The 144,179-nt window shown below is 41.1% G+C and overlaps 1 protein-coding gene across 1 annotated transcript; it reads right to left on the reverse strand.

Moving 5' to 3' along the window:
* Positions 1-31,039: 31,039 nt before the first annotated feature.
* On the reverse strand, positions 31,040-102,126 carry LOC137503343 (zinc finger protein 180-like). Its single transcript, XM_068230901.1, has 5 exons — positions 102,061-102,126; positions 100,580-100,709; positions 57,584-57,666; positions 31,887-32,182; positions 31,040-31,155 (listed from the first exon to the last, which is right to left on the reverse strand). The coding sequence occupies exons 2-5, from the start codon at positions 100,643-100,645 to the stop codon at positions 31,040-31,042; spliced, it is 561 nt and encodes a 186-aa protein (XP_068087002.1). The 5' UTR covers positions 100,646-100,709; positions 102,061-102,126.
* Between the last annotated feature and the right edge of the window lie 42,053 nt (positions 102,127-144,179).

The raw sequence follows: 144,179 nt of genomic DNA on the forward strand, positions 1-144,179 counted from the left end.
GATTTTAACAGCTACGCGACATACTCTATGCAGGCAGCATGTAACTACGTGACAGGCGAACGAATTCTAGGGCCGCAGGGGAGATGAAGCACAAAGAAAAGAAGATCAATCACTCTATTGATGAGTCCACAACCAACATGCTTCCTCATCTTTCTCCCAGCACGTTTCTTCACCTTTTCCTTGTTTACTCTCTCCACAGCCATGATAAGTGTTTATAAGCGAAGACAACTCGTTAGTTTTAGGTCCGTGATACAGTTTAATTAGTTGACATGTACGGCACTGTCTCACAGAAGGTCGTCTACCTAAACTCACGTGTTCATGATGTAAACTACACGTTGGAAGCTCTGACAAAACAGGATCTAGAGTCCACTCACGAGGCATCTTATCCCAAATCTTCATTACAGCATTCGCAGCTACATTAACCAAAAATGCCTTTGGTAATGCATTTAACTCTTCTTCAGTAAAAGTGTTTAGTTTCTTTTTGCACCCATAAAATTTTACGATCGCCTTTTCAACTGCGTTACACTTAGTATCTGTTAGAAATGACATGATGTCTATACTCTACAAATGTTTCTTTTACACTAAGGTTATTTCGACACTGCAGTTTACATATGTTGTTCACTTCCCGGCATGCACTGCGACACAACGAATCAAAGAGCATGCATACATGTTGTAAAGACTGTTTACTTGTTTTTCTACTATGCTCTTTCGGAAGAGTTTTAAATGATGGGCACCCTAATTCATGCATGTCGATAATTTCACATGATGATGGTAGAAAATCACGCAACCATTCTTTCTTTTCACAACCCTTTAAAAGAACAAGATCTGCTCTTGACAAATGTGCATTCATCATTAAAGGTAGAAAACGATAAGGTATTCCTTTTTCTTCCCACTTCAAACCTAAATTGTTTTCAATCCACTGAGTTTGCTTTTTATCTTCATCTGTTTGCAAACAGTAAGGGAACGGTGGACTAAATACTAAACTAACAAGTTTTGGAGCCCACAACACACTGCAATCTAACACAGCCACTTCTTTAAACACAAATTTGTTTCCGTTTACTTTAAAGCCTTGCACATCAACTATTAATGTTTTCGTCATGTTTGCACTCCACACTCTATCACTGTTTATCGAAGACTAAAGCTTTTAGTCAACGAATGGGTTTAAACATGCATAATAACGTCATCACTGCAGCACGTGCTTACTCTAGCTTTCCCGATGCATGATTAAACTTGTTCGAATTTACCACCACCACATTTCAACTAAAGAGTGCAGCACCGAGGTAAGCGACGTAAGATAGCGGTAAATAAAGATAGCAGCACTGTTCTCTCTGGGCTAAATATGGCTGCTTGTCATAAAGATTTTTTCAAATTATCAGCCACCACATTTCAACTAAAGAGTGTAGCACTGAGGTTTGCGATGCAAGATGGCGGATGACAGCTGTTAGAAAAAAGCATCTAGATATTAAATTGCTCGCTACTACGATAAAGATAGAAGCACGGTGCTCAAAGTTGGCTGCTTGTCAAAAAAGAATTTTTTCAAATTATCCGCTACCACATTTCAACTAAAGAGTGCAGCACTGAGATTTGCGATGCAAGATGGTGGGTGACGGCTTGTCAAATAGATCTTTTTCTTTCAAATAGTCCGCCTCAAAGGTAAGTACCTAAGGAGGGCAACACTAAGGTTAGCAATGCAAGATGGTGGATGACAGCTGTGACGTAATATTACCCGCAAGATAGCAGCACGATGCTCTTTTCATTAAAGATGACAGCTTGTCAAATAGAATTTTTCAAATTAACCGCCTCAAAGGTAAGTAGCTAAAGAGGGCAGCACTGTTCTCTCTGGATTAAAGATGGCTGCTTGTCAAAAATAATTTTTCAAATTATCCGCCACCACAAAGAGGGCAGCACGGTGGTCTCTTGATTAAAGATGGTGGATGACAGCTGAAGAGCACGTAGAATTTGTTTCCAAACAAGACTACGTGAAATTTGGCGCCACTACATTTCAACTAAAGAGTGCAGCACGGTGCTCTGTAGATTAAAGATGGCGTATGACAGCTGACGAAATTACCCGCATGATAGCAGCACGGTGCTCTGTTGATTAAAGATGGCAGATGACACCTGTCAAAGAAAGCACATGGCTTTCTTCCAAACAAGAGCACGTGGAATTCGCCGCCACCACATTTCAAAGGTATCTAACTAAAGAGGGCAGCACTATGCTCTGTTGATTAAAGATGGCGGATGGTAGCTGTCAAAAAAGCACGTGAGTTTGTTTCCAAACAAGAGCTCGTGAATTTTTCAATTTGCCGCCACCACATTTCAAAGGTATCTAGCTAAAGATGGCAGCACGGTGCTCTCTTGATTAAAGATGGCGGATGATAGCTAACAGAACTTCAAATTGCCCGCTACTACGTGCTTAAGGTAGTAGCCATAAAGAGGGCAGCACGGTGTTCTGTGGATTAAAGATGGCGGATGACAGCTGACGAAATTGCCCGCATGATAGCAGCACGGTGCTCTGTTGATTAAAGATGGCGGATGACAGCTGTCAAAAAAGAACATGGCTTTGTTTCCGAACAAGAGAACGTGGAATTTGCCGCCACCAAATTTCAAAGGTATCTAGATAAAGAAGGTAGCACTGTGCTCGGTTGATTAAAGATGGCGGATAACGGCTGTCAAAAAAGCGCGTGAGTTTGTTTCCAAACAAGAGCATGTAGAATTTTTCAAATTGCCGCCACCACATAGAGGTCAGCACGGTGCTCTCTTGACTAAAGATGGCTGCTGTCATGTGGAATTGCATGCCACCACATTTCAAAGGTATCTAGCTAAAGAGGGCAGCACGGTGCTCTCTAGATTAAAGATGGCTGCTGTCAAAAAGCATTTTTCAAATTATCCGCCACCACATTTCAAAGGTAAGTAGCTAAACAGGGCAGCACTGTGCTCTATAGATTAAAGATGGCGGATGACAGCTGTCAAAAAAGCACGTGGATTTGTTTACCGATTCAAATCTCGCGCTAGTGAGGTGAAGTTGGTAGCACTAAGGTTTAGGCCCGTTAAGATGGCAACACTGCGGATGAGAGGTGACGAATTTGCAGCTACTGCGATAAAGAGGGCAGCAGAGTGCTCTGTGGTTTAAAGATGGCGAATGACAGCTGTCAAAAAAGCACGTGGATTTGTTTACCTATTCAAATCTCGCGCCAGTTAGGTTAAGTTGGTACTACTGAGGTTTAGGCCCGTCAAGATGGCAGTACTGAGGTTAGCGATGCGTTGTTGTCGATGAAAGCTGTCAAAAAGCACGTGGCTTTGTTTACAAATTCTAATTTCCCGCGGGTGGTGGAGGAAACCTCTGGGAGGCCTCTGGCTGTGGTGGTGGTGGAGGAGGCCTCTGGGAGCCTGTGGTGGTGGTGGCCGCAGAACCCGCCTAATATACTACTCAGAAGTGGTGCAGTTGTCAATGTAGTGGAAACCCAAGTGGAGGATATGGGCAGAATGTTAATAGATATAATCCACAATATAGAATTAATCCATGGTACAGAGGAAATAGAAACCAACAATAATATAGAAATAAGACATGGTTCAGCGACAGATGAGGACGAAATAATTATAGGAGAAATGAAAAGAACCGAAGATAAACCCAAGAGTAACGCGAAGAGGCACGAAATAAAACCGTTGGGAAGAAGCCATCAGAGACAAAGATATAAATTGAGATATCGAGGGAGCTAGAAAGCCTGGAACTGCGAAGTTAAAAACGTAGAAAGGAAGAAGAGGGAAGGTTAAACCCAGACACTCCAGAATTTACAAACAGTTCAGAGTTATCTGAGAGAAAAAAATGCCGATTTCAAATTGAGGAATCGCGAAATTGTAGATAACGGAAGAAATGAGAACTCGAAAAAATTTATCAGTTGGATAATCGCACAGGTAGATCATTGGGATATTGAACCGGATGATCTAGTTGAAGATAACATTCATGGCGAAGAAAGATCAAAATTCAGGTTACCAGTAATAATAGTAACAGTGGCTGACGCTAAGTTACATTGCTTGGTAGATTCTGGAGCTAGCATCAGTGTAGTGGCGTATGAAATTTTTCAAGAGCTGAGTAAGAAAATTTATGTACCGACAATATCCGTATCTGGAGTGAAAATTAGGGGAATAATCCCAGATAAATCGGTAGAATGCATAATGCAAGCATATCTGACTATCATGATCGGGAAGCATAAATTCGGGCATCCTTTCATGATTATGAAAATAATAAAATACAATATCTTCGGAATAGATTTCATGCTACCAACACGGATGACTATAGACATGGGGAAACGAGAACTTCGACTTCCAGTAATAGAGAGTAATGGAATACAATGAATAGAAAAATCCAACTCAACACCACCACAGATGAGAATGAACACATAAAGATAGGGGAGAAGAAGTTGATATTATGAACAAAGGAAGTCAGGAGCCGGTTACAGTTGATTATAGTCAAGAGATGGATTTAGAATTAAACGAAAAGATTGAGAAAATAATTACTATCGAAGAGGAAGAAGAAGAAAATTCAGAAATTCGGAAGGGTATTGCTGAGGCTGAAATAACATCTGTTGAAAAACGAAAACTATATGGGATTTTAGAGTAATATATGGAGGTATTTAAGAATAAACCAGGACAAATACCCAATTGTAAGTATAAACTGTTAGTCAACGATAGAACACTTCATAATGGGAAGATATACGACTTCCCAGAAAAATATTCTTCGGAAGTGAAGAATATTATCGATGAAATGTTAGCCGATGGGATAATTACAAAGACAACCGTTCCATATTTAAACCCAATCGTCATAGTAAAGAAAAGTAATGGGATCCTTTGGTTGTGCCTTGATGCGAGACGACTCAACGAAAAGCTCATCCCAGAATACAACAAAGTACCAAGAACTAAAGACATAGTAAAGAGATTTACTGTAGAAGCCTGCGATACTTCTCAAGCATGAATTGTACCTCATCATTTCATCACATCGTATTGGAGGAAAAGTCAAGGCTATTAACAGGATTTATGTTTATTAACCAGACATATGCGTACTCTAGATTACAAGTAGTATAATTGAACAGTTCTGGCGCCGCCACGCCACCGGGCTCCCAGAGGCCACCTCCACCACCAACACAGCCAGAGGCCTCCTAGATGCCTCCTCCACCACCACCACCACAGCCAGAGGTCTACCATCGGCCTCCTCCACCACCTGCGGGAAATTTGAATTTGTAAACAAAGCCACGTGCTTTTTGAAAGCTGTCATCGACAACAACGCATCGCTAACCTCAGTACTGCCATCTTGACGGGCCTAAACCTCAGTAGTGCCAACTTAACCTCACTAGCGTGAGATAAACAAATCCACGTGCAGCTGACATCCGCCATCTTTAATCTATAGAGCACAGTGCTGCCCTCTTTAGCTACTTACCTTCCACGTGCAGCTGTCATCCGCCATCTTTAATCTATAGAGCACAGTGCTGCCCTCTTTAGCTACTTACCTTTGAAATGTGGTGGCGGATAATTTGAAAAATGCTTTTTGACAGCAGCCATCTTGGAGCACCGTGCTGCCCTCTTTAGCTAGATACCTGTGGTGGTAGACAATTCCACGTGACAGCAGTCATCTTTGAGCACCGTGCTGCCCTCTATGTGGTGGCGGCAAATACTACATGCTCTTGTTTGGATACAAACTCACGCGCTTTTTTGACAGCTGTCAACCGCCATCTTTAATCACCGTGCTGCCCCTCTTTAGCTACTCACCTTTGAAATGTGGTGGCGGTAAATTCCACGTGCTCTTGTTTGGAAACAAAGCCATGTGCTTTTTTGACAGCTGTCATCCACCATCTTTAATCAACAGAGCACCGTGCTGCTACCATGCGGGCAATTTCATCAGCTGTCATCCGTCATCTTTAATCTACAGAACACCGTGCTGCCCTCTGTAGTAGCGGGCAATTTGAAAAGTTCGGTTAGCTATCATCCGCCATCTTTAATCAAGAGAGCACAGTGCTGCCCTCTTTAGCTAGATACCTTTGAAATGTGGTGGCGGTAAATTCCACGTGCTCTTGTTTGGAAACAAAGCCATGTGCTTTTTTGACAGCTGTCATCCGCCATCTTTAGTCAACAGAGCACCGTGCTGCTATCATGCGGGCAATTTCATCAGCTGTCATCCGCCATCTTTAATCTACAGAGCACCGTGCTGCACTCTTTAGTTGAAATGTGGTGGCGGCAAATTCCACGTGCTCTTGTATGGAAACAAAGCCATGTGTTTTTTGACAGCTGTCATCCGCCATCTTTAATCCACAGAACACCGTGCTGCCCTCTTTAGCTAGATACCTTTGAAATGTGGTGGTGGCAAATTGAAAAATTTCACGCGCTCTTGTTTGGAAACAAACTCACGTGGTTTTTGACAGCCATCATCCGCCATCTTTAAGCAACAAAGTACAGTGCTGCCCTCTTTGTTGTGGCGGTAAATTCAACGTGCTCTTGTTTGGAAACAAAGCCATGTGCTTTTTTGACAGGTGTCATCTGCCATCTTTAACCAACAGAGCACTATGCTGCTATCATGCGGGTAATTTCGTTAGCTGTCATCCGCCATCTTTTAATGAACAGAGCACCGTGCTGCCCTATGCGGGGCAATTTCGTCAGCTGTCATCCGCCATATTTAATCAAGAGAGCGCAGTGCCGCACTCTTTAGTTGAAATGTGGTAGTAGACAATTTGAAAAGCTGCCAAGGGAGCATCATGTTAGCATCTTTATTCTTCGACATGTGGTGGTGGCAAATTCCACATCCGCCATCTGAGAGCACCGTGCTGCGCTCTTGATAGTAGTAACGGACAATTTAAAAAGAATCGATTAAGAATATAATCGAACACTGTACTCAATACAACATATGATCAGAACATCGATTTTTCTAAGAGAAAACAAGACTACAGTTTTGAATAGCTTGCGTAAGATAGCTATTGTTTGCTTAGCTTCAACATGTAATTAGAACATTAAAACATAGCAATACTAGAATCGAACACTGCACTCGATATTGTTAACCATAAGATGTGATCAGAACATTAATTGATGTGTTCAAAACACTAGATAAGTGATCAAGTCTAGAATAGAACACGATACGACGTGTTTGAGAATACCTTTATACATATCGCGTAAATGGAGTGATGCATTTTTATACATGAACACATACTGCTGTTTAAAACCTATTACAACTAGAATCGCGTACTATAGTTCAATGTTGCAGAACACAGCATTGCGAGACTAGAATCAAGCACTGTTTAGAAAAACAAAAAATTCTCTTCTCAACATACTTACTGAGCTGCCCTTCCTGCTCAGTGAAGGTATATCTCTATCGAAAGTGCATTGCAAAAGCAAGATTGTAAAACATAACAAGACTAGAATCTAACACTGCACTTGATGTTAACTTCAACATGTGATTAGAACATTAAATCAGGTTCAAACATAGCAAGACTAGAATCGAACTCTTCCTACTCTTTCAAGGTACACCTCTATCGAACATGCATTGCAAAAAACAAAATTGTAAAACATAACAAGACTAGAATCAAACACTGCACTCGATGTTGTTAACTTCAACATGTGATTAGAACATGAAATGAGATTAAAACATAGCAATACTAGACTCGAACACTGCACTCGATGTCGTTAACTTGAACATGTGATCAGAACATTAATTGATGTGTATAACTTCCTTTACCTTTACTTACTCTTCCAAGGTACATCTTTATCGAACATGCATCGCAAAGCGAGAGTAGGCAAGTTTAGACTTGAATACATACTACCGTTCAAAAACATATATACACATACTATAGTGCGATGTGGTAGTACACTATATTATAAGACTAGAATCAAGCACTGTTTAGGAAAAAAAATTCTTCTAAACATACTTACTGCGCTAGACCATAACATACTTACGAATTTAATCAACATCTTCTTTCTTACTCTTATTCTTCTTCGAGAGGAAGGAGTAGGAGGAGATGATAATACCTAATCTAAAATAAGAGAATATGCCAATTCTACAGTATTTATTTACATCTTGTATGTACTAGTTTTATCATGAATGATTTTACTTGTAGTGATGTTTGCATACTTTTGCTTTCTCGATGTAATTCTTGTATGTACATTCTTTTACGCATCAGTAAAACTAATAACACAAGATTTGTTCTCTATGCCGCGATATATAATGAAAATAGAACGTTGATTTAGTTCTTCTATTTCTAAATCAGTTAGCACGCTAAATCTATTAGGTAAAAAACTTGAAAGTCTTTGCAGACACATAAAATCCTTTCTCCAAATTTCGTTTTTAATCTTCGTAGCGAAATTACTTTAAATTGCTCATTTAGCGGTAGACTTGTTAACGGCTTGGTAGTTGGAGTTGAAATATGACCTAGCTGGTTAATCTTCTCCATGGTTTTTCTAAAAAGAACAAATATATAAATGTAGCGTTAGCACTTGCATCACACATAGTAATAATAGGATATAAAAGGGTAAGTGTGCTAGCCTAGAGTTACGATGTTCGGAAGAAACCAAGTTTCAACCTATAGAGGTCAGACATGGCTGTGAGTTTGAAATTATAAGATTAACCTCTTCTACAGCATGAAAGATTGAAGAGAATAACTATTTATCAATAGACTAAAGTTGCTATGTTCGGAAGAAACCAAGTGTGAACTTGTACTGGTCAGACATTGCTGTGAGTTTGAAATTATAAGATTAACCTCTTCTACAGCATGAACGATTGAAGAGAACAACTATTTATCAATAGACCAAAGTTGCTATGTTCGGAAGAAACCAAGTTTGAACCTGAACAGGTTAGACATTGCTGTGAGTTTGAAATTATAAGATTAACCTCTTCTACAGCATGAAAGATTGAAGAGAACAACTATTTATCATTAGACTAATGTTACGACGTTCGGAAGAAACCAAGTTTCAACCTATAGAGATTAGACATTGCTGTAAGTTTGAAATTATAAGATTAACCTCTTCTATGGCATGCAGATTAAAGAAAATAACTATTTATCAATAGTCTAAAGTTGCTATGTTCGGAAGAAAGCAATTTTCAACCCATAGAGGTCAGACATTGCTGAAAGTTTGAAATTATAAGATTAACATCTTCTATAGCATGAGGATTGAAGAGAACAACTATTTATCATTAGACTAATGTTATAACGTTCGGGTGAAACCAAGTTTCAACCTACAGAGGTTAGACATAGCTGTAAGTTTGATATTATAATATTAACCTCTTCTATGGCATGCAGATTAAAGAAAATAACTATTTATCAATAGTCTAATGTTGCTACGTTCGGAAGAAACCAAGTTTCAACCCATAGAGGTCAGACATTGCTGAAAGTTTGAAATTATAAGATTAACCTCCTCTACAGCATGAAAGATTGAAGAAAACAACTATTTATCAATAGACCAAAGTTGCTATGTTCGGAGGAAGCCAAGTTTGAACCTGTACAGGTCAGACATTGCTGTGAGTTTGAAATTATAAGATTACCCTCTTCTACAGCATAAAACATTGAAGAGAACAACTAATTATCAATAGACTAAAGTTACTATGTTCGGAAGAAACCAAATTTGAACCTGTCCAGGTCAGACATTGCTGTGAGTTTGAAATTATAAGATTAACATCTTCTATGACATGCAGATTAAAAGAGAACAACTATTTATCATTAGACTAATGTTATGACGTTCGGAAGAAACCAGGTTTCAACCTATAGAGATTAGACATTGCTGTAAGTTTGAAATTATAATATAACCTCTTCTTTGGCATTCAGATTAAAGAAAATAATTATTTATCAATAGACTAAAGTTACGGTGTCCGGAATAAACCAAGTTTCAACCTATAGAGGTTAGACATTGCTGCAAGTTTGAAATTATAAGATTATCCTCTTCTATAGCACGCAGATTTAAGAAAATAACTATTTATCAATAGACTAAAGTTACGATGTTCGGAATAAACCAAGTTTGAACCTGTACAGGTCAGACATTGCTGTAAGTTTGAAATTATAAGATTAACATCTTCTATAGCATTAGGATTGAAGAGAACAACTATTTATCATTAGACTAATGTTATAACGTTCGGGTGAAACCAAGTTTCAACCTATAGAGGTTAGACATTGCTGTATGTTTGATATTATAAGATTAACCTCTTCTATGGCATGCAGATTAAAGAAAATAACTATTTATCAATAGTCCAAAGTTGCTATGTTCGGAAGACACCAAGTTTCAACCTATAGAGGTCAGACATTGCTGAAAGTTTGAAATTATAAGATTAACCTCTTCTACAGCATGAAAGATTGAAGAGAACAACTATTTATCAATAGACCAAAGTTGCTATGTTCGGAAGAAACCAAGTTTGAACCTGTACAGGTCAGACATTGCTATGAGTTTGAAATTATAAGATTAACCTCTCCTACAGCATAAAAGATTGAAGAGAACAACTATTTATCAATAGACTAAAGTTGCTATGTTCGGATGAAACCAAGTTTGAACCTGTCTAGGTCAGACATTGCTGTGAGTTTGAAATTATAAGACTAACCTCTTCTATGACATGCAGATTAAAGAAAATAATTATTTATCAATAGACTAAAGTTACGATGTTCGGAAGAAACCAAGTTTCAACGTATAGAGTTCGGACATGGCTGTGAGTTTGAAAGTATAAGATTAACCTCGTCTATAGCATGAGGATTGAAGAGAACAACTATTTATGATTAGCTTAAAGTTACGATGTTCGGAAGAAACCAAGTTTCAACTTATAGAGGTCGGACATAGCTGTGAGTTCGAAATTATAAGATTAACCTCGTCTATAGCATGAGGATTGAAGAGAACAAATATTTATGATTAGCTTAAAGTTACGATGTTAGGAGGAAACCATGTTTCAACGTATAGTGGTCGGATATTGTTGTGAGTTTGAAATTATAAGATTAACCTCTTCTATGACATGCAGATTAAAGAAAATAACTATTTATCAATAGACTAAAGTTACGATGTTTTAGAAGAAACCTAGTTTCAGCCTGTTGAGGTCTGACATAGCTATGTGTGTGTTTGAAAATAGAAAATTAACCTCGTCTATAGCATGAGGATTGAAGAGAGCGACTATTTATCAATAGACTAAAGTTACGATGTTCAGAAGAAACCAAGTTTCAACGTATAGAGGTCGGACATTGCTGTGAGTTTGAAATTATAAGATTAACCTCGTCTATAGCATGAGGATTGAAGAGAACAACTATTTATGATTAGCTTAAAGTTACGATGTTCGGAAGAAACCAAGTTTCAACGTATAGAGGTCAGACATACCTTAAAATCTTCGCGCTGCAGACTGTTTCTCGGATAAATAAAATGCGTACTTTCAAGCCTGTAACTCGAATGATAATATTCTGGTCGTACCTAAAAAGAAAAGAACAAGCATATATGAATGTAGTGTAGGTACATCAGCTAGCCTAGCTATCTTTACAATTCAAAGTTAGAAAACAAACCTTTAAAAAAACTGCACGTGCTGCAGACTGTTACTCGGATGAATAAAATGTGTACTTTCAAGCCTGTAACTCGAACGGTACCTAAAAAAGAAAAGAACAAACATATATGAATGTAGATGTCTATTACCTAGCGTAGAAGTTGCTTTGCAAACAGTAACTAACAGTTCTAGCTTACCTTAAGATAAAGGCTGAAGAATAATATTCACAGCAGACAGTACTTAGACGGGAGATGTGTACGTAATAAACGCATACAGAGAACTGTGAGCGCTTACTACAGACTGTAGCGAGTCAATATGCTGCTTGTTACCAAGCGGATGTGAAAGTCGCTGACAACTGCAGTACAGTCGGAATTAAATGTTTATGCAACAAGAGCTCTCCTGAAGGTCTTACACTGAGTCCCGCAGGCTGACATATTTAAGCCGGGATCGAACCTTCTGTTGATGCCGAGGTGTAAGAATTTAAGAGTTCTGCAGCGGATCGAGCCTTAGAAAGTTAGCACGCGATCCTCGACTTCTGGACTTAAACGGGAGGGTACTAAGCTACATCCGCGGTGTTACTTACCTGTAGGCACTCAAAGGTATTGAGCTAAAACTGCATTTAGCTAGATCATGTAATTACACGTTATGACGATAGCACAGGCCCCTCGCCTAGCATTTGCCAATTTTTACGGCTTCCAACAGTAGGAGTTCGAACCCGCTATCTTCCGAAGTAGCGAGAATGATTGCGAGTACTGGAGTGTTTGACGGTGATTCATTTGTTGGATGGAGGCGTTAAGCTGTGTGCAGGCTTCTTCGGTAGGAGTAGGCTATGTGCCGGTACCGGGACATCTAGTTATAAAACCCGCTACAACAAACTTATCGCGTACACTGCGATTTAAAATCCTAGTCAGGAAGGGTAACCGGTCGTAAAACTATGGTGTATGATCTAAGAGGCGGGGTGTGCAAAAAGCTAGCATTAAGTAAGGGCGGTTGATGGGGACGTTAAACCTTATGCAGACTCCTTCGAAAATGATTGTGAGTACAAGAGTGTTGAGGGTGATTGATTTGTCGGATGGAGGCGTTAAGCTGAGTGCAGGCTTCTTCGGTAGGAGTAGGCTATGTGCCGGTACCGGGTATTACCCTCTCCCTACTATTGTATATTACATTCTTAGGTAGTTTCGAGGGCATGCAAAAAGCCAGCGTTAAGTAAGGGGTGTTGATGGGAGCGTTAAACCTTGTGCAGACTCCTTCGAAAATGATTATGAGTATAAGATGTTGAGGGTGATTTATCTACCGGATGGAGGCGTTAAGCCTTGTGCAGGCTTCTTCGGTAGGAGTAGTCTATGTGCCGGCACCGGGTTTTACCCTCTCCCTACAGTAGTATTTTACATTCTTAGGTAGTTTCGAGGGCGTGCAAAAAGCCAGCGTTAAGTAAGGGCTGTTGATGGAGGGGTGTTAAACCTTGTACAGGCTCCTTCAACAGGAGTAGCCTACATGCCGGCGTCGTGCAGGCTCTTTCGATATTAGTGGGCTATATGCTGGCACTGTGTTTTAACCTCTCCGTACAATCATGATATTTTATGTTAGGAACTTACACGTGCTACGTGAGTTACAAGTGGCTTATCAGCACACAGTGTCTTCGTTCAAGGTTACTACAGCCGGAAGATGAGTGTACAATTTCAGCCAACCCATACATTCCGCACTTCGCTCTGAATGACCGTGCCGATACAACTTCAAAGATAGTGTTCTATGCAGTAGAACAAAAAATGTAACCCATAACCCGTTCCTAAAGCTTAAAACTGTAAATGTTTGAAGCTCCTGCTTTTTACAGCTAGATGTGGTTCCTAACGTAGCAGGGCCGGGATTAAAAATATGTTTTAAAGCCGAGTGCCTCCTCCTGACGCAGGAGTTTAAATCGCAAGAATTTGTTTTACGACCGGTTGCCCTTCCTGACGCGATATTTTAAATCACAAGAATCCGTTTTACAACAGGATGCCCTTCTAGGATTTTAAAAAGCAGTATCTAGCCTCTTACATCATACACTATTGTTTTACGGTACGACCGGTTGCCCTTCCTGACGCGAGATTTAAAATCACAAGAATCTGTCTTACAACTGGATGCTCTCCTAGGATTTTAAATAGCAGTATCTAGCCTCTTACATCATACTATTTTTTTCGACCGGTTGCCCTTCCTGACGTCAAAGAACTGGGATTAAGAATCTGTTTTACAACTAGATGCTCTTTTTAACACGAGAATTGGGGTTTTACAGCTAGATGCCTTTCCTAGTGCAGGAACTATGATTTTAAATCGCTGTATCACGAACTATATTTTACTGCCGGATGCCCTTCCTGACGCAAAAACTAAGATTTTAAATCGCAAGAATTTGTTTTAAGACTAGTTGCCCTTCCTGACGCAAAACTGGCAGTATCTAGCCTCTTACATCACACACTGTTGTTTTCGACTAGTTGCCCTTCCTGACGTTAAAGAACTGGGATTAAGAATCTGTTTTACAACTAGATGCTCTTTTTAATACGAGAATCGGGATTTTACAGCTAGATGCACTTCTTAGATTTTAAATCGCTGAATCATGAAATATTGTTTTACAGCCGGATGCCCTTCCTGACGCAAAATTAAGATTTTAAATCGCAAGATTTTGTTTTAAGACTAGTTGCCCTTCCTGACGCAAAACAGGCAGTATCTAGCCTCTTACATCATACACTATTGTTTTCGACTGGTTGTTCTTCCTGACGTCAAAGAACTCGGATTAAGAATCTGTTTTACAACTAGATGCTCTTTTTAACACGAGAATCGGGGTTTTACAGCTAGATGCTCTTCTTAGATTTTAAAAAGCAGTATCTAGCCTCTTACATCATACACTATTGTTTCACGGTATGGCCGGTTGCCCTTCCTGACGCTGAAAGACCGGGATTTAGCCAGTTACCGTTCCTGATACAACACGACTAGGATTTATTTTTTAGACTGCACTTGGCTAGAAATAGCCACACGAAATTATTATATAGAAAGAGAATTGCTGTTCGGATGACAGCTGACGCAAGAGTGCGGCACGGTGCTCTATAGTTTAAAGATGGCGGATGACAGCTGACGCAAGAGGGCAGCACGGTGTTCTGTAGTTTAAAGATGGTGGACGACAGCGCATAGGTTTGTTTCCAAACAAGAGAATGTAGAATTTGCCGCCGCCATATTTCAAAGATATCTAGCTAAAGAGGGCAGCACTGTGCTCTCTGGATTAAAGATGGCAGATGATAGCTAACAGAACTTTTCAAATTGCCCGCTACTACGTGCTTAAGGTAGTAGCCATAAAGAGGGCAGCACGGTGTTCTGTAGATTAAAGATGGCGGATGACAGCTGATGAAATTGCCCGCATGATAGCAGCACGGTGCTCTGTTGATTAATGATGGCGGATGACAGCTGTCAAAAAAGCACATGGCTTTGTTTCCAAACAAGAGCACGTGGACTTTAACCGCCACCATATTTCAAAGGTATCTAGCTAAGGAGGGCAGCACTGTGCTCTCTGGATTAAAGATGGCGGATGATAGCTAACAGAACTTTTCAAATTTCCCGCTACTACAGAGGGCAGCACGGTGTTTTGTAGATTAAAGATGGCGGATGACAGCTGATGGAATTGCCCGCATGATAGCAGCACGGTGCTCTGTTGATTAAAGATGGGGGGTGACAGCTGTCAAAAAAAGCACATGGCTTTGTTTCCAAACAAGAGCACGTGGAATTTACCGCCACCACATTTCAAAGGTGAATAGCTAAGGAGGGCCAGCACGGTGATTAAAGATGGCGGTTGACATCTGTCAAAAAAGCGCGTGAGTTTGTTTCCAAACAAGAGCATGTAGAATATGCCGCCACCACATAGATGGCAGCACGTTGCTCAAAGATGACTGCTGTCACGTGGAATTGTCTACCACCACAGGTATCTAGCTAAAGAGGGCAGCACGGTGCTCAATGATGGCTGCTGTCAAAAAGCATTTTCCAAATTATCCGCCACCACATTTCAAAGGTAAGTAGCTAAAGAGGGCAGCATTGTGCTCTATAGATTAAAGATGGCGGATGACAGCTGCACGTGGAAGGTAAGTAGCTAAAGAGGGCAGCACTGTGCTCTATAGATTAAAGATGGCGGATGTCAGCTGCTCGTGGATTTGTTTATCTCACAAGAGTGAGGTTAAGTTGGTAGCACTAAGGTTTAGGCCCGCCAAGATGGCAGCACTGCCGATGACAGGTGACGAATTTTACATCTACTACAACAAAGAGGGCAGCACAGTGCTCTTTGGTTTAAAGATGGCGGATGACAGCTGTCAAAAAAGCACGTGGTTGTCAAAAAGCACGTGGCTTTGTTTACCACGCGCTAGTAAGGTTAAGTTGGTACTACTGAGGTTTAGGCCCGTCAAGATGGCAGTACTGAGGTTAGCGATGCGTTGTTGTCGATGACAGCTTTCGAAATGCACGTGGCTTTGTTTACAAATTCAAATTTCCCGCGGGTGGTGGAGGAGGCCGCTGGGAGGCCTCTGGCTTTGGTGGTGGTGGAGGTGGCCTCTGGGAGCCCGGTGGCGGTGGCGGCGCCAGAACTGTCCAATTATACCACTATTACCATTCGGTTTTAAAATAGTTGCGCTGTGTTAGTAAGAGCCTTAGACAGAAATTTAACTACTGAAGTGAAGAAATTCGTGAACTGTCATGTCGATGACTTGGTATTTGGCAGTACGGCATTCGAAAATCACTGTGAGAAATTGGAAAAACTGTTATGGAACATACAGAGAAGCGGGTTTAAGATTAATTTGGCAAAGTCTAAATTCTGTCAAAATCCAGTACTTTTCGTTGGACATGTGATAGACGGCGAGGGAATAAAGCCTAACCCTGTAAAGGTAAATGCCATTTGTGAATTCCCACGTCCTTCAAAGGTAAATCCTGTTAGTCAATTCCTTGGAATGACCGGATTCTTTTCTGACCATTGTGAGGGTTATACGCTGTATGAATGCGCTGCCTTATTATCTTCCTGTACGCAAATTTCTATTGAATTTTCTCTTATCAAAAGAAGTGTAGGTGATTCCTTGCATATTATTGACACTGCTTTAAATGAAATCAGAACTATTATTGGTGAATTTAGTGAGGCAACTCCTACCAGAGCGCAGATCAACCGGCTCAGATTTAAGGATCTCTTGCCTATTAAACCAGATGTTGAATTTATTAGTGAGATTACTGATTTGTTGTTGGTTACTTCTAGCATATCTGCTGATTTAGACTTGTTAATTGGCAGTAGAGAAATGGAGAGCTTATAAGGTACCGATAGGGGATCTACCTCTAATCCTAGTGCAAATAATTATGCGAACCAAGTGTTGTCTCCTCCCACCCGTCACTGTTCGTGTGACATAGCTACCCCGGTGCTCGAAAATCTATTATTCCGTCTGAATGTTAACTCTTCCCATAATTCATTAAAATAATTATTTCATTGTGTTAGGAATTTTTCTGTCAATTTCATTGATGAATGTATTAGATTCTGAAGATTTCCAGTCGAAATGAAAGAATCAGGGAATGTATACTATATCGATAATCTAGGTATTTTTCGTGATCTCTTTCCTCATTGTGAGGGTATCCTAAAGCGAGAAATTTCGGAAGCCCTTTCTAAGAATTTGAAAATAAAGGAGTTCCATGCACTTGTACTCTCAAAATTGATCCCTTCTTCAGCCCTCCAAAGCCTCGTCCCTCAACATTGCTTTAGGGTGCAGGTTTTACACGAGAACTTGTTAAATTATATTCTGGATCTTAAGTTTTACTGCAAGGTGTTTAGGATTTCTGTGCCAGAAGAAGAGATGGTGGCCAGAATCCTAAAAGGTACATCACCTGCGTACAGATCATACTTGACATTGACCCGATGTCCTACCAACTTCGCCGAACTAGAAACTGCTTGTTCATTCGCGGAAGACATTAAGCACGGTGATAAATCCAGACCTGTACACCTGACCCCTCCCGTTAATCCTGGTTCTTCTGTTCCTTCCAGACCTTGCAATGGTGCGAACATTAAAGCGTGTGTATCGACTCTCACCTCCGCGTATGCTTGAACTGAAAATGATTATCGCCGAAATGCTCGATGATTGTGTCATCCGACCTTCTACATTGCCATACGCCTCTCCAGTTTTCCTAGTATCTAATCCCTCTGGTGACTTCCGTGCTGTTGTGGTTTAACGTGCCTTGAATCGTAAGGTGGCTCTTCTGTCTTTCCCATTACCGGACTTACACACTTGTTTTGGGTGGTTTTCTGCGGCAATTTTTTTATTGTACTGGACCTTAACCAAGCTTATTACCAGGTACCTTGGACTAAGCTGTCTATACCACTTACACCTTTCATTACTGATTGGAATCTGTATGAATTCGTCCGAGTACCTTTTGGACTCAGCTCTGGCGCAGCTATTCTAACTCGTTTAGTAGATTCTATCCTCTCAGATGTTATCAAATTTGTTTTTAACTACCTTGATGACGTGGTGAACTTTTCGGAAACGTTTGAGGAACATGTGATCCATGTCCGGGAAGTTCATGAACGCCTGAGAAAAGCTGGTCTTACCGTTAAGCTATCTAAGGTAGCCCTCGCCCGAGCAAGTATGTCCTTTTTGGGGCACGTTGTGTCTTCAAAAGGATTTTCCATTGATCAGACTAGGACACAGTCTATTCGCGAGTTTCAGCCCCCTAAAGATGTCAAAGGCTTTGCCCGTTTTGTGGGAATGGTCAACTTTTCCGTAAATTTATTCCAAATTTCGCTGAGGTAGCTGCTCTTCTCAATTATTTGAGGCGGAGAGATGTGAAGTTCTTCTGGGGTCCTTCCCAACAAGAAGCTTTTGAGAAATTGAAACTCGCTCTGTCGAATGCTCCTGTTTTGGCCTTACCTGATTTTAGTAGACGTTTTATATTTCAGACAGATGCTTCTGGGAAAGCTATTGCTGGTGTACTATTGCAAGAGTATGAGGATGGACGCAAAACTGTAGCCTATGTATCCAGGATCCTAACTGACCTTGAGAGCAAATAATCTATCTATGAGTTGGAATGCCTAGCTGTACTGTTCGCCCTTGAAAAATGTTGGCCCTTCATCGAACATGTGAATTTTGACCTTGAAATCAGGTTCTCTCATGGGTATTGAACCGACCCAAAAGAACTGGAAGGATTACTAGATGGGCACTTCGGATTTCTTATTTTAATTTTCAGGTTAAACATATCAGAGGAACGGAGAATGTTATCGCCGATATTTTAAGTAGAATGTTTGATGGCGACCTTAGTCCTAATGTGAACTCTAATATTGAAAATCTTGACGAAGATAATGTTGTTGGAGTTAGTGCCATCCTTTCTGATCTGCCTTTGTTCTACCATGAATTCGAGGATCATCAGAAATCTGACCCTGAATTAAATGAGATCATCAACAAAATTAAAGAAGGGGTTCTAGTAAAACCTTACTCCCTCGTCAAGGGTGTTCTATGTTGTAAAATTCATGGCGACCATTGTTTCAAAATTGTTGTTCCTAAGGTACTAGTACCAATTATCTTCAAATATTATCACTACTGTCCAATTGGGGGTCTTTAGGGGCGTTCAAAGCTAGGGAGAAAATTAGGCAATTTTTTATTTGGAAAAAGATGGACAGTGATATCCGAAACATGGTTAAATCTTCAAAATTTGTGTCATCAGTAAACCTGGTCTGAACAACCGTGTTGGTTTGTTATCATCTTCGCAAGCCTCTCGCCCGATGGAGAGATTATTCGTCGACTACGTGGGACTAATGGTTCGATCTTCTCTGGTGAACACCCACATTTTTGTGTGTGTTGATGCATTCTCGCGGTTTTCCTGGATTATTGCCACTAGGTCTACCACTTCTCGAACTACTGTTAACTGTATAAATTCAATCTTTGCATCTTTTGGCCCTCCCAGGTTTCTAGTTTCTGATAATGCCAGTGCTTTCACTAGCCATTTGTATAAGAAATATCTATTTGAGTTGGGCATCTCGCATGTTACAACCACTCCATATTACCCAAATCCATCTTATGCCGAGAGAGTGAATAGAGATCTGAAGTCTGCGCTGATAGCCTATCATCACAATAATCAGTCTAAGCGGGACTCATGTCTACACTGGTTAGCTCATGCACTCAAATCTGCTATCCATGAATCTCATGGTAAAACACCCATGCCTCTCATGTTTTCTTATACTCCATATTCCCCAAAGTCAAATATGCTTGATATTGATGATCTTTTGCCCGATCTGTTTAAACCCTATGATGTTCAAAAGGTCTGGGATGAAGCAAAGAAGAATCTGTCCGCCTCGTATGAGAAAGCCAAGAAAAGGTATAATGTTGGTAGGAAAACTACTAGGTGGAAAGTTGGAGATAAATTCTTCGTTAAATGTTACCCCATCAGTAACGCCATCAAAAAATTTTCAGCGAAGCTAGCGCCTAGGTATCAAGGCCCTTGCACCGTGTTGTAATTTATGTCCCCGGTATCTTTGTTAGTGAGTGGTCCGGTCGCTAAAAGAATTAGGCGAGTCCATCTGTCCCAGATTAAGCCTAGTTAATGTGCAGTATACCTTCCTTTCTTCCCTTAATGATGCTCCTTGGCGAAGCACTAGTGCTTTGGTTTTGAAATGTGGCTGAGAACTAACTTTCAGTGAGCTAATTGAATTTTATCCCCTTCTGTTTTATGTAATTATGCCTGTTTTTTTTGTAAATGTTTCTGTGATTATTGATCCTGAGTTTAGGAACATCATATAGTATTTTCTGTTTCACGTGTGTCTATCGGTTCCTTGAACTATTATGGTTTTCGGTGCGAGCATTGTGATTCTGTGGTGTGGGAAATTTACCATGCGGTGGTTACTTAGCTGTTTGTTACTGCTGTATTATATCTGATCTGTACACTTTATGTTTATTTAACTGGGTTTTGACATTTATTTCTCATGATAAATCTGGTATGATAATGAATTGGACTAATGTATTGAGTATTGCGAGTCTGCCATCTGTCATATACCTGCTGATGCTATGGTATTTTAAATATGTTATGATTCTATGTAGTAGATATGCATCTTTCCTCTTGTACGGGGTGTGCCTATTTTCTTCTAGTCACCAGCCTATTGCTTGTTTGGTTTTCTTTCTAGACCAGGGTGACTGCCTCTAAAATTTATTAACAACTGATAACTGAGTATTACCCCATGGCTTTGCTCAATTCAAAATATTCCGGAGTTTCAAGTTCCCCAGTCGGATCTCCGGGGGGAACTACGTTGAGAGAAGCCTCAAGAAATGTGCGATGCTGCAAGGAACAGTACTGTTTAGGAACTTGGAATGTAATATCCATGTATCAAGGAAAGCTGGATATAGTCAAACGAGAAATGAAGAGACTGGGCATCGATATACTGGGAATAAGCGAAGTGAGATGGATTGGTATTGGTGAATTTACTACAGATGAGTACATGGTCTACTATTCTGGACATGAAAACGAAAGGAAAAATGGAGTTGCCCTCATAGTTAGCAACAGGGTGCGTAACACTATAATGGGGTGCAATTTTAAAACTGATAGAATGATGTCTGTACGTTTTCAAGGCCAACCTTTTAACATCACATTCATACAAATTTACGCACCAACCACAGAAGCTGAAGAGGAAGATATTGACCAGTTCTATGAAGACTTACGAGAATTGCTACAGTTAACACCAAAGAAGGATGTTGTCTTCATTATTGGCGACTGGAATGCCAAAGTAGGAAATCAAACTGTAGATGGAGTAACGGAAAAATTTGGCCTTGGCACAACAAATGAAGCTGGACAGAGACTCGTAGAATTCTGTCAAGACAACTCACTGGTAATTACAACACACAGTTTCAATTGCCAAAACGACGCCTATACACCTGGACCTCGTCAGATGGTAAATGTCGAAATCAGATTGACTACATACTTTGTAGTCAGAGGTGGAGGACCGCTGTACAGTCATCCAAAACAAGGCGTGGGGCTGATTGTGGATCAGATCACGAGCTCTTAATTTCCAAATTCCGGCTCAAATTAAAAAGGATTGACAGAGCCAAACCATCAAGCAGATATGACCTAAATAGCATACCTCTTGAATATACAGTAGAGGTTAGAAACAAATTTAATGGATTAGATTTAAGAGGTAGGGTCCCAGAAGAGCTATGGTCAGAAGTTTGCTGTGTTGTTAAGGAGACAGCAGAAAAGCATATTCCCAAGAAAAAGAACAAGAAGGAGGCCAAATGATTATCGCATGAAGCACTACAAATAGCAGAAGAAAGAAGGAATGCAAAAATCAAAGGGGAAAGGTCAAAGATGTCTAAATTAAATGCAGAGTTTCAGAAACTAGCTAGAAGAGGTAAGAATGTCTTTTTGAATGAACCGTGCAAGGAAGTTGAGGAAAATAACAGACTGGGTAAGACAAGAGATCTTTACATAAGAATTGGAGACATCAGAGGGAAATTCCAGGCGAAGATTGGAATGATAAAAGATGAAAAAGGAAAAGATCTTACTGAAGCAGAGGGGATTATAGAAGGTGGAGGGAATATGTAGGCAATTTGTATAGGAAAGAACGGAATACTCCTGATGATGAAGTTACTATGTTGTCAGAGCCAGAACCAGATATCCTAGAAAGTGAGGTCAACTGGGCCCTAGAAAGTATTGCAAACAATAAGGCAAGTGGTTATGATGGAATCCCAGCAGAACTGTTCAAAATCCTAGGAGAGGATGCTGTGAAAGTGCTACATTCAATATGTCAGCAAATATGGAAAACCCAGCAGTGGCCAAAAGATTGGAAAAACTCAGTGTTCATCCCAATTCCAAAGAAGGGCAACGCTAAAGAATGTTCAAACTACCGAACAATCGCACTCATATCGCATGCTAGTAAGGTTATGCTCAAGATGCTGCAAAATAGGCTTCGGCAGTATGTAGATCGAGAACTACCTGACGAACAAGGCGGTTTCCGCAAAGGCAGAGGAATCAGAGATCAAATTGCTAATTTTTGTTGGATTATGGAGAAAGCAAGAGAATTCGAGAAAGACCTATACTTATGCTTTATTGACTATGCTCAAGCCTTTGACTGTGTTGACCACAATAAATTGTGGCAAGTACTCAAGACTATGGGAGTACCAGATCATCTTATTTGCCTTATGAGAAATCTCTACTCTGATCAGGAAGCTACAGTGAGAACCCTATATGGAACAACTGAATGGGTTAAGATTGAGAAAGGTGTACGTCAAGGTTGCATATTGTCACCTTATTTATTCAACTTATATGCAGAGTACGTGATGAGGAATCCCAAATTAGATGAAACAGAAACTGGAGCTACAGTTGGTGGGATACATGTAAATAACCTTAGATATGTTGATGACACCACCCTGTTGGCAGAAAGTGAAGAACAACTTAAGTATCTACTAATGAAGGTGAAAGAAGCAAGTGCAAAAGCTGGACTAAGATTGAATGTCAAAAAAACAAAGATCATGGCGACTAAACCTATCACCTCCTGGCATATAAATGGGGGAAACAATGGAGGTTGTTCCTAGTTTCATCTACTTGGCTCCAAAATAACTACTGACGGCGATTGCAGCCATGAAATTAAGAGACGATTGCTCCTTGGGAGGAAGGCAATGGCCAACCCTGATAACATTTTCAAGAGTAGAGACGTAACTTTAAGAACGAAGATTCGTATAGTGAAGGCTGTGGTCTTCCCAGTAGCAATGTACGGAAGCGAAACCTGGACAGTAAGAAAGGCTGAGCGTCGAAGAATAGACGCATTTGAACTATGGTGTTGGAGAAAACTCCTTAGAGTTCCGTGGACTGCGAACAGATCTAATAAGTCCATATTATAGGAAATCAACCCAGGCTGTTCACTGGAAGGTCAAATACTCAGACAAAAACTAAAGTACTTTGGTCATATTATGAGAAAACATGATTCACTGGAAAAGACCTTAATGCTGGGGAAGACTGATGGTAACAGGAGAAGAGGGCGACAACGGATGAGGTGGATTGATGGCATCAAGGAAGCCACGGCTCTCAATTTAGAAAGACTTCGGAAAATAGTATAAGACAGGAAGAAATGGCGCACTTTGGTCTATGGGGTCACGGAGAGTCGAAAGCGACTAAACGACTAACAACAACCACCTTTAACCTCCAGGTAATTTTGTAAGCTTAATCCTTATTTTCTTATGAAAATTATTCTAGCTCTGTTTCTTAATGCACCCCTTGTAGTGAAAATTTGTTAAGATGTTGTGCATTATATAATCATTATATAATTATATATTATTATATAATTATATATAATATTATATAATTATAAACATTTTGGGTGGTATATTTTCGGTCTTTGATAATTTACTCTATTTCCATGGACCTTTCACGTTTGGCTTAGTACCTTGAAATTTATTACTACTACTTGTTGCTGTGCACTAGTTAGTTAAATTTCTATTCTCTAGGTCATCCTTGTTGGGCGGTTGTTAGTTATTGAAGTGCTCTGTTGATCGGTGTTGGAGTGGTAGCCACTTTGCCTCGTGCATGGACCCTGTGTCTTTACGGGCTTCCTCCTCTAATTATTGCTTGATCGTGCTCCTTAATTTCTAATAATTATGTTGTCTTCTTCGTAATTATTCCTGCCACCGGTTGTGGTGTGTCTATCTAGAACCTTACATCACTTGTAGAATTTCTGGGGTCGAGACTAGTAATCTATCTTATTTTTGAAATTTTGAATTGCTAAAAATACCTTTCTACTATTCACTGTAATGACGTTATATATTTTGGTGTTCATCAGTGTTGTGGTACTTGGTTTTACGCACTACTGTAATCACTATGTGGCTAAAATATTTATTTAGAATAGGTAATCTATTAATGTAGCATATTGATCTGTACGAGTTGTAGATTGCATGTAGTTGAGTAGTAGGCCAACCTCTTCCACCTGTCGGTATTATGTTGTGTTGTGTAAGAAAGGATTGTTAGCCTGAGATGATTATCTTCCCTTACCGCAATTTTTGGTTTAGTAATCCTGGGTTTGGTCATAGTGAAATTTAGTATCATGATTTTAATTAGGTTAATTAATGGCATGTCGTTGAGGATTGTATAGATCCTTTGGTCCTTCTGTGAATTAACGCATGTCCTTTGGGGGTACGGAGTTTTGTGGTTGGTTGTTTCGTGGCATCTTGGTGGGGAGTTAGGCACCTTGTTATCGAGTCACTGTGTCCTGGTGGAGATGGAAATTCTTAATTTAGTGTATATCTACAACTCGTGTAGGATTATATGGTCTTGGTGAAGGTAATTGGTGTTAACCCGCATAACCTTTTGCTCTGTCGCCATCTCTATTTTAATTGCGATGCTGTAAAGCTCAATTAAGCTTAACCTACCGTCTGTGGTGTTCTTGTTTTTTCTTCCTTAGTGGAATTTTCTAATAGCTGTGGATATTGTTGATTTAGCATCTTACCGTTCTGTGGTTTGGTTGGATGACCATGTGATTATCTGCCAATTTTCTGTCGGAACCGGAGTCATCTCACTATTTGATTATGGGATCTCTTAGTGGAGTTAACTTCCTTTCCTGCATGTTATCGAGCGATTTCTAGCGACCAACCTCATTATCTGCTATGTATACTTTATTTACCTGCTCTCCTGTATGATAGGAAGCGGTACCTGCTTAGCTAGTGTGCGACAGTGTGTATCTGCGGATGTCACTTATGTTAACCGCGTTGTGGCGAGGTCCCCATGGACAACTGGTAGTGTATGGCGTTTGGTCATTGCTCAACCATCTTCCGGTTGGTCATCTAATTGGAGATATTTCATTACCTTTCTTTGATTTAATTGGGTGCACTATTGTAGAAGGCATATTTTAGGAATTGTTGCGAAATTGGTTGGTAATATGACTTCTGAGTTAAGTACCCTTCTGAGGTTTTATCAAAACCATCCCTTTTCTGTACTTCCCTAGGTGTTTATAGTAGAGTTGTGAGTTAACTATCTTCCATCATTGCGTTTTTCTTTGTTTTTTGTTCCTCAGTTGTCGATGACAAACTGTAGCGCTCCCTACAGGTAATAGCACTAGAGGTCTCCAACTGATTCTGCCTGGGTTACCTTAGCTAGGAAGAACTGTTATTCTTAACCCATGGGATTTCTTATTTTCTTAATTTTTGCTATGTGGTCTGTAGTTGATTTCTTGCTGTGGTTATTTTTATGTCTTCTCTCTCTTGCTCGCTGGGTTATGTCAGGTCATGTATATGAGTTGTCGAAGCAAAATGGAATAAGTAAATAATTTTGGTTGAACTTTTGTGAAACTTTGAAAATCAGTAAGCTCACTGAATTGTAGTTCTCTGCCCACTTCTTTCTAGTGTTTCATTTCTCCTGCTCTACTGGTGTAACATGGTTTGTTGTGAAATTGTTCTCCTTTGGTAATGTTGGGTTGAATTACTTTTAATATGTTAGTATCTTGTACCCGAGGGGAGGTTTTGGCCTCCATACATTTTTTATATTTTGGGAATTTGATATGTATGTGGGAGATCATTTTGTAAAATTTAACTTCAATTTTGAGCTGTCCTGCTGTTATAATTATGGTGTATTTGAATTATCTATTGGATGATTAGACTATTAGTATTTAATATAAGTACATACTGGTGGATTCCGTGTATTTCTTGAGTTATGACGTTGTTTGTGCCTTTTGCTTGATGAAGTAAGTTGTACCTAGGAAAATTTTTGGTGGTGATGTATCTTGATATTTGGGTTATCTGAAGGTACCTTAGATTATTTCCCTACTACCTTGGTGAAATTTTTGGAAAAGGATGTTATGAACTGTCAACCCTTCTCTACCTTCTTCACCTTATTTCAGTTGGTTAGGGTTGTTGGTAGTTTTGAAATGCCTCATTCCTTTAACTTTACCTGCCACTTTAATATTTTCTTCCTTTCTGATTATAATATCTCCCTCCAGCTGTTATCTGTGGTGATCAAAGGTAGTGAAATCCTAAGCTCCATCATAATCTTGTTTTGAGCATAATCTTTGTGGTGAGGATCGTTTGCGAGCAACTGTTGCATGCCCCACTATCCTTATGATTTTACGTGTCTCCTTCGTCCTCTCCACTCATTCTTTGCCTCGACAAGGACCATTTTTGCTGAAAACTCCCATGGATAACTTATCACCTGAAGAGAGATCTTGAAAACTTTTATTGTACTCTACGTTTAGCGTATTCTTCCCTCCTTACGCTCCCCTTGGTGGTATGGGTGTACTACTGAGAAACTGATGTTTGATTTGGTATTATGTAATTAATGATGGTAGTTCCATGATTTACGTTGTTGTTAAACTCTCAGTTTGTTCTATTGAATACTTCATTTATTTTAAATGTGTTTTCCCTATATGTTAATGTATTTTCCCGGTATTTCTCTGCGTAATTGTGTTATGTGCTGGCTATTAATGAATAGCTGATGTTAATTTCATATCCCTTTAATTTTGTTCTCCTGCGCTCATTTGAAATGTATGAATCTGATTTTTGGTAGTATGAACATACATTTGATTTTCCCCCTGCATTTTAGGGTAAGTAACTATATGTTGGATATCTGCTGTATCTTATTTATCATGGTTTTTTGTCTTATTCGGCCTATCTGGTAAATTAGTTTCTCCTTCTGGTATTTCATTAGGACAGAGGTATGATAGCATTCTGAGTCGATTGACTGTGTTTTAAGGTTTTGTTAAGTTTAACACGTGGATCTTGGTATCCTTGAAAAGACGACTCACCAATTTTGTTTTCCTTTGTTATAACACCATAGTTAAGCCTGATGCATTACAAACATCAGAAACTTTCATCAATGGAGAAAGATAACTCTCTAAAATTATTCGAAAAGAAGAAAGAGGAATTCTTAGGGAAATCTTTGGCCCAGTATGCCTAGAAGGAGCGTGGATGCATAGGAGGTCTCCGGAATTATACCAACATACTGAGAAAATATCAGATACAATTGGAAAGAGGTGATTGAAATTTGATGGCTATATTCATAGAATGGACGATGAAAGACTCACTAGAAAGATATTTAATAATGCCTCCTCACTGAAAGTCTAGAATAACTGGATAATCAAAAAAAGAACTTTCAAGAAATCAGCTTACCAGATGAAATTATACGGGGCACGCCTAGCTTTAGAATGTTGGTGAACAAATAAAATTTTGCTAAAAACCCAAGATGAGAACACCACTGCATGGACTGAAGAACAGATGAAAAACACAGCGAGGGAAGAAGAGAATCTGAGATGAGAAGAAACCACACTCCTTTGCAAAATAAGTAGAGTCACGATCCTTGGTTGGGCACAACATTTTGAAATATTAATAGTAGCAATAATAATAATAATAATAATAATAATAATAATAATAATAATAATAATAATAATAATAAGCATGCTTTGTTTCGCGAAAGGTCAGTCCGCGATAAATTTGACAGGAGGTGATAGCACGTGGTTCGGTCTAATGAGGTTTGAGGTCGATGTTGATGTCAGTGTCATGCGTCTGGTGTACTGTATTTCCAAGTGGTGAGAAACTTCGTAACTGTCCATAACTGTCGGTGGTAGATACGTTCCATTTCTCCATGTAGTTATGAAACCATGTGACTCAGTGAGACATGTTTCTAGTAGATATTCCAGAGTTAACAGTGCGGAATGCTCGAGGGAAAATCGTCTGGATAGAATGTTTCGAAATATGGTAAGGTCACTGGTTTGAACATTGAATTGGATCCTATATCCAGAGGGATCATTTATTCACCTAATAACTCTATTAATTCCCGTGACACTCATACCAAATTCTACAGATCCCATTAGACTCGAGTTCATTCGTGAAGGCAATGATTTTGACCGATATATTGTCTGATAACACAAGTATTAGGATGTAGATTTGTGCTGTAGTAAAAGGCTGTCAGTGGCAAGATTTTTGCTCACTTGTAAGCCAGTTGAACACGGCAGGTATAAACCTGTTTGATGAGATAACAGGTGTTCGCATTTATATGAGGCGGACCCTGCTTGGAAAAAAGGCGTGTTACAACATGATTGGTGTTAAAATAAACAGGGAGTTATTTGAATTTCAATTCTATTGCATAGGAAAATGATAAACTGGATTGTCAGTAACAGTTCTGAAGATTTGCCTTTTTATTCCAGTTTTGATGTTTCCATAACACAGTCATAGTTCATATTCCCACTGAGCATTTAAATAATTATTTTGGTGTCAGAAGGATGTCCTGAAATATTGAGGATTTCCACTTCTTGATATGTTCGTATTGCAGCTAGGTGTTGAGAATTGTCGTTGGTTTGTCCTCCAGTGGAAATATAGGATGGTGGTTGAGGTGCATGGAATGGATTCCCGGGATTGCTCGGCCATGCTAGGACTGTGAAATGACGTAGCTAGCCAACTGCCCTTAGATGAGAGGTGAGTATTCTAGTTTGACACAAAGAGTACAGTATTCCATCAGATGTAGTAGCGCTGTGCCATTAGTCTATGGGACACCCATGATTTATGGCCATGTTTTTCATAGAGAATTTGAAATATTTTGCATGTTTATATTTTAGTAGGACTGTATGAGAGGAAGTCGTTTAACTCCGTGACCAATAATGTTTACGGGTTACTCATGAGTCGAGTTTATTATTGGGATTTGATTGAACTTTTTAACAAAATGACAGCATGGGTAAAATTGTATAGTATAATGTTTAAGGGTGACCCATGACTTGAGTTTATTTTGGAGATTGATTGAACTTTATAACAAAATGATAGCATGGGTAAACTTGTAGTAGTATTTCTTTTCATAGGTCTTCATAGATTTATTCCAATCACAGACTTCAACCTGTTGTTTTAGGTTTTGATATAACTTCGTACATTTAATATGTTGTGTAATATTACACCATTAATTCACTGGCACTATAAGTCCCCCAATTTTTTAGGTTTACTTTGGTCATCAGGCACATTCAATTAACTTCAGTGAAGGGTCACTCTGGTCATAAGCCACGTTCAATTAACTTCAATGTGGGGTCACTTTGGTCATCAGCTACATTTCCTTAACCTTAAACATTTACTTTATTGGATGACCACGATAGCTCACTGATGTGAATTGGAGGTTACTCAGATTTAATTGAGGGTCCAGGTAACTCGTCATATATTGATGGTCAGTTAGTGGACAGCCTAAATTAGAAATGGTCTGGAGATCACTTCCCGACATTTAGGCGATTGAGAAATCGGAAGAATATTTCACAGTTGTTTACGGAGCTAAGCAAGTTAAATCTCATGCTGTTGTTTTCTATTTATCCACAAAGTGGTTTTCTGTAAATAGCCCTTCAGGCTTTGTTTGTGGTGGATTAATTTCATCCTGAAATCACCAAGCTGCACTGTTATACTAATGTCATTTTCCACAGGCAACTGTTTATGGCCATATTTATATACACACCCGCCATCCCATTTCACTATTTTGAATGAATAAACCTAGTCAGATTATGTAAGCTTTGAATTTAAGTAAGTAGGCCAACCTTGATACCGGAAAATGATGTCTGGAAGTGACCAAGTTTCGTTAACACCTCCTCAGACACAAGAGTTAACGATTCATTCAGAAGACATGGAACAGGCAAATAACAGTTTGATATGACTCGCTATGTCTCTTCAACACTTGCAATGTTTAGTTGTAAGAGATTTTTAGTGACATATCTGAGGTTTGAATAGAGAAAAATGAGTGGCCATTTCTCTGCCACCCAGTAAATGAAAATGGAGAAACTTTTGTAAGAGTATACTGCAGGTGTCAAAATATGAGTCCTTGCCTACAGACGCCTCCTAGAAAACTACGTGATCTTCATGAATGGCTACGGGCACTGAAGTTGAAATTTCAATTTGCATTCAGAACAGGTAGCCAGACACAATATTATTGTACAAGAGCCGAGGGAGCAAGTACAGTTGAGCTAATGGTTAACTCAATATTAATGTAACACACAGTGACATGTGGGAAGGGGAGCAAAGGTTTGCTCAGCCGTCAGCAAAAATTCCTTCAACTGCATAAAATATTTGACATGATCCGATACTTATTTACTCCCTTGAAATGTTTATTCAAACGTTTTAATTTTTTATATTGCGCTTCTGGTCTTCTACCACTTGACTTTGTCATATGATTCCTCTCTGTTCACCCGAATTACTCCTTATCCGCGCATTTGGAAGGCTCCTCAATGTGTGTTACTGAACACACTTCCAGTGACGTCTGAAAACACAAAAAGTGTCGTCCATGGCTTAGAACAAGCGGGTGTCATATATCTGTGACTGATGGGGAGATAACTGATGAAATATCCTCTGATCCTTCCGCACAAGGACCTGGCACTGTGTTCCCTGAGAATTGCATCGCAGAGAAATTGGCAAAATGGGAAGGACCACTCTCCGGTGTACATCAAGTGTTGTGCCGAAAAGGTGCCGCTCTGGCTGAAGAACTTCTTACTCCTTTGCTGTGTGCGATCACATGTGCCTGGCTACATCTCCAGAAATGGACCATGTGGAACTCCGAAGACTCGTACAGTACTTAATGGGACATAAAGCAAAATAACATTATAATTAATCCCGTGCGGCTTCATTCTGGCGTGACGTGACGTTCATGCGCCGTCTCGTCCGTGTGCACCGACAGCTTGGTACTGCGTGCGAACGATTTGCCGCAAAACTCGAGCAGGGTGCCATCTCTCCAGTGAGCTTCACATGCGCAAGTTCAGTTACATGATTCTTTGAACATTTCATCGCATTAATGAGCAGCTGTGTGCCTTAAAAATCGTGTGCATTCGGAAGTGAAATGATGGATAGACTCTCTGGCTGAAGATATGCCACAGTCATTTTAACAGTATGGCTACTCGTCTGTGTGCGTCTGCTTGTGTTTCCAGAATGCAATTATCCCGGAGAAGAGCTTAATACAAATATTGGGGCCGATGACCTTCGATGTTAGGCCCCTTTAAACAACAAGCATCATCATCATCATCATCATCATCATCAATACAAATATTGTAGCGGTGTAGCTACTTGCCCATGTGCCCTGCAAGGTTACATTTCTTGACGAAGGTTATCGAACAGACATTGAAACAGTGCGGCTTATCGCCCATGTGAGTCACCATGTAACATGCTAGGGTGCCTTCCTCGATGAAGGATTTGCCTTAGATGTCGCACCACTACGTCCTGTCGCACGTGTGACTGCAAATGACTTGGTAGGTGATCTTTTCTTCTGAACGACTTTCCACAGACATTGCACCCGTACGGCCTCTCACCTGTGTGGGAGCGCGCGTGATATGTTAGGTGTGCTTTACTTGTGAATGACTTTTCACATATATTGCAACAAAACGGCTTCTCACCTGTGTGTGAGCGCAAGTGACATGTTAGGTTTACTTTGCTTGTGAATGCCTTTTCACATATATTACAACAATACGGCTTCTCACCAGTGTGAGTGCGCATGTGACAAACAACATTATATTTTCGGTTGAAGGATTTGCCACAGAGATTGCAATAATGTGGCTTCTTCTTCGTGTGAGTCAAGGTTTGTTTCTGGAGTGCGCATTTATCGTTGAATAGCTTTCCACTGATATTGCCCCGGATTGATGTCTCCCCTGTGTGAGACCGTGTGTGAACTGCTAAGGTATATTTCCGGCTGAAGGATTTACCACAGACATTGCATCTAAAACGTGTTCTGCCATCTCGAGGATGATGATCTGCGTTGCTCACATCGGATCCCGATCTACAATGACAAAATAAAAACTACATGGCCAATAATTCAACAGCCAAATACACTAAAATTCTCACACAAGGACATTGGTACTGAACATTCCTCTCACTGATATCCCATGCAGGGATGAACATCACATTCCTGAGAGTATACTACATCAGAGGTCAAATTCAGAGTGTAGTCGTAAATTTCAAAAGCTCTCACTCGTTACGAGGACATGGTGCGTTTTTTCTCTCGAATCACGATATCACGCGCAAGAAACTTCTAACGATTTACGAACGTGCGAGCTCATGGACAACCTCAATTAAACAATGCATGAGAAGTGGTCCAGCCTAAAAACTAGAAATGAAAGCTCTTTAATCTGGCACACGTTTATCTCTTGAAATCAGATTACATAACGTCCCTACTCTGGCAAACTAGCGAATCTGCAAATTGTCACAAGGTTAGAGGAGCTGAAAGAAGTTGTGATTACTCATGTCAAATCAATTTTTATATTTAATGTGCGGTTTCATGTGTTAGCATAAAGATCGAGTTGCAGATGTGAGACTTTATCAGGGGGTAGACAATGTTTAACCAATAAAATGTACACCGAAACTTCAGAAGTACAGATTCCCTAATTTGTCACTTTCGCTAGTTTGCCAGAGTGGGGACGATAAGTTCCCCGACATAAAGTACGGCATGGCTTGGAGTTTTGATCTTCTTAAACCACTCTGCGCTTTGTGGCAAGCAAATAATAATTTTTGTAATTATACTTGTTGCTGAGGTAGTTTTAGAGAAATAGTATTGTAGATATTAATAAAATTGAGAACATTGCTGGCCGAATCAGCCAGATCTGCTGAACCATGACTAATCTTTTATGAAGATTATTTACAGTCACGCACACATACATATTTTATTTGTACATTGTTGTTATATCGGTGTAGCATTCAATTACATCACAGTGTGGTTATTTCTAATTACATAGCTTTGATGTGCAATCAACAGAGCAGACTACAAATAGGATGGCTTTGGTAGTAGTGTTTTATTACAATGTTCTGATATCCTGAATTTGAACCCAAATGAGAGCTATCATGTAATTGAATATTTTAATAGTGTTCCTTTAACACTACAGTTAGAAGGAGCATGAAAAATCAAGGCTTGAATGAAAATTCAAGAATACAGGACATTGAATTTCGCCGTAGTGGATATTGGTGCTATGTGAAAGAAGGAGAGAGATTTATTTTATTTGAAAAGTTCACAAAGTGATTATTTTTAGTGGAATGATAACATCGTTGGATAGCATCCAAGCCTCTGTCTGTCTCCTCAGCACAGATTGGCTCTGTGTATTTTAGGAAAGACGAGCAAGAAATACAAATTTCTTGGTTAAAGGCGAGATAAGGAACATGGGAAAAGTCGATCGCGCAGGCGAACATACATTGTAACATAAAGTGGCACTTCCCAATTCATGCTGTATGCACTGAATTTACATGGCCCAGTCGAATGCAAGGCTTCTTCACAAGCAAAGTAGTGGGAGCCTCGACAAATATGTTGTTATTGCACTCTTAGGAGAAAATAAGTGGAGAAATAAAAGTGGGACATTGATTCCAGATACGACAGGCTAGACCTCTTTATCATCTAACAAGATATTGATGTTGACACCACTAGACAACAGGCGGAAGAAAACATGACACTGGATTGTATTGGCATATCACGCCAAGCAAGAGGTGCATATGTCTGCTGCCTTTGTTATTTATGTGAGTCCGAATTGATTTATCAGGTTCACAATTAGTTTGTCAATAAAATGGTATTTCACTTTGCCCTGATAATTATTCTGCACGAACCAGCTACATTGCTGAAACACGTGGTGCATCCCAGGTGACGGATACGAGTTCCCCACCGGCCTGCCGGCAGATTTGAGCGAAATATGATAGCTCTCCCGGACTAAACACGCACAAGGTCCTTAATGGCAACTTTGGCGGACATCGAGACGTTTGGTACGAAGGAGTTGGCACAAACAGTACTCTCGCTTTTTGGAAGTTAATGCAGAGTGGAGCGTACTGTTTCTTCTCTAGAAGAGCGGCTACAAATGGCGTCTCTTCCCCATGTCCGGAGCGGCATAACTACCTGCTGTCATGAGCTCTAAAATGCTTCAAGACAAGCCGGCCGTAAAATAATACTGACAAATGTTTACAGAAATATGTCTCATGGAATCAGTACCATGGTTAGGGCATACTCCTGAAGGGATGCACATTGGCAGGGCCCAGTCAGAATGAAAAGTATGCAAGGGTTACTGTCACACGGGCTGGGACGGCTAAGCAAACAAGTACCGCCTTTCTGTATCGCATCACTGAACTATTTCTGGATGAAGTAGCAAATTAGCCACAGCATATGAGAGAAGGCATATAGGCATCTGTGATGTGCAGGAAGACGATGGAGTAGCAAAAGTCATGCGAAATGCGGTGCGGTTACTAACTGATCTAAAACGGAAGTCGAAGAACAAATAATGGTGTTGGCATTGTTATATCAACAAAATTTGACGGTTCAGTCTCCGAGGTGCAAAAGTATGACAATCGCTTTGATGTAACTTGTCTACATTGGGGAGAGAAGGATATTCTAATTTTTCAGTGGAACGCTCCAAAACTGGCCAGGGCACGGGAACCAAAGATGCCTTCTGGACACTGCCTTACAAGATCCCTGACCATCTTTTCGTTGCTGGTGATATGACGACGTGTCGGACGGAGGAAAGAAGAACACACAGTCCATGGCGCATATAGATATGGAAAGAGGAACGACGATGGCCAACAAATTCTCGATTATACAGAAAATGATCAACGCGTACACACGGTTCAAAAAGCGTGATATTCATCGTGATATTCATCTTGTCACGTACTACAGAGGCTCCCATCAAACTCACATTGACTACTGAGCCATGCTAATATGGCATGTTCATAGAAATGATGTTTTCCGTATAGCAAAGAGCTTGTATCGGCCTCACCTCATTTGACGTAAGTGTTTCCATGTTTGTACCAGATAGGACAGCTCCCTCGGTTATGAGCGCGGGAGATCATTCTTTCGACGAGAGAGTCGTATTGCCTCTTTGGAGCGTTTCTTTCCATTGTTATGTGTGTGGAATGTAAACATGGAACGCACGCAAATTGGAGTGGCATTTTTATGCCATAAATGGGTCTTTAACAGATTTAAATTTAACCCGTACAACCATCCTTCTTTTTACTGTGATTATTGATATTACAGGTATGGTAATTCGTGTATTCATATTACTTCTACGGTTAAATTGTACCGTTTGTTTCTTTCAATGATGGCCGATTGATATGCATCCTTCTGCTCTGCTGCATGAATGGGCCGTGTATCTGTTGTTGACTTGATTGGGATGTGTTTATAGCTGGGTCGCTGATTGATATTACTTTCGTGCACTACGTTGTAAAGTATCTAGCCATCAATGAATGTACGCCCGTCGCGTCGGCACGGAGATCAATTCGTGCCGTACGGTGCGCATGAGCGTGTGACCACTGGGTCTCCATTATCGTGCTCCTAGTTATCTGCGCCGTGCACGCTGCTCTGAAATATGTGAGACCTTTGTTTGTGACCATGAGAGTCATACTATTTGAGATTAAGTTCAACTTATTAACGGGAGCAACTGCTCAGATTGTTTGCCGGTTCCGGCAATGTCTGTATGTTTGGGTGTGTGCAAGAGTGTGAAAGCGGGGAAAAAGGATGACGTATCGGTCAGCTTATTTTATATCTTATTCTTGTATCTCTGCCTCATGTAAGTTGCCGGCACGGTGATATTTATTTTGCCTTGGTTTCTATCACGGGCGTTTGTTTACCCAGGAGGCCGCCATTTTCTTTTCTTATACAGGCTACCCACATGCCTGTGATGCTCTTTGATTTTAAATTTTGCTTCCTTGGCCCATAGATGTTTCTCTATGCTATGTTGCGATCTCTCGCATCCCATTCTTATCTTCTCTGAACATTTTTCTTCTCCATGCCGCATGGCAGCATTTGATCTGTGAGTAATTTTTGTGACGATGTGGAAGTTAAATAGACGCGTACATAATGAATTCTAGTAATGTCGCGGAAAGAATGACCGAGATGATCCGTGTGGATTGTATTCGCATTACCATATTATGTAGCAAGATTAAAATTGTGACGGTGAGCCTGCCTTATGAATAATTTAAGCTTGGTATTTGAAAAGTTTGTGTTCACACATTTGTGTTATGTCTTCAATTGGATGAGCTCTGCATATGTACGTATTATTTATTTATTTATTTATTTTAATTGCTGGCTTCATTTCCTTTTTCTTTTTTGGTTTTATTATTTCAATAAACCCTCATTTAAATATAGTTGGGATTATATTGCTAGTGGCTTTAGTCATATTCCTGTTATGCTTTTGTAATGAGGACCGTTTCCAGTTCAGGGCGGTGTTTGACCTTTCCTAGTCGCGGTCCACGCCTCGAGTCTTCCGACGTGTGTGTTATATTCTAAGATATATTGTCGGTAAGGAAGGGGGTTCGGCTCAAATGGTAGCATAGCGTGGTTTAGCTGGTATCACTCAGCACGTTTGTCCCCGGTGCAACTCTCGCCAGGGAAAATAAATGCGCGCCGGCGTGATGGCCCGTCGTTGGCGACTGATGTTAGTGTTAATAAAAGGATCTGGGGCATTCCTTCGTCTACACCCTGGGCCAAAATTTTAGTTGGATAGCGCGTACTCTATGCCTTATCAGACACCGGTTCCTGCGTCTCCTTCGTGAAACAATCCCTTGTGTCTTCTAAGGATTTACAATTCTCCAAGCCTGTGAGAGCTTGGGAAAGTTCATGTGTGCTGATGGCCACCAGAAATGTCCCGTTTGTCGAGTTAAATGTCATATTAGAATCCACAAACTTTCGTGGGATTGGATGTTTAATGTTATCCCCGATGTATCTGTCCCAATTATTTTAGGAATCGATTTTATGCTGGCTACCGGTCTATCTATTGATTTTATCGCCCGCACCTTCGCATTTAGGTTCAAATCAGGCTAAGTTACCCTTTTGAAGTCCCTTTCCAACGTGCTACCGTATGCGCTCTTTCGAAATATCAACTTCCCAATGCTTCATGTGATTTGACTGACAAACAAAACTTGATGTTAAACGGCCTGTTGGAAGAATTTTCTGATTTTTTAACTGCTGATTTAGGTTGTGCAAAAAATTTCTCCTATTCCATCGAACTGAAAGATGATACCCCTTTTAGGTCGCCTCCATTCGGTTGCTAGCACCCAAAGTTGTCTGCTATGAGAAAATGTGTTAACGAGCTCTTGGAAAAGAAGGTAATCAGTCCTTCCAAGTCTCCCTTCAGTCCTCCCGCATTCCTTATCCCCAAAAAGGATGGTAGATTTAGGTTATAGTTCATTATCGTAAGGTGAATAAGAATATTGTCTTCGACAGCTTCCCCTTACCCACCATTGAAAGTACCTTCCAACATTTTCATGGCGATAAATTTTTCACCATTTTTGACATTAATTCAGCGTATTACCAAATTCCCTTGGATCCCAAAAGTCGCCCCTGCACTGCCGTCGACTCTCATTTCGGCCTACTCGAATTTAACAAAGTACCGATGGGCATCTCTATTGGTGGACAAGCGCTCAGCCACGTGATGGATTCGATCTTTGGAGATCTGAAATTTTCCCACGTCTTCAATTTTCTGGACGATCTTCTCATTTTTTCTCCAAGCTTTGAGGAGCACCTTGCTCATCTTCGAGAGGTTCTCAATCGTTTGCGCAAGCACGGTTTCACAATAAATCCTAAAAAGATGTCTCTTTGCTCTAAGAGCTTAAATTTTTTGGTCATGTCATATCAGATTCCGGAATTGCTGTGAACCCCGACAGGGTTAAATGTATCAAAGAGTTTCCTCGGCCAAAGAATGTCCGCGGTGTGAGATGATTCCTGGGTATGGTCGGTTTCTACAGCCGTTTCATCAAAGACTTTTCCAAAATTTCGGCCCCCTTAAAACTTCTGACAAGTAAAAACTCCCGTTGTGTGTGGGGCGAAGCTCAAACCCATGCTTTCGATCAACTGAAAAATGCCCTTTGTGAAGCCCCTGTCCTCCACAGTCCAAATTTTTCCCGAGATTTTGTCTTGCAGTGTGACTCCAGCGAACTTGCCGTTTCTGCTGTACTTAACCAATCCGATGAGGACGGGAAGCTAGTCCTTATTGCGTATTTCAGCAAGCTGTTGCATGGAGCTGAATTACGGTATTCGATTTATGAAAAGGAATGCCTGGCCGTGGTTTTAGGTGAATTGTTTCCACACACCTGAATCACTTTATGGACCTTTGTACACTTCGGCAAATTTTTGACAGAAGCGTGCTGATATATCTGAGCTTTGGGGACGTTTATTTAGTACGAGCTCATCGACCCCGCAAGTGTCGATGGAAGCGCTTGTTTCAGCTACGCCGCAGCCTCTTATCTGCCTGTGCTTTCAATCTCTCTGCACTCACGTATGCATATTTCTGCAGACGGCCGTGGATCACTTGGGCATTGAATTTTGTCATGCCAGGGACGCTGTGGATACTCGTTAAGATGAATAATGCTAGGAATTTGCCCGGTACTTTCGTGTTGTGTGGAGTTAATACTTTCCATGATAATAGGTACAACATCGGCCATTTCCAATGTTCACATGGTATGACGATGCGACAGTTCTTTGCTATTTCTCTCATGAAACGTTCGCTCGGGTTAGACTCCGGATGTCTAACAGAACTCAACACATGTCTTATCTCTAATTTTTCTAACTCCCTCTTGAAATCTGGTGAAGTAAACTGTGGCCCATGCTCACTCAGTATTTTTTGGTTTACCCATTCTTGGTATAATCGTGTTCTTAATTTGATGTACTGCGGATTTTTATTAGCCTTTTGTACTGGGCAGAGTATTACGCATTCAGAAAATACATCCATGTAAACTAATATATACTTCACGCCACGGCATCCTACGGGTAAGGTTCCGAAATAATCAATGGCAAACAGTTTCCTGGGCATTCTGGGTAGTACTGGTCTTGGCTGTTGTTTTAACAAAAAGGTATTGGGTTTGATACTTTGACATGTGTCGCAGGTTCGCAAAACTTGCTGAATCATGCGCCTCGTGTGTGGCCAAACAAATGTATCTTGCAAAGTAGCCGTTACTTTTTCTACGCCTGCGTGCCCAGTGGTACGATGCCCTAACCATATCAGATCCATCTGGAACATTGGTGGTACAACAATGCGAAACTTGGTATGCTCCTCATCAATGAACTTGTGTAACAAATTGTTAAAATAATGATATAACGCTGCTTTCTTTTGTGTTTCCAGGAATCTTGGTGTACAGGGTTCGAGTTCCTTGTTGAAATAGTCAATTAATAATTTAGTTGGTCCGTAATTTTTCTGTTAATGGCCTAAACTTGGGAGCTTATCCAGAATGTTTTGATCTTCTTCGTCTAAAATAGCAATATTTACAGTAGCTTCAATGTTATCCGGGTTACGGCGAAGTGCGTCCCTCATGGTGTTCAGTTTACCTGGGCAATGCTGTAATGTCAGGTCGAATTGTTGTACAAATAACGACCATCTGTATACCCTGTCGCTACCCACGTTTGACTTTAGGATCAATGCTAGTGCCTTGTGATCAGTGCGGATTATGATAGGAAATCCATTGACCTAGGGCGACTACAATTGACAGCATTTCTAGTTCTGTCGTTGTCCATTTTAGTTCATGATTCCGCAGTTTCCTGCTTGTCAATGCCAAATATGTAATTTTTGGTTCAATTTCTGGGGTTTCCTGGTGTAGAACGGCTCCTATGCCTATATTTGAGGCATGAATGATGAATGGGCGGTCGTAGGAAGGATAGCCTAGTTTAACTGCTTTTGCCAGCATCTCCCTGGTTTTCTGAAAGCCTCGTCTTGGTCTTCTCTCAATTTCCATCGGTTTTTCACCTTTAATAGTCCCTGTAGCGGTGCCACGGTGTCCGTATACGACATGCAGTGGTCAGAGAAGAATTGACAAAGTCCTAAAAATTGTCTGATATGTTTGACCATGGTCGGTTTCGGAAAATTCTGAATGGCTGATATCTTCGCCGGATTGGGTTACATTCCATCTCCATGATGACATGGCCCAAAAATAACGTGTTTCTACTGCAAAAATGGGATTTTTCTAAATTAGCTTTGAAATTACAACGGTTGAAATCTGCCAAACGACGACTGATTTTATCCAAATGTTCTTCAATTGTTTTTGAAGAGAAGATGATACCATCAATATAAAAGATTGTAAATGCTTTTACTTCTGGACTTAAGTTGTCTTCCAGTGCGCGGATTAATGCTGAACTTGAGATTTTAAGGCCGAATGGTCTTAGGAAGTGATATGTCTGATTGTTAAATATGAATCCTGTTAACATACTAGATTCTGTGTGTAATTCAATGTGATGGAACGATGAAGTCAAATCTACCGTGCCGAATATTCCATGCCTCCGAACATTTTCAGAATATCCTTGATTGCTGGAGCAATCACACAGATATCCATGTTGGTCAACCTGGGATTTTAATTCTGCGCGGTCGAAAATTAATATTATAGCCACACCCTCGCTTCCTGATTGGCTGAATGCTCCTCATGGCCAACGAATTCTACACGTGCCGAGATGTGCTAACTCCTGGTAACGCTGAACATTTACCACAGTCGCAAGCAGGCTTCGCGCAACATACAGAGACTTTATGTCTCCATGGACTTCCGGTCTCAACTGTTCTGCAATCTGCTACTTTTCCAATGCCTGGCTGAAATCCACTTCAATATAATTATATAATATGGCAAATATATATATGATGTCTTGTATGCGCGGTCAGGGTACGGCACAATACTTCCGAGCATAGCAATGACAGATTTCGAACAAATATTTGACAAAAGGATTAGCGATTTAGCCAAACATACAACAAGCCAAGCTGGATTTGTGTAAAATTGTGGTGCAACAGGAGCAACCCACGGTGCAGGCCTGTTACTTGAGAGACACTGTGAAAAGAATAAGATGCTTCGTCACGAAATTCTGGACCCTGAAAAGGCCTTCCATCGGATACTTCATAACCTAATCAGCCAGCGCTACAAGAACATGGCACTCCAAAACACCTTGTTGAGAGGGTATAAATGCTCTACGAAGAGACAAGGAGTTATGTTCAAGCTGCCGCAGGAACGTCTAATGAATTCCGCATAACTCTAGGAGTCAAGCAAGGCCCTGCCTTATAACCACTGCTGCTCACTCTTGTGATTGACTCCATAACATCAGACCTGCACAGTCCAATACCGTGGACACTTCTCTATGCAAATGATGTCATTTTGGCTGCAAGGAATAAGCTTGATTTCCAGCATCAAACAGAAGATTGGAACAATCGACCAGTGCAATATGTCCTGCGCCTGAACAAAAAGAAGAGAGAATACATAGCTTTACATCGTCAAGGAGTTGGAACCAAGCGTGTTGACGGTGAAAGTATAGCACGAGCAGAGAAATCTAAGTATCATGGCTCCACAATCTCTGATGATGGCCGACTTACTGATGAAGTCATGTATATACAAAGCCTGACTGAAGTGGAGAATGACAACGGGCGCCCTTGCGTCCGTCGAATAAAGGACCATATAAAATCTAAGATCTACCGAACTGCTATCCGTCCTGTCGTCTTCTACGGCAACAAACTCGTGGCCAGCTAAAGAGGTAGAACGCCAACTAAGCATCATGGATACAAAGATGCTTACGAGGAAGACTGGCATAACAAGAGTGGATCATACCTCAAACGATGTTACAGTAAAACCTCGTTAGTTCGAAGCCGTTAGGACGCAAAAATCGGACTTCGAATTATGCGATTTCGAAATTAACCACCAAGTTGTAGTTCAGATATGCCAACCCTTGCCGTCATAAAATATTCTTAAGACCTGTTACTGCTTGCAATTAACTTTGATACACAGTTTAAACCTTTCAAATGCCATAGAAAAAGTTATTTCTTAAATGCATCCAACAAGGTGCATTTACAGTATTCAAATAACGCTCTTGGACAACTCACTGACAAACATAGCCTCACGCAATGAAAGGAAAAACAGCAGGATTCAAAGACGAGAAGAAATCTATGCTAGCTCCCCTATCCAAGTCCTTTATTCATTGAATTACTGTACTGTATGCATTTTAGATTTCATGTACTTGCACGCAAGGTACGTACCCGATGTCTTCAAAACTTCATGGCGAATCGAACTTTTTCTATGAAGAGGGAAGAAAGTCTCTCGCTTCAGTCTGCATTACAATTTTACAATTTTACAACACAGTACAGTGAACGCTATCCTTGTACGATTTCCCGCTATGGTACCTCTCTCGAAATTCTACCGGTAATTGCCGCGTCACAAAGTGTTCTCAGACCCATTAATGCATGCAATCACTTTGATTGTCCGACTCGTTGGCTGAAAGGTCAGCGTACTGGCCTTCTGTTCACAGGGTCCCGGGTTCGATTCCCGGCCAGGTCGGGGATTTTAACCTTAATTGGTTAATTCCAATGGCAAGGGGGCTGGGTGTATGTGTTTTCTTCATCATCATTTCATCCTCATCACGACGCGGAGGTCACCTACGGGTGTCAAATAGGAAGACCTGCACTTGGCGAGCCGAACCCGTCCTGGGATATCCCGGCACTAAAAGCCATACGACATTTCATTTCATCACTTTGATTCACAGTTTAAAACTGTCTTATGCCATGGAAGACGCTATTTCCAAAAGCATCCAAAAAGGCGCATTTACGCACATGGATAAATCACTGGCAAACACATTACACAACGAAGGAAAAACACATACGATTCAAAGAAGAGGGCATATTATGTTGGCTCCGTTGCGCAAATGCTTCATTTTTAGGTTTACTGTACTGTTTGAATTTTTAGATGCCTCGTACTAGCACGGGAATTGTCCGACGCCCTCAACACATCGTAGCTTATCAAACTTTGCTATGACCAGTAAAGAAACTCTCTCGCTACAAGCACGTTGCAGCACAGTACAATGACCCCACCCTTGTACGATTTCCCGCCTGGGACCATCTCCTTTAAAACCAAGTCCGTTTGAGCTCGGCACTTAAAAAAATTCAGTTTCATTAGCATTTACAATATTGTTCGGTGATTATAGGCAGGTTTTTTCGCCAACTGCCAGCATCGCCAGTGTTCGCGGATTCAACTTCAGTAGTATAATAAGCGGGTTCTGCCGCCGCCTCCGCCTCTGGGCTCCCAGGGGCCCCTCCGCCTCCGCCTCACGGGAGGCCCTCCCAGAGGCCTCCTCCGCCTCCCGCGGAAAATTTGAATTGGTAAACAAAGCCACGTGCTTTTAGACAGCTGTCATCGACAATAACGCATCGCTAACCTCAGTACTGCCATCTTGACGGGCCTAAACCTCAGTGCTACCAACTTAACCTCACAAGCGCGAGATTTGAATTGTAAACAAATCCACGTGCTTTTTGACAGACAACAACGTATCGCTAACCTCAGTACTGCCATGTTGACGGGCCTAAACCTCAGTAGTACCAACTTAACCTCACTAGCGCGAGATTTGATTCGGTAAACAAATCCACGTGCTTTTTGACAGCTGTCATCCGCCATCTTTAAACTACAGAGCATCGTGCTGCCCTCTTTATCGCAGTAGCTGCAAATTCGTCACCTGTCATCCGCAGTGCTGCCATCTTAACGGGCCTAAACATTAGTGCTACCAACTTAACCTTACTAGCGCGAGATTTGAATCGGTACACAAATCCACGTGCTTTTTTGACAGCTATCATCCACCATCTTTAATCCATAGAGCACAGTGGTGCCCTCTTTAGCTACTTACCTTTGAAATGTGGTGGCGGATAATTTGAAAAATGCTTTTTGACAGCAGCCATCTTTGAGCACCGTGCTGCCCTCTTTAGCTAGACACCTTTGAAATGTGGTGGCAGGCAATTCCACGTGACAGCAGCCATCTTTGAGCGCCGCGCTGCCCTCTTTGTGGCGGTGGCAAATAACACGTACTCCTGTTTGGAAACAAACTCACGTGCTTTTTTCTGACAGTTGTCATCCGCCATCTTGCATCACAAACCTCAGTGCCGCACTCTTTAGCTAGATACATTTTGAAATGTGGTGGCGGCAATTTGAAAAATTCTATGTGCTCTTGTTTGGAAACAAACCCACGTGCTTTTTTGACAGCTGTCATCCGCCATCTTTAATCAATAGAGCACTGTGCTGCTATCATGCGCGCAATTTCGTCAGCTGTCATCCGCCATCTTTAATTCACAGAGCACCGTGCTGCCCTCTGTAGTAGCGGGCAATTTTAAAAGTTCTGTTAGCTGTCATCCGCCATCTTTAATCAAGAGAGCACCGTGCTGCCATTTATGCTAGATGCCTTTGAAATGTGGTGGCGGCAAATTGAAAAATTCCACGTGCTTAAGTTTAGTAAACAAACTCACGCGCTTTTTGTCAGGTGTCATCCGCCATCTTACATCGCAAACCTCAGTGCTACACTCTTTAGTTGAAATATGGTGGCGGATAATTTAAAAAGAAAAATTCTACAGCAGCCATCTCTCGACGCTAATTGCACAAGATGGTGGCTATACATGACTCTTTAGAGGTGCTTATGCAAGATGGCCGCTATACATAAGTTCTTATGGGGCCCCCTTGGGATGCTTGTGCAAGATGGCGGTTATACAAGGCTCCTTATGAGACGCCCTAGGGATGCTTGCGCAAGATGGCGGTTGCTCTTATGAGGTGGCTTAAGGGTCCTTGCACAAGATGACTAGAGACTCCCTAAGGATGCTTGCGCAAGATGGCGGACGCAAGATGGCGGCTATACACGACTCCTTATGAGACGCCTTAAGGGTGCTTGCGCAAGATGGCCGCTGCTCTTATGAAGAAAGCTAGCTTAGAGGCTAATGTGTCATGCTAGTTCGATTCATTAAATTTGGGGCTTAAACGCAAAATGTTAAATATCTCGAAAACGGTGCATCGTAGAGCAAAACGGACAAAACATTTCTGCCCAATTCCTCGGTTGGCAGTACAAGGAACATGATAGCATACGAAAAACATAGTCTAATGATGAGATCAACAGTTCGGTTCCTACTTAGGCCCTTTGGCATTCGCTCTGTTTTAGCTTGTATTGAAGCAAGTCTTCGTAACATGATCAGGTCTAGCTATGGTAGAGAGTATAACGTGCCGTACAGGTTCGTTTCATTAAATTAGGGGCTTAAATGCAAAATGTTAAATATCTCGATAACGGTACATCGTAGAGCAAAACGGATAAAATATTTCCTCCTGTTACCTAGGTTTGCAGTATCAGGAACATGATAGCATAAGAAAAACATAGTCTAATGATGAGATCAACGGTTCGGTTCCTACTTAGGCCCTTTGGCATTCGCTCTGTTTCAGCTTGTACTGAAGTAAGTCTTCGTAACATGATCAGGTCTAGCTATGGTAGAGAGTATAACGTGCCGTGCAGGTTCGATTCATTAAATTTGAGGCTTAAATGCAAAATGTTAAATATCTCGAAAACGGTACATCGTAGAGCAAAACGGATAAAATTTTTCCACCTGTTACCTAGGTTGGAACAAGAAAAACATAGTCTAATGATGAGATCGACGGTTCGAACCCTAGTTAGGCCCTTTGGCATTGGCAGCTATCTAATTCTACAAGATTGCGGCTATACATAGCTTCTTATGAGGCAGCTTAAGAGCGCTTGAACAAGATGGCTGCTGCTCTTATGAGACGCCCTAGGGGTGCTTGCGCAACGTAGCAGCGACAAGACGGTGAATATACACAGCTCCTTATGATACGGCCTCGAGGTGCTCACACAAGATGGTGGCTGCTCTGATGAAGAAAGCTAGCTTTGCATCGTGCAGGTATCTTCACAGCACTAAACCTCATACCATTGAAATGTGGTGGTGGGTAATTTGAAAAATTCTACGTGCTTTTCCTTCACAGCAGCTATCTTTAAACAATAGCGGCTATACATAAGCTGTTAAGGCCTCCTCTTATGTCAAGGCATAGCTCTATCGAACAAGTTTAAACCTGCATCGGGATAGCTAGAGTAAGCACGTGCTGCAGTGATGACGTCATTAAGCATGTTTAGACTTGCAAATCACTAAAAAACATAACAAGACTAGAATCGAACACTGCACTCTATTCCGTGAACATGTGATCGGAACATTGATTGAAGTGTTTAGAACACTAAGTAATCAAGACTAAAATAGAACACTGTACTCGATACAACATGTGTTTAGAACATGTCAGGGGTTACCTTTGTTCTAAGATTAGATTACCGCACATTCCTTGTAGGGCTAATAGGCAAAAGGGCCAATGGGCAAAAGGTCAAAAGGGCTAATGGGCAAAAGGGCTAAAGGGCTAAAGGGCTAGGGTGGCTCTCCTCTCTTTATCCGGGCTTGAGACCAGCTCTACAACTAGAGGCGGAGTTAACACCCTAAGGAAGGGAGAATGTTGGGAAATAATCTATACGAATATAGCTTGCTAATGGCTTTACGTCGCACCGACACAGATAGGTCTTACGGCGACGATGGGATGGGAAATGTCTGGGAGTTGGAAGGAAGCGGCCGTGGCCTTAATTAAGGTACAGCCCCAGCATTTGCCTGGTGTGAAAATGGGAAACCACGGAAAACCATCTTCAGGGCTGCCGACAGTGGGATTCGAACCCACTATCTCCCGGATGCAAGCTCACAGCCACGCGCCTCTAACCGCACGGCCAACTCGCCCGGTACGAATATAGCTACTCGATCAACTATATACTACAGATGGCTGACTTAGGTGAGGGTAAGCGCTTACTTAATAATACCTACACGACGTAATTCATGCTCTATTTCAAAAATATCTTCTTTGTGCTGTGTGTAACCAGCATCATGATAGGCTCTTAGCAGTTGTAAACGTTTTACGAGTACGTTGGGGTCTTTACAGCATCTTATATCTACATAGGATAACAGAGGCTTCTTGTGAACTTTGAGTCTATATGCAGACAGTTGATGTGTAGGGACTTGTTTTCATGTAATACGTGCTTCAGCAGTAGCGTTTCTAGGTACAAACTTAACTTGTTTCGATAGCGATGAAGCGTTGAAATTTCCTTCTTCTTTACCTTGCATCTCTTCTTGAGATGTTTGCACTGCGACAGAACGTGTAGTAGGCTTAGGAAATGAAGTAAAATCATCAAGCTGTAATGGCAATGAATTTTCTTCTTCTTCTACTTTCCCTTTACTACTGTTTTGATCAACATCATTATCCTTATTATCATAATCATGATCTTGCCTCTCTTTATCTTGAAGTTTGTCCTTGGTAACAGAAGTTGCAGCTGGCCTAGACAACAAGGGAGAATTAAAAATCTCTCGCAGAGGTGTATTTTTAAACATAAATCAGTGTTCGCTGGAATATGGTTGAGCTCTTTGTATTTTGTTCCCGATGAAGCTACATTACACGCGGCTTCATGATGTTGAGAGTTGTATGCGTTCTTGAACTCTCTTCTACAATGTTTGCATCGAAAAATTGTCCTACATGATATCTCCTGACGTCTCCTGTGATAGCTTCGGGAAAATGCTTTTCTACATCCTTCGCAAATATACCTAGAAATAGGTTTTTCCATGACGACCTTTTATCTTCTGCTAACAGATTCTTCTTTAAATCTACTTAACATTTGTTACTCTCTACTTCGATGATGCGAACAGCTTAGCGATTAACAGTAAACTAACACAAAAGCGTATAACCAAGGTAGCAACAGTAAGGTTTAAGCCCATCAAGATGGCAGGAGAGAGGTTAGCGACGTTCTGTTGTTGGATTTTAAATTCCGCGCTATAACATGCATAATGTGGCAGCCTTGAATTTTACCGCCGTAAAGGTGGCAGCAGTGAGGTTAGAGACGCTCTATTATCCTTCAATGTGAGGTTAGGGTCCGTCAAAAAGGCAGCTGTCAAAAAAGCACGTGGCTTGGTTTACAAAACAAGAGCACGTGGTTGTGACGTCACGGTCACGTTGTATGCTGCTTCAGCATGCAAAGTTCAATGTCTACACCTACGTAGTTAACACTCTGCTATGTTCACAAGATTTTTACACATAACTATTCTTTATGCTTTAAGTTACTGCACATAGGTTATGTTAAGATAGAAGCACATGTACAAGCGATGGTCGCACGCTCGCGTAGAGGTTGTTTAGTACGATAGTTGATGTATGCATTATCAAAAGGTGATATGTACACACTTTTAAACCTTGCTATTCTTACTGCTACTATGTTCGCAAGATTTTCAAACATCGCTATTCTTTGCGCTTTAAGTTCGTTCGCTTAGGTCATGCTAAAGTAGCAGCGCAAATACATGTGAACGTTGTACATTCTAGCGGGATGTGTTTAGTAGGATTGTTGATGCATGCAAAATCGATAGGTGTTGTGAACACGCTTTGAACTTGGGTATTCTTTGTGCTATAACTTCGTGCACATAGGTTATGTTAAGATTGCAGCACACACAAGCGATGATCGCACGCTCTAGTAGAAGAAGTTTAGTACAATAGCTAACGCATGCAAAATTGACAGGTTTGAAACATAACTATTCTTTGTGCTTTATGTTCGTGCACATGGGTTAGGGATACACAAAAGCGATTGCTACATGCTCTAGCGGAAGAAGCCTAGTACGATAGTCGACGCATGCATCATCAATACGTTATGTGTACACGCTATTCCTTATTCTTTAAATTCATGCACATAGGTAGCAGCACTCAATTGCGATCGTTGTACACTCTAGCGGGAGAAGTTTAGTACGATAGTCGAAGTATGCAAAATTGATACGTGATGAGTACGCGCTTTGTAATATAGCTATTCTTTGTGCTTTAGCTTTATACACATACGATAGCAATACACATATGCGATCGTTGTACACACTGGCGGTAAAAAATAGTCGATGCATGCAAAATCAATAGGTGATGTGTACACGCTGTTAAACTTCGTTATTTGTTGTGCTTTAAGTTCGCGCGTATAGGTTATGCTAAGATAGCAGTGCAATCTAGCGGAAGAAGTTCAGAGTGATGTGTACACGCTTTGAAACATAGCTATTCTTTGCATTTTAAGTTCATGCACATAGGTTATGCTAAGATAGCAGCATAATCTAGCGGAAGAAGTTTTAGTACGAGAGTCGATGCATGCGAAATCGATAGGTGATGTGTACACGCTATAGCTATTCTTTGCACTTTAAATTTATGGGCATAGGTTATGCTAAGATAGCAGCACAATCTAGCGGAAGAAGTTTAGTACGAAATTCGATGAATGCAAAATCAATAAGTAATGTGTACAAGCTTTGAGACATGGCTATTCATTGTACATTAATTTTATGGGTATAGGTTATGCTAAGATAGCAGCACGATCTAGCGGATGAAGTTTAGTTCGAGGGTCGATGCATGTAAAATCGATAGGTAATGTGTACACGCTTTGAAACATGGCTATTCTTTGTACTTTAAGGTCATGCGTATAGGTTATGGTAAGATAGCAGCACGATCTAGCGGAAGAAGTTTAGTACGAGGGTCGATGCATGTAAAATCGATAGGTGATGTGTACACGCTTTGAAACATGGCTAATCTTTGTACTATAAGTTCATACGTATATGTTACGCTAAGACAGCAGCACGATCTAGCGGAAGAAGTTTAGTACGAGGGTCGATGCATCTAAAATAGATAGGTGATGTGTACACGCTTTGAAACATGGCTATTCACACTGCTGCTCTGTTCCCAAGATTTTTAAACACAGCTAATCCTAATGCTGCTCTTAACGACGTAGAGCTAAGGATTGATTACGTGACCGTGACGTCACAACCACGTGCTCTTGTTTAGTAAACCAAGCCACGTGCTTTTTTGACAGCTGTCTTCCTGACGGACCCTAACCTCACATTGAAGGATAATAGAGCGTCGCTAACCTCACTGCTGCCATCTTTACGGCGGTAAACCTCAAGGCTGCCACCTTATGCATGTTATAGCGCGGAATTTAAAATCCAAGAACAGAACGTCGCTAACCTCACTCTTGCCATCTTGATGGGCTTAAACCTTACTGTTGCTACCTTGGTTATACGCTTTTGTGTTAGTTTACTGTTAATCGCTAAGCTGTTCGCATCATCGAAGTAGAGAGTAACAAATGTTAAGTAGATTTAAAGAAGAATCTGTTAGCAGAAGATAAAAGTCCGTCATGGAAAAACCTATTTCTAGGTATATTTGCGAAGAGTGTGGAAAAGCATTTTCCCGAAGCTATCACAGGAGACGTCATGAGATATCATGTAGGACAATTTTTCGATGCAAACATTGTAGAAGAGAGTTCAAGGACGCATACAACGCTCAACGTCATGAAGCCGCGTGTAATGTAGCTTCATCGGGAACAAAATACAAAGAGCTCAACCATATTCCAGCGAACACTGATTTATGTTTAAAAAGTACACCTCTGCGAGAGATTTTTAATTCTCCCTTGTTGTCTAGGCCTGCTGCAACTTCTGTTACTAAGCACAAACTTCAAGATAAAGAGAGGCAAGGTCATGATTATGATAATAAGGATAATAATGTTGATCAAAACAGTAGTAAAGGGAAAGTAGAAGAAGAAGAAAATTCATTGCCATCACAGCTTGACGATTTTACTTCATTTCCTAAGCCTACTACACGTTCTGTCGCAGTGCAAACATCTCAAGAAGAGATGCAAGGTAAAGAAGAAGGAAATTTCAACGCTTCATCGCTATCGAAACAAGTTAAGTTTGTCCCTAGAAACGCTACTGCTGAAGCACGTATTACATGAAAACAAGTCCCTACACATCAACTGTTTTCATATAGACTCCAAGTTCACAACAAGCCTCTGCTACCCTACGTAGATATAAGATACTGTAAAGAGCCCAACGTACTCGTAAAACGTTTACAACTGCTAAGAGCCTATCATGATGCTGGTTACACACAGTACAAAGAAGATATTTTTGAAATAGAGCATGAATTACGTCGTATAGGTATTATTAAGTAAGCGCTTACCCTCACCTAAGTCAGCCATCTGTAGTATATAGTCGATCGAGTAGCTATATTCGTATAGATTATTTCCCAACATTCTCCCTTCCTTAGGGTGTTAACTCCGCCTCTAGTTGTAGAGCCGGTCTCAAGCCCGGATAAAGAGAAAAAAGCCACCCTAGCCCTTTAGCCCATTAGCCCTTTAGCCCTTTTGCCCATTAGCCCTTTTGCCCTTTTGCCCATTGGCCCCTTAGCCTATTAGCCCCACAAGGAATGTGCGGTAATCTAATCTTCTTAGAACAAAGGTAGCCCCTGACATGTTCTAAACACATGTTGTATCGAGTACAGTGTTCTATTTTAGTCTTGATTACTTATTTAGTGTTCTAAACACTTCAATCAATGTTCCGATCACATGTTCACGGAATAGAGTGCAGGGTTCGATTCTAGTCTTGTTATGTTTTTTAGTGATTTGCAAGTCTAAACATGCTTAATGACGTCACCACTGCAGCACGTGCTTACTCTAGCTATCCCGAAGCAGGTTTAAACTTGTTCGATAGAGCTATGCCTTGACATAAGAGGAGGCCTTAACTGCTTATGTGTAGCCGCTATTGTTTAAAGATAGCTGCTGTTAAGAAAAAGCACGTAGAATTTTTCAAATTACCCGCCACCACATTTCAAAGGTATGAGGTTTAGTGCTGTAAAATACCTGCACGATGCAAACCTAGCTTTCTTCATCAGAGCAGCCACCATCTTGCGTGAGCACCTCTAGATCGTATCATAAGGAGCTGTGTATAGTCACCGTCTTGTCGCTACTACCTTGCGCAAGCACCCCTAGGGAGTCTCATAAGAGCAGCAGCCATCTTGTGCAAGCGCTCTTAAGCTGCTTCATAAGAAGCTATGTATAGCCCCCATCTTGTAGAATTAGATAGCTGCCAATGCCAAAGGGCCTAAGTAGGGATCGAACCGTCCATCTCATCATTAGACTATGTTTTTTTCTTGTTCCTGATATTGCAAACCTAGGTATCAGGTTTTGCTCTACGATGCACCGTTTTCGAGATATTTAACATTTTGCATTTAAGCCCCAAATTTAATGAATCGAACCTGCACTGCACGTTATACTCTCTACCATAGCTAGACCTGATCATGTTACGAAGACTTGCCTCAATACAAGCTAAAACAGAGCGAATGCCAAAGGGCCTAAGTAGGAACCGAACCGTTGATCTCATCATTAGACTATGTTTTTCTTATGCTATCATGTTTCTCGGACTACGAACCGAGGAATTGGGCAAAATTTTTTGGTCCGTTTTGCTCTACGATGCACCGTTTACGAGATATTTAACATTTTGCATTTAAGCCCCAAATTTAATGAATCGAACTAGCATGACACGTTAGCCTCTAAGCTAGCTATCTTCATAAGAGCAGCGGCCATCTTGCGCAAGCACCCTTAAGGCGTCTCATAAGGAGTCGTGTATAGCCGCCATCTTGCGTCCGCCATCTTGCGCAAGCATCCTTAGGGAGTCTCTAGTCATCTTGTGCAAGGACCCTTAAGCCACCTCATAAGAGCAACCGCCATCTTGCGCAAGCATCCTTAGGGAGTCTCATAAGGAGCCTTGTATAACCGCCATCTTGCACAAGCATCCCAAGGGCGCCTCATAAGAACCTATGTATAGCGGCCAGCTTGCATAAGCACCTTTAAAGAGTCATGTATAGCCACCATCTTGTGCAATTAGCGTCGAGAGATGGCTGCTGTAGAATTTTTCTTTTTAAATTATCCGCCACCATATTTCAACTAAAGAGTGTAGCACTGAGGTTTGCGATGTAAGATGGTGGATGACACCTGACAAAAAGCACGTGAGTTTGTTTACTAAACAAGAGCACGTGGAATTTTTCAATTTGCCGCCACCACATTTCAAAGGTATCTAGGTAAAGATGGCAGCACGGTGCTCTCTTGATTAAAGATGGCGGATGATAGCTAACAGAACTTTTCAAATTGCCCGCTACTACAGAGGGCAGCACGGTGCTCTGTGAATTAAAGATGGCGGATGACAGCTGACGAAATTGCCCGCATTATAGCAGCACAGAGCTCTATTGATTAAAGATGGCGGATGACAGCTGTCAAAAAAGCACGTGGCTTTGTTTCCAAACAAGAGCACATAGAATTTTTCAAATTGCCGCCACCATATTTCACAAGGTATCTAGCTAAAGAGTGCGGCACTGAGGTTTGTGATGCAAGATGGCGGATGACAACTGTCAGAAAAAAACACGTGAGTTTGTTTCCAAACAAGAGTACGCGGAATTTGCCACCGCCACAAAGAGTGCAGCACGATGCTCAAAGATGGCTGCTGTCACACGAAATTGCCTGCCACCACATTTCAAAGGTATCTAGCTACAGAGGGCAGCACGGTGCTCAAAGATGGCTGCTGTCAAAAAGCATTTTTCAAATTATCCGCCACCACATTTCAAAGGTATGTAGCTAAAGAGGGCACCACTGTGCTCTATGGATTAAAGATGGTGGATGACAGCTGTCAAAAAAGCACGTGGATTTGTTTACCGATTCAAATCTCGCGGTTGTGAGGTTAAGTTGGTAGCACTGAGGTTTAGGCCCGTCAAGATGGCAGCAGTGGGGTTAGCGATGCGTTGTTGTCGATGACAGTTGTCAAAAAGCACGTGGCTTTGTTTACCAATTCAAATTTCCCACAGGAGGCAGAGGAGGCCTCTGGGAGGCCCCTCGGGAGGCGGAGGCGGAGGAGGCCTCTGGGAGGGCCTCCCGTGAGGCGGAGGGGCCCCTGGGAGCCCAGAGGCGGAGGCGGCGGCAGAACCCGCTTATTAAACTACTAACTTCTCCGCACACTGCCTGCCATGTGATATTGTGGCGTTCCTTAAAACGCTGGATACAACAGAATTACGTTTTTACTCTAACTTAGCAAATATGAAGCACACTGTAGACGCACCGAAGTGAGTGGAAAAACAGAAAACTACCCCAGCTGGTTCAGGAAGATGCACTCTATCATGAACAGAATAAGTTTTGAATTTAAATTAACACAAAAGATATTTACTTGCTTAAATGTTGAGGCAGTTTTGAAGTATAAATCTGAATTTCCGTAATGGGGACCGACACTGTTCTTCGAATTACGAATTTTCCGTATTTCGAATTAAAGAGTTTAAATAACATGCAAAAACATACCTCAAGATTCCTGGAAAGGGAGAAGCTTCGAATTAGGCGGGATTTTGAATTAACCGATTTCGAATTATCGAGGTTCTGCAGTACTAGAAAACCTTTGGGATTGCACGAATCCAGAAAAAAGTTGAGGAAAGGCATGTGCACTGGTTTGGTCATGTGTTGCGTGCAGAGTACGATATATTGGGAAAGTCAGCATATACAGAGAAAGTCGGTGAAAAGAGGCGCAAGTGACGAACAAGACAGCATAGGAGAGATAAAGTGCACAACGACCTGGAAGCTGTGAAACTATATACAGAGATGGCCCGAGACCGAAGTGGAGAGAATGAATCACACCACCGGACCCTACCACCAGGCAGGACTCTTCGAAAGAAGCAGAATAACAAGATGCAGATTGATCAATATGCTGTTATAAAAACGGGATACAACGGATATTTTACACATCCTATCATTCAGCTGAGTACGTTCAAATTCTCTCCACTAAAGCCTATGTACAATATCTAAAAGGACTAATTTTCACAAAATACAGTAGTGTTCGAATGACAGAACACTTCTAGATTTTGTGCTTAAGTGACTCCTATCAATGCATTATAAAGGAAAATATATAACTCAACAAAATAAAAATTTCAGAATTAGCTGTGTTCATCAGGAGTGACAGTTTGAATATACGGTAAATGTTCTAGGAATACCAATAAGGGGAGAGTCTGTCAGTTCATTCTAGCCTGAATGGAATTTTGCAATTCAAATTTCTGCATACATTCATCATATATCGCAGACGATCAGAGTAATCAATTTGTTATTTTCACTCCAATCTAGTCTACAAATATGAAGACCATGGAGGAGTGGCACAACGTGGTCAGCTCAGGGCCATGTGACACTTGACACTGTACAAATGGAACAAAACGGCATCACTAAGTGGTTAGCTCAAGACCATGTGTCTCTACGCAAACAGAAGTTAGGCTCATCACTAATTATTTAGCTCAGGGCAATGTGTCTCTCCACTAATGGACAGTACTCTCATCACTAATTGGTAAGCTCAGAAATATGTGTCTTTCCACAAGTCAACGATTAGGAAGTTTTATGTATCTTAAAACCTGTTCTTATATAATTTAGTACCAAATGGACATGGCAAATCTTTTTAGACATTTTCAAAGAAGTCATTTAAGTTGCTGAACGATATTTGTAGACAGCTGAGATGAGAACCAGGATATCATAGCACCTGAGGTGAGATATAAAACAAAGTGAGAAGCAGTATATAAGATCCGGTCAACTGAATCCTTCAGAAGCATCTAAAACCTATAATATACAATGGACTTTGCTATAAAGACAATGGCAAGGAAAAAGAAAACACAGAGAAGTTTAGTTACTTTGCTGGTTCTAGAGTGCCTCTGCGCAGGATATGTTTTGGAACAAGAAAGCTTATTTAAACTCCATCCAAAAATATAAATATGCATTTTGTGTGTGAAAAGTATTCATAAGCAACACTTTTTAATGGTTGTCATAACATTTGTTCTTTAACATAGCCTATTTTGTACTGTTACACAACAATTACAAAGCAACAGCAGAATTTGAACCTCTAAGAGTTGACGTATTTGGGCGATCTTCAGTTGTGTGCATGGTTCTACTCTGACTAATGACAGAGTGTAAGCTGGTACTGGGCAGTTCTGAAAACTGAAATGAACATTTCTTGCCACTAGTTGTGAATGTAGAATAGGAACACGTCAATGCGTCAGATAACAGTCGAGAAGACTCTAACCACCCACAAAATCAGATAAATCTTTCAGAATTTATAGTTTCCATCACTAATCTGGTTTGAAGTCAAACCTTACGCTGTGACTAGCCATTGCAGGACCTGCCGATACAAGGGCTCAGTTCAGAGCACCAATCCGTGATTATACAATCATTTCCTAGGGATTATCAAAGATCGTTTCACAGAGTAACCAACAAAGGTGTGACAGCAAAAAATTAATTAGCAAGTAGTCCAATGGCACACGTACAGTTCAAAAAACATTACTATATTACATGTTTGAAAACAGGATGTACACTTGTGCTACTTTGCAATGTCAGTGATAAAAATTACAATTTTGAAATAATATTATATTATTATATTATTATTATTTACCTACTCTTACAAGATAATAAATTCACTTACTTGAAGAAATCTGAAATTCTTTTAGGCAACCTGCACAAATTTAAAACTTCCCTTGTAGCTGTAAATTTTATTAGTTTATACTAATTGTGTAAATGTGTTTGCAATCAACACACTACAACCTCCTGACTGACAATTAGCACTAAAATGAATAGTGGGAATTGGTGACAATGAGCAGGTGTGACAACAACACTGGACCAAAAATAAATTCAATACCATGTTATTATTTTTATGCTTACAAAAATGTGGAAGTTTTATTTGAAACCTATGATATCTAAGATGCAGCACTACTAATCTGAAAGTTCTTTTTCTACAACACATTATCTACATCGGCATTCACAAATGGAGGAATCAGACTTAACACACAAGAAAACAGAAAAGGTAATTTAAAAAAAAGAATCTAACTAAATATATAAAATTTTAAAATGACATTTTTTGAGTTATTATCACACTATTGAACTCAGCCATCATTATGTTGATTAATGAACCTAATTATGTTAATTTGAAATAATTATATTGCTACAATGTACATAAAACCTAACAATTTTGAATTTGTAGATTCAGCTTATAATCTACACACATGGCTTTTTCTGTGTGTCACAGTTGGTACAAACATAAAAAAATTACTGAGAATATGTGGAAGCAATAGTTACAGATATAATTTCAGATGATAAGAATGTGATGAACAAACAATGCAGTGACAGAGACATACCCACAATGACTAGCTATTTTCTTTATCCTCTTATGTTCACATTCCCCTGCTCCCATCATTCTATACATGACTTAGCTTGTCACTTTCTTGTTAATGTTTCATGGTTGCTTAAAGCTTTTGTAAACAAATACACTTAAAAAATATCTAGCTTTACCAGAGTTTTTTTGTAGATATTTATTCAATAAAACTACATGATGGAACAATAAATATGATGTTAAAGTTTGTGAATATTTTAGAAAAATAAACCAATAGCATTATTTAGATATTCATGTTTAAATGTAACCTTGTAAAGAAAGGATTAAACTGATGAAAATGGCCACATTTTGGAGATAAAGCAAACACTACTGAACACAACTCTTACAGTAGGTACAACCTATTCCATACTGTGTGGGATTTGTAGTGTACGTACTTTGTTTCTTCTTTGATGTACGGCAACAGCTGATCATCCGCATGTTCTTCTATGAATATATCCTCCTTAGTATCTTCGGACGGCTATAAGTAAGAAACAAAAAGAATAGAATAAAGAAGGGAAAAGAAGGAAATAAAAATATATAGGACTAAACAAGAAACAGCTGAGAATATAAATTTCATAGTGGCACAAGAAGAGTATAAATAATTTATATGCCATTTTAAAAATATAAGAATGGAAAGGAACAATGAAATCAAAATCACTTTAAATGCAAAAGAGGTGTCTACCTTGGTGGCAAATGGTACACGAAAATACATTATTATCAAACACTAAATATTAGATGAGCACAGAAGAAAATTTCATAAAAAACAGTATTATAAAATTTACACTATGTTTTATATTAAACACACAGCTCATCCTTAATAAATGTACATTATTTACATAATTCTACTCATAATATCTTCCGTATTTACAAACAATGAAATCATATACGTGTGTCATTACTTCAAATAATACTATACAACTGCTATTAGATTAAAACAAATTGCATTTACTTAATTTTTACCCTTTTTTGTAATGTAACATGCACAATGACCTGCTGCATCTTAACCCGAGGCTCTTTTGCCAATGCTCTTCAGACAAATGATAAGAGAGATAAGAACGTGACAAGGAACACAGTGTAGGATAGCAGTAGACAAGGCAGCAATAGAAAAGGAGTAACATCTGAAAATATGTAAATTTAAAATTGCCTACATATTTGTGACTATTCAGCACATGCATGTGGGGATGGAGGCACATCCATGTATGTGTACATGTACAATTTAAGGCAAATAATTAATAATAATAATCATAATAATTACTTTCTCCAAATCACTACCCAATACGATTCCTTGTTTCTCTTTCTCTTTCTGTTGATCCCTATTTCCACAATGACTAGCTATTTTCATTATCCTCTTATATTCACATTCCCCTGTTCCCATCCTTCTACACATGACCTGACTTGTCACCTCTTTGTTCATTTCCATGTTCCTATATACTTTCTTTCCCAAAACACTTCAGACTAATATCAAATAATCCCACAACATACCTACCACTTTCCCAACAGGTGCACAATGCTTAAATCATAACCATTGAAATATCAATCGTCCCTCTCTGTACATCACATTAAGAACAAGAAATGAAAATCAATCAATCAATCAATCAATCAATCAATCAATCAATCAATCAATCAATCAATCAATCAATCAATCAATCATCACCATTTAGGGCTCTTGGTTGTTTATGTAGTAAAAGATTGTGGACATGTATGAAACAACTCCCTTGGTAAATTGTTTCATTCATTAAAGTATCTTCCTATAAGTGAACATTTGTCCCCTTGAAATCCTACCTATCTTCATGTTGTGACATTTCCTACATTTAAAGAACATGACTCAAATTTATTCATCAACTAGTCATTCCAAGCCATCTCTCCAATGACATCTCAGAATATACTGCTTAATCGAACAGCTTGTATCTTTTCTCCAAGTCTTCCCAGCCGAACCTTTGCAACATCTCTGTAACACAACTCGTCAGAAATCACCCACAAGAAATAGAGCTGTTTCTGTGGATTATTTCATGTTCTCTAATCAAGTAATACTGGTGACGGTCTCATACTCTCACTGTGGCCATACTGGAGTTTTTATATGCCCTCTACCTTACAACACCTAAATAACCTCATAATCACATTAAGAGTTCTGTACATTTTATTTTCAATCCTGTATATGTGATTAGGACAATGAAGATCTATTCTTATTATTAATAACTAGGTACTTACACAGGAAGTTTCACCTCAGCAACACCTTTATTAAAACAGAGACATCCCATTCTATTTATGAAACACCCAACATGACTTTTTCATCCCATTTACCAACATAACATTGCCTGATGTCCATCTTACAATATTGTCAAGGTCTTTTGCAATCACTCACAATCGTGAAACTTATTTATCACAAAAAGCCTTACCTCTGATTAAAGTTCATTATTCATATTGTATATATATATATATATATATATATATATATATTAGGAAATAAAAGTCTCATAATATTGCCCTGTGGGACCCAATCCCATAATTGTTACAGGATCAAGTATAGCTTCACGAACTCTAAAGCTCTCAGTTCTATTTTCTAGAAATAAACCTGATGTGGCATAATTATTAGGGCGAAGGCCGATGACCTTCGATGTTAGGCCCCTTTAAACAACAAGCGTCATCATCATCATCAATTATTAGGGTAAAGGATATATTTCTATCATTACGTAAATTATCGACCTTTACAGCCTAATCCTAGAACATGCTTGGTGATAACGTTACCCCTTGGGATATCCTTGTCGTCAGTAATGTATTTACTGAGCTCGATAGCTGCAGTCGCTTAAGTGGGCCAGTATCCAGTATTCGGGAGATAGCGGGTTCGAACCCCACTGTCGGCAGCCCTGAAGATAGTTTTCCGTGGTTTCCTATTTTCATACCAGGCGAATGCTGGGGCTGTACCTTAATTAAGACCATGGCCACTTCCTTCCCATTCCTAGCCCTTTCCTGTCCTATCGTCGCCATAAGACCTATCTGTGTCGGTGCGACGTAAAGCCAATAGCAGAAAAAGTAATGTATTTTTTATATAGTGGCTACAGTGAGAACCACAATGTAATTTCATTATTCATGTGTTTTAGTGTCATTTTTTTTTTAGTGCTCATGTTCTGTTATCATCTATATCTGCATACTGTTGCTGTATGGCAGTAAATAATGTGACCTATTGTTAAGACTGTGCATTCTGTAAATTATATAGATTATTGACAATATTCACGAGTTCAGATGAAATTCTAGAGAACTGACAATTTTTGAGATTATTGGGAGACAAAATGACCTTTCGCTAAGAAAGATAGGCATTGTCAGAGAGATACTTGTTGAGATACGTTATTCACAGCAAGAGATAGCTTGTAGGTTGCAAATATCACAGCAATCTGTTAGTAGAATTTAAAAATGTGAAGACAAGAGGAAGACAAAATGTCGACGTGTTGGAGACTAACCCCAAGGAGTAAGAAAAAACTGATTAATTTTTTAGTAAACAATCGCGAAGCTACTAGTTCAGATTTACGTCAGAAATTAGAAGAGTATGGGTCATTCATATCAGCCAGGGCTGTGAGACCGAGAGCTGTTTAATGCTGGAATGAAAGCAAGACAACTTTGAAGAAAACCAAAGATTATTCCTGACATAGCTGCAAAGAGGTTCCCGTGGGCCCAGATTCTGCAGAATTTCTTATCTAATGACTGCAAAACGGCAAGTCCATGACAATAAGTGTAATTCCTAAATTATCATTCATTGTTCCATTTTTAACCCAATCTAACCGATGTAACTGTACAATACAAGTATGAAATTTTCCTTTGAAACTATACAGCTTATTGCAATTAATGTTAGGCTTATTTGTTTCATTTATTTCAGGTTTGTTTCAATGACGATTCGGTATTTACTGTCGAAGAAGAGACATGTCAATATGTCAGAAGAAAACAAGGAGAAGCATTCCATCCAGATTGTGTGAAGCATCCAACTTCAGTGATGGTCTGGAGTGTGCATTGTTGCATTGTTGGCTACAGTCGTAAACAAAGGGTTTAGTGTAGTCAAGTAAATATAAATAAAAATCAGCTGACCTTGTATTCCATTCATTTGTACTTTTGAGTAGGTAGTTAGTATCCGTAATTTATATTTCGCTCCCTCGATCTTTCAGTATTTATGAGCGGTTAGCTAATAATAATAAAGTTCATATATCCCAGTAATTGCAGTTCATGTCCCTGGAGTAGTAGTAGTAGTAGTAGTTTTGATAGAAATATTTGAGAAATTATTGTAGACAACCTCGTATTTTTCAGTAGGCCTAATTAAGGACATTTTTTTTTCTCCGTCCCGTGGAGTAGGGAAAATAATAGTAATCCACCAGCTGTAATAATCACATAACCACATTTCAGTAGAATTGTAGTGAAGATAAGGTATAATATATTAGATAGTATCTTGCCAGTTATATTCGTGTTTTTTCTTCGTGTACGGCAATCCTTTTGATACTTAAGCTTTTAACCAAACGCAGTGTAGTGTAGTGTAGATACATTGTATTATAGATACAGTACATTTAGATAGTGCCGTATCTTTCGTGTATATCTATTAGACCGTAATACTAATAATAATTTGTCTAACCATTTAGCTTCGTTGGTAATCTTTGAGTACAGTAGTTCTTGCAAATTTCATTTCTGTTGTGCTTAGTAGTGACATACGGTACGGTACCGGTATCGTAATTACGATACGTCTGAAAGTAGTTTAAAAATTACTGTAGTGTACTGTACAGTAGTATACGAGTAATATCCTATTAGAATTTAGTGTGCTTATTTTATTATTGTAAAATATTCGTGTAGTACTGGTGTGGTAGAGGTATCCGTAGAAACTCTTACTAAAATATTGTTGAAATTAGAATAGGCTTAATTGCAGTTTGGAATTGTGTAGTTCTTGTGTATTACTTTCGATATTCAGTAATTAACAGCAGCTTTTATCCTGTTAGGGGTTGTAGGATAAAAAAAATAAAAAATAATAGAGCACGACTAAGTAGTATTGTAGTGTAGTCGTATATTAATTACCTTATTGTTGTGTACTATCCCAGACAATATATCCCTCCGTTCATTTTTTTTTTTTGCAAATAAGTTATTTTTTTTTTTTAATTTAAAATTTTTCCCCCGTAAAGAATGGCTAAGGAGCGTGAGTGTACTTATTGTGGGTGTGGTGAGGCATTGAGGGGTATGAGGGAGGAGTTGGAAAGTTTGAGGGAGATAATTAGGATTCTCACAGAAGACAGGAAGGAAGATAGGACTCCCTCAAACATTGTACAGGTTACAGTAGGTGTACAAGAGGGAGGGGAAGGAGAGGGAGGAGTTGTAGAAGACAGGTGGTCTAATGTTCTAAGGGGAAGGAGATTGCAGGCCAAGGGGTCTATTCAGGATCAGAATTCAGGACAGGTGTCTGTGCGAAATCGGTACGAGTCACTCCAGGTAGAACAACAGAGGGAAGATGAGGGACAGGGAACTGTTGCTGAGATGCGTGGAAGTAGGAGGAAGGGAAAAGGTAGGAAAGGGAAATGTAGAGTAGAGGATAGGAAAAGACAGGTGGAACAGGGTCATGGGAAGGAGAAAAGGGAGGAGGAAGTAGCTTCTGCAGCTATCAGGAAAGATAGGGCTGACCAGAAGGGGAGGGGATCAAATGAGGTGGGTAGGGTTGAGGCTCTGGTCATGGGGGATTCCATCGTTAGACACGTGGGGAAAGTGTGTGGAGGAAAGGGAACCAGGGTAGAATGTTATCCAGGAATTCGGTTGAGGCAGATGTTGAGGAAAGTAGAAGAGAGGGAGGAGGGGAAGGAGAAGGTGGTAGTGTTTCACGTTGGTACCAACAACGTAAGGCAAGCTGATATAAGTACCAACATAGTTGGAGATGTGTGGGATCTGGTAAATGCAGCACGGGTGAAGTTTAAGAAAGCGAAGATTGTTATTAGTGGAATACTGTGTAGGAGGGATACTGACTGGAGGGTGATTGGGGATTTAAATGAGACTATGGAGTGGGTCTGTGGGAAACTGGGAGTGAAATTTCTAGATCCTAATGGGTGGGTAGGAGAAAGGGATCTGCGCTCGGATGGCCTTCATTTAAACCGCAGTGGTACGTATAAGTTAGGAAATTTGTTTGGAAGGGTAATAGGGAGATACATTCAGGGAAACGGGATGGCCTAGGGAGCGGTGATAAGGGAACAGGGAACTGGAAATCAAGTAGGGATGACATAAAATTGTTAGTGTTGAACTGTAGAAGTATTGTAAAGAAAGGAATAGAATTAAGTAATTTAATAGATATATATTTACCAGATATTGTAATAGGAGTTGAATCATGGCTGAGAAATGATATAATGGATGCAGAAATTTTCTCACGGCACTGGAGTGTGTATCGTAGAGATAGGATAGGAAAGGTGGGAGGGGGAGTTTTCATTCTGGTGAAAGAAGAATTTGTAAGCTACGAAAAAGTTAAAGATGAGACACATGAAATTCTAGGTGTAAGGCTCATTTCTAAAGATAATAGGCAACTTGATATATTTGGAGTGTACAGATCGGGAAAGGGTAGCACTGACGCGGATTCGGAATTATTTGATAGGATAGTCAGCTATGTGGGAAACGACATGGAAAGAAATGTGATTGTAGCGGGAGATCTGAATTTGCCAGGTGTCAATTGGGAAGGAAATGTGAACGACAGGAAGCATGACCAACAAATGGCAAATAAGTTAATATGGGAAGGACAGCTGATTCAGAAAGTGATGGAACCAACCAGAGGGAAAATTATTTTGGATGTGGTGCTGATAAAACCAGATGAGCTCTATAGGGAAACTGAAGTAATAGATGGTATTAGTGATCATGAAGCTGTTTTTGTGGTAGTTAAAAATAAATGTGATAGAAAGGAAGGTCTTAAAAGTAGGACTGTTAGGCAGTACCATATGGCTGATAAAGCAGGTATGAGGCAGTTTCTAAAAAGTAACTATGATCGGTGGAAAACGGTAAATAAAAATGTAAACAGACTCTGGGATGGGTTTAAAGAAATTGTTGAGGAATGCGAAAACAGGTTTGTACCTTTAAGGGTGGTAAGGAATGGTAAAGACCCACCTTATTATAATAGAGAAATAAAGAGACTAAGAAGGAGGTGCAGACTGGAAAGAAATAGAGTTAGAAATGGCTGTGGAAGTAAGGAGAAATTGAAGGAACTTACTAGAAAATTGAATCTAGCAAAGAAGGCAGCTAAGGATAACATGATGGCAAGCATAATTGGCAGTCATACAAATTTTAGTGAAAAATGGAAGGGTATGTATAGGTATTTTAAGGCAGAAACAGGTTCCAAGAAGGACATTCCAGGAATAATTAATGAACAAGGGGAGTGTGTATGTGAGGATCTTCAAAAGGCAGAAGTATTCAGTCAGCAGTATGTAAAGATTGTTGGTTACAAGGATAATGTCGAGATAGAGGAAGAGACTAAGGCCAAAGAAGAAATAAAATTTACGTATGATAACAATGACATTTACAATAAGATACAAAAGTTGAAAACTAGAAAAGCGGCTGGAATTGATCATATTTCTGGGGATATACTAAAGACAATGGGTTGGGATATAGTACCATATCTGAAGTACTTATTTGATTATTGTTTGGCCGAAGGAGCTATACCAGATGAATGGAGAGTTGCTATAGTAGCCCCTGTGTATAAAGGAAAGGGTGATAGACATAAAGCTGAAAATTACAGGCCAGTAAGTTTGACATGCATTGTATGTAAGCTTTGGGAAGGCATTCTTTCTGATTATATTAGACATGTTTGTGAAATTAATAACTGGTTCGATAGAAGGCAATTCGGTTTTAGGAAAGGTTATTCCACTGAAGCTCAACTTGTAGGATTCCAGCAAGATATAGCAGATATCTTGGATTCTGGAGGTCAAATGGACTGTATCGCGATTGACCTGTCTAAAGCATTTGATAGGGTGGATCATGGGAGACTACTGGCAAAAATGAGTGCAATTGGACTAGACAAAAGAGTGACTGAATGGGTTGCTATATTTCTAGAAAATAGATCTCGGAGAGTTAGAGTAGGTGAAGCTTTGTCTGACCCTGTAATAGTTGAGAGGGGAGTTCCTCAGGGCAGTGTTATCGGACCTTTATGTTTTCTTATATATATAAATGATATGAGTAAAGGAGTGGAATCGGAGCTAAGACTTTTTGCGGATGATATTATTCTCTATAGAGTGATAAATAAGTTACAAGATTGTGAGCAACTGCAGCGTGACCTCGAAAATATTGTGAGATGGACAGCAGGCAATGGTATGTTGATAAATGGGGCTAAAAGTCAGGTTGTGAGTTTTACAAATAGGAAAAGTCCTCTCAGTTTTAATTACTGCGTTGATGGGGTGAAAGTTCCTTTTGGGGATCATTGTAAGTATCTAGGTGTTAATATAAGGAAAGATCTTCACTGGGGTAATCACATAAATGGGATTGTAAATAAAGGGTACCGATCTCTGCACATGGTTATGAGGGTGTTTAGGGGTTGTAGTAAGGATGTAAAGGAGAGTGCATATAAGTCTCTGGTAAGACCCCAACTAGAGTATGGTTCCAGTGTATGGGACCCTCACCAGGATTACCTGATTCAAGAACTGGAAAAAATCCAAAGAAAAGCAGCTCGATTTGTTCTGGGTGATTTCCGACAAAAGAGTAGCGTTACAAAAATGTTGCAATGTTTGGGTTGGGAAGAATTGAGAGAAAGAAGAAGAGCTGCTCGACTAAGTGGTATGTTCCGAGCTGTCAGCGGAGAGATGGCGTGGAATGACATTAGTAGACGAATAGGTTTGAATGGCGTCTATAAAAGTAGGAAAGATCACAATATGAAGATAAAGTTGGAATTCAAGAGGACAAACTGGGGCAAATATTCATTTATAGGAAGGGGAGTTAGGGATTGGAATAACTTACCAAGGGAGATGTTCAATAAATTTCCAATTTCTCTGAAATCATTTCGGAAAAGGCTAGGAAAGCAACAGATAGGGAATCTGCCACCTGGGCGACTGCCCTAAATGCAGATCAGTATTGATTGATTGATTGAAATTGTGTTTTCTCGGTACGGCTGTGGACTATTATATATTGTTGAAGGAACTACGAGACGTGAACAGCATAGCATTAATAACCCATCTGCTACCCCAGGTGCAAGAGTGGTTAGACCTAAGCGAATTTATTTTTATGCAAGACAAGGATCCTTGCCACAAAGCGAAAAAGAAAGGGAATTTTTAATGGAAAACAACGTAAAAGTGCTTAATTGGCCTACAAGCAGTCCAGACATGAACCCCCTAGAAAATCTTTGGGCGACAGCAAAGAAAAAATCTGAAAAACATATATAATGGCAGAAATTGGCTTGATTGAGAAGCTTGTTCAGATCTGGTTTCATGATGATGATTTAAAAATTGGTAACATCTTATGTGTTCAATTCTCAAATTGTTAATATTTCTCTATTAATTTGGCCACATCTTTATAGCCACCCACTCAGTGACTATTTCATCTAGCCCAACTGCAATAATATTTGTCAGTAGTCTTTCCCAAGTTCTATCCTACCAAAATCATTAGATATGTCAATCGTGATACATTTGAAATCCTGATTCTAATATATCTGCTATACCTTGCTGGAATCTACAACATGAGTTTCAAAGGAATAATGTCTCCTGAACCTGAACTACCTTGTATCGAACCAGTTGGTAATTTCGTAAATGTGTATAATATAATCAGAATGAATGCATTCCAAGAGCTTGCATACAACACCAGTCAAAATGACTAGAATGTAATTATTGGCTTTATGTTTATCACATTTTCTTTATACACAGGGTGCTGCTACACTAATTCTTCATTCATCTGGCATAGCTGCTTCACACATACACTAATAAGTTAAGCAGTACAGATTAAGTTCTACATCTCAACGAAATGATTTTGTATATGCCCAGAAATTTTACCAATCCCAGCAGGATTTCTAGTTTTAAATTTTTGTATCTTATTTCCAATGTCTATTTTTTATTGTAGGTCCATGTGGACATTGCAAAGTAATTCCAAGGGATTGGGTGAAATTGTCAACTGCATCAGATACCGCAAAAGGACACGACCATACCATAGGTGCCTCACGAGTGACGGGTGTGATGCCCATTCGCCGGTGGACCGTGTCTTTTTTACGCGATGCAGGATTATGATGCCCAACGACTAATGGAGTATACACATTCCCATGTTGTATAATTGCTACTCCATACATTTCCCAGTCTGTCGACATTCAACACCGTACACAGTAAGACGTAGTACCATGCAGTATTTTCTGAACTTCAGATGTAGTGGCATCCTTCAGTCAAAGAGTGTGCCTGTGACTTCCCTTCATCTCATCCATGCTGCCTTTATCATTATTCACACTTCAACAACTACCCTACTATCAGTCTGTAGGCAAGATCCTAGACATATGAACCAACTTGGATGGAGCCATTAGATGGTTCGGATGACTCCAGGTATTCACTCTTTTTTTTTTGTTTGTTCATTCTAAGGTTGTATTGTGAGAACCAGGTCTACCAATATTCATCTTGATGCTGCAGTCCCATTCTGGGTCCATTAGCAAGTGCAACATCATCTACATATAAGGGTGTCCTAGGAACACCCTTTGCAGGTCCCATGTAGTGGTGTCTATGCTGAGGACAAAGGGCAATGGGGAGAGTGTGGAACATTGGTGTATACACCAAGTTTCAGTGAGAAGCTCTCCGTGACATTGACAGCGTAACATACACAACCTCTGGTGTTCCTCTACAGCATCTTGATGCAAATTATAAGCATTTCTAGTACACCACCATGGTCACGATTGCAGACCGGATCACACGGTGTGGAACACGAAAGTCATTTCAAGATCAAGGAAGGCAAAGTACTGTGACTGTAGATGCTCTCAGTGCTTTTCAATTAGCATTCTGGCAGTGAAATTGCATGAGTTGTTCCAGCATCCTTAATGAAGACGCACTGGTTAGTAATAATGCCAACGATTTCACTCAGTCAATAATGAAGGACACTCACAAAGATCTTCTCACGTACAATTACAGGCAAATTGGACGATAATTTGCACACACTGCTGGATCGACATCTTGCTTAAAAATAGGCACAAGGATGTTTGTAGCCCAATGAGTGGGAACAAAGCCAGAGACAACTCTGAAGAAGCTTGTCAGCCAGTTGATAACAGGTTCTTTAAATTGCTATAATTTCCAGAAGATTTTTGGAAGGTCATCTGGTCCTGGCACTTTCTGGTTTTTCATAATCATAATGGCACTGTCGACTTCTTTCGATGTGATGCATAAGATGGGACTTACCATCTGGAACAGGGTGATGTAGGAATTCAATGCAGGAAAACTCTACAAATGTTGTTGCCATTGAGAATTTCCTGTTTGTCTTGTAATCACTGGTCATCTTTGCCTTTTATGCACACAGTGTTCAATACCTGTGTCAATTTTGGTCGGCTGGAAAATAGTTCTTTTTCTCCTTCTTTTGAGTTCAGTAGTGTACAGTTTTTATCAGAAGTATACCGACCAAAAATCAAGGATGCTCTTTGTGTTATGTTAAGAACGATGATTCAATCAGACTGACGGGAAAAATAATTCTTTTTGAGAAAATAAGGTTAAATTGTTACTTCCTGGTGCACGATTGGAATTGACGAGTGTAGTGTACGACGCAGACAGAGATAATGCTTCCTGGCAATATCCACAGTTCATTTATTAAATAGCCGTACCTGCACATACAGTTAAAGAACACATTGTATTTAAAGACACACGTGTAAGTCAAGGAAAGCACCAGATTGTTTCTCCTCTCACCTGTTTGTCGCACTAATATTCTACATTAATTAACATGCTCGAAGATGCAACGCCACTGCGCTGCGGTTATGTATTCCTTCACTCATAACATTGTAAATTCAATGAAATACTGAACGAAGGAATCAACACGCCCATTGGCTTGATTACAGTATATGTTCAGTATGGCCCCCTCCTACTTCGAAGCATATTTCACTATGGTGTAGTAGTGAGTGACTTTGCACTCTTTTCAGGATGTGTAATGTGTGGCAAACGGTTTGGAAAGCTGCCTGTATTCTTGGTACACGTATGTCTTTTTCTTCTATGGGGTTCACATAGTAGTCGATTTGTGTAGAACAAACTGTACACTGCCTACCGGAGCACAGAACCGACTATGCGAAATGAACGAGAAACTTGTGCATTCGCACCGAGCTTTACCTCTGCTTCCCACTTTTCACTCCCCCTCCCTCCCTTCCCTTTTCTTACGCACAACTGCTGGCTCCCTGGCATTGCAAATAGAGCTAGTTCATCAATATCAACTGCACACTCAGAAGTAAGAAGGTCAATTCATTTCCTCAAAAAGAAACATTTCCCCGAGAATCTGACTCCTCCATCATTCTCAACATCACACGAAGAGCATGCTTCATTCCTTAGTCGGTATGGTTATTTCTGATACACCTTGTATACAAATCATTAGAGTGAGTGCGCCTAGATTCAGCGACAGATTTCTTAGCCACACGTTCGGCAAAGACAATTCTTCCCCTGTGTTCTCGAGTCTTTTGTAAAACCCAGTTTACATACAGTATGCCTTTGTCTTTTCCTATACCCCTTTCTTAACTGGAATCACCCATAAAAACGTTTCATTTTCAATACAGTAGGAACTAGGTTATGTCGTACCCAAGTTTATTGGAACGGTTGTAGTGAAAGATGTGTAGCATGTGTCCGTATGGTGTCAATTGCATTCAGGTCAATGAGAGAAAAATCTATGCTGTCTGCTAGGGTCTCCTAGTATTTAAGCATCCACCACTTGATCTTCTCGGGGGCATTTATCCCTCCACCTCTACGATACATTAAATCCGCTGTGACAACCTCATACTGAGGTGATACACAGATGACATGACATTCACATCCTTTCTTAGTCCGAGATCACGGCGCCAAACAACGATAAGGTCAATTTGGTTGCTGCAGTCACCACAAGTGTAGGTTATGAGGTGATTGATGCACTTTTGAAGAACGTATTAGCCGAAACCAAGTCATTTGCCTTGGTGAAATCTAAAATATGAGTTCCATCATCATATCAGATACCGTAAGTATTACCACCATGGCAGCTATAACAATTCTTAGTGTGACTAACATGCGCATTAAGATCACCACAGAGAACTGAGAACTCATCTTGAGGACACGCTGAAATATGATCTCATAGCTCCTGCCAATGCTGTTCATTACCTGGTCGTCACAGCCAGATGGTGACAGAGAAAGTACAAGTTCGAGAGGCTGCTGTGTTAAGTGCAATTGGCGTAAGGCTCTCTGAATAGCGCTAAACCTCAGCAATTCAATCTTGCAGGCTTGCGTATGCAATGAAATCAACAGTATTCCTGCTGGATGTACTCTGGTAGATAAATTCATAGACATCTCTGCTGTCATGTGATTTCTGACCTTTCCAAAGCAAGCAACTTACTATCTAATTAACATAGCTATTCTTAAATTCTAAACCGGGCTTATATTATCCTAATTACAACAGGTTTACTGAAACAATAGAATTTTAGTAAGAACCAAATTTCTAGGGAGACATCCCCCTAAAATGAAAAGATTATGTAATGATAAAGCAAGCGAGGTCGATACCTGCAGTCGCTTAAGTGCGGCCAGTATCCAGTATTCGGGAGATAGTAGGTTTGAACCCCACTGTCGGCAGCCCTGAAAATGGTTTTCTGTGGTTTCCCATTTTCATACCAGGCAAATGCTGAGGCTGTACCTTAATTAAAGCCACGGCTGCTTCCTTCCCACTCCTAGCCCTTTCCTGACCCATCATCGCCGTAAGACCTATCTGGGTCCAGTTGAATTCATAAATTTAAGCCTTAAAACGTAACCTACGGAATATTGTTTTTTTTTAAGATTTCTGCCATTTCTCAATCACCAAAGAACTGTTTGGTTCTTTTTACTATTGGTTTACATCACACTGACACAGATAGGTTGCATGGCGATGATCTAGAAAATGGCTAGGAGTGGGAAGGAAGCAACTGTTAGCCTTAATTCAGGCACAGCTGCACAATTTGCTTACTGTGAAAATATGAAACCATGGAAAACATGCACTTCACGACTGTCAACAGTGGGTTCGAACCCAGCATCTCCCAAATGCAAGTCGATAGATACACGGTCTAACGTTCAGTACCACAGAGAAGCAATTGCTTGAATTCCTCCTCTTCCAATACTTATTGTAAGTGAATCTTACTATGTAATTTCAAACAATACGTTAAGAAGTAAGTTATTATTTTTAAAATTTGGTGTTCACAGATAGCCAGATTTACATGCACCTTTGGACATAAGTTTTCACATATATGTCCAAAATTTTATGATGTATCGGGTTACTTTGGAGAAGTGAAGAGTAAAATAGAATCCAAAGGCACATCTCTCAAAATTCCATGCACAGCATATTTTCCTCCCTTGAAGTCAAGATGGTCTGCCTACCTATGCTCCTCGGTTCTACGATCGAGGTAGCCCTTACTTCCTCGCAGCTTCTTCATATGTCTTTCACCAAGAATCCCTTTAAGAGATTTATCAAACATATCAGCACTGGAATTACGATATATCATGCTTCCAAGTTTATGCTTTTATTCTTGCAGCACAGGCCGAAGTAACACCATTCTTGAGGTGATCGAGCTAACGCAAGTTGATCCTAACAGAACATCAGTTGGTGTAAAACACTCAAAAACAATTCCCTTTAACTAACATTTGTTGACAAGCAGAACATTCAGCACCACACGATACAACAAATGATTTCTCCCACTGAGGGACAGAGAAAATGAGACAACAATCAAGAAATAGGTTTATCGCAATAGTTCTATGAACTTCGACTGTACTACATCAACACAGATATATCCATATTAAGAAACAAAGTTTACACTTGTTTGAAGACAAACCAACATCCAGAATTATCCCATGGAATAATTGGAAGCTAATACTCAGAGAAATGTAAGAAAACACTAGTAAATTGTGGGGTATATGCTGTAAAAAGGAATCATGGATCAAATGTATCTGGGCATAGAGAAGCGCTCATGGGTCAATTTATCTCCACAGGGAAGAAACTGGGTTAGATCAAACACATTTCAATGACACATGGGTGAATTATCAATTAACAAAGAGTAAATTTAATGATTATCATTATTTTACTGCAAAACCAATTATTGTATTCAAATTAACAGCTAAAAGATAGCTGGGCATCTCAGAAAAGTTAACTGTTAATACTGTAGAATGACACTGCATAAGCACTGTGAAGTCTACAGGTAGTTTAAATTTATAGTTCTACACAACAATTTATACTGAAAATGAGATTTTCACACCACACATAGGATTTCTACAAATCAATTTTACTAATTCAACACATCAATATATCAAAATATTACATTTTTAATACTTCTGTATCATTTATACAGCAGTATATAGTGTTGAAAGAAATCTTTCATCTACAACATATTGTACCTGAATATTTTGGCATTACTGGATTTAAAATTGAGATTGCCGCAAAAGCCTAATTTAATTTGGTCAGTGGGTCACTTATAACAGCTGTGGTGAAAGTGGAACATGCAGTGGCCACTGCATTCACTTTCACTCAACACGCTTATGAAGTCACCAACGTTCTTGAAAAATACAATATGAAAGTATCTTTTGGAACCTATAACAGAAATCTTGATGTATTACACAACTCTAACTCATAAAATAAATCTAATGCTTTTCTAAATGTGGAGTATACAGATTCAAATGTAACAACTGTAGCTCTTCGTACAATGGTCATACTGGACGTAATTTTATTATCAGATACTCTGAACATGTCAACGCTATAAAATATAACGTCGTCACCATAAGAACTATCTGTGTCGGTGCGACGTAAAGCCACTAGCAAAAAAAAAAATATATAACGGATTTTCTGCAGTAGGACAACACATACAAGACTCTAAACATAATTTCACCAAAACTGAACAGGACATGGTAATACTTAAAATTATTAACAAAGGTCCCCTACTAAACACAACTGAAAATTCTTTCATTCACCTTGACCAATAATTTCAATTTAAACGACATTTCTGAAAAACCCAATAATCTATTCGACTTCCTCATTCTGATTTTATAAAATGCTAAATTTCCAGACTCAAATTCGATTTTCCATGCCTTACACAGTCCCTACCCACGTTTTCTACCTCCAATAACCGATTGAGCTACCCCACCTTAAACATCTACTCCTTTATTTCCCTATTCTCTATTAATCATCTCCTATCTAATTCAATGTGACGGCCGTAGCCGGATCCCGTGAGATCTCCGAAGTTAAGCAACATTGGGCGGGTCAAGATTTGGATGGACTGTCACCCGCTGTTGTTGGGGGTAATGGAATGGAAGAGCGGAAAGGAGCTGGCCACCCTACCGTACGTAAACCCCGGCTCAGGAACACCTCTGCGGAGGTTCGGACCTGCCTTGGGGCAAAATACGCCCTTACATTATCTAATTCAACCCCTCTCTCTATATATAGTGCTTTTACCTGTTTTAGTCATTATTTATATTCTGATCTACACCTATTTATATTCCATTAACATCTTTGTTTATCTCTCTTATTCTTTTCCGCATTGATCCGCGTATTATAATATAATTTATGATTCACATCATTAAAACATTTAAATTTAAACCTTAGGTCACTTCAGGAACTACATGAGCTCTTATCTTCAAAGACATCACACGCTGTGTAAATGTGTTTCTCAGTTGTTCTAATATTGTGCTTCTTAACTTCTTTCTTTTCACAACTGTTTTATATGTCAACTGTTTCGCACCTCCAAATTTCAAGAATCTGATATACAAGATTCTATAAACGTTAATATATACTTATATTGTCAAGTATATTAAACAGTATTGTACAATTTCCTGCCTAGCAGCATTTGCAGGCTTGCTTCTTGAACTATTTAATTTTTCATCGAGTTTCACAGTCATTCGGAAGCACAGTGACGGTTAGCATATATGTTTTGCAGCTCTCCAAGATCATGCGTCTGGCTCCATTGCTGTGATTGATCCTCGAGTTTTTGAGGATTTTGGGAACTTTAAACACACACTGCTAATCCCTAAAGTGTTATAGTGCATCATGAACTGCAACTGGTGAGATATTTATACATCAACTATTGTTTTCCTGTGCATTCTTTCTTTTATATTTTAAGTCATCGGCTGATGATGACCCGGAACAGTGGTTGTAAACGATACCGCTTGTAATCAACTAGAAATGTAACATTACATTTCAATTCTACTTGCACTGACAAGGTTGAAACATTATAAACCTTACTTCAATTAATTTGTGTTCCCACTACAATTCTACAAGATATCCTACGCCAAGCGATGTTTATTAGCCGTGCAGTCTTACAAAGGGAGCATTTAAGTTTATTTTCTGCAAGACATAACCACTACAATATTAATTCCAGAACACGTGTGGTATGCATAAATCATCTGAACTTGCAAGTTAAGTGTCGACTGACATTTAAATAGGCATGGTTGGAGCACGTATTAATGTGCTAAACACATACTAGCATAGAAGTACAGCAAACACTTCCCTTTCCCATTAGCTTCCATGTGCAATCGAACAAGACCAGACTGCCTAGCTACAAAGGCTGTCTACATAGATATGATACCTGATCTCACCACGACAACATTTCTCTCTGCACTTTATCGACATAGTTCTCATAGAGATCAACCCCTGAACATTTACAGCAATAATGGCACAATCTTCTTCAGAGCAGCTACAGAAATAAAGGCCTTTCTGCAAAACAACCCTCAGGAAGCAACTTTTCACACAACTGCAGGCGTGGGACTGATGTGGCATTTCATCCCTTCTGCAGCACCACACTTTGGTGGAATCAGGGTAGCAGCAGTCAAGAGTCTGATATATCACTTCAGACAAGTGATGGATTCTTATCGCTTCACCAACAAAGAATGGACCATTATTACAACACACACTCACATCCTCTCACCAAAAGTAAATGATAACCCTTTTGAAACCTCTTACCTAACTACATCCCATTTCCTTATAGGAGAGCCAATTACTACACTCTCTGATCATGATTATACTTCCTCTCTCTTCACAACCTTGCCCACAAGGATATATTTTCGGCAGATAACCAAGAACTCCTGGAAGAGCTGGTGAAATGACTATCTATATAAATGGGGAATGGAAATACCCCACAGCAATACAGTCATACTGAAAGATGATGACACGCACGCTAGGAAGTGGACGATGAGTGTTATCAAATGTGTATCCTGGTAATGATGAATTCATTCACGTAACAAATGTTCAGGTGAGTAATTGTGAACTTACAAGGCCTATTCACAGACACTATTCCTTATGAAATATGAAAGAGAAAGGCAAGATGACTCTTGAATGGCTTACTTATTCACTGCATGCTTAAGTATTATTATAAGTCACAATGGACTAGTATAGATGCGAGCTTAAGAGAAGACCAGTGGGACGTCAGGTGGGACAAGGGGGAGCTGCTTTCTCTCTCAGTCGCCTCGGCTATGGCTCTTCCTAAAAGTATCGTCAGCCAGCAGCCAGTCTCCCTTTGAAGATACAAGTGGCCAGTCGAACAGTTCGGTAGTGTTGATCTTGTCTTTGTGTTGTAAGTGTTGAACAGGGATTTATATATTGAGGCTTACATAATTGTGTTATAAAACATTTACGTTACATGTGCGAGTTTAATGCCATTGAACTGGCTTGGGCGAAGGCAACGAGGATTGTACAGGAAAGCAATGTTACTGGGGACATTTCCATGACAAAGCTCGAAGCCATAACGAGAACTGCAATTTGTTCTATTAGCAAAGAAGACTGGGAAGGATATTGTTCCCATGTTCGTAACAATGAGGAAGAGTACTGGCAGAACGATGGCCTGATGGAAGACGCGCTTGAAGAATTCATCATATCTCTGAATAGTGACTCTAATGAATCAAGTGATGACCAGTTTTCCTCATCCGAATCCGAACTTGCACATCCCCTAACAGACAGTGAGTGACCCATCGAAGAAGCTCTTCAAACACTTCTTCGTAGAGTTTCTGGTAATTCGTTCGTGTAGAAAGGTAACTTTAAGTCCGTCTCCTCCTTAGGAAATATTGTTTTTAATGTTACTTTTATTCATTATTTTGTGTATCATCAAGAAATGTGACAAAGGGACACAAGGATTGATGAAGCTAAATATGCCTACTGTCTATTGGTTTAAATATTATTTTATTTCATAGTTTAGTGTATCATCGAGAAAAGAGACGTAGGGACACAAGGACTGATGATGCTGATTCAGGTCTACAGTCTATTGTCTTAAATGCTGTTTTATTTCATAGTTTTGTGTATCAAGCAAAGTAATATACGGACACAAGAATTGATGAAGCTAATTTAGGCCTACAGTCTATTGTTTTAAATGTCATTTTATTTCATAGTTTTCAATAAATGTGACATAGAGACACAAGGAGTGATGGAGCTAATTAGACCTACAGTCTATTGTTTTAAATGTTATTTTATTTTATAATTTTGTGTATCAAAAATGACACAGGGACACCAGGATTGATGAAGCTAATTAGGCCTACAGTATATTGTTTTAAATGTTATCTTATTTCGTAGTTTTGTCTATCAAGAAAAGTGACATAGAGACACAAGGATTGATGATGCTAATTTAGGCCTACACTCTATTGTTTTAAATGTTATTTTATTTCATAGTTTTGTGTATCATCAAGGAAAGTGAAATAGGGACACAAGGATTGATGAAGCTAATTTAGGCCTACAGTCTATTATTTGAAATGTTATTTTATTTCATAGTTTTGTGTATAATCAAGAAAAGTGACATAGGGGCACAAGGACTGATGAAGCTAATTGGGCCTACAGTCTGTTGTTTTAAATGTTATCTTATTTCATAGTTTTGTCTATCAAGAAAAGTGACATAGTGACACAAGGATTGATGAAGCTAATTTAGGCCTACAGTCTATTATTTCAAATGTTATTTTATTTCATTGTTTTGTGTATAATCAAGAAAAGTGACATAGGGGCACAAGGACTGATGAAGCTAATTGGGCCTACAGTCTGTTGTTTTAAATGTTATCTTATTTCATAGTTTTGTCTATCAAGAAAAGTGACATAGTGACACAAGGATTGATGATGCTAATTTAGGCCTACACTCTATTGTTTTAAACGTTATTTTATTTCATAGTTTTGTGTATCATCAAGGAAAGTGAAATAGGGACACAAGGATTGATGAAGCTAATTTAGGCCTACACTCCACTGTTTTAAATGTTACTTTATTTCATAGTTTTGTGGATCATCAAGAAAAGTGACATAGGGACACAAGGATTGATGAAGCTAATTTAGGCCTACACTCTATTGTTTTAAATGTTTTTTATTTCATTGTTTTGTGTATCACCAATAAAAGTGACATGGGACACAAGGATTGATTAAGCTAATTAGGCCTACAGTATTTTTAAATATTTTGGGATTAAACAAAATTCTATAAAATTGGAGTTCTTCAGTAAACTAACTTGTCGAATAATGAATAAATACCCTCCTCTCTCACCCATTTCAGACGTTACAGCACTGGCTTTCTGATCTTATAATAAGTCTGTGGGTTCGATCTCGGCTAAGTGCAATGGTATTTGAAGGTGCTGAACTACGTCAGCGTCGTGTCGACATCTTTATCGACACTTAAAATATCCCATGCGGCACAGAATTCGTTTCACACAAGCGAGAACATTGTTATACAGAATAGTAGAATAGAATACTCCCATCCCCGAGTTCCGGATCGCCTGGAACTGAGGACAGAGTAATCATTTATTGCTATTTTTGATATGAATGCTTTTCTTGTATCTATTACTACATTAAACATTATAATTACTCCCAATCTTTGAATTGCAGTTTTTAAATTTTATTTCTTTTTATTTCTCTTTGTCCTAGACATCAACAGTGTTATATTTTCTAGGACAATATGTATCTTACCGGTACTCCTATTATTAATTAGTGTAAGTTTTTTAAGAGTCCGAACAGATTTCTCCTTAGTTTACAACAGACATTATAAATTAACTGAATGGCTGAATGAGTGAATGACTGCATGTCTGGATAAGTTGCCTGATTGGATCGTAATCAAAAAATAGTTATACGCGCACATATTCAATCTGGTTCATTGTTATTATTTTCTTCACCTAGCGAACACGCCGGAACATGTGTGCGAGAGAGAATGCATTCGTAACTCGGCACACTGACGAACGAAGCTGACCTGCCTGTAGCTCGCTTCATGTAACTTACTACATTTGAAATATAGGAAATAAATATCACCTTCTTCTAGTACTGTAATCTTCATCGGACGTTGGCGATCATTTTGTAAAAGTATGTTAAAAAATATTATAATAATTAATGCAGTATATATATTAAAATTAAAATAATAACAGAAGCTCTTTCAATTTGCACCTTGAGGATGGACTCTGCCTGTAATAAAATCTAATGTTGAAGATGGCATAAATTCCCAGTGTCAGTGGAAAGTAACCTACATTACTATTAGTTGGAAACTGCCTTGTCTTAATATTTCAGTGGTCACGTGTAGTCTATTAATAGATGAATAATATTACCCACCTCCGATATACAAAAATACAGATCAGAAATTAGATGGACGGCTTTTCCGGCGTTTGCTCTATTAACCAGCGTTTCGTCTTAGGTCTGACACTAGACTCTTCAGAGTGGGATGTGTCAGACCCTACCCACTGACGCTGGGGTGTATGCAGGTGAACTTATCAGAAGCTTATTTATGAAGCACAGTCTGATAACTGCATAGGGAGATAATACTCCACAATGGAATTAATGCCCGCCTAGCAATTCCAAATGGAAGCTGCGAGAGTATCATCCAGGTGACGAGTGAAATGTAGGAATGGACGGAGTGCAGGAGGTCGGGGCGGTGGACATGATAGGGGAGGAGTGACTGTACGTGACGGTAGAGGGAGATGTAGACGGAACACAAGAAGGGACAAAAGAAGGGGAAGGAGAAACGGAAGTTATGGTGGTAGTGGCGACAGTAGTGACGGGAGGAGTGGTGGACACGGGAGAACAAACGGTGGTTGTGGGAGGCTGCGCTAGGGAGGGAAACTTAGTTAAGAAATCAGGATCGGAGGCGAGTTGCTCAAGCATATTCCATTGTGGAGTATTATCTCCCGTATGCAGTTATCAGACTGTGCTTCATAAATAAGCTTCTGATAAGTTCACCTGCATACACCCCAGCGTCAGTGGGTAGGGTCTGACACATCCCACTCTGAAGAGTCTAGTGTCAGACCTAAGACGAAACGCTGGTTAATAGAGCAAACGCCGGAAAAGCCGTCCATCTAATTTCTGATCTGATTTTTGATATGCTCTATTGGTGGAAAAGAATGTAATTCCCTCCATGGGAACTTAGAATTTCCATTTGGAATTGCTAGGCGGGCATTAATTCCATTGTGGAGTATTATCTCCCGTATGCAGTTATCAGACTGTGCTTCATAAATAAGCTTCTGATAAGTTCACCTGCATACACCCCAGCGTCAGTGGGTAGGGTCTGACACATCCCACTCTGAAGAGTCTAGTGTCAGACCTAAGACGAAACGCTGGTTAATAGAGCAAACGCCGGAAAAGCCGTCCATCTAATTTCTGATCTGATTTTTGATATGCTCTATTGGTGGAAAAGAATGTAATTCCCTCCATGGGAACTTAGAATTTCCATACAAAAATACATCGAGTGCCTTGCAGGAAGAGACCACCTGAGAACACTGTGACTGCGAGGGCAAATGTTTTCAGAAATGCAAGTACGTACACTAGCTTGGCGACGAGAAGCCAGGGACGAGGGGAGAAGCAAGGTCTAATGCATTCCCGACCACATTCCTAGCAAAAATCTTCTCTTGAGCTCCCATCTATAACAACACAGACCTCCTTACGAAGAAAGAATATTTTTCACTTAGCACGAGATGGCTAAAATGTGTGAAGTATATAAGCAAATGCTCACAGTAAACAAGCATATCACCAGCAACTTTATCAACAAATTACTGTTTTATCTAGAAATCAATAATTAACATAATAAGATAACAAAGGTGTTTCATTTGGAAGCAACTAGTAAAATATCCTGTAACAGTAACAAAACAATGTATCTTACAGCTAATTTTTGTTCGAAAATATTTATGAATTCAAAAGTATTAGTAGGAATGATACCAGCTCCCAAAAGGATATAAAGTAAAGGCCTTTGGAATAATCCTAACTGCTGCACAATTCATAACGCAAGATTGTGGAACAACTTGAAGAAAAAGTGAAAATTAGGTAAGTAAACAGTCAATCTCATAAAAAAGTATATTTTCTGTAGGAATTTCAACCATGTGCACTGAAATGAAGGATCAAACCCTGGTATCTGTTGAGCCACTTTCTAACCATTTCCATTACCTGACGATGGCTTATCAAATTATAAACATTACCTCAAGAGAGTCTTCCTGCGATGACCCTGGCTCTGTTAACTCTGACTTAACTTCTTCTTTCAGAGCTATCACTTCTGATAGAGGTTCAAAATTTTCCTGTGAAAAATAAGATATATTAGGTATGCTCATAAAACACATCTACAAATGTAGCCATCAAAAAATGAGCATGTTAATTCATTGATTTCCAGGGGTTTTTTTTGCTAGTTGTTTTACGTCACACCGACACAGATAGGTCTTATGGCGACGACAGGACAGGAAAGGGCTAGGAGGGGGAAGGAAGCAGCCGTGGCCTTAATTAAGGTACAGCCCAGCATTTGCCTGGTGTGGAAATGGGAAACCACGGAAAACCATTTTCACGGCTGCCGACAGTGGGGTTCGAACCTACTATCTCCCGAATACTGGATACTGATGTAGATGTTGATTCCCATAGGGAACGTAAAATATTTGTCCTGAATGAGTAAATTTATAATACCAATATAATGGTCCGTTATTGGACGTTATAAATTTTCCAGCTAACTCATTCTTGGTTGCCTGCGTTTCGCCCTCGTGTGCTAAGTTAGGCTCGTCAGTTGGGACTTGGCACACCACCCAAGATGCAAGGCTAGTGCATACCATGGAGGCCACTGCATAGGCTATTTGAAGCCACCAGCAGTGCCAATGCACTATGAGACTATTTCTCATTTCCAAAAATAGATGCCTGCCTGGCCATCAAATTGGTATTATAAATTTACTCATTCAGGACAAATATTTTAGGTTCCCTATGGGAATCAACATCTACATCATTTGATGGCCAGGCAGGCATCTATTTTTGGAAATGAGACATAGCTCTCTTAGTGCATTGGCACTGCTGGTGGCTTCAAATAGCCTACGCAGTGGCCTCCATGGGAGCTCTGGTCACGACACACCTGCTCTGGTTGGAGAGGGGAGAACACATAACACACGCCCGAAATTTTTCGGCTGGGTGGCCATCATCTTTAATAGCCCACTCAGTCGGCCCAATATAAACACAAACAGGCAGACGCCTAGTTGGCAGTCGCCTATCCTCATCATGACCTACTGCCTCATCCCTGGCGTGGAACTCCACATTCCCGAAGATCACATATTTGAAGACCTCCAAGCAGACGACGTTCCAGTTCTCAACGCCTTCAGACTACAGGACGGTCAGACCGCAGCACCATCTACTCACGTTTTAGTCCAACTAGAAGGAGAAGCAGCCCAACGCCGCCTGTTCACCACCGGAGCAAACATCCATAATAAAACCTACGCAGTGGTGCCAACCCCCCCATGCATCCTGAACCAAATAAAAGCCGACCCTTATCACATCCCCATCATCCAGGTGCCCCCATCGCCCCTACCAACCTTACCCACAACAACAACAACAACAACAACTACCCTCACAACCATAACTCCGTCAACTTGTACCCCCTCCCCAGACATATTCACCACCGTCACAACTTCCCACCCATCCCCAGTAATGTCATCATCCCAGCAGACCCCAGCCACCCCACCACTGCAATTTCCGCCGGACGCCGCAGTCTCACCACCAGCAAACCAACAACAGACGCCCCCACCAGCCGTCTTCAGCTGTGTACTACGTGGGATATCTCCAGAAGTTACCGAGCAAAACATAATCCAAGAACTACGGAAAACTGGAGTCAATGTACTTAGAGCCATCAGAATTTACAACAGCCATGGACCTACTTTCATGATGCGCCTCCAGAATGCGCCTCCAGATGCCCAGTAAAGAAGACGCCCAGCACCTCATCAGTACCGGCGCACAAGTCTATGGTCGCCGCCATCGAGTAGAGCCCTCCCACTCCCCACCCCTACCCCCACGAAACCGCCAACCATCGATCAATTCACACCGCCGCCCCCAGCCAACCCTCCCCTGTGTTCCCCCATATCTACAACAAACTCCGTTCCCTCTCCCAACTGGACCCATCCCTCTACCTCTCCAAACATACGACCTTCTTCGCCTCCTCATTCTATCTCTCCATAACATCACCACCACCCTCCAGTTCCTAACCTCCCATAGCTACCCCGGACCCTACGTCCGACCGACTTAGGCACATCATACTCATCTTTAAGAATTGTATCACCTCATCCATCAGTCTGCATTGTAAAACTCACCAAAATATCAATAAAGTCTTATATACCAGCACTTAGACAAGACGCAAATCCTCTCCCATCTCCTAACTCTCCACATCCTTTACCCACCTCCTTCTTCCATCACATCTCCCCAACCCGCCCGCATCTCTTGGCCAGAGAGAGGGCGACACCCTCTAGGTGGCCCGCCCCACCCCTTCAGGGTGGGGAATGAAAGCATTGAAGCAAGCAAGCCTCCATGGACAGAGGATTGACTATCGAAGCTGACCGTCCAACGGATTGCGCTACACCGCAAGCAGTCACGGGAGTTTATGGCTCCTTGAAAACGTGGTCTCGCCAGGTGGACATAGTAATTCGTGAGGTTTCACCTCGGGACGTGCCATCGACGTCGAGGAATTCTATTACTGTAAGGGTTTCCCCAGGCAATCTGCATTCATCATTGCATTATTCTCTGCTACATCGTTGTGGACTCGGTAATCTCTAGGGTCCCCTCTACACATCAGGGGTTTTTTACCCCCTAGAGAATATTCTCTTTAAGACAGCCATATTATCATAATGGATCTCATCGCCACCAGCACCATCGCCGCTACCACATCGACAGCCACCACCACCACTGCCGTACTGTCACCTTCATCTGTGACACTAGCACAAGCCCATGCCACGGGCCTCATGTCTTCCGAGGAGCATCCCATTCCCTCTTCTGCACATGGACGTCACCTCTTAGTACCACCAACGCCGCAACGAGAGCCATCCAAGGGAGTTAAACGACATCTCGCCACACCAAAGGAATCAGTACCACCTAAAGTCGTCGCCATCGAGACACCGCCACCGCCACCGCCTCCTCCACCTTCACAGCACACTGACTCCATGGAAACAGCCAATATTCCACCAATAAATACATCATCCACCACCGAATTTCCTCCTCTCTCTGGCAGTCATCGTCCTATAACCAACCCCCGTCTCCTGCAAAAACCACCCCAATCTACCCATACTTTCCTCCTTCAGAACCCATCCCCTGATTTCCGTCCATCGCAGAAGATCTTCCGAACACTTCTCCGCTTCAATCTTCGCCGTGAAGACATCGCCGACATCAGGCCTACCAACCATGGATACCTCATCAAAGTCACCAGTGCAGAAGCCGCCAGTCATCTTTCCAATTTAGTAGGTGCTCATCAACTGGGCTCCAGCTCACCATTTACAATTCTTTCACAACCCAAACAAAAGACCCCTCCCCCTCCACCCCGCCACAGTCTCTTCAGCTGTGTGATCAGGGGGGTCGACCCGGATATTCCAGACTCCGAGATCCTTGCGGAGCTTAACGCCGAGGGCGTTCCCGCAAGAAAAGTCTTTCGAATTAAGAACGCATCCGGGCCGACCTTCATGGTGCGGGTGCTGGTCCCCACCACCGAAGATCTTGATAGACTACTTTCCACAGGTGTCTCAATATATCGCCAGCACCACCGAGTGGAGCCTTCCAAAGCCCCTCCTCCGCAACCCCTACGCTGCGAACGGTGTCTACAGTACAACGTCCACAAAACGGCCGACTGCAAAGCACCAACACCTATTTGCGGACACTGTTCCCAGCAACATCCTACTCCAAAATGCCCCAACACCACACAACCCCCTCACTGCAACACGTGTGGTGACTCACATCCCACCTACTCCCGTCTCTGTAAGGCCCGTCCTCCTCCCCCTGACAACCGACCCGAACTTATCGCCCCCGTCCGGACCGTTGACCCACCTACAGATCTCAACCGTTCCCAGTTCTCTCCTCCTACCATCGAAGATATCATTCGCTTCACCACTCTCACTCTCCTCAACCTATTCCCATATCACCGACCATTAGTCCTCTCTCACCTGCAAGCAGCGGCCAATCAGACTTTCAACCTACATTTTGTCACCTCCCACTCAGGCCTAAACTCCCATTTTCAATTCACCCGCTTGGAGACTCTTGTTTGATGGCTTGTCGATCCAAACGTGTGAATTCCTCCCCTCCCATCTCCATTCTCTTCATCAATATCCAATCATTTTCCACCAAGCGTCTCCACCTCCTGACTCTCATCCAACAGTACCCCGTTCACACCATCTTACTGAACGAAACCATGCTCCGTCCACGAACTCCAGCTCATCTTCCTGGATACATCCTTCATCGAGCAGATCACCCCGAAGACCGCGGACGAGGGGGATCAGCAATAGCTATAAAAGGTTCCCTTCCCACTCGCCTTCATGTTCCACCTCATCCCCTTCACTTTCCAGAATCCATCGCCGCCACAATTTACTTTCGCTCCCGCATCCTACATCTCGCTACAATTTACACGCGTTCCACACAACCCCTCCCACTAGATTACACTCACCTCAGCAGAACCTTTCCGCACTACATTCTTCTTGCCGACCTGAATCTCACCGACAGATCCGTTCGAGAAATGCACAGCCTCCACTCCCTCCTCAGTGCCATCGATTCCTCCCTTCTCCCCCTTCCTGGCCCAACACGCCCCTCCTCCCAGACCACACCTGATGCAATCATCACACATAATTCTCTTACACATCTCATCACTATTACACTTCTTCCCAGCATTGGCAGTGATCATATCCCTGTTCTATTACAAATCCCCACTCACCACCACTCCTCAAATAAATCACCTCCCCAACCAGTACCCAATTTTGCTCAAGCCAATTGGAATTCATATCGCTCCGCCCTTTCCAACATGCTCCCACGCTCTTCTCCACCTCTGACCGACCAGACCTCAGTTGATTCACTTCAGGATCTCCTGCACTCTTCTATCTCCTCTGCTTCCCAAGCACACATCCCCACCACTTTACATTCACCCTCCAAACCGCGCCTTCCGCCTAAATTTCTCCGTCTCCAGAAACTTTCTCAATCTTATCTCCAGGATTTCACCCGCACCCGTGACACCTATTTTCTCCGTCTGCACCGCCAACTAATCCGCACAGTACGTAACTACCTTATCTCTTATAAACGTCGTTCATGGTCTCAAACCTGTACAACACTTAACTCCTTACATGCTCATCCCTCCCAATACTGGCGTCGTCTTTCCAGCCTCCTCGGCCAACACAGCACCCCTACCTATCCTATCATTCACCAAGGAAAGTTGGAGATCTTCTCTGAACATTTCGCCTGGCGCTTCAACAACCAAATCTCCCACCACTTCTGCTTTGCTGACACACCGCTCTATCATGATATTCAATCTTCTCCTAAACTCATTCCCTCTGCTACACACACACCCTCCCCTCATCCTCTCAATTCTCCCATCACCCCCACCGATATTCATATCGCTCTCTCCAAAACTCGCAACACCGCACCCGGCCCCGATAATATCCGTTACCGCCATATACGTGAAGCCCCTCCCATCCTCTTCACTCTTCTAGCCACCCTTTTCACTTTTATCCTCCACACCGGTTTCTACCCAACCGCCTGGAAGAAATCCATCATGCTTCTGTTCCCCAAATCCGGAAAACCCCTGTCCGACTTAGACTCATACCGACCAATATGTCTCATTTCTGTCCTAGCTAAACTTCTAGATAAAATCCTGGTCCGCCGCCTCCACTCCCACCTGTCGTCCCATCACCTTCTCCCGCTTTCCCAAGGAGGTTTCCGTCCCGGCTTATCCTCACACGACTAACTCCTTAAGCTCATCCAAATAGCCTCCAATCACCTCAACCATGGAAATCCTTCCCTTCTCATAACTTTCGATTTCAACCAGGCCTTCGACTCTGTTTGGCACGCAGCCCTCATCTTTAAACTTCACTTTTTTGCCCTACCTACTACCTACATTCGCCTCATCGCCTCTTATCTCTCCCACCGATCTGCTAGGATATCCATTAATCGTGAACTCTCCCCTTCATTTTCTATGTCCTATGGTGTTCCTCAAGGCTCCCCGCTATCCCCAATACTCTTCATCTTGTTCGTAGCAGATATTCCTCAACCACCCGCCCCCATTCAGTTACTTCAGTTCGCGGACGATACTGCACTTCTAGCACCCCTTCCCTCCGTCTCTAGCATGAATAACCTCGTACAGCCTTACCTTGACTCCTTTCTCTCCTGGTGTGACAAGTGGCATCTCCGTATAAACCCCTCCAAAACCCAATCAATCTTAATCCGTCGTAGCCGCCGTCGCTTTTCAGTGACCCGTGACCCTGGCCTCCTCCGACTCACCATCCGCGACACCCCACTTACCGTTCAACCCTCCCTCAAGTACCTTGGTGTAACCATAGACGAATTCCTCACTTTCCGCCCGCATTTCCGGACCCTTCAAACCAAATCTTCCCGTCGAGCCCGGTTGGTTCGTCGGCTTGCCGGGACTACCTGGGGCCTTAACTCCCAACTTCTCCTACTCACCTACACCGCCTTCATTCGTTCTGCCATCGTCTATGGTTTCACCGCCTGGCTGGCTGTTGCAGACTCTCACCCTACCCTCCTTAAACCTTTCCTATCCATGGAACGCCGCCTAGTTCGCATCGCCCTCCGCCTTCATCCACTCTTTCACACCTCTGACTTGTACAACATCTTCCCAATTCCCAAACTAGATACCTTCGTCTCCATTCTTGCTGCCCGCTATTTCCAACGTTCCCTTGACCGCAACAATCCTATACTCTCCCTTCTCCTGCACTCCCCTCTCAAAACCCCTCTCTTTATCCCCACCCCACTCCATATCTTCAAATCTCTCCACCAGACCCCTCCACTCGGACAGCGTGTGGAGACTGTCTAGGGGCAATTTTTTTTCATTTACATTGCTACCAAGTCCTCTCCTTTTTCAGTAGCCACTTAGTACCTATTTTCTTTAATCTCTTTATACAATTCATACTTAATGTACTGATAATCAATCACTTATTCCTTACTTTATATATCTCCAAGATAGACCATCTATACATACTTCGCTTCTGCCTCCTCCTGTATAATTTACGTATATTAACTGGGGTGTACATGTCCGATATTTTGCATTAGGCTCTGCTAAGGAAGGCTATGTCACTAAGTATGCTTGTTATTTTTATTTTTCCCAAACTTTGTAACATGTATTTATGATATTCATCACCTTATGTGTTCTTTCTTTTCTCTGTCAATTTATGTTACCCACGAAGTCTGTTGTATCCATTTTTGCATCATGTTTGTATTGAAAAAAAAAAGAGGAAAAACGCTCACAGAATGTCCCGTCTCCCCCCCTATGCCCGCCATATATAATAAAGAACAATCCTACGCCCACCTCCAGTCATTCTTGCACTTCAACATCTCCTCCAACGCATTAATCCTTTTTTCCCCCATCTCCCTTTTCCTCCAATCCCACACAACCCCGTCCAATCCCCTGGCCAGGGAGAGGGCGACACCCTCTAGGTGGCCCGCCCCACCCCCTCAGGGTGGGGAATGAAAGCGTCCGAGCGAGCGAGCGAGCGAGCCTCCATGGCTGCATTCTCTACTTCTCGCTAGGAGCGACATCTCCGAGTGGAACATCAAAGCTACTCCTTACTCCTTACTTTTTTTTCGGCCGGGTGGCTCACCATCTTTACCTCCGCTACCTCGCCGACTCTAAAGAGCATATTGGCTGACACCTAGTTGGTAGTCGGCCTCCCCGCCATGCTTACCTGCCTACTCCGTAACGTCAACCTCGCTCTCTCAGATGACGATATCGTCCAACACATCCGCCAGGCAGGCGTTCCAGTTCATTGGGCCACAAGACTACGAAACAGTTCCGGACTGTCACCAGATGTCCTTCTATATTTCCACACAGAGGAAGACGTCTGCCGCCTCATGAACAACGGCGTCCATATTCATCACATCTTCCATCGTGCGGAAGTTACTCCTGCGTCACTCATAGATCAGCTCATAGCCACTAATTTTACTCCGCCTGCAACGGTCGCGCCACCACAGGAGACTTCCTACCAGCTGCCTTCGCACCAAGTGGAATCTACGCCGTCAAGCCAGCCAACATCACACGCCGTTTCTACGTCGCCGATAACTACCACTACCACCACCATCTCCACTACAACATCAACCTTCAACCCCTCCCTTATTCCCACCACTGTGGTTACAACCAGTCATCCTGCGTCCATAATGATTTCTTCCCTCCCTCTTCCTTCAACACCTGAAGAACGTCATGCCTCATACATGCCTCCCGCAACGTCTGCAGCACCGTCGTCTTCGTCGTCTTTCAACGCCGCCGAAGAAGCACCACCCTCATCGCAGTCATCACCGTCCCGCCACACTATGTATAGCTGTGTGATCCGTGGAGTGGATCCTGCTCACTCAGAACAAGCCATCCTCCAACAACTTCGAGCAGAAGGCGTACCCGTCCGTCGAGTCTTCAGGATCAAGAACACCTCCGGTCTGACGTACATGGTCCGTATCCACCTCCCTACTGCCGTCGACGTTCACCATCTCATCGCCAATGGAGTCTACATCTTTGGCCATCGCTACAAAGTCGAGCCATCTCTTTCACCACCCCAACCTGTTCTACATAACTCCAACAATGCCCGTCGTCACACCCGGCCACCCCCTCCATATCGACCCCCACCACCCGTTTACCCTCCCCTCCCATCAATCAGTTTCTTCCCCCCATCAGCTCCAACACTCGACATCTTGCGATTCCTAACTGCCTCCCTCTATAACATCACGGCGACCCTGCACCTCCTCAGTTTCCATTTACAGCCTGGTACCCTCCTTTAAACATGTCACTCCTCCCGCACACCCTCATAACCTCAGCCCCGTAGCCATTCATCCAAATTTAAATACCGTTTTTCCCTCTCCTTCATTTGAAACATCTCACTGTTCTCTCCACATCTCCCGGCCCGAGAGATCGCGACACGATCTAGGGGGCCCGCCCCGTCCTTCGGGCGGGGAATGAAAGCTTTCCAGCAGCAGCAGCCTCCATGGTGCAAGGACGAGTTGACTGCCGTAGTTGAAGCACGTACGTGCCTCTCGCTGCGCTTTATCTCTCCTTTCACCGAGAACTTCGAGAGACTACACTACCTGTCCCAACCGGTTACCGCCTCTCGGTATCTAGGGTTAGATAGGGATTCTCTGGCCCAGGGATCCCCGTAACAAGGGATAATCCCGCGTCCACTAGTTCGCTTTCGTATGTCCCAACAGTTACACACACGGGACCAGGCTTGCTTTTCCAGAAAGAGCAATGTTACGCTTCGTAAAGAGCAATTTGTCGGCAAGCCTGGAACCAATCAGACAAATATCTACGAACTTCAAGAAATGACGGAGAGTGAGGAGTTGTCGTTATCACGGCACTCTGACCACTCTACGGCCGTCAATATATCGGCGGAGGGCAAAGCGCAGTTATCACAGCGCCGCCCCCCGCCAAATACTCCCACCGGCAATATATTGTTTAGTAATAATATATTGAATATGTCTGCAGGGTGGAATGCTACAAGCGCGCATAGCTTGTCGCTACCGGCCCTCGCTCGGGTCAATGACCCGGCCGAGCGGGAGCTGGGGGTGACTCAGCGCCTAGCGTGCTCCGAGAGCAGGAAGCGAAATGTACAGGAGCTGGGAGCAGGCTTTACCCTTGACTCACAGCAAATAAACCTGACGGGAAACGTTTACCTCACGGGGCGAGCTATGCGCAACTATGCGTGCACCACCACCACCACGACATCTCCGATTACCACCCCGTCAGTACAAGCCAGCTCGCACATACCAGTGCAGCCGCTCCCCAATCGGCCGGCCAGCCACAGGGCTGACCCCCGAAATAAGAGCAGGCGAAGCCTGGAAGCGGAGCTGGAGTGCGTGACGTTGTGCTCGGGCGACCGGGAACCGGGGCTAGCCCCCGATGTGCCGGAACCCGAACACGGGAAGGAACAGTCGTATGGCTCCACCGAACCAGCGCCTGCGGAGCAACACGAACATAAAATGGAGGCTAATCCTCCCCCTAACATGAACCGAACCCTCAAACCGAACCCAGTGGTCAGCCCGTCGGACGCCGGGAAGCAGGACCCAGTTCCGCCAACCCGAGCGTGAAGACAACAGCGCACAAGGGAAGGAATAAGAGGGAGAGACGGACTCGGCAGATGGCGCCAACTGAAGTCCGACCCCCACCCGGGCGAGCGGGAAAGTCGGACTCGGAGTCTGACGAGGCCCCACTGGTGATCGACCTTTCAGGCGCATCCCGGGAGGCCGAATCTGAGAGCTCCGAGGGAGAGAGACCCAGCCAGCACGGGGTGACCGAACCCGAGGTCCCAGCCACCCAGCCGGGAAACCAGGGTGACGGCTTCAGGGAGGCAAAAGGGAGGAAGAGGGGGAAGGGAAAGGGAAAGTAACTCAGCCCCTGAGCCGCAAGGCCCAGGCAGGCGGGAGAAAAAAAGCAAGTACCCGAGTCGATAGTAGCACAGAAACATCTATCGGCTCAACCCAACCCCAGCACTCCACACACAAGAGGCACACTCGTCAGAGCCCACCTCCACCACCACAGCAAAAGAAACAGATCACCCGTAAGGGGTAAACCCCCCCACCCCTTCTGGTCTACACTACAAACACAAAGACACTCGAAACGGAGCTCCTCAAAAAGCTGCCGCATGAAGAGAGAAAACATTATTTCTCTAGGCCGAGAGTAGACGCACATGAAGCGATCCGGCTACACATGACGAGCTTTGAGAGCTATGAAACCGCTATCGAAGTGCTAAAACGGCTAAATATTACCTTTGTAAAAATATTGCCCAATAGCACAATGAAGCGGTTCGTAGTGAGGACCCCCGTTAACGGAATGAATGCGGACGAAATCCAGCTTGCATTGAAAGCACAGGATATCCCCGCATTCTCCGTTGTGCGGATGCGAGCAGGGAACAGGCCAGCCAAGGGCAACCTATTCTTAGTTGCCATGGCGGACACCCCAGACGCAGACAATCTGCAAGGACTACGAAGCGGCTCATCAAGGCAAAAGGCCAAAGGGTAATAAGCGTGGCAACCCTAAGGCCCAAGCAGGCCCTTCAGGCACAGGCGCTTCACGCAAAAAGAACCCAGGCCCATCAGGTAAAAAGGACCCTTCAGGTCTCGCAGGCCCGTCAGGCACAAAGGGCCAAAAGCAAGGTCCTTCAGACAACCAGCGCCCACCAGGCGGAGGCATTTTAAATTACAAGCCCGTACGGACGGTAGGTAAACACAACCACGGGCCCTCAGCCCAACCAGCCCCCACCACCGTCCGAGCTAAGACCTCAAACAACAACAACAAGAAGGCCCAGTCCCAAGTAAACAAACAAAGGCAGGTTAAGTCCACGCCAGCACTTCCCGAGCTGCTAGAAGGCCCACCCCAGGCCAGCTCCACCCCCCGTAGAGAACCTGCCGATAGTCAGCCGGCATCCGCACCACCAACCCCCTCGCCCTCCCTCCCTCTCACCACACCAATCTCACCAACTACACAGTTACAGGCACAACAGCCAGCGGGGAACATGGCAGTAAAGGCGTTCAGGGAAAGGATAGAAGAAATCCTGAAAACCTTCTTTCCGAACCTGAACCTCTCGGTAGCCATAACCACTGGGGTTATGATGGCCAACATGCTCCTCTACCCCTGACTAAGGGACCTGGCTAATGCAATCTCCGAACTCCTAACCCCGGATGGCTGAACAACCCAACGAAGATAATAATAATAATAATTGTTACGGACTTTTCCGTGGTAGGTAGAGGTGAAAGAAGGTGCGGGTGTGAATGGGTTTCAAGCTACGAAATTATAGTGCAATGTAAAATTAATTTAAAATTTAACAAGGTTATATTTTCTTTTCGAAAACAAAGAAATAACAAGCATGGCAGGTACAAGGTAGCAATTCAAAAGGGGTTAGTTACAATATTTACAGAATTTGGGCTTCGCGCCCTGACTTCACAATGCTTGAGCAATCAGCTCAGTTTTACCTCAAACACAAGTTTTAACCGAGGGGGAGAAAACCCCATTTATACCTAGGAGCCCTTGCTCCAAATTACACTGAAAAACCTCCATGAGGCATACAACCCAGAATTTTCAAAAGAGCCACTCGCTCTTTAAAATTTAAGCCTCTCCCAGGCCACACCAAACTCCACCTTCAAGTTGTCCTCAACGGACATAAACACAGGGGTAAAATACCCAATCTACTGAGGTCTATTAAAAGAAAAGCAGGTTAATTAAATGACCTCTAAAATAACAATTTGAGAGGAGGCGAACTTGCACTCCTAATACACTTTGATTAAGACCTACTTGGCACTAGGCCGTTAATACCAGGGCTAATCCCATGCTAAAGAGGTGACTTAGGAAAAGAACAATTTGTTTTACATTAACGAAGAATAGGTTGAGAAAATAAGTTCACCTCAAGACAATGTGAGTGGGAGCTCGAGAGGGTTAGCACTCTCTATCCCAATATGTCGTTTTACAAGAGAATAGATGAAAAGAGAAGTTACATTTTAGGAAAAGGTTACATGGTTGAACGCTTAGAACCCGCCCCGAAAGTTAAACTGCTGAGCTAGCAAAGAAAGAAGTTATTAATCGGCCATTACCTTGTGTTGAACGGCTGGAGAAGAAAGAGGCGCTTCCCGCCCCCTGCTATGTACATAACACACTGAAAGATGGAACAGAAGTGGCCGAGAGACCCAAAAATCAGCAGTTTAAATACTCTCGCGGAAGTTTCTAGGCGTAAGGGGAAAGAAAACACCCTCCCACAAACTTTTTATTGGATAGGACCCCGCAACAGATTCAAGTTGGGGGAAGATACATCTGATTGGATAGAAATTAATTTAAGAAATTCGGGATTGGTTAGGTTCAACACAAGGGGAAGAAAGGGGTAAATATTGCCAACTTAAACAATGATAGAAAGAAATTTAACAAAGAACAAACTCTTGAAATAAAATTTTCTCCAAAAAAATAGTTCTTTGACTCCGCATTAGGTTGCACTATTGTAGATCTTCAGTAGTGTCCTCTAGAAGAGAAAGTTCACACTTCTTACTTCAGGCGAAACAAAAACACATCAAAAATGACACAGTTCAAAAACTCAAAATTTTCCACGTGGTGACATCTTCTGAGAAGGTAGAAAATTAATACTGTCAATAAAGTTCAGACTTCCTCCAGCAGAGGAGTTTCAACAGGCGCACATTTTAAATTAGCGGAGTGGAGGTGTACCGCCCGGTACAATAATAATAATAATAATAATAATAATAATAATAATAATAATAATAATAATAAAACACAGGAGCTTCGGGTTCTAATATGGAACTGCCAGGGCATCAGGTCTAGGAAATTTGAACTCGAAGCCTTCCTAGCCGCGAACACAATACACGTAGCTCTCCTAAGAGAGACCTTCCTCCCTCCGGGGAGGAAGTTCACTATAAGAGGCTACAAAATGCACAGAAGCGATAAGGCTAACAAAGTTGGAGGAGTGGCAGTCCTGGTAAGGAAGGACATCAAGCACATGGAGGTAGACATACCAGAGCTGGTCACGCTGGAGGCATGCGGAATAGCCCTACTAGTGCAGGAAACACTTATAAATGTCATAGCAGCATACTCCAGACCGACAAGCCTTAACACTCAGGACATAGAAACAGTACTAGGGCTAAATCGAAACACAGTGCTAGGAGGGGACTTAAACTCGAAACACGCCACCTGGGGATGCCTGAAACCAAACCCAGCAGGCACAAGGCTGTATGACCACATGCTATCCCAGGACTATGTGGTAACAGCCCCCAGTGAGCCCACGTTCCTAGCACCGAACGATCACGTATCCGACATACTTGACATAGCCCCATTGCGACATATTCCTCAAAGGCATAGCATTAAGGTAGTGAACGACCTGGGGTCGAGGCACCAAGCAGTGATATTTACACTAGATGCGAACCCAGAGGATTATGAGAAAAACCTCAGACGCCGGCTCAACTATAAAGCAGCCAACTGGGGCAAATTTGAACGCAAGCTAGACACACGCCTACAGGGAAGCGAAGGCATGCTAATAGACAGCACAGCCCAAATTGACAAAGCAGTCAAAACCCTCATAGAAGCAATTCAAACAGCCACAACTGCGAGCATACCGCTAAGCAAACACAGAGAATCCCCTCTTTTCCAGATCCCAGCGCACATAAAAGAGTTAATACGCAGGCGCAACAGTCACAGGCGTAACTGGGCTCGACATCACAGAGACGAAGACCGCGAGATGAAAAACGAACTAAACACGGAAATACAAACTCAACTACTGGAATACAGGTCGGAAAAGTGGAACAACCACCTCAAACTTTTCGACACCAACACCAGGCCAGTGTGGAACTTAGCGAGACACTTCACGCGAGTAACACACAACATCCCTACCATCAAGGGACCTAACGGCCCGGTATACGAGAACCGTGATAAAGCCGAAATCATAGCGGACTCCATAGAGGCGGCTTTCACTCCAAACGAAATACCATCTGACCCAGCCTTCATCAGGCAAACTGAGGCAAAGGTAGCAGAATTCCTTGAAAACGCACCTAAGTCGGAGGTTAAGAGGACAAATATACACGAAATTAAGTGGATTATAGGTCATCTTAACTCCAAGAAGGCGCCTGGCCCAGACGAGATCCAGAATATAATAATTAAGAAATTAACTCACAAAGCCCTAACACTACTTACCAGCATCTTCAATGCAATGTTCAGACTCCAATATTACCCTGTATTTAGAAAACCAGGCAAAGACAAGTCAGACCCCAACAACTACAGGCCCATCAGCCTTCTGGACGCCCTCAGTAAAGTATTCGAGAAAATACTACTGAAAAGGTTAATAGGGCATATCAAGGAAAAAAGTATAATTCACAACGAGCAGTTTGGCTTTAGGAACGGACATTCTTCCCCGATTCTTCCCTGCTTACTCGATTCATAAAACAAGACACCATAGGTCTCAATAAACCTGAAGAGACACAGGTTCGGTTTTCCTTGATATCCAGAAAGCATTTGACAAAGTCTGGCACGAAGGCCTACTAGCGAAACTAATAGACCACGAATTCCACCCAGGCTATATAAGACTTATAAAATCTTATCTGGAGGGCCGAGAGTTCAAAGTAGACGTACACAATACGCTGTCAAGTACACGCAGGATTAGAGCGGGCGTAGCCCAAGGGTCCCTTATCGGCCCAATCCTCTTCGTCCTGTATACAAACGACATGCCTACTACAGAACTCACTACCACACACCTCTACGCTGATGACACCGCTATCACAGTTCAACATCCACAGCTAACGTGCGCTCGAAAGAGGCTACAAGTAGCACTAAGAACTCTCGAGCCTTGGCTAACGAAATGGCGCATCAAGGTCAATGTTGACAAGTGCCAAGCAGTGCTGTTCACTAAGAAGAACAGACTCACACGCAGACCAGTCAACATAAAAGCGCTAAAGGTTTTCAACGAAGCTATAGTGTGGCATGACAAAGTCAAATACCTAGGAGTAGTCCTAGACAGAAAGCTCACCATGCTACACCACATCAATGATATCCATAGAAAAGCACACATATGACTTAGCCAGCTATATCCTATACTGAACAAAAAGTCCAGTATTAACACGGAAGTAGCCATAAACATGTATAAGGCACTAATCATACCAATAATCATGTATGCAGCCCCAGCGTGGGGATTCACTGCAATGACGAACCTGGATAAGCTGGAATTAATACAAAATAAATGCCTACGAGCAGCGACCAGACTCCCTTACGACACGCCAACTACGCGGTATTGCGAAAGTCAGCTCAATATAGCACCAAATACGTAAACAGACACTAAACATGTACAGAAAGTAATGGAGTAATAAGATCAACCCGTTAATAAGCGGGATCGGACGCTACGACGTCGATCTGTACAAAACGTATCCTACACCGAAGCACATTCTGTTCAGCCACAGGGTTGGGTGGGCGAGGGGCCGATAGCCAACCCCCTCCCGCCAAGCTGACACCTATATACCACATAAACCCACACACTGCAGACACCTATGTAAATATGTAAATATGTTTCAGCTGTCCTAGACCCAGGGACCAGGCGAGGAAGATTGACAAAAAGTACAACCTAAGAAGACGACGGCAACGCAGCCAGACGGCCAAAGACGTATCAATCCACCCCCGCCTCCCGACAGAGACATGGGAGCGGAACACCAGCCCGCGCCCTATAAACAGCACTAACATCTATCTGTTTAATAAGTTATCCCACTCCTATCTAGGTTGAACGCTGGACACGAGAGCAGGCAAACAGCTGGCACTCCAATGAGAACTTGTATATACATATGTTATTAATAACCTTAGTTTTAGATCTGCAATGACAAGTGTGTTCCAACAACACCGCATAGAGGGACATCGACAGGAGGAAGAAGATAGCCCCTTGCATGCAAGGCTTGGCTCTAATTCCCCCCTCTCCAAAAGGAGACTTGGCACCAGGGACTGCTGGCTGCTGGACAATGGGACGAACCTGTGGCCCAAAGCCCAGACGCTAGCAGACCCGAGCCGACCCGGCAGTGACAAGAAGGACTGATCCCCATAATAACAAAAAGTGCAAGGAAATGGTTATGATTGCATGACACCTATTCCTAACTAACACAACCTCTGGACTTTATCCAGCCCACATCCTTGCATGTGCTATCACAAGATGTAAGGTTTTACATGGAGGCTCTTTCTTCTTTCTGCCTATGTGGTTTTTCCCTGACCCTTCAATACCATACTTCAACACCATATACCTAACACAAACTCTTGCCGTGGTAGCGAGTCTGACTCGGAAACCGGCAGATACTCCTTGTATCGCTTCCCACTCCTCCCTGCTATCTCTTTCTTCTTCTTAGAAATAATAGCATGTCGGAGGCCATGTAGATTGAGTCGATGGTCACGCGTTGGGAGCGGGTTTCGGGGGGCCCCCCGAAGGAAAAAAAAAACTCCATGGTATGCACTAGCCTTGCATCTTGGGTGGTGTGCCAAGTCCCAACTGACGAGCCTAACTTAGCACACGAGGGCGAAACGCAGGCAACCAAGAATGAGTTAGCTGGAAAATTTATAATGTCCAATAACGGACCATTATATTGGTATTATAAATTTACTCATTCATGACAAATATTTTAGGTTCCCTATGGGAATCAACATCTACATCATTTGATGGCCAGGCAGGCATCTATTTTTGGAAATGAGACATAGCTCTCATAGTGCATTGGCACTGCTGGTGGCTTCAAATAGCCTATGCAGTGGCCTTCATGGTATGCACTAGCCTTGCGTCTTGGGTGGTGTGCCAAGTCCCAACCGACGAGCCTAACTTAGCACACGAGGGCGAAACGCGGGCAACCAAGAATGAGTTAGCTGGAAAATTTATAATGTCCAATAACGGACCATTATATTGGTATTAAAAATTTACTCATTCAGGACTAATATTTTAGGTTCCCTATGGGAATCAACATCTACATCATTTGATGGCCAGGCAGGCATCTATTTTTGGAAATGAGACATAGCTCTCATAGTGCATTAGCACTGCTGGTGGCTTCAAATAGCCTATGCAGTGGCCTCCATGGTATGCACTAGCCTTGCATCTTGGGTGGTGTGCCAAGTCCCAACTGACGAGCCTATCTTGGCACACGAGGGCAAAACGCAGGCAACCAAGAATGAGTTAGCTGGAAAATTTATAATGTCCAATAACGGACCATTATATTGGTATTACTGGATACTGGCCGCACTTAAGCAACTGCAGCTATCGAGCTCGGTAATTTCCAGTATTACAGTTACTTTAAGAATTTCACTAATGTTTAAGGAAGATTTCTACCAGCAGAGGATTGTTATAACCAAAGGCTGTACTGAGAATGCTGTTACTATTCTTGCTCACTCCTTATATCAGAAAAACGATGAGACTGAGAACAAAATTTAAATGCAAAATATTTTCTAGGCATATCAGAAGATATGCTACAGGGATGGAGTTGTGACCATCTCACACAGAATTTGGAAGGAAGCAACCATCGGCAAAAACACTAAATTGTATGAACTGTTCTCATATGTGCAATCATAGTACTCAAATCATAAAAGTTGTTTGAACCAATTAGAAGTGTTACAACTGTTCTAAATAATTTTTTGTTCTCAGCATACAGTTTGTTTACAGACAGATTAAAATAACATGAAATAATGGAATCACATTCTCTACTCTGGTTTTGCTGAGATCACAGGGGCTACATAAAGCATTAAGACAGTTCTGTTTCCAACAGCGTATTTTAATGCTTCCAAGTGTAAAATAAATAAAAAACATGAAAAAAGCAGACATATCACAGTCATATAACAGTGAAAGATGTGATGAAGCCCAAAGTAAAAGCAACTAGAAATGAAATATTTTACTACTACAGGCATGTTATGTAGTGTTCTGTGAAGAACTGTGGGGATGAGAACACTGTCAGTGCAGAGTCAGCAGTGTTGGAGTGTACATCTTCAGTTTCAGAAGAACTTTTATGGTCTATTACAAGACATTAAAAAATTTCTCAATTGGATTCATAAAACCTTGTCAGCATTAAAGGTGGGGAGGGACTGTGATTAAAAGCTTATGTTTTAATATAAGTTAACCTACTAATAAAAGTGAATTAAAGTATCAAGTTCTAGAATATACCAACTGAAAGCATTCAATATAGAAGAGAACAATAGCTGAACTAAGGAATGGATGAAAAGGATGCATAAAAAGGACAGGGAAATAATGCAAAAGAGGAAAGAAAAAAACCTGTTTAATGTGCCTTAAGTCCTTAAAGTGCCAGAGCCTACTAAGGTAGGTAAGGTAAGGGTTATTCTGCCCAAAGGCAGGTCCGAACCTCCACAGAGGTGTTCCTGAGCCGGAGTTTATGTGCGGTAGGGTGGCCAGTTCCTTTCCGCTGCTCCATTCCCTTACCCCCCACCAACAGCGCGTGGCAACCCATCCAACTCCTGACCACGCGCAATGTTGCTTAACTTCGGAGATCTCATGGGATCCGGTGTTTCAACATGGCTACGGCCGTTGGCAGCCTAGTAAGAAGGGGTATATTAAAGAAATTATTCTCAGAAATGGTGCATTCTAGAGCCCTTAGACATGGTTCTCTATATATAATAGAATCTGACTTGTATTTGAAAAATAAAATGAGCTAATCACTATTCTGCCTTTCTAAATGAATTCAACATCTGAGCAAAATACTTATTTTGAGAAAACGTACATTCAGATTTTGAGCTATTTTATCCCTTGTATGCCATGGGCAAATCTGCTCTTTCCTCAACATACATCTGAGATCACAGGGGCTACATAAAGCATTAAGAGAGTTCTGTTTCCAACAGCATATTTCAATGCTTCCAATGCTTCCAGCACATTGTGGATGTGAGGGTAACCCAGAAAAATCACACCTGTGTTGACATTTTGTTTAGCAGACTGGTGTATCCAGTCTCAAGAACACTAATGAAAGATTTGTTATTTAACTTCTTCTACACTAATTATGGTATGAGTAATGTGGTGCCAATGGTGGTGCAGTAGTGTTGGAGAATATTAGTTTTAAAATCAGTACAATGGGCCAACCATCCTCTGTTATAATCAGAGGGGGAAAATAGAAGAGGTGCATCCCCTAAACAAAAGTAATTTTGATACTGACAGTAAAAAGTACAGACTAATCCAACTCCAACTTTAAGTTCGTAAGAGTTGGCAGTTTTGTGTAGAGCATTGTGGTGTATTCCCAGACAAAGAAAAAACAGAGTCATACTACGCTTAGATGCCCATGCAGCAAATGGTGACTGCTGGTGTTATTATTGGGAAAGCACATAGTAAATTATGCCCCTGCCAAACTTATTCAACTGCTAAGGGTAAAATTCTGACCTCTATGAAGTTATCTGGAATGAGACTTACAAGTGATGCATTTGTTGTTCCTTCAAGCCAGGCTGGTTCCTCTTTGATCTTTACTTCGAGGTCCATTTTGTACTGTAACTGAAGTAGTTAGAAGGTACTGGGATTGTTGATTATTTCCAATGACCTTACACTGAAACATAAGCCAGAAAAGTATATTACCTTATTGATTTCATTGTTACTTATGTTGTTTGTCAACAGCCTAAGCAACAAGCTTGTAATTTTACATGACTGTTGATATTGTGATCATAGCTACGGACGTCCAGTTCTAAAATCAATATCAAGATCATAGTCGAAGGACCCCTAGTACTATATGACACCCTATATCGTATTAATAGCTAAATAACATACAGTTTTATATGGAACTGAAACCGCAACAAGATGACCTTTCTTATTAAAATTGCAACATACATTGCTTGTGATTGAAATGCACAAAACTTCTTGAAAATTCAGCGACTATTCTGTTTGCATATCACTCTGATCACCTGGTTCCATATCTTGGAATCTTCATACCATTTATATCCTTTGCAATTAGCTTCAAAACTAACTGAACAAGTTCACAGCTCTTTGAAATTTGTTCTACCAAAATTTTCCTCCCAGGATCAAATTCTCTCAAAACAATCCACCTCTCAGCAAGCTGATCCACTTTTTTATTTGGGACATGTTCTATCAATCTGGTCATCAAGAACTTCTGATGTCATGGCCATTCAAAGGCTTCAAACTCTGTTTTCTCGGCACTCGTTATTATCTATGCTTCACTTCCATACGGTGTGATACTCCATATTCAGTGTAAACATAATTTTTAAATTTTTGAATCTGTGAACCTAAAGAACATGATGGAGTACAGATGAGAATTTAGGCAGGATTCAGTGATGATATTTATTGATATTGAGAAGGTATTTGTCAGTGTACCATGGCAAGTGGTCTCGGATGCATTGATGAAAGAAAGAAGGCAGGGAGAGGAGAAGGATCAATTATAAAAGCCATGAACAACAAGTGAGTAAGTAGAATGAATACTACGATAGAACAAACAAACTGGTTTGCTTGGTAGTTGCTTTACGTCGCACCGACACAGACTGGTCTTATGGCGATGATGGGATAGGAAAGGCCTAGGAATAGGATAGAAGCGGCCATGGCTGACAGTGGGATTTGAACCCACTATCTCCGGGATGCGTGCTCATAGCTGCACGCTCCTAACTGCACGGCCAACTCGCCCGGTAACAAACTGGTTCAAGGTAGAAACAGGACTTCAAAAAGGATGTGTTTTATCACCTCTAATCTTCATTACATTCATGGATAAAATCCACACAAGTGGATCCTCCTCTACCGCATCGATACAACACAAGGAGTAAGAACTCCAGACAGAACAACGCTGCTAATACACTAAGATATACATAGTTACAGCGAATGGTAAGTACCTGTTTCACATAATACATAACTTTTAGATATTAACACATGATTTAAACACACACTGTCATACACACCTTTTGTTTTGTTTGTTTCATTACAGTATAACCACATCCTTTTCCACGATGCTCCACACCTTCAAGAGGGACTACACTTTCACGAGGCAGTCAAACATACCTGTCAAATACCAGATATACTCGTCTCAAAAGCAGCTTCAACCAGCACATCAACATCTTTTTTGCATCGGTTATATTACGATATATTACAATAATTTATGGATCAACCAACTTAATAACCTAATTTAAAACATTCGCCCTTTCTTCTGGCCAATATTCCTTGGCTCCTGTTCGCAAAAATAAACAAAATCCAACCTCAACATTTAAACCAATCTAGTCTATTGAAGACTTGTATTGACAATTGCCTCAAGCTAACATATGCTCGAATTTTCTTACGAAGGAGGTCCACTTCAGTGCCAGACAAGAGTTGTTTTTAGAATTTTATATGGCACAAATTTTATTTTGGACAAAGATTTTAACATATGTTGTATCTGTCATGCCTTAACATCATATTTCATAGTTACTATTCCTTAGCGTTTTTAAGCTTAAGAAATTACATTTCAATTTTTATAAATCATAAATGTCAATGTCCTCTAAATAATGTTTGTTTTAAGATTAAATAAGGCTCATGATGCCCAATAAAAGAAGGGCGAAATAAGTCCCTTTAAAATTTAGAATTTCTATGTTTCTTTAACCATATAATGTGGTATTAATTGTATTGGATAGGTGGAGTAATAAATATACACCTTTTGTAAACTAAGTGACTTGCCACTTCTTCCCAGCCCAAACTTTGCAACATTTTTGTAATGCTACTCTTTTGCCGGAAATCAACCAGAAAAAATCGAGCTGCTTTTCTTTGAATTCTTTTCAGTTCTTGAATCAGGTAATCCCTGGTGAGGGTCTCATACACTGGAACCACACTCTAGTTGGGGTCTTACCAGAGATTTATATGCACTTTCCTTTACATTCTTACTACAACCCCTAAACACCCTCATAACCATGTGCAGAGATCTGTACCCTTTCTTTAAAATCCCATTTATGTGATTACCCCAATGAAGATCTTTCCCTATATTAACACCTACATATGTGCAATGCACCCTAAAAGGAAGTTTCACCCCATCAATGCAGTAATTAAAACTGAGAGGATTTTTCCTATTTCTGAAACTCACAACCTGACTTTTAACCCTGTTTATCAACATACCACTGCCTGCTGTCCATTTCACAACATTATCAAGGTCACATTGCAGTTGCTCATAATCTTGTAACTTATTTATTACTCTATACAGTATAACATCATCCGCAAAACGCCTTACCTCTCATTCCACTTGGTTACTCACATATATATATATATATATATAAATGATGTATATATATACAAGAAAAAAATAAAGGTCAAATAACACTGAATTGAGGAATTCCCCTCTTAATTATTACACGGTCAGATTAAGCTTCGCCTACTCTGATTCTCTGAGATCAATTTTCTAGAAATATAGCAACACATTCAGCCACTCTTTTGTCTAGTCCAATTGCACTCATTATTGCCAGTAGTCTTCTATGATCCACCCTATCAAATGCTTTAGACAGGTCAATTGCGATACAGTCCATCTGACCTCCTGAATCCAAGATATCTGCTATATCTTGCTGGAATCCTACAGGTTGAGTTTCAGTGGAATAATCTTTCCTAAAAGATTATATCGAACCAGTTATTAATTTCGCAAACATGTCTAATATAATCAGAAATAATGCCCCCCATAGCTTACATACAACACATATCAAACTTACTGACTTGTAATTTTCAGCTTTATGTCTATCACCTTTCCTTTATACACGGGGGCTAATATAGAAACACCCCATTCATTTGGTATAGCTCCTTTGACCAAACAACAATCAAATAAGTACTGCAGATATGGTACTATATCCCAACCCATTGTCTTTAGTATATCCCCAGAAATCTTAGCAATTCCAGCCGGTTTTCTAATTTCCAACTTTTGTATCTTATTGTAAATGTGATTGTTATCATATGTAAATTTTAATACTTCTTTAGCATTAGTCTGCTCCTCTATCTGGACATCGTCCTTGTAACCAACAATTGTTTATTGTTCCCCAGGTGGTACAAAAATTGTCTATGTTGAATACCTCAAGTAGTGCCTCCGAGAATTCATTTCACCCAATAGCAGTGTTTGTTAGTCACTTTGTGATATTTTACTGTAAATGTAAACATACTGCACAAACAACGAATACTGCAATTCCTCCTACAGGTAATATAAACTTTGTTCCTGTGGCTAATTGAGTCGATTCTGACACAATGTCAAGAACAGATTTTTTTTTTGTAAACACATATATATTCAGGAAACTATGGTCAATTGTATTTTTTATATTTCAATATAGGGTACAATACTGAAAAGTGCCGTGTTTAATTGTTCTGGCCATCAAAGGTTATTCTCTTAATATGTTATTAGCTTAACTTTCAAGTAACTACCGGTACCTTTTACATTTTCTACAGCCAGAATTTATTCCTGAAGATTGCTCTTCCATTCCTGCCAGCAGTTTAATGTTGCACTAACAACTCCAAGGGAAAGGGATAAGATTAGGTACCCAGCAGATTTAATTAAGATTAATTAATGATAAAATGGGGAAATCACGGAAACGTTTTCCAGGGCTGCAGATCCCAGGATTCGACCCCATGCAAACTCACCGCCACTCGCCCTTGAAAATCTTTTAAACACCAATAAATCAGAGAGGCAGCCAAATGTCACCTAAATCATCACGAATAAAAACCGGATGTACCTGCTGTGGGATAATGATATGATACGGAAGAATCTTCATAACAACACTGATATAACAAGATACAGATATCCTAAATAGAAACCTCTCAATATTTGGAACCCTACTGCCATATGTCGCAGCCTACAGTGTAAAGAACAACTCAACATTCACAGCGTCACTATAAAATTGCACACAGAGGTAAATAATACAGCAAAACAATAATTAAAATTACACGCTACATATTGAATTTCTTTCTGAAACTACCATCCGCATTCTTCATATGTGCAGCTCTTCAGAAAAAAATCTTTATTCCACTAAATTTAGATATACGACATACTGCTGCTACACACATCTTGCAGGCACTTGCAACGCACAGACCGGGAGTTTTCTAAAAACCAAGTTAGTTATATGTGTATTCATTTTTAATGCTTAATTAAAAATAAAATTGAAGAAAATTAATAAACTTAATAGTAAAAATTAGTAGAATACTGAAACTGAGAAAGATTAGCATTGTTGTTGTTTGAGTCATCAGTCCATAGACTGGTTTGATGCAGCTCTCCATGCCACCCTATCCTGCGCTAACCTTTTCATTTCTACGTAACTATTGCATTCTACATCTGCTCTAATCTGCTTGTCATACTCATACCTTGGTCTACCCCTACCGTTCTTACCACCTACACTTCCTTCAAAAACCAACTGAACAAGTCCTGGGTGTCTTAAGATGTGTCCTATCATTCTATCTCTTCTTTTCATCAAATTTAGCCAAATCGATCTCCTCTCACCAATTCGATTCAGTATCTCTTCATTCGTGATTCGATCTATCCATCTCACCTTCAGCATTCTTCTGTAACACCACATTTCAAAAGCTTCTATTCTCTTTCTTTCTGAGCTAGTTATCGTCCATGTTTCACTTCCATACAATGCCACGCTCCACACGAAAGTCTTCAAAAACATCTTTCTAATTCCGATATCAATGTTTGAAGTGAGCAACTTTCTTTTCTTAAGAAAGCTCTTCCTTGCTTGTGCTAGTCTGCATTTTATGTCCTCCTTACTTCTGCCATCGTTAGTTATTTTACTACCCAAGTAACAATATTCATGTACTTCTTTTAAGACTTCATTTCCTAATCTAATATTTCCTACATCACCTGCCTTCGTTCGACTGCACTCCATTACTTTTGTTTTGGACTTATTTATTTTCATCTTGTACTCCTTACCCAAGACTTCATTCATACCATTCAGCAACTTCTCGAAATCTTCTGCAGTCTCAGATAAAATAACGATATCATCGGCAAATCTCAAGGTTTTGATTTCCTCGCCTTGGACTGTGATTCCATTTCCAAATTTCTCTTTGATTTCCTTTACTGCCTGTTCTATGTAAACACTGAAAAGGAGAGGGGACAAACTGCAGCCTTGCCTCACTCCTTTCTGGATTGCTGCTTCTTTTTCAAAGCCCTCAATTCTTATCACTGCAGACTGATTTTTATACAGATTGTAGATAATTCTTCGTTCTCGGTATCTGATCCCTATCATCTTCAGAATCATAAATAGCTTGGTCCAATCAACATTATCGAATGCCTTTTCTAGATCTACGAATGCCATGTACGTGGGCTTGTCCTTCTTGATTCGATCCTCTAAGATCAGACGTAAAGTCAGTATTGCTTCACGTGTGCCTACATTTCTTCTGAAGCCAAATTGATCTTCTCCCAACTCAGCTTCTACTTGTTTTTCCATTCTTCTGTAAATAATACGTGTTAAAATTTTGCAGGCATGAGATACTAAACTAATGGTGCGCTAGTTTTCACACCTGTCAGCACCGGCTTTCTTGGGAATAGATATAACAACATTCTTCCGAAAATCGGATGGGACTTCTCCTGTCTCATACATCTTGCACACTGAATGAAATAACCTTGCCATGCTGGTTTCTCCTAAAGCAGTCAGTAATTCAGAGGGAATGTCATCAATTCCAGGTGCCTTGTTCCTATTGAGGTCACTCACAGCTCTGTCATTAACTTCTAAAATTCTCAGTTGAGATCTATATATTTAGCAAAAGTAATTGATTGAACTTGAACATTACCGGCAGTACGTTAGAGATTGTGGACACAGTGTAAAATGATAGAAATCACAATTCCTCAATGAAGAAAATCCGTAAATCATTTAACGGAATAAGCTGTAGAATTACCTACGCATCTAATATAACAACATACCAGCCACTTCGAAACAAAACCGGATATTTGAATGTTAATAAGTCACTTACAACAAACACTCTTGAAGAACAAATTTGATTTGCAACAGTCAGTAGAACAGGCTGATTATAGGAAAGGATGTATTACTAATGACAACTACAGAGTGTGCGACACTTCTTCTGCTTCTGCTTGAAATTTTAATGTAGGCTCATATATATACACAACTGTGGGGAGAGTTGTTAACGAAACAGGTCCGTAAGTCTTAAGGTATGTGGACAGTCATGGAAGTAGGGATCATGTCATGTCATGTTTATTTATGAACAACACAGGCGATTAGCCCCAATACATGTTCACAATAGAGCATAATACTAACTAACTACTACTACTACTACTGTCCGGCCATGTCATCACCCTTGGTGAGAGAAAGGCCACCCTCCCGTCGATGACATGGCCGGTCCTCTCCCTGGGGTCTAACTATGGCCCCCATAATCCTCACAGGTGACAATGTGATTCCCTCTCACCAATCCAATGCGGCCCATCCACTTAACTGGCGCCACTCCCTTCTCCTATTCCTCTATTCCCATCTTATCTTCTTAACTCTAATCTGCGTGGGCCCCTCCCACCCCCTATTTCATTTGGAATGGGCCCACCCCCACTCCGTCTTTATACATGACTAGGGAGAGAAAACCACATGCCATCCTGCACTCCTTTGGGCGCGCCATGGAGTCCATCAGATGCTCCGGAAACGTGCCTTCAAATATAGGTCACCACGGCAGCCATCCTTTTTTCCCCATGGCACGTCCATGCTTCCCTCCTAAAAAATACTCAATTCCTAAGCCACTCTACACTATCACGTCATATAAATAATTATTTGAATAAATAAATAACTAAATATAAAATACCCCCTACCCACATATAAAATAATAATAGTGATGTCGATAATAATAATAATAATAATAATAATAATAATAATAATAATAATAATAATAATAATAATAATAATAATAATAATAAAATAATGGTAATAATCATAATAATAAAGTAATAATAATATTAATAATCAACTGGCCAACGGTAGATTCCCTCTATGAACCGTTTGCCTTACTTACAGTAAATAATAAACTTAAAATATCACATATGCGATCCCGGGGCAAGACTACACCTCCCACCAACTGTCCTTTCTTACTCAGCACATTCCCACATCGCCATTGTTTTTCTGCTTGACCTACTCTGCTTTGGTGCAGCATTTTCATCATTCACACGTACCCACACATCACGCAAACCTTCATGCTTCAGCATTTTCATCACCTTTATTGTTCCCTGACCTACTCAACATTACACGATTGCATACCAAACCAGCCATCTTTCAGATTTTGCTTACTCTCACACATACACATAGACCGCTATGCCAACTTCTCTAATTACAATCTAGTTAACAGACATATAACATATCATAACTTATTCAATTTACCATACACTCATACTCATCCTATTACCCATCATAATTACCTACCGAAAACTCCATCTTCCACCAAACCAAAATTTACAAATAGCCAAATTACATTACTACAACTTCATACTTTTCCAACACCACATTTCAACATCTACAAATACCACGCACTCATATACCACCACATTCAATACACCTTACTCATGAGTACACCACCACTTCTCCATACCTTTCCAACACCACATTTCAACATATACCACCTCTACTTCCAACACCACATTTCAGCCCTAGCACACACTCGTCTACCATCAAATAAATCTCCATCTACAAATATCACACACTCATCCATCATCCACTATCTTATTCCACCACTTCTCCAACACCACATTTCAACCCTATAACATATCATAACTTATATACCACTTCTCCATCACAACATTTAATAACTTACTTACTCGCTATATTACAAACAAACCAAAATTTACAAAATGATAATAAACTCACCTCTCTCCAGCTCCAAAAATTAAATAGTCATACCAGACACCAATACAATAATACCACCTCCCAACTCCCACGAAATCAGCCGTAAATAAACCATCTCAATACACATAATACCAAACCATACATCACCTAATCATAAATACTAAGCCTTCAATACTTCCAACACCACACAACACCCACATTATATACCACCTCTACTTATATCACCACTTCTCCCACACCACATTCCAACGATATAACACTTATCCAACACCACATTTACCACCACTCCTCCAACTCCAAATATCAACAATCTGCCATCCACCATCTTATACCACCACTTCTCTAACACCACATTTCAACCCTATAACATATCATAACTTATATACCACTTCTCCATCACAACATTTCAGCCTCCACGCCCTTAATTACTTACTTACTCGCTATATTATTGTTTTTTGCTTCTTGTTACAATACCCTCATTACTTTTCATAGCTCTCAACATGTCCGTATAGCTTCTATTTCTCCCTCCGCTCAAACTCTGATTCCACTCGAAGCTCTCACGGGTTAACTCTGACCTTACGTTTTTACCCTGATCTTGCCTTACTACACCACTACACTCCGCTCTCTCAGCTTCTTGTTGCTCACTCTCCTTGCCCCCCTCACCCCTTTGTTCTTCAGCCTCTCCCCTGCACTGTCCGTCCACTGCTCTTTCCTTGCCGTTGTTCATACTTCAACTTAGCACCTCGCTCTGTCTCTCTTGACACTTTTCAGTAATACTTCCGATAATTACACTTCTACCCTCGTTATCTTTCACTTGCCTATTATCTTCTCCACTAATCGCTGCACTACTCTCTTTTTCTTCGGCCTGCTTTGACTTCATCCCTACGTCCATCCTCAGCACACTGTTATTTGTATTTCTCCTAATTTGCCTACAGTTTATTGCACTACTCTCCTTTTCCTCATCTTGTTTTAACTTCAATTCTAAATCCATCAATCTATCCGCAGACCAGATCCTCTTCCAGCTTCTGTCAGACACCACTAGATTTTGACCTCTAATAGTTGCCTTCAGCCCCTGTTTTACCGCCAGTATCCTGTGTTTTCTGAGTATCCTCTCGTTTTTGATCGCGTCACTTCCTACGTCTCTCTTTATCCATATTTTCTCCCTCTGTACGTTTCCCGCATTTGTTAACACAACATCCGCCATCAACGTTGAAAATAATTGTAGCTTTATAGGCCTGTTGCCTCTAGTTCTCCCCACTCTCTGCACATCATCAATATCTACTTCACTAAAGTTTATTTTCATTTTTCCCTGTATTAGATCCACCACTTTATAAGTTGTGAGTACTTTGCTTTCTCTCGACTCCTCAGGCACTCCATAAATAAACAAGCACTTCTTCCTTCTGTATAAAGTATTTGTTTCCACTTCTGCTTTCAATCTGCAATTCTCCTCTTCAAGTCGTCCTACTTTTTCCCTTAATGCTACCACTTCCTCGGTGTTATTTCTCAACTGTGCATCCATGTCGTCCGTTTTTTCTCTTATCCATACTTCCATTTTTTCAATCTTACTGGTTTGTTCTTCAATCATCTCTTTTATTTGCCCGAAAGGGCAAACTTCTGTCAGCACCTCTCTTACAGCTCTTTTGATAGCGTCCATATTTTCCCTTTCCTCATTTCTACTAGATGACGGGCCTGGGTTCAACTCGACCCCCCCAATACATAGTAAAATTATAATCACTGCTGCCGATAACAATAGTTCTCCTTTCCTCTCCATATCCATTTTACACCCACCTGGCTTCTTTTCTTCTTTCATTTTCCTCTGCCATCTTCCTATCCTCACTCTGTACTGTTCTATCCCAATCATTGTCGACCCACTTCTCGGCGACCTTCCAACACTCCACACTCTCGAACTCCACTCCCCTCCCGGGACCCACAGCTCACTGCGACCTCCTTCGTCCGTGGCTTAGGCAAGACTGGAAGTAGGGATCAACTGACTGATCTTTACGATCCAATTCTTCGTACACCAAGGGAAATAAAATCTTTTATAGATATATACATGCATTATCATTATAGTCCGTTATGCCATTCAGCGTTCAGTCTGCAAGCCTCTGTGAATTTACTATACGTCGCGACAATCCTCTATTTGCAACTAGTGCCATGACCCCTTTTAAATCTATACCATACCTCTTATCTTTAAATCGTAGAAACTGAGTCAAAACATTATCATCTTGGTCTCCCTCTACTCCTGTTACCCTCCATAATAGAGACTATTATTCTCCTAAGTAACCTATCCTCCTCCATTCGTCGCACATGTCCCCACCACCAAAGACGGTTTACGCGTACAGCTTCATCCATCGAGTTAATTCCTAAATTAGCCGTAATCGGCTTGTTCCGAATACTCTCCTACCATTGTTCCCACATGTTGTAAAAGCAATAATTCTCGCTACTTTCATGTCTTTTACTTCTAACTTATGAATATGATATCCTGAGTCCACTCAGCTTTCGCTCTCGTAAAGCAAAGATGGCCTGGAAACACTCCAATGTAAAGACAGATTTGTCCGGGAGCTGACTTCGTTCTTACAGAACACTGTTGATCGCAACTGCCATCTCACTGCATTGCCTAGCTTTATTACACCTTAGTTGATATATTGCCTTGCTGGGGGAACACACTAGCGCTATATTAAGGAACCATAGCCATGAATAAGAGAAAAGACAAGGGTTATATTAACAAGTAAATACCGGTAATAATATAACAACGTCAGCCAGAAATATGCAGATATTTAATTTATTTCAAACTAATAATGCGTTAGTCTTTATATTGAAATGAACATTTCACTAGTACCTATCATATGAAGAAACAAATTGTAACGGTTTCTTATTCAACAAAACTTCCTTGAGAAATTCCTTACAATTCTCATCATAGTTGAAGTGCACAAGAAGTTCATTTTTATTAAATCTACAGAGCATCTGTTTCTGTCATCTCTCCATGTTATTGCCATTACTGAAAATACTCTTTCAGTATATGCATTCGATGGAAATATACTAAAGACAAACATAAGTACCATCAACATTTTCTTGAGTTTTTCTGGGCCAATTAAATCGCTGATATATAAAATGGAGGAGACTCATGCTCTACCGTTGCCTACACTATATAGAAGGCCTGGACAAGCAGACACATTTCTGGGCGAACGAAATAGTTCAGGCAATGGCCGCTTGGGTCGCGTTTATGTTCTGTTGTTCTCATGTTCTCTCTATATCCTTACATGGGCGCCCGCAAGGGGGGTCAAGGGGGGGCATTATTTCATAAACTGAAATTACTGACAGTCGTCTAGCATGTGTTATAACTTGAAGTTTCTGTACACAATTTAATGTTGCTGACGTTATATTGGTTTTTATATTCAAGAAAATTGTTAATGTGCCCCCTCCTGGAAAAGATCCTGCGGGCGCCCATGTATCCTTATATTGAAGATTCATACAATAACGCGAAATAATACAGTTTTATTATCATTATGCCCGGTGTGAATCAGATATAAATATATAAAACAACTTAGAACACACTACGCTACATTGATTTCTTTCATTTTGCACTTGTTTATCACACAAGAATAAAGAATAGGGAAATAGGCCTAAATGGAAGTACTCGCCCGATTTTTCCCTATTTCCATAATTTCAACACTTTTCTGCTCGGAGGCTTGCTCTTGAATTTGTTTAATAAATCACAGTCATTAGTCACTTTCTTTGGAATGTTATCAAGAACAGGCCTGAAAAATGTTGTAAGTATAACGTATGTGATGTGTGCTTGATCACAGTGGCGGCACTGAAACGTCTCTTTAAACTTTGGAGCGGCCAGTAGCTTTACGTCGTACCGACACACATAGGTCTTATGGCGAACATGCGATAGGAAAGGTCTAGGAATTGGAAAGAAGCGGCCGTGGCCATAATTAAGGTACAGCCCCAGCATTTGCCTGGTGTGAAAATGGGAAACCATGGAAAACCATCTTCAGCTCTGCCGACAGTGGGATTCGAACCCACTATCTCCCGGATGCAAGCTCACAGCCGCGCGCCTCTAACCGCACGGCCAACTCGCCCGGTGAACTTTGGAGCGGTAAGGAATTTCAGCTTTCGGACAAGGTTACATTTTCCGAGATATCCTAACGCCCGCGTTGTAAATATTAATACATTTTTAAAAAGAAGACGAATTTGCGTCGGCACTTTGTCGGGGAGCAGAATTCCTCTCACAGTACTTACACTGTGATCTGATTCTACAAAGAAAAGAAAAATGAAATGGCGTATGGCTTTTATTTCCGGGAGTGTCCGAGAACAAGTTCGGCTCGCCAGATGCAAGTCTTTCGATCTAACGCCCGTAGGTGACCTGCGCGTCGTGATGAGGATGAAATGATGATGAAGACGACACGTACATCCAGCCCCTGTGCCAGCGAAATTAACCAATTAAGGTTAACATTCTCGACTCTGCCGGGAATCGAACCCGGCACCCCTGTGACCAAAGGCCAGCACGCTAACCATTTAGCCATGGAGCCGGACATTCGACAAAGTTATCATTAGGAGCCCAAAGAGATACTTTTCTGCTGCCCTGTTGAGAAATAGCAAGCCTCCATTTCTCCCATAAACTCGGATCTTTAGGGAGAAGATGAAAATTTATATTTGTGTATATTTTTTCGCTCAGATGTGCAGTTAGGCACGCAACAATAAACCATCTTTCGTCGCCATAAGACCTATCTGTGTCGGTGCGACGTAAAACCCCTAGCAAAAAAATAAACCATCTTAACCTACAGAATGGAAAGAGAAACTTGAAAGTAATTGGTCCCAAGGACTCTGAACTTTGGAGCGTGGGTTGGCGACTACGGGGCCCTTAGCTGAGTCCTGGCATTTCCTCCACTTGTGCCAGGCTCCTCACTTTCAACTGTCCCATCCGACCTTTCTTGGTCAACTCTAGTTCTGTTCCGACCCGACGCTATTAGGTTTCCGAGGGCGAGGGAGTCTTTCATTTTCACGCCCTTCGTGGCCCTTGTCTTCCTTTGGCCGATACTTTCATTTTTCGAAGTGTCGGGTTCCTTCCAGCTTTCCTCTCTGATTAGTGTTACACAGAGGGTGGTTGCCTAGTTGTACTTCCTCTTAAATTAATAATCACCACCACCACCTTGACGGCAATGTGGAAGCACATAACTAAACAAATGTTAAATGCATCTCAGCAACCATCCATATATTGCAAATCGTAAGACCAAATAAGTTAAAAAACGACAAAACTCTTCATATTTCATGTTAGACAAGGCCTTACCTTATAAAATGAAGTTTAATATGTTATTTCTTCTCATAAAACATGTTGCAGTAACACACATAATCATAGAATTCGCGCCAAACAACAGAACATAAACGCGAACCTAGCGGTGGAAAAGAGAAAAGCTATTACCCCGCTTTTAATGCAAGAAACTGGCTCTCTGTCCAGGCCTTCTAGTATCTAGTAGGCTTTGGCTCTACATGCCCGATAGTACCGCTAGAACACTGACAGAGGCGCTGTTCTCAACTGTGATGGCTGATCATTATTCATGTCAGAATACAGAATATTTTGATCATAAGCGCGCAATTCTTTGATACCTACTATACTATTGTCTGAACCATGATATTTTTATAAACGGTACAGTGTGCGTACGGTTTATATGGTGCACCGTACACGGAACAAAATGATAAAAAACCGTATTGTTCCGGGCAAAACCATACATCTGGTAACCCTAGAACACACAACAAAAATACTTCAAATTATCTACAACCTCCAGCTTTCTATCACCAATCTGATATTCAGTACTGTTGAGTTTCTTACTTACTGACATCAATTTAGGCTTGGAGAGGCTAATTGCCATTCTATACTTATTGCACCTATTTTCAAGTTACAACACTTTCGACAGCAGGCTTTCGGCACAATCTGCCATTAAGACGAAGACGTCAGCAGAGGCCAGACTGCTTACTACATTTCCACCTGCCTCAATCTCTTCCTGCCAATTTATACCTTTCAGGAAATGAACCACGTAAATTACGAAGAGCAAATGAGAAATATTACAGACTTGTCTAACCCCTGTAAGCATCATGAACCAAGAACTCATTCCACCATCAATTCTCACTGCAGCCCAATTGTTATCATAAATGCCATAAATGCCTTCAATAATCTACCCTTAATTCCATAGCCCCTCAGTATGTTGAACATCTTTTCCCTCGTTACACTGTCATAAGCTTTCTATAGATCTACGAAACATAAGCACAACTGTCTATTATTCTCGTAGGTAACATTTTTCTATTACCAGGCGCATATTGAAATTCGGATCCTGACAGCCCCTCTGTGGTCTGTAACAACACTGATTTTCATCTAACTTCCTCTCAATAATCACACCCTCCCTTCCAACATGCCAGTGAATATTTTGCCTGGTATAGTAATCAATGAGATATCTCGATAGTTGTTGCAAATCTTCCTGTTCCCATGCTTAAAGATGGGTGCAATTACTGCTTTTGTCCAATCTGAAGGTACCTCACCAACACTCCGCTCTAATCCTACTAAACTATGAAGCAATTTATTCCCTGCCTTGCCGCTATACTTCACTACATCAGGTCTGATTTCACCTATACCTGCTGTTTTATGACAATGGAGTTTATTTACCATCCCTTCCACTTCCTCAAGCATAATTTCACCAACATCATGTTCTTCCTCCCCATGAGCTTGGTTGTTCGGGACACCACCAGGAAGATTTCCTTTTACGTTGAGACGGTTTTCAAAACATTCCCTTCACCTGTCCAGTGGTTCCCTGGGATCTATTATGAGTTCACCTGAATTAACCAAAACACTGCTCATTTCCCTTTTCCTTCCTTTCCTAAGATTATTTATTACCGCCCAGAAAGGTTTGCCTGATGCTTTAAATAGCCTTTGCACGTTATTACCAGAAACTTCCCACGACTTCATCTTGGATTCAACAACCAACTATTTCTTTCGCTTTGTTTCACACTTCCACGTACAATTCAATGCCTTCATCAGCCCTTGCTTGGAGCCATTTCCGATAATCCTCCTTTTTACGTTTAGAAGCTGCTGTCACTTCATCATTCCACCAAGATGTTCGCTTTTGCCAATCTTTACACACAGTCGTTCCTTGTCATGCCATTGCTGTTTCTACTATAGCATCTCTGTATACCAATTGTTCTCTTCCTATATCCTGAACCTGCTTACTGTCCACAGTACGAAACTTGTCACTAATAATATCCATGTACTTCTGTCTAATTTCCTCTTCCTGGAGATTTTCTACTCTTATTCGTTTGCAGACAGATTTCACTTTCTCTGCCTTAGGCCCTTGAGATACTCGTACTTAGTTCTCTACATATCAGATAGTGATCCGTATAACCGAAAAATCCCCGAAAAAATCGTACATTCCTAACAGACGTCCTGAATTTGAAGTCGGTTAATATATAGTCTATTTTATGAATCCGGTACCCCTAGCCTTCCACGTATAGCGGTGAATAGCTTTATGCTTAAAGAATGTAGTCGTAACTGCTAAACACATACTAGCATAGAAGTCCAGCAAACGCTTCCCTTTCCCATTAGCTTCCATGTCTTCCCCACATTTACCAATCGCCCTTTCGAATACTTCGGTTCTCTTTCCAACTCTTGCATTGGTATCGCCTATTAACACTATCCTATCTTTGCCGTTGACCCTGACTGCGATGTGACTCAATGTTTCATAGAACTTGTCAACTTCATCCTCATCTCCACCCTCACATGGTGAATAAATTCAGACAATTCTCGTCCTAATTCCTCCAACTGCCTAATCTACCCACACCGTTCGCTCATTTACGTGCCTAACAGAAACTACGCTGCGTACAACAGTATTCGTGATAAACAGTCCTACCCCATAGTCTGCCGTTCCCTTTTTAACACAAATCAAGTACCCTTTTTAATCTCCTGCCTCTTCCTCGTTATTTCTTCTTACCCGAATATCACTTACCCCTGGCACAGCCAGATGCATCCTCTTTTCTGACTCAGCCTGTTCTACTTTCCTTCTTCCATAGGCCCCGTTAATACTGAGAGCTCCCCATAGAATTCCATTTCGTTAACCAAGTTGTTTCCAAGAAGACCCTCGCCTGTCAAATGAGAATGGAACACCATTACTCCCATAGGTCCGAGGCTTGCTTAAAACGTACTGAACTCCGTAAATCCAAGAAGCAGGATGTCACCCTACTTACACATAGTCCAAGTGAGAATCTTTCCTCCAACGAGTTAGGGACCACCGGTGGATTGTGTAGACCTAGCCACCTGAGCACAAGAGGGGCCATTGAACAGAAAATGTCTGAGGACCCACTCCTGTTCCATAGCAACTTGTATCCCGACCCTGAGGACCACTTACTAGGCCACTCAGTCGTTGCCCATTGTTCACGAACTAGGACTTGACTACAGTAACCTACACCATGAACCATCAAATATTTTTCCGGAAATACCGTGCGTCACAGAGGTATAAGAAGGTGTTGGACGAATGGATGGAAAAGGAATTGACAAGAGCATAATTTAATGCCCTAAATTATGAAATTTGAACCTTCCTTCTTGTTCTCTTATTTAAAATTTGGTAAATAGAAGATCTGAAGAAAACAATAACAATATATATAAATGAACTCGTTAGTTCCAACAACAACGACATAAAGTCCAAAATCAGGTACAAAAGTAGAGAGACTTATCAGGATGATAATATATGAGGGATGAGTATTGTTAGCTCTGAAACAGTTACACTATTTTTTATGAGCAGGCTTGCTTCATTAACTTTCATAGCCTAAGAGTCTGAGGTCCAAACTCGGAGGCATATATTTCTTATATCGCACAAGGTTATACAATGGCAATCTTCAAATGAGCTATTTACAGTCACTTCTGCTCAATTATTTGCATTTTTTTCGGAAACATAAACAGGGGCATTCAGTGCCCATACTAAATGGCTATGATGTAAAAAGAAAAAGGTTGATAACGATCGGGGAAAAACAAAATCCATGGAGGCGAAAAACCTGCGCTCCTTCTAGAAAACTCTTAAAACGTTAAGTGGGCTTATGGCTCCAACATACAGGGGCTAAGCTTATTATGCGCCGGAGCGACTAAATGATAAACATTAAATACCAAGATCTGTTAATAATTTTAGAGGATAAGAAACATTAATCACCCCATACCGAGTTGAATGGTAGTCAACAGAGGGTAATCATCCTTTTCCCCTTACATTACATATTTCCCAGTAGGTAATAAAACAGATTCCTTACACCGGCGAAAATTTAACATTTAAACAACCAGGTTTAGTAATGTACATACCGGGCGAGTTGGCCGTGCGCGTAGAGGCGCGCGGCTGTGAGCTTGCATCCGGGAGATATTAGGTTCGAATCCCACTATCGGCAGCCCTGAAGATGGTTTTCCGTGGTTTCCCATTTTCACACCAGGCAAATGCTGGGGCTGTACCTTAATTAAGGCCACGGCCGCTTCCTTCCAACTCCTAGGCCTTTCCTATCCCATCGTCGCCATAAGACCTATCTGTGTCGGTGCGACGTAAAGCCCCTAGCAAAGTAATGTACATAAAATAAAAGAGTTTTGAATCCTTTCACATGTTAAGAAAATTCTGACATTACCTTGAGCTGCTGGGCCTTCTGAACGCCGACTGCGTCCTCTGCAACTTTAGTATACGCCGCACACAATAAACTGGAGCCATGAGAATGGCAATACGGCCTTAAAGCGCCCAGCTTCTATAGTATCTCGAGGGGAAGTTCCAGAAATCTTGACAGATAGGCTGGATGCTTGTACACACCCCAAATGTTATTTGGCTAGAGAAAATATACACAAATTATCTTTAATCCCGGCAGAGAGGACACTTAGGCCGATGGTAGAGATATCTAATAGTTGAAAAACCAAGTGTATTGCATAACATTAATTTTAGTTCAGTTACATAGATGACCTTATAGAAGGCACGCAGTCTGACTGGACACAGAAAGTGCACTCTGGTTCAGACCGCCTCCCCCTAAGGTTTGGCCACGGTATGAACAGCTTTGAAATCTTGAATCTTGTCGTATATAACTTTTGATAAAGCACATATAATTTGGATTATCACTTGATAGAGAGTCCTTTCATGTTTAATTGTTGAAGTAAAGTAGTTTAGATAGTGTTTGCGAAGTAGTAGACGTTCGGGGTGTTGCGCCCAGAGTCGACGCAAGAGCGGCCGCCGATGACATGTCAGGATGGGGTCGCCCGGATCCCCAAGTTACCCTGAGATATCATCCTCCCGTATATTTTGAGGAGCAACCAAGGCGATGGTCACAAAGTAGTAAGTAGCATTGTTCGGACCAGGCATAGAGTGGGCGGTTGGATTCCAGCATCCAAGCCACTCCAAAGAATGATATTCCCAAAGGAGTCTGTTTGGACGGAGTCTCGGCCGGAACGAGGTGGGTCCGTACCCCGCACCGACATCTCTCGCTCATTGATACGACGTGGCCTCAGGTGAACGTATGGCACTGTGATATTGATTTTCGGGGCAACTGTAACTTACTCACAGGCAGTGTTACATGTGGTGCAGGTAAGGTTGATGACTTTGGAGGAATAGTGCGCGGAGTTTCTTACACAGGTTTGGAGGCAGGGTCCTTAATGGCAGAATGGTAATGAAATCATTGAACGAAAGGTCTTCAAAAAGGATTTAAACAAAAAATGAAAGTTCAGTTAGGATACAACTTAAATAAATACAATATTTCATAGCCAACAGGGGCAGAAGGTCTCCTTATTCTAAATTGCTTATATCAAACTTACACTAATAAGATGCTAAGGAAAGAAATATAATTAAATCAGCAACATCATCACTTGGGGCATATACTGAAGAGGCAAATGCTTTCACACAGGTTTTACTTGACACAGGTGTAGCCCTAAAATCCTTTCAACCAAAAGGTTGACAGGAGTAAGGAAATCAAGGGTCAATGAAATCTGGGGGCAAGCTTACCCGCGGGAACAAAGTTTTTAACCATTACTTGATCTCCAATTATTTTAAGTGGTGGGTTTTTGTCCACGCTCACACCTCATTTTTACTCTCTGATGAGAGGCCTAAAGATTATTTCTAGCTTTTCTCCATAAATCGCGAATATTGTCTGGATCTATTGTCTGCGGCAAAAGCTCGTTGATCAACTACGAATTTGACAAAAGAATATTTGGGACAAACACAAACATAAGAGAAATTGGAGAAACTTGTGCGACTAATGAACGGCCAAGTTAAAGGCTAATGATAACCAGTGTAAGGAAGTGTCCCTTTGGGAATGATCTTCGTGGTGGAAAGTAATAAGGGCAGGTAGAGGATTAGGATTAACCCACTCAGCTAGAGATGGTTGTATCTGTGTCGGTGCGACGTAAAGCCCCTAGCAAAAAAAGAGATGGTTGTGGGTGGTACGCAGACGTCGTGCAATGCGAGATAGAGAGATCGAAATTAATTAGAGGGTAACGGCTTAGCGTTATCAGGAACAATATAGTGACCGAGCACAAAAGATGGCAAAACAGCACTGAGACAGGAAATAGTGGACTGAGTAGTGGCAAGCCTAGTCGGAAACGGCCATGAGAACCATCCACAAACACAACTATGAATTAATTCCCATTCCATTTATATTGAGGGAAGGTTCCGACGTAATCCATGTACAATCGATCCATAGGAACGAGATGCTTGATGTGAGGACAATAGTCCTTAACTGGTAGACAACGTGGGATTGCTAATCATACATGACTTACCGTACATGCTTTAACCAGTTCCCTACTATCGCCATCCATACTCATCCTGATAAACGTCCCTCTTATCTTCTCTCTGGTTTTATAGATCCCTAGATTTCCCCCTAATACGATCTCATGGTAATACTTGAAAATCATAGGTACTAGCACTGCTGGAAAGACAAATTTCGTCTTCTGATCGTGCCTTGAAGGGCCACACAAAGCTCCATTCCACAAAACATAAGGGACGATATGTTCCCCAGAAGAAAGGGTTTTCATAAAAGGAGCGTGCACAGGATCTCCACGTTAGTATTTCGCTATATCGTGAAATAACAAAGAAGCATCAGTCAAAATTGCACTTATTCTAGGTGGTTTGAAAATAGAAGGCGAGGGTCTTTCCTCCGGATCAACAGAATTAGAATCGCCGGAGAACATTCGGCTTAAGCCACCTGCGACTACATCCTCGGACACTGGAATGTGTCGCACGTCAAAATGAAAAGCAGAAATCCCAGTTGCCCATCGGACGATGCGTCCGGTACAACAGGGCCCAGGCAAAACCCAGCTCAGAGCCTGAATTTCGGCCTCCAATTAAAATTTGCTGATGCTTGTTGTTTTAAGTGGCCTAACATCGAAGGTCATCGGCCCCAAATTAAAATTTAACGTGCTCAATGTAAGGACGGAATTTTTCGAAGGCAAATAGGACAGCCAGTCCTTATAACTCGTGTATACAGTACTTGACCTCTTGAGGTGACAAGGTTCTAAACACATAGGCAATTGGCCGTTTCGATTTCATATTCCTGAAGAAGAACCGCCGCCACCGCAGATGAATAGGCGTTTGTCTGTAAAATTAACTTCTTGGAGAAATCTCGCATTGCCAAGACCGGGGTGTTACACAGAGCTAATATCAGATCATCCAACGCAGCTTGCTGCGACGGACCCAATTCAAACTTGACACCTTTCCTGCAGAAAGGGTTTAGGGTTGTCGTCCTACTAGCGAAGTTTGGGAATTCGCCACGCTGATGAATCTGGCAACCTCTTTAGCATTTTAGGAGGCTCGAAGTTACGGATTGCGTGAGTTCTGGAATGTTCGACCGAAACTCCAAAAGGTGACACAGTATGGCCCAAGAAGGACATAGATCGTTTAGCAAAAGGTACCTTTGACAACTTGACCGTCAATCCAGCTTTACACAGGTGTTTTAGAGGTTTCTCTAGACGCACATAATGTTTTTCAAAGGTCTCGGAGAAAACAACATCATCCAGATAATGGTACAGATAATTAAATTTAATATCGGAGAAGATCCTAACTAGCAGACTAGTAAGAACCGCCACGTACGTAAGGAGCCAGAAAGGCACCCGGTTGTATTCATACAGGGTCCATTCACTAGAGATAGCAGTCAGATATTTCGATTCTTCCGCAGGAGGTATCTGGTTATAGGCTTGGTTAAGTTCTAAGATGGTGAAGAACATAGTTTTACGAAACCAAGAAAAACACGAATGCAAGTCAGGAAGGGGTACTGATTATAGAACTATCTTACGATTTAACGCCCTCTAATCAACTACTGGCCTGAAGCCGTATTGAGGTTTCGGGACCAGAAAAATGGGTGAAGAATACGCCTACATGGAGGGTCGAAAGATACCGTCCCTCAGCATTTGGTCTATGATTTCCCTGAGGGCCTTCGTTTGAGGTGGAGATAGCCTGTGTAGAGGAAATCTTACTGAGACCGAATACGGAAAGACGATCTTGTATTCAGTTAAGTCAGTCACACCAAGATTTTCCGAAACACGTCGGAAAATGACCGACATAATTTACGAATGCAATTAGCCTGTTCCTCAGGTAGATGGTTAAGGTCAAACGACATCTTACTCCGGGTAGACGAAATCACAGATGATGATACAGAATTACATTTTAAAAGAGGTATATGAAAATTACTCTTAAATTTGAATGTGCAGGATTTATTTTGAAGATCGAGCACGATACCGGAATGTGACATAAAATCTACCCCTAATATCACAGGCCATGACAAATTTTTAGCAACAAATAACATAAAATTAGATGTAAATTTAGAAATACGAATTTTCGCCTGAATAAATCTTAAAATTTCTAGTGGGGAACAGTTAGCGAAAACACATCTTACAGAAGGAGAAACATATTCAGGAAATTTACAACAAAACTTGAATTTTGAATACCATTCTTCCGAAACAATAGAGTCAACACTTCTGGGATCTAAGAGGGCAGTAACATGTTCAATGCTTATTTCAATTTTAAGGAATGGAACAAAATCTGAAGTATCGGAGGCAATCTTGAGGCACACTTTGGGACCTTTAAAGCTGGTCTTAGGTGGTCTTCCCTATTTAGAAGATATGATTCCAGACTTAAACTGGGCTCAGCCTTGAGATGCAAAAAGTGGCGAGGACTCAGACGGGCACCCTAGTCATTTTCTGTTGCTGTGGTTAGCAGAGGTAAAACCAGAAGTAGGACAAGAAGCTGTAATATTTGATGAGTTACACTTCTTAGCCAGGTGTGTGAATGTCCCGCATTTGAAACAACATTGAGAAGACGATCCTCTTCCGTATTGACTTTTAATGGGACAGCATAGTCACCATTTCCACCCGCAGACCCTGGCAATAATTGAATAACTTTATTAGACCGTTCAGAAATACACTGACCGACAGAGCAAATGCAACACCAAGAAGGAGTGGTGAGAACTTTATGCCAATTGCAGGGTAGACTGACGTCACTGAGGTATGCTCATGATGTGAATTGCGCCGCTGTGCTGCGCACGTAGCGAACGATAAATGGGACACGGCGTTGGCGAATGGTCCACTTCGTACCGTGATTTCTCAGCCGACAGTCATTGTAGAACGTGTTGTCGTGTGCCGCAGGACACGTGTATATCTAAGAATGCCAGGCCGCCGTCAACGGAGGCATTTCCAGCAGACAGACGACTTTACGATGGGTATGGTGATCGGGCTGAGAAGGGCAGGTTGGTCGCTTTCGTCAAATCGCAGCCGATACCCATAGGGATGTGTCCACGGTGCAGCGCCTGTGGCGAAGATGGTTGGCGCAGGGACATGTGGCACGTGCGAGGGGTCCAGGCGCAGCCCGAGTGACGTCAGCACGCGAGGATCGGCGCATCCGCCGCCAAGCGGTGGCAGCCCCGCACGCCACGTCAACCGCCATTCTTCAGCATGTGCAAGACACCCTGGCTGTTCCAATATCGACCAGAACAATTTCCCGTCGATTGGTTGAAGGAGGCCTGCACTCCCGGCGTCCGCTCAGAAGACTACCATTGACTCCACAGCATAGACGTGCACGCCTGGCATGGTGCCGGGCTAGAGCGACTTGGATGAGGGAATGGCGGAACGTCGTGTTCTCCGATGAGTCACGCTTCTGTTCTGTCAGTGATAGTCACCGCAGACGAGTGTGGCGTCGGCGTGGAGAAAGGTCAAATCCGGCAGTGACTGTGGAGCGCCCTACCGCTAGACAACGCGGCATCATGGTTTGGGGTGCTATTGCGTATGATCCCACGTCACCTCTAGTGCGTATTCAAGGCACGTTAAATGCCCACCGCTACGTGCAGCATGTGCTGCGGCCGGTGGCACTCCCGTACCTTCAGGGGCTGCCCAATACTCTGTTTCAGCAGGATAATGCCCGCCCACACACTGCTCGCATCTCCCAACAGGCTCTACGAGGTGTACAGATGCTTCCGTGGCCAGCGTACTCTCCGGATCTCTCACCAATCGAACACGTGTGGGATCTCATTGGACGCCGTTTGCAAACTCTGCCCCAGCCTCGTACGGACGACCAACTGTGGCAAATGGTTGACAGAGAATGGAGAACCATCCCTCAGGACACCATCCGCACTCTTATTGACTCTGTACCTCGACGTGTTTCTGCGTGCATCGCCGCTCGCGGTGGTCCTACATCCTACTGAGTCGATGCCGTGCGCATTGTGTAACCTGCATATCGGTTTGAAATAAACATCAATTATTCGTCCGTGCCGTCTCTGTTTTTTCCCCAACTTTCATCCCTTTCGAGCCACTCCTCCTTGGTGTTGCATTGTCACTGTCAGTCAGTGTATGTTGAGCCAAGAAGTTCGGAATATGTTAGTGTTCATCTCTGATTTTAAGAGCCAATAGATCCCCTACACTATTAGAGAAATGAAAGAGTCTAGCCCGAACACGTTTAGGCTGGTTTACTTTCCGGGTTGAACCGTGTTGTCGTTTTCTGTACATTACGTACAGTTTGCCGACGTTTCATATACATCGCAGTATTCTTTGTCAAGGCGACTGAAATACCCCTACTCGATCCGGGGTAACTAGTCTCCCAGGCAGCAATCACACTACAAAGGGTGGTTCCTGACCTTGGTCTATATATCCTAGCCTTTCTCGCTGACGTAACCACTGAATAAAATAGATCAACATCATTCGGAATGATTTCATCCACACGAAGAAAATGCTTCCGAGAGCGGATATAAACTCATTATCATCATCATCCTAAACCATCTCTAGTTTCCCGGGTGTGGTATATGTACCATGTACCTTGTACCATTCCTCCTCCACCAACTTGTCCCAATCATGACCTCTCAGCAGTACATCGTTCTTAACTAAATCTATCCATTTCCTTCGTGGCCCTCCCACGGGTCGTCTTCCTTCTACTTTTCTGTCAAATTCCTTCCTTCAGTTCTGTTAACTGGCATCCTCTTCATGTGACCAAACCACTTCAGTCTTGATATCTGGATCTTATTGAGGAGAGAATCATCTATTCCTACTTCTTCTCTAATTTTCTCACTCCTAATCTTGTCTTTCCTGGTTTTCTGGATCACAGTGCGTAGAAATTTAATTTCAGCTGCCTGGAGTTTGTAATTATCTCTATTGGTCAGTGTTGTGGTTTCGAGACTGTATGTAAGAATTGGTGTATAATAGGATATAATGTCGTTTTTGTTTTCATAGGTATTTTCTCATCCCACAGCAGGTGTCTTACCTGCTGGAAAAATCGTGTTGCCTTCTTGATTCGAGTGTTCACCTCATATTTTGTTAGGTTGTCATTTGATTGAACGCTACCCAAAAATTGCGGAACTAAACTAAGCTAACTAAATAAGGAATATTACAATGTAATTAACGTGCAGATAATTATGATATCCACACCTGGTGATTTATTGTTTGTATAAAAGTTCTAGTCTTCTCTCTTTGGCTTTTGTGTACTGCTCTGTTTCTTTCTTATTAAACTCCGGGATGTTTCCCAAGGCTGAACAGAGCCAACTTCTCATAGTGTTTCTCAGAAAAATGTCAACCTTTTTTGAGTCGAAGAATGACGGTAACTTTCAACAGTTGTCATGTGTATGGTGACGGTTTTATTCAACGCATTGGCTCATTCCGAGAACGTTATTCCGAATGAAGAAGTCTTAGAACGTTCTAGCACCGGCAGCCACTCACAGATCTGGTCTTGAATATAGAACTTGCAATTCTGTTTTCAGTTCCTGTTCATTGAGAGAAGGGTTAGCTTGAAGAGTAACTAAAATGTGATGTTCAGGGAACGTCACGCTATGCTGCTCAATATTGCTAAAAGGAAATAGCTTTGACAGACGTAGGTGACTAGAAAATTGAACGTTACTCCAATAATTTGCACAATAACATTACGAAATTTAATAGCAGTGGTACGATTACATGCCAATCCAACATCGTTCTTACATCTGTGTTTATTAAAAGGTTCACTTGCAGTCGCTTCGTGTTTATAATCTCTCTGCACTGCTCTTTGTATCGAGATATCGATTACGGGAAATACCTTAGTGTTTTTTATGTTACAGGGGTGTGAAAATTATTAGAATAAATTGAAAATTTTGTATAAAATCACTTTATTCAATGATATTTTCCTTCCAATTGAAATTAATCACATATTTAATATTCGGTATGCATTCTCTTTGATAGTATGACAGATTCAATGCGATTTGGCATGCCATCTACAAGTTTTTGCAGGAATCTTTGACTTCCTTATCATGGTGCCATGTATTAATGAGTGTCTCTATAGGATTTATCTTGGTTTTAATGCTGTTTCTCTTCAGTTTAGACTTCACAGTGGCCCAGAGATTCTCAATGAGGTTTAGATCTGAACTATCGCAGGCCAAGAAAGTGTTTTACTTTGTTTTCAATTAAAAACTTCTGCACAGACTTTGCTTTATGGCAAGGAGCACCTTTGTGCATGAGGTCAACATTGGGAAACCATTTGCCGCAATAATATTCTTTCAAATGCTGTTTTGTATTGATGCTGGTTCATCATACCCTCTACAATATAAAGACGTGCTGTACAAAGAACTGACGTAACACTCCAGACCATCATAACCTGGGTGGGATACTTGAGAGTTTGTGCATTGCATTGGGTAAAGAAATATACATCAGTGCATCTCCTCACGTACTGAATACTTTCGCCTGTTATTTCTGTTCCGGGGTATCTGTGGAACAGCAGAGGTGAAAGAACGTGCGGGCTGGAATGGGTCTAAGTATAAGTCCGAAAGATGAATTTAAAATTTAAATAAAGGTTATATTTTCAACAGATAACAACATTTAACAATTTTCACTAGGTGAAATAGCAAAGAAAATCAGGTACAATGAAACTTTGCAAAAGAAAGCACAAGTTAAGGGGTCTTTACAAATTCTGGGCTACGAGCCCCAAAATTTAACAATCCTTGAGCTCTCGGCTCACAACCACAAATTACCAAAGGGCAGAAAACCCCTAATTACATGGAGCACTTTCTCCCACCTCGTAATGTCAAGCCGCCTAGAGGCACCTTTCAAAATACCAGAAAGAGCTGACCGCTCTCAATTTTACAAGCCTATCAAAGGCCACAACAAACTTCACTTCTAACTGCCCTCAAGGCACACTTACAAGGAAACAGGGGTATCTTGTACCCAACCTACAGGCCTGAATAGCAAATTAAAGGTTAATTAAATGCCCCAAACACAAAGATGATTGGAGGCGAGTACTTGCACTCCTACACTAAAGATGGTTAAAACCTACGTGGCGCTAGGCCGATAGAACAGGGGCTAATCCCAATCTATGGAGGTGACTATAGTCTGCAAAATAAATTTAACACTTTAAGAAGGAAGAGAAAAACGGTTACGAAAACGTAGTCACCTCAAATTCCAAAAATGGAGGGGAGCTCGAGAGGGTAAAGCACTCTCTATCCCCGAATTACAGTTAACGAAATTGTAGTTTTTACATAGAGTGAAAAGGGATTTACATTTTAAAGAGATGGGTTACATATTAAAGATTTCGATCCTTCCCCGAGAGTTAAACTGCTGAGCTAGCGAGAAATAAAGATGTTAAAGAGCCATTACCTTGTTGAAGAGCTGCTGCCTGAAGAAAGAGGCGCTTCCCGCCCCCAGCTACATATTCACACACTGAGTTCGATGTTATACGAGTGCCCGGAGACAAGAAAATCAGCAGTTTTATACCCTCGTGGAAAATTCGAGTCCTTTCAGGAATGAGTAGACACACGCACTCAATTTTTATTGGTTGACTAAGAGTTACACATGGAACTTCGAAGAAGAAAGCTATGATTGGAGGAAAATTAATTACAGAAAGTACTGATTGGCTACATTCAAAACAGGCGGAAAGAAAGGATTAATATTGCCAACCCATAAATGACAAAATTTAGTAACGACAAATCTTATGAATAAAAAATTTCTCCAAGAAAGTTCATTCCTTTACACCAGAGTGCGTTATCATGTTTTTTTTTGGTAGAGACATCTGTTAGAGAAAGTCTACACTTCTTGATCAATGAAAAACAAAAGCAAATCAAAAACGCACAGTGACATCTTGTGATAACCAGTAGAGTTATTTCAGTTGTTGAAGTTCAGGGTTCTCCAGTAGAGAAGTACTTTAAGGCGGAAAATTCAAATGTGCGGCGTAGTAGTATACCAACCGGTACAATTTCAAACACCGATTCGTCGGAAAAACGTATCTGGAAAATTAAAAACATATCTAATACCATACACACATCATTATAATGAAAATTAGATGAATCAGTTGTTGCAAAGGGAATTTCATCCATTTGTGTTAAATTTGGAATTTTTTACTTCGGAATATCATATTACAATTACAATGCCTTCATATTACAATGCCTTTGCTGGCAAGATGTAGTGTTTACAGTGCACTATGTCTTCTGGTATGGGCTATATCAAATTTGTTACTTTCATTGACCTGTCTCAGTCTCATCCTTGGCTTTGACAATATGAAAGTGACTGAGGTATGAGTGATGCTAGTAATACCATTCCTTATGCAGCCAGTCCCTGTTATGAATGGTGTGAAAATATCGCTCATAGGGTCGGTTGGTGCATGCATTTCAGTGGGCTTGGCAGACTGATCTGTAATAGCAACAGCTGGCTCGGTGAGGAAAGCAACGGGAAACTACCTCACTCCTAATTTCCCTAGTACGCCTCTTCAGTGACGCCTAGGCTATTTATGACAGCTGTTGGCGGAGCTGCAGAGGATAAAACCAGCCTTCGGGCTGAATACCCAACATACATACGTCATATTACAATTCAGGCTCATTGACAGGTACCGTATTATTATAAGTAACCAATACTAATTTTATGATACCTTGCTACAGTCAGCTCCGAGTCGTTCTCTGACGTCTTTTTCCCAAGCTTCATCCACGTTGCATCGCAGAAAACACACAAGCCAGTTACGGGAACATCTGATTCCGTTGTTTCCAGATCACTGTTTAGGTTCACAGCTTCCTGCACTGATGATGTCAGATTATCCTCACATTATTCCTCTTTGTATGTGTCTACCATGTTCATAATTCCACAAAACAAGTTGGTACGTTTCCTTGCAACATCTAAACATCTCGTTCCATAGCACAATCACATGTTTGCTTCATAAGTCCACTTATTCACTTTAGACGTTCTAAAAGCAATATCAAACTGACAGCTGTCACAATACAAATGTAATATACAGACTACACCTATCCTCTCTTCGTCTTCATATACCTCAAATTTCGCGCAAAACAGTTAGCACATGCACAAGCTGAAAGAATAACTTCTGACAGAATCCTCAAATCTATGAACCTCTTCCGTCTTGTATTCATCGAACGAAATGCCTCCATCAATATTCGTCTTGGCAGCACTGGATTTCTTGCTCGAAGTACTGCGGATACTGGTATCTTATTCTGTGCCTTGCCCTGGCACATTCGATTTCTTTCTCGTAAACCGAGAAGAACGGTCATTTATAACTTTCTTCAAAACTCTACGTTCATCTCGAAGCATACTGTTACTTTGAATAACATACAGCTAACAAAATTAGCACTTGGTAAATCGGTTATGAAACCAGAGCAACACATGCATATATAACACGTTGTCAACAAAGGAACCGGTGGAATGCGGCAGCCGCACTTTTCCACAGCTTTATTGATGACAGGTTTCCATGGAAGAAAGACAAACACGTGGAAATTCTCCGTAAGAGTAATGAAAAAACTCTTCCTACAGAATTTTGTGTGGCAGTATACAAGCAGTTACAGATACTCATTCTTCTTACATTTACAAATGGCATTGAACTGTAATATATTTGAATTAAAATCCTGACATATTAAGGTATATTATGAGCAAATAAAAATGCTACTTTTACGTACGTCCCACCTTAAAAGATGTTTTTATCGGTATCATAGCTAGTTTAAGACAGTATAGTACATCATCTGTGTCTAGATACATAAAAAATGTAGTTACTAAGGGAATATTGTACTCTAATATCAAAATCAAGCTACACTCGAAGGTTCGGTCAAAGTTTTAAGAGTATTATGTTAGCAGATTGGAAAAAATGGAACAATACCCACTGACTGGAAACGATCCATCATCTACATTCCTATACCAAAAAAGGTGAATTGTTGGACTACACAAACTACTGTACGCTTGTCCTAATAGCACATGCTAGTAAGGTGTTGCTAAAGATCATGCAACAAAGATCAGAACTTTAATTGTCTAAACCTCGAGCTCGCTTTAGGATAGATATCATTAATAATATGCGTTGGATGGTAGAGGGAGCACAGGAGTTGGTCATCAGAAAGCCTTTTATAGTGTAAATCACAGGACCATGTGAGATGTCCTTAGACGGTTTAACATCTCTCTGTTTTGGATCCCAACTACCGATTTAAATTCACACTCTTGACTTAGTTATATGATTCTTCGAGTACTGATATACATTTCTCCTGGTCTTTTTCTGACCCTAACTTCGCAGGTGTGATCCTAGCTCAGTCTGGTGGTATTTGAGGGTGTTCAAATACGTCGTCCCCAAGCTGGTAGATTTACGAGCACGTAAATGTCTCTTGCGGGACTAAATTCCGGCACCTCGGCGTCTCCGAGAACTGTAAAAGTAGAGTAGTTAGTGGTACGTAAAGCCAATAACAAAAATATTCAATACTATTGTTGAAATTGTACTTTTTCTATTCTTCTGGGTTTATTTTATCTTACTGTATATTATTTACTTCTCATTAGCAACGCTGAGGTTTGGATTCGTGGTCCCTTCTTATAGTTAACCCGAGGAATACTAACGATGGGTACTTTGCGGCCATAACCTGCTATTTATTGCCCTGTTTCTTTTAACATTTGATATTAAAAGGCTGTAAAATGTATTCATTGTTACCAACTCCGAATGGTGTAGTTGGTTTGCTCATTTTTACCGTCTGAAGGCGGCGCAGTCATTCAAACATGAGTGAGCAAGAAGTAACCCCTTCACTTAATTAGTATTGGCAGGATTTATAGCGTTGTTGGCCACTCACAGTAAAACTGAAATAGTTTCTTTGTTGACTGCTACTAGACATTACTAACTGGATAGTTCTGTGTGTACTCCAAGGGCATTGCACCTGATGGATGCTGGAATACTCTCCGAGATAGCTAATTCGTCTGAAGGTGAAGACATTAATATTACTGTTAGTGAAAACGAAGATGGAACTGAGAATATATGTATAAGAATGTATAAAAAAAACGAGCTGCATTACCACCATGCAAGAGATACACAGAGAAACCCTGTTCCAAAACTGTTATCTCTGGAACGCAGAGGTGAAAGAAGGTGCCGGGGTGAATGGGTCTAACAACAATGTCAAGAATTGAATTTAAAACTTAAATGGAGGTTATATTTTCAGAACTTCAAACTTAACAATTGTTTCACGACAATATTACAGGTACCAATAGCAATCATTAAACAAGATTGGGAATAACCAAGATTCAGAACCTTAATACTTTTGACCTTAAGCCACCAGTTTTACAATTCTGGACATACAGGATTCAGTTTACACAATTTAAGTTAAAATTTGGGAACCATTAAATCAAGGGCAGAAATCCCCCAAATCAAGAGCACATGCTCCCAAAATTACAATATCTAGCCTTCCAGAGGCACTCTTTCATCTTACAAAAACTTTGAAAGAGAGCAAACAGGCTCCCAGTATATTCTAGCCTATTCAATGCAATATCAGAAAATTACAACCACTCGCCCATCAAGGCACAACTTACAAATTGAAAGATAATGTTATACAGGGGTATCCAGTACCCAACCTACAGGGCCTTGACGAAAAGAACAGGTTATACAAAAGGCCCGAACACAAACTGAGTGGAGGCGTATACTGCACTCCCAGATAATGAAACATTAAAACCTATAGGGCTCTCAGCCGATGAAGCAGGGGCCATTCCCAAACTACTTTAGGTGGCACGGATGGAAATAACTTTAATACATTACAGAAACGAAAGTTTTGAAAACGTAGCCACCTCAAACCAAGATGAGAGTGAACGCGAGAGGGTCCATCACTCTCTATCCCTGGTCTACCGTTGAAGATTTAATGAAGTTAAAGGAGAAGACACATTCTGGAACAGTAGGTTACATAGTAAATGATTCGGACCTTTCCCTCGGATTAACCTGCGAAGGAAGCAAGAAAGAATAAAGTTATGTGGCCATTACCTTGTAGATGTTTTAGCAGCTGACGAAAGAGGCCGCCCGCCTTCCGCTTTGACACATACACTCAGTAAGATGGCGATCATTTGGCCAAGAGACGTGAAAAGCCGTAGTTTATAAACCCTCAGGGAAGGTTCGAGATTTTTTACGACTAAACCAGCCACACCCTCTCAATTTTATTGGTTAAATCCAAAGTGAAGAAGAAATACGGGATTGGTTGGAAATTAATTACAAAAAAATGGGGATTGGCTAGATTCAAAACTGGTGGAAAGAAAAGGAAGAATTGTCAACCCAAAAATAAATGAACATAATTCTGTTACAAAAAACCTAGAAATACAAAACTTCTTTAAATTATAAGTTCTTTCACTTCGCACCAGGGTGGATGATTATAGTTTTAAGTGGTGTCATCTGTGGGAAAAATGCCAAACGTCTTGATGAATGACAAAGAAAAACAGGAGAAATTTAGTCAGTTTAAGAAACTTCACCATAACAAAATTACATCTTATTTCTGTGGTGACATCTTCTGAGTAAAGTTCTAAGTTGTTGTAGTTTCAGTTTCACTGTTTTACCAGTAGAGGAGTTCATTTAGGCGCTGAATTTGAATGCGCGGCGATGGGGTGTACCTCCCGGTACAATAAACATCAGAGATTCCCAGAAACTTGACTTTAAGTGTTGGTTACAAAGCACACCCCCGTTGGTATACAATGAAATTAAAAATAGGGTTGGCACTCCTAGGGTTAAAATTGAAAGTCTGCAGATAACAACAGAACAAGTGTTGAACCTACTGAATGAGGGTGACAATGGATTGAGTGAGAAGACGTTTGCATAGAGCCGACCATTCTTTCACACGTCATAGGAAAACTGGATGCAACTTTGAATTATTGATGCTAGTAAAATAAATTTTAAATTGTCTTCTGGGAAATATATTTAAAATAAATTGATATATGATGTAAATATGTGTGAGTTTTTCGAAAATATGTACTAAAGCTGAAAATATGGTCATAACAATTTTAAGACCAACTGCGCGGCGGAAATACTTTGTGCGAGTCTCTCGGCCCTCTTGACGCGAGCGTGACGTCCAGTCGTCAGAGCAAAGGAACACTACGACTCTCGAGGAAGAACATCTTTATTATACACTATTATGTCTTTCAGCGTTCAGTCTGCAAGCCTTGTGAATTTACTAAACGCCATGAAAATAATAATGTAGGGTAAACATTTATTCTTTCTCTCTTTTTTAATCTGTTTACCCTTCAGGATTGGTCTTCCTCTCGGAGTCGCGAGGGATCCCACTTCTACCTCCACAAGATCAGTGTCCTGGAGCGTGAGACTTTGGTTCGGTGATAAAACTGGAGAGGAGGACCAGTACCCGGCTAGCCTCTCCTGCTATGCAGAACAGGTGCCTTCTGGGGGATGGGAAGATTGGAAGGGATAAGGAAGGAAGCGGCTGTGGCTTTAAAGGTAGGTACCATCCCGGTAGTTGTCTGGAGGATAAGTAGGAAAGCAAGGAAATCTTCTTGGAGGATGACTGAGGTGGCAATCGAACGCCCCTCTACTCAGCTGACCTCCCGAGGCTGAGTGGACCCCGTTCCAGCCCTCGTAAGACTTGTGAAATTTCGTAGCAGAGCCGGGAATCGAACCCGGGCGTCCCAGGGGATGGCAGATAATCACGCATATCGCTATACCACAGTGGCGGACGTTATTATTATTATTATTATTATTATTACGGAGATATCCGTGGAGCAGGAAGAGGTGAAGGAAGGTGCTGGGCTGAATGGGTCTATCTACAATACAAAAATTAATTTAAAATTTGAACTGAAGTTTGTATTTCTTCAAAAACAACAAACTTAACAATTTTTCACTTGGTGAAAATAACAATGATATCTCAGGTACAACGCCAAACAAGGGTGGAACACCCCAGAAAAGGGAATTTAACAGTTTTGGCCTTCAAGCCCTCGATTTACAAGTTCTGAGCTACAAGCTCAAGTTTACAAAATTTACAATTCATAATGAGGAATAGTTTAGTCAAGGGCAGAAATCCCCCAATTCAAGAGCACTTGCTCCAAAAATTACTATATCTAGCCTTCCAGAGGCACCCCTCACTATTACCAAAACTTATGAAAGAGCTTACATGCTCTCAGTTTCTTACAGCCTACTCAAGGCAACATTACATCCAAGTCTTACACTCACAAGGCACGATTTACAAAGGAAAAGAGTTTTACACGGGGGTATCTTGTACCCAACCTACTGGACCTTTGCGAAAAAGGAACAGGTTAAATAAATGGCCCGAACACAAACTGAATGGAGGCGTACACTTGCGCTCCTAGATAATGAAATATTAAAACCCTAACAAGGCTCTGGGCCCGACGAAACAGGGGTTAGTCCCAAGCTAGAAGTGACTCGCATGGAAATAAATTGAATATATTACAGTAAGAAAACATTAACGAAATCGTAGTCACCTCAAACCAAGATGAAGGGGAGCTCGAGAGGGCAACTCTCTCTCTATCCCGATTTACAGTTAAAGATTTTATGAAATTTTACATTACCAGAAAAAAAATTTACATTTTAGAAAAGTTTTGTTACATAGTTAAAATTTCTGACTTTCTCCTCGGATACGTCTGCGGAGGTAGCGATAGAAAAGAGAATTTAGGTGGCCATTACCTGGCTGATGTACTGCCTGCCGAAGAATGATGCGTTCCCCCTTCTGCCTTAACACACACACACTCAGAAAGACGACGATCAAGAGACAGGGAAACTTGAAAAGCCGCAACGTATATACCCTCAGGGAAGGTTCGAGAGGATTCTGGGCTAATCCAGACACACCCTCTCATTTTTATTGGCTGAAGACGAATGTTACACTCAAAACCGAACAAGAAGCCTGTGATAGGCTGAAAATTAATTACTGAAAATTTTAATTGGCCAGATTCAAAACTGACGGAATGAGACAGAATTGTTGCAAACCTATAATTACATAAAGAAAACAAATGAAAGTTCGGAAAACCTATAAACACAACATTTCTTTCAGTAACAACTTCTTTTAACTTGCACCAGAGTGCATGATCATAGTATTTTGGTAGTGACATCTGTGGAAAAAATTCCAAACTTCTTGATGTACAGCAAAAACAGCAAGAGAAATCCAATCAATTTAGGAAACTTCACAATAACACAATTACTTAATGTTTCAGTAGTGACATCTTCTGATTAAAGTCTCAACTTTATGTAGTAACAATTTAACATATGAATAGTAACACAGTAAAGGTTTCCACCTATTCAGTACTAATATGTATTTACAGTGTTATAAATTACATGGAACTAGTTTCGACCCACCTAGGGGTTATCATCAGTCATATTAAAGCATACATAAGTTTTTGTCGAATCCTAAAACATGTTATTTTTAACTGTAATAATCTTATGGTTATAATTTATAAAGTGAAGTGTGGTAATGAGATGAGAAATGTTAGTATGGTACAGGTGCGTAGTAAATAATAATATATACAAAGAAGTTTGGAACAAAGTACAAGTGGGGTGCTTAGAGCTGTAAAAATATAAACTCGTGGATATCAGTAGTCCTCGTACTAAAGAATCAATGTAAAATAACACATATAAACATATATACAAGTACAAAGTCTGGAGATTAAAGAGGGATATTCTTGAATGTCGAGTCGGCTTGACACTGATCACTTAAGCGGAGAAATTAGGGATTTGGTGTATTAAAGCTGTGTTGACCGGTTGCATTTTTGATTGTTGGACGTGAAGTTATTTTTTGAATTTCTGGTTGAGAAGAAGGTGAAAACTGCGCGTGGATATATTGATTCTCAGTTCTTAGCGGAAACCAAATTGGACCTGTTTAAATGGAGATAGTCGGTAAAAACAAAAAATTGAGATAGGAAAAGGTTGCGGTGTGGGTAGTATAGCTGATGGTGTGCGACTGGTGGCGGGGAGAGAAGTGTGGGCATATGAACCCAGGACTCCCCACTGCTAAAGCTCTCCCCAAGATACACAAAGCTGGAGTTCCCATCCGCCCAATTATCAACTATAGACCAAGCCCCTTATACAAATTATCACAATTCATCCAAACTTTCTTAAGAAAAAAATATCAATTTTTATCCAAAACGTCCATTAAAACACATCAGAGCTAGTAGAAAAACTTAACAATTTCAATTTGCAACCGGATTACTCCATCCACTCTTTCGATATTGTGAACATGTACCCAAACATACAAGTATCAAAATTAATTCCAATAATTAAAAACAATTTAAACAAAAGCAGCCACTTAAGCAAACTAGAGACACAAGACTTTATCACAGTATTAAAACTAATCATCAACAACAACTTCTTCACTTTCGACAATGTTATATATCAACAAGATGGTTTGGCAATGGGGTCACCGGCCTCAGACATCTTGGCAGAAATATACCTGGACTTCCTCGAATACACCAAAATTGACAATGAATTTGGAAACATTCTCTTTTGGGCCAGATAAGTTGACGATGTCTTCGTAATCATGAATGAGCAATCAATTAATGCCTCCACCACCCTCTTAAAACTCAACACTATTGATTCTCATATCAAATTCACACTAGAATCCGAATCAAATCAAAAAATCAACTTCCTAGATTTAACTATCACTAGATACTCAGATTCTTTCAGTTATAAAATATTCAGAGCCGGGCTGAGTGGCTCAGACGGTTAAGGCGCTGGCCTTCTAACCCCAACTTGGCAGGTTCGATCCTGGCTCAGTCCGGTGGTATTCGAAGGTGCTCAAATACGACAGGCCCGTGTCGGTAGATTTACTGGCACGTTAAAGAACTCTTGCGGGACTAAATTCCGGCACCTCGGCGTCTCCGAAGACCTTAAAAAAGTAGTTAGTGGGACGTAAAACAAATAACATTATTATTATAAAATATTCAGAAAACCCACTCAAACAGCCAAGATTCAGTGCACCCCCAGTCCCACAAACGAGCCACATACAACAACCTAGTTCACCGAGCCTTCAGCATACGTATGTCCAAGAAAGATCTAAAGAACGAACTTAACACAATTCGATGAATTGCAAAATTTAACGGCTTCAGCAATCATTTTATAGAAAGGATAATCAATAAACACAAACATCGCCCTAAAACTATCCTCAAAAAAGAAGTAACTAAACCTCTAACATTTTCCACCTTCACGTTCAACAATGATATCTACAAGTTAACCAATATCTTCAAGAAACAAGGCGTTAAAATAGCCTTCAAAACCAACAATAAGAACACGAACGTCTTACACAATACTTCACACATCAACAAAGCCAGCAGTTTTTTAAAATCAGGAGTTTACAGGATCAAATGCAACACCTGTGAAAAATCCTACATCGGACAAACCGGTAGAAACTTCAATACCAGATACCACAAACACACTAATGCAATAAAATACAACAGGTTTTCAGCCATCGGCCAACACATGCATGATTATAACCATAATTTCACCAATATCGAACAGGACATGAACATCCTCGAATTAGCAAACAAGGGCCCTTTACTCAACATAATGGAAAACTACTACATACACCTAGACCAATACTTCAACGCCAGTCACAATCTCAATGAAATCTCAGAGAAACCCAACACACTCTTCGATCTATTCATCACTTTCCTCAGAAACAATAATGCAGGCAACCAAAACTCAATCCTAAGTCTAATCAAAGGTACTTTTCCGAGACAATTACCCTTTCTCCCGCACCCTTCAGCCCCGCCTTAAAGCTCCCCCTCCCACCCTCACATCACCCCAAGCCACCCCCCTAACCCCCTCCTAACCCGCACGCGCCTGCCCTCCAATCGAAACTAGTTCCATGTAATTTATAACATTGTAAATACATATTAGTACTGAATAGGTGGAAACCCTTACTGTATTACTATTCATATGTTATTCTCAGTTCAGTACGGACCAACAACATGAAATTCATAACCCTTGATTAGTAACAATTTCACATTTTGGTCGATAGAGGAGTTCATTAAGGCTCTTATTTTGAAAGTGCGGAGAGGAGGTGTACCTCCCGGTACAATTATTATTATTATTATTATTATTATTATTATTATTATTATTATTATTATTATTATTATTATTAATATACAAGGGGTACGCCTCCTCCGTCCCGTTAAACTGCGCGCCTTCTATAAGGTCATCTGTGTAAGTGAACTTGAACTAATATTATACAAGGTACCTGAGTTTGCAACTGTTAGATGTCGCTACCATCGGTCTAAGTACCCCTCTGGCGGGATTAAGGACAATTAATTCCTAATCGGAATTTAATTTTCAGAGGTGGTTAACCTTAGTTTTGAAGATTGTTAAGTTATTACGTCAAAATTGTCAACACACCTACTGTTTCCTTCTTCGTTGGTTACCAACCAATCAGAAATTTTATGAATATTTTCTGTACCCAATTAGAATTGGGGTTGTATATAGGCATCCAGCCTAACTGTAAATAGTTCTGGAAAATTCCCCTCGAAATGCTGTAAAAGCTGGGTGCTTTAACCCTTTATCAGCCAATGTCCCATATTTTATTATTTTTAAACACTGTTTACAAAGTTAGGGATATTTTTCTGTTATATTGGACAAACTATTTGCTGTTGCACTAGAAAACAAAAGTGTATTATGTTTAGTTTTATACACTTCCACCACGAGTGTTCAATTTACATGTGTCCTTGTTAGGTTCTGCAACTGATTTTTGATGCTGAGCATGTTTTATTAGAGTGAATTTCTACAGCTCATTCTGGTATCAACGATATAGTTCTGAGTTTCCAGAGTGCAAATGGCACATCAGCTGCCCGTTATTATTATACAGGTAAGAACCACATGGGCTTCTTCACGCCGTCCCACTATTGGACATTGGTATAGAGCAGTAGCACTTACATTGGTTCACTATTGAATGCTTCATCACCTAAAATGCTGCATTTTCTGACATTAGTACATTATATTAGCATACTTAGTGAATGTTTATTCAACGAAAGTATTCTTGCTTTTATAGTAAAACACTTCGTGTTACTCCTTGTGTTGTAGGCAAATACAATATCATATACTACACGCCTGACAATTCCAGAGATAAGAAGCTGTCTCGAAGAGCTGGAAAATGATTCTCGGGAAGTGGATGATGTCGAAGTAATAATTTCACCGCCTGATCCTGACGAGGTAACTGATGAGGAGGTTGTGTTAGAGATTGAACTTTTGGACAATGAAATACATGATATAGCAGGGACATTAGAAGTATTTCGTACCGATGCGAATACAATGGAAACGAAAATACAGTTAGATGACCTACCATCGCCTTCTGCAGCATAAAAGTAGCATAAAAAGGCATAAAACATGCCGTTTAGCATGGATCATATCCAAATGTAAGCCCGCAGATCAAACAGAATATACTCAAAGTGTAGCTGCACCCAGGTGGGAAATATGTCAACCAGAATACAGTACCCCATAGAAAGCTGCTCACCATTAGAAGTCAGTCACATCATTGACAATTTACATGGATAATCTGTTGTTGATACATGTGAAGAATGTTTCTCTGATGAAGTATTGGATGTAATCGTGAACCATAGTACACTCATATGCTAGTCAAAAAATTGTCCTAACTTTCTCTGTCCAAGGAAGAGCGTCTTGCTGATTTCATGTAATCACAAGCTAGCACAGGAGGATATGTACTGGGAACAAGCTGCTGATGTTGGTGCTCCATTGCTCTACAAAAGCAATGTCCAAGAACCTCTTCAAGGAAATAAGGAAGCATCTTCCTCTAAATAACAATTCCAAAATTGATAAGATGTATAAACTGAGACTCTACTTCGACATATTGGAGAAACAGTTTCTGAAGTTCGGGTTCTTTCACGCATAACTATCCTTAGATGCATTGATGGCGCGTTATTATGGGATGCACTACGCAAAGATGTTTGTGTGGGGAAAGCCGATCAAGTTTGGGTACAAAATATGGTGTCATTGTAGTTCAAACGGCTAGTTGCGTAAATTCTCGCCATACTGCGGTAAAACTGACAAAGAGGGGCCCCTAGGTTTTAGAGCGGTTTCTGAACTGACTAGTGCTATCCGAGTTTCAGAGGCATGTAAATTAAAAGTGTTCATTGATAACTTCTTTACTAGCATAGAATTACTTACAATGCTGAAGAACGGAAACCTCAGATCTCCCGGCACTATGAGAGAAAATAGTACGAAGCAGTGCCCACTCATGGATACAAAATAAATCGGAACAAACAAGAAAAAGGATGTTATGATCACCGTTTTGACTAATCAATCAAATTAGCTTCTTATTGCAAAATTGAAAGACAATAAAGAGATAACTGTCGGTATAATTTTCAGCACTATTGAACCTATGTCAAACATTCGACTCTACTCGCAAAAGAATAACAAGCACATTAAGGATTTCAGACTTTTCCAGGAGTATAATTTACACATGGGTGGATTTGACCTCCTAAATGAACAAATTGCATTGTATGAAAGAAGATTTCGCTCCATAATGTGGTCGTAGCTACTTTTTACCCAGATGTTGGATGTTACAGTAGTACATACTTGGAGAGCATACCAAACTGCCAATGAAGAAGATAATGTATCTCTGCTAGGTGTACGAAGGAAGATAGCGCTAGCGTATCTTTCCAAAATGTCATGTTCAACATACAACCGCAGAGGCCCTCAAAAAGGCACAATCCCAGGAGGCAGAGCAAGCACGGAAGTCAAGTTCGATTCAGGAAATCATTTCATTACACCGATTGCAACTCAGAGAAGAAGACCACAAGGGTTTGTGTACGTTGCGATGTGCCACTGCTCGATAAATGTTGCACATTTCGATGGAGCCGAAGGTTTATTTCTTGTGGCATAATTTTCTGCGATGCTTTGAAAATACTATCTCAACACTTTGTACATTTTATAGTTATAAAATTCTTCAGTGAATGGATGTGGAGTCATAAAAGTTGTAAATATGTTGAGAAGCAATAAACGAATGCACATAAATGCACAGCAACTGATATTTTGCATAAATAAAATAGTGCAAATTTCTGCTATCATAAGTTTCCAATGTCCCCAATTTGGGACGCCCCTTAAATTTAGGATACTGACACTAAATATAATAAAATCCCATTTTGTTGCTTATTCTTGCCCCCAAACATTTAAACAAAGTCAATTATAGGATAAAATTCAGTTCCAATGATTTTTGGTAGGTAATTGCTTCTGAGGCCCCAAGATTCGTGCCATTTCTTAAAATTGAGGTAAATAATGAACCTGTCACTGCACTATTAGATTCAGGAAGCGTTAGCTCCATTATTTCCGAGGAGTGGTTATCTAAATTCAAGGCCTGCTGTAAATTTCCAGACTATTGTTTGTCTTCTATTAAATGCGTTTCGGCAACTTTTTTGCCTTTAGAAATTCTAGGCTTGTCTTCTGCTAAAATCCGAATTTCGAAATTCACTTGGGAAATTCACTTGTTGCTAAACAGTTGTTTTACACTGCAATACTGAGGGCCGCTGTCATGTCGCATTCTGGTCGTGTGCTCGATCTTCACGGCTAGTCGTGCAGATTCAAATTTAATAGTAACGTAAATATTCCTCTTTTGAAATGTAATTATGATCCTTATTCATCTATTTCGCATACCCAGGGTGAGATGTCCTAGGATTTTTGGCATCTACCTCAGGACCAGGCTGAGAGTGTTCGAAGGTTATGTCAATCTTACTCGGATATATTTTCGGAAACCCTTGATTGTAAGGGCCTAATCGAGTATAAGGTTGAGGTAACGAATTCAATTCCTGTAAGATTTCCTCCATACAGGCTAGCTCCTCCTAGAATTAAGGCCCTTTAAGAGATCATCGATCAAATGTTAAATGGTGGCATTATTTGACCATCAAAGTAGGCGTATTCACCGCCCATTTTCCTTGTACCGAAACCCCAAGGTGGTTTCAGGCTTCTCATTAATTAAAGGGTTTTCACCCGCAAGGACTTATTACAATCAGTGCCTCTTCCTGATCTTCACGTTTTCCATGGTTTCGGAAGGCTAAGTCCTTCGCCATCTTAGATCTTAACCAAGCGTATACTCAGATTCCTCTGGCAGAAAAATCCGAATATCTGACGGCTTTCGCTACTGATTGGCATTTGTACGAATACAAGGCGTTCCTTTCGGGCTCCCCGCGGTCGTGGATGTGCTCACCAGAATGCTGGATGGAGTCTTCTCTGACGTCAAATTTGAATATCTTTATCATTATATTGACAATTTCGTCGTGTTTTCAGGAACCTTTGAAGAACACTTAAATCATGTTAAGGAAGTTCTAAATCGCCTTCGCAAGGCTGAGTTGACCGTTAAGTTACCTAAGGTGGCTTTTGCTAAGCCTTCTCTGTCATTCCTAGGGCATATTGTGTCGCCTGATGTTGTTTCTGTCGGTCATTCCAGAATGCAGGCTATTCGTGACTTCAAGCCATTTAAGGACGTCAAAGGAACCTACTACGCGGGAAAGGTGTCAAGTTCGAATAGGGGCCATCGCAGGTTGCTGCGATCGAAGATCTTAAGTTAGCTCTCCGTAACGCCCCAGTCTTAGCCCTATGGTTGGATTACAGCACATGTTCAATATGGCCCCCTCTTACTTTGGTGCATAGTTCACAATGGTGTGGTCGTGAGTAACCCTTGGTCTCTGTTTAGGGTGTGTAGTGTGCGACGAGCGACTTGGAAACCTGCCTGTATTCTTGGGGTTCACATAGTAGTCAATTTGTGTAAAACAAACTGTACACTGCCTAACGGAGCACGGAAGCAACTATGCGGAATGAACGGGAAACTTGTGCATTCGCACCGAGCATTACCTCTGTCTCCCACTGTTCACTTCCCCTCCCTTCGCTCTTCTGACGCACAGCGGCTGGCTCTGTGGCAAAGAAAATAGAGCAAGTTCCTTAATTCGAATATCGCGCCCGGAAGTAACAAGGTCACTTCGTATCCTCGAAAAGAAAAAATCCCCGGCAATACGACTGCGCCATCACACGACGTGCTTGCTGATTTGTTTGCCGGTACAGTTCTGATACACGTTATGCTCAGGTCATTACAGTGTGCGCGCCTCGATTCAGCGACAGAATTCTTAACCACACGTTCGGCAATGACAATAATTTCCATGTGTTTTGCAGTCTTTTTTGAAACCCAGATTATATACAGAATTCCTATGTCTTTTCCTACACCTCTCCACGGACTGGAACATACTTGAGAACGTTTGCGTTTTAATACAGTAGAAACTCGGATTTGTTGTACCCAAGTTTACTGTGACGGTTGCAGTGAAACATCTGTAGAATATGGTCCAAATATCAATGGCATTCAGGTAAATTGGAGGAAAATTATTGCTGTCTGTATGGTCTCATTCTGTTCTTAAGCTATACGCTTCTTAGATATCCTTAAATCTGCGATAATCACTTCATATTGAGGTGGGTACTAATGATAGGTAAACCCCAGACCCGTGGATTTCCTCACATAGTGGGTACTAACAACAGGTAAACCCGGACCCGTGATGTTCCTCACTTATTGGGTAATAATGACCCGTGATGTTGTACAAATGTAGTTCTACAAATCCCATGGACCTG

The sequence above is a fragment of the Anabrus simplex genome, chromosome X (assembly GCF_040414725.1).
Source record: "Anabrus simplex isolate iqAnaSimp1 chromosome X, ASM4041472v1, whole genome shotgun sequence".
Classification (NCBI taxonomy): domain Eukaryota; kingdom Metazoa; phylum Arthropoda; class Insecta; order Orthoptera; family Tettigoniidae; genus Anabrus; species Anabrus simplex.

What these genes read in the sequence shown, in the direction of transcription:
- LOC137503343 (XM_068230901.1), bottom strand. Translation starts at nt 100,645, where the DNA reads ATGGACCTCGAAGTAAAGATCAAAGAGGAACCAGCCTGGCTTGAAGGA. An exon ending in GAACAACAAATGCATCACTT is followed by an intron (nt 57,667 to 100,579) that starts GTAAGTCTCATT and finishes TCTTACTTATAG; the next exon opens with CCGTCCGAAGATACTAAGGA. An exon ending in TACATCAAAGAAGAAACAAA is followed by an intron (nt 32,183 to 57,583) that starts GTACGTACACTA and finishes TTGTCATTGTAG; the next exon opens with ATCGGGATCCGATGTGAGCA.